The sequence below is a fragment of the Micropterus salmoides genome, unplaced genomic scaffold (genome assembly GCF_014851395.1).
Source record: "Micropterus salmoides isolate LMB-PRFRI ecotype aquatic unplaced genomic scaffold, ASM1485139v1 Ms_hic_scaffold_20, whole genome shotgun sequence".
NCBI classification, from domain to species: domain Eukaryota; kingdom Metazoa; phylum Chordata; class Actinopteri; order Centrarchiformes; family Centrarchidae; genus Micropterus; species Micropterus salmoides.
This window is the reverse complement of record NW_024041151.1, coordinates 29,710,110-29,854,288: the sequence shown is the minus strand read 5'-3', so window position 1 is coordinate 29,854,288 and position 144,179 is coordinate 29,710,110. Positions and strand designations below refer to the sequence as shown.

Sequence of the window (144,179 nt, the reverse complement as noted above, 5' to 3'; positions counted from 1 at the left end):
TTGCAGCTTCTTGCACTCAATCACTTACCAGGTGACATCAGTTAAGTCTGTGAGGGTTAGGGTTTAGGGGGGACATTGAGATTGGGACCTAGACTGCCGGGAAACTCCTATTATGCACTGAGCTGCTCTCTCCTCCTCTTCACCTGTATGCATTCTTATGTTACTAACTTCACTTCTTCCCTCTCCCATAGTTTTGTGCTTTCTCGTCCCTCTCTTCTCTCCTTCTGTCGCTTTCTGCAGGTGTTCCTGGCTCCAGAGCTGTGAAGTCTGGATCTGTGCTTGCTGCCCCCATGTTCGTGCTCAACACCCACTGCTATTATTATTATTATTTTTAGTGCCACTATAGTTAGCGAAACCAAGAAATCATTCTCCTGCTCCTCAATCATTTGCCTCAAAATGTAATACTCAATGGTCTGCTGATACCAGCCGATACACACACCAACATGTGACTGGTCTAGACTGAAATCTGTTGGATGAATTGCCATGAAATATTTGAGTAGACATTCATGGTCACCAAAGGGAGAATTGTAATAAGTTTGGTGATCATGTGACTTTTCATCATGTAAATAATTCATTTTGTCTAATACTTTGGTTTATGACCAAAAGCCTGCAAAAGGAATGACCTTCCCATCAGCCTCAGCTGATTTGTAAGATTTAATTGTGAGAAAGTCATGCTAAGGTTAGCATTTAGCTCAAAGCTCCACTTTGCCAATGTATTTTTGTCATTTGTACTATGTTTAGCTTTGTTTTATAGTGTCCTCACTATTTTCATAATGTGGTTTTGAGAGTGTCAGTGTGTGTGTACTGTATATTTTAAAAAATTAGCTTTCCTGCTTTTCAACAATGCTTACACTGGATACAGCCTCCACTGGAAACAGTTCTCTCTCTTTCTCTGTTTCCCTGCAGCACACAAACAGAAGAACACACACACACACACACACACACACACACACACACACGCTGAAACGAAACCCCCTCTCACTCCCCCGCTCCCTCTCCTCTTTGCTTTGCTGCTTCTATAATTCAAATTCTGTCATGCTTGTTCCAGACTGCTGGCTCCAGCTTCTCTCTCTCCCCTCTCTCTTGCTCTCTCTCTCTCTCTAGGAAAAGAAAAGCAAGAGGAAAAAATGAGAGGGAAAAAAGCTCTTTGAGGGACAAAGCTGACAGAACCACACACAGACAAATACACCAAGCTGAACTAAACAGCAAATGTGAAAAGGCCTGCTGTGCAATTGGATTCTTGCAGGAACACTGAGCATCATCTGCACTCTTCTCCTGACTCTGCATCTCTGTTTAACACTCATTCTTTTACTTTTTGTATCCATTTCATCCCTCGTTTTCGTTGTACAAGAGAGTGTGTTAATGGATCATTTTAATGAGGTAATCCACTAATAGACAGATAGGTAGACTTTTAGTCCCTAGTATGGGTCAAGGTCTAAAAGATTGCATCCTACACTTCCCACAATGCAACGTGATATAATTATTTTGTATGAGCTTCCATGTCTGGTAAACGCCCACCATCAGGGATATTTTCTCATACTGTTTTCAGCAGCTCATCTAGATGTGTAAAATCATTCGAGTACCCTTTTAAGACTTTCAGCCTTACAGGGACGACTTTCTCCTTTACCTTAATTTTTGTCCAAACAGCAGATGTGTCATCGCTGGCCTCATGTTATAAACTGGCATTAACTCACCATTAGTGCATTCTATATTGCCCTTTGCTCATATGCTATATATGGCATTATTGTAATGCAAACATTGAAGCGTCTTCTGTAAATGTATTGCCAAAAGACGTGACATTGTGCTTCATGGTATTGTCTGGGTCATGAACCACAGATGGTCAGATATTTTTAACTGGTCATTAAGGGTCAATAAATAAATAAACCAAATGCTGTAATCTCACTCTGTCTCTCAGTAATAGCTCCCCTGTAATCTCCCATGCTGTACACAAATTTAGTTGTTGTTTAAAAGGAAATTTCTTTTGCCTTTTTCTGTAATGTAAAATATTATTGATGGCACCATGTAATATCGCTTCACTGCTGAGCACAAGGTCACAGAATCAGCTAACTTAATTTTTAATAGCACAACATTGTAACAAAAAAAATGCTTTTACAGATGGCAAATAAAGAGAAAATTGAAAAGAGATGATTAAACAGGGTTTTTGAGCCAGGCCGGTAACGACTTGTCAATCATAGATACGCCCGCTCTGAAGCATACTCTGCTTCATGGTCTATATTCCTCTAAATGGGACCAGAATCAGAATCAGTTTATAGGTATGTACACATACGAGGAATTTGACTCAGGATTGTACATTGCTCACGCTGTGCTTACTTATACAATAATAAAATAATAATATAATAAAATAAAATCTGACACAAACTACAGAATAGACAACACTAATATACACACCATGAACAAAACAATACAGACATATTGACAAATAGTGCAGTAATTAGAGTGCAAAGGATGCAAGAGTAAACTATTCTCATTATGTACATGTATACATGTACACATGTACACAGTGTGATGGAGCATAGTGCAAAGGATGCTGGAAAAAATAAATAAGACCTATGACCTTATGACCTGAGGTAGGTGTATTGGTATCCAGTATATACAGTATGACATTGCATGAACAGCACTGAAATAGAGAATGGTGAATAAATAAATAATAGGTGGAAACCAGTAAACAGGTGCTGATTAGAGACAGAGTTATTGGGTTATTGCACAGGAATTGTTCCTGAGTCAGAAATCAGCTGTTCATCAGAGTGATGGCTTGTGGGAAGAAACTGTTCTTGAGTCTGTTGGTTTTGGCGTACAGTGCTCTGTAGCGCCTACCAGAGGGGAGAAGTTGGAACAGGTTGTGTCTGGGGTGAGATGGATCTGCAGTGATGTTTCCTGCCAGTTTCCTGACTCTGGAAATTCCTGAATGGAGGGCAGGTTGGCACCAATTATTTTTTCTGCAGTCCTGACTGTCCGTTGTAGTCTGCTCCTGTCCTTTTTGGTGGCAGATCCAAACCAGACAGTGATGGAGGTGCAGAGAACAGACTGGATGATGGCTGTGTAGAACAGGATCAGCAGCTCCTTAGGCAGGTTGAGCTTCCTGAGCTGACGCAGGAAGTACATCCTGCTGGGCCTTCTTGATGATAGTGTCAGTGTTGGGCTCCCACTTCAGGTCCTGGGATATAGTGGATCCCAGAAACCTGAAGGATTCCACAGCAGACACAGGGCTGTTGAGTATGGTGATGGGGGGCAGAGTGGGGGGGCTCCTCCTGAAGTCCACGGTCATCTCCACAGTTTTGAGCGTGTTAAGCTCCAGGTTGTTCTGACAGCACCAGAGAGCCAGCTGATCAACCTCCCGTCTGTAGGCCGACTCATCACCGTCCCGGATGGGGCCAATGTGTCGTCAGCGAACTTCAGGAGTTTGACAGATGGGTCCCCTGAGTTGCAGTCGTTGGTGTAGAGGGAGAAGCTCAGTGGGGAAAGCACACACCCCTGGGGGGCGCCAGTGCTGATAGGTGGTGACAGGTGTCCATAGGCTTCTCCACAACAACGCAGGGTCGTTGGCTGCAAAGCTGTTATTTAGCTTTTCAGCATAGCACCTCTTTGCAGCTTTGACCTCTTTAGTCATTGTGTTGTCTGTCCCCACTTCTGAAGGCTTCCTCCTCGGTCTGACGAAGCTGCCTGAGTTTCGCTGTGAACCAGGGTTTTTGGTTGTTGTATGTGCGGAAGGTTTTAGTCGGCACACACATGTCCTCACAAAAACTGATGACAGAGGGCAGCAGATCTGCAGAAGTCCAAGTTAGTTCTGTTGAGGAGCAGCAGTTTTTTTAGTGGATTGAAGGGAGCACAGTGCGAAATCCCCGCTGTCTCTTAACCAGCGCGCCTGCTCATTTTCCCCTGCGCCGTTTCCGAAGGATCCCAAACAGAGCTACTGCTCCTCCAACTAATAACTCCGGGAAAGTTCCAGGGTCAAAAAAGAGCGGTGGAATAGTATGAGCAGTCCAATGTTTAAGAGCTCTTCTCTGGTAAAAGTTACCAGAGAGGGACGGCAGAAAACAGCGTTAATTAACAAAAACACAAAAAGCAAAAACGGAGCCGGACTTCTTTTTGCAACCAGAGGAGTCGCCCTCTGCTGGCCGTTCGATAGAATGCAGGTTTAAGGGATTTCGGATTTCTAGGGCTTAAGTGTCTTGTTCAGGGACACAACGGTGGATGGGTAACAGTGGGGGACTGAACCCAGGTCTTTCAAACCAAAGGCATAGTCGTATTCTATGGAAGTATATAGTGGACTAAATTAAAAATTATCATGCAAACTTGAAAATGAAAATGTAATCCCACAATAACATTATCATTTTTCACATATGTATGTGTTATTTAGGTAAATATTTTAATGAAAATGCAATCATTTTCACATACTTGTGTGAACATTCTAGGACCATATTAAAATGAAAATGGAAACAGCATTTGACATTTCATTTTCACAGACTTAGTCTGCTCTATAGTGGACAATATTCAAATGCAATGAGTGAAACAGCGCCCCCAGTCTATTGCATTTACATGTCCATGAGCTCATGGTCCATTTATGTCAAAAATTAAAATTAAAATGCCATTTCCTAACTATGTGACAATGAAAATGAGAACAGCATTTGACATTGCATTTTGAAAGACTGACTCTGCTCTATAGTGGACTTTATTCAAATGCAATGAGTGAAACAGCACCCCCAGTCTATTGCATTGTGTTTACATTTACAAGCAGCTTTCCAAGGGACACAATGAAAATGAAAATGCAATCTGTAAGTCCTCTCATCAAGGCGGGTCCTCAGTTAAGACTTCACTTCCTCTTCAGTTGGAAGGCCACTTCAGGTTCTCATGGTTCAGTTGTGTATCTACCATTACACAACACTAGGCTGTGTAATCCCCCCCCCCCCCCGAATTTTACCCATTCTCATCTGGTCACCCTAGAATTGCATCAATTGAATGAGCATTTAAAGGGCTAGTTGTAGTTTTTCACTTTTTCACTTCCTTTTTGTCAATGGGCTGTAACCTCACATGTTTTCTCTGTTGCTTATAACAGCAGCTTTTCTGCTTCTTTAATTGAATCAAATTTAAGGCTGTAGATTGTCAGTACACTGCACTGTAACTTTAACTTGTCCTCTTTTATCCTGTTTTTATTTTCTATTTAAATAATAATTTTTATATTTGCCTCTTGTATGTAAAGCACTTTGAATAACCTTGTTGTTGAAATGTGCTAATAAACTTGCCTTGCCTTGCCTTCTTAAGCGAAAAAAATCACATCAGGTTCTCTGCATGCCACTCCTGAGCCTCTTGCTGACTACAGCGACAACACCACAGCTAATGAAATGCAGTTACATTAGCAACATTACTGCAAATGTGACACCCACTAAATGTGTGTTCACATTTATATTGATTTATTATGTATTATTCCCTTTAGATGTGAGTTCCCATAAATTCTCATGTTAAGATTGGCTGTTTTGGGCGTTGCTACTCATTCCCACCAGCAGGGGGGTAGCCTCCTAAGGCGACGCGTTTTGTCCTGTGGCCAATAAGAACGGTTCTCAATCTACTGAGAGAAGAAGCCAACATAACACGCTGCGTCCACCTCACTGGTTACTATCAACACCTTTCATCCTTCTAACAGGATATTCAACTGCTGCATCTGACCCCACGCCTGGGGGGTGTAACAGCTTTGGGGGCTCGTCCGGGATTGGCATCCTCTCCAGGAGTGAGTAATGCTGATCCAGGAACCGTGGGCCAGTGTGACTGCATGTGCTTTGAGTGAAGGAGGTTGACAGCGAGCGGCTGACGAGGCAAGGTGACCGGGAAGAGGGGACCAGAGCCTGGTGAGTGCGAGACTATTGACCTTGGGCACCTGCTACGTGCATCATGGCTGACAATGAGGAAGAGACTTATATTGTCCATCAAAAAGAAACTGCACCTTCTAACTGCTGAAGGGTGATGATGAGGTCGCGACCCACATCCACCCAGTCGCGGGACTTGACTCATCTAAGCTAAGTAAAGATGACGAAGAGAGCTGTGTTGAGCTCATTTCTGCCTACATGAATAGCCAGTAACTCTTAGAGCAAGAAGATGATGGTATGACAACATAACTATTTTTGGGAGATACAGTTGATGCGGTTATTACAAACTATGATGAGGGCACAGGACTGTCTAAAGCAAACACTGGGGTTCCAACTGTTAATTTGTCACCTGTTAGGTCACCTGATACTGGTAAGGAAAACCCACATCAATCTGCCTTACGTACTACACACAGACGCCTCAGCCCAAGGACTCGGTGAAGTGTTGTATCAGTGACAGGAGGGAAGACTCAGGACCATCGCCTACGGCTCAAGGACTCTGTCCCCTGCTGAAAAAAACTACAACCTCCATTCGGGGAAACTGGAGATTCTTGCCCTGAAGTCGGCGGTATGTGAAAAGTTAAGGGATTATTTGTGCTATGCACCACATTTCACAGTCTATACAGACAATAATCCCCTGACATATGTGATGGGCACAGCAAACCTGAATGCGGTAGGCCACAGATGGGGCAGATTACACCATGACCATGGAAGAGAATTTGAAAATAACCTGTTCAGGACCCTGCGACAGCTGGCTGGAGTGGCCCACTCTAGGACAAACCAGTACCACCCTCAGGGCAACCCAGCAGAGAGATTCAACAGGACGTTGCTCCAAATGCTAAGAACACTGGAAGAAAAAGAAAAGGGCAACTGGAAGGAGCACTTACCTCAGATCACCCATGCTTATAACTGCACGAGACATGAGGCAACCGACTTCTCACCCCATTACCTTATGTTTGGCCGCCATCCCCGTCTTCCAATAGACTTGCTGTTTGGCCTGTCCACCAAAGAGGAGCCCGAAACGGCTAAGGGCTATGCAGACAAATGGGCCAAAAGAATGAGGGAAGCATACCAAATTGCAGCCGAGAACAGCCAACACTCCAGCACAAGATGCAAAAAGTATTATGACCATCATATCAAAGGAGTTATTCTCCAAACAGGTGACAGAGTGTTGGTCCGCAACATGAAAGAGAGAAGAGGACCAGGAAAGCTGAGGTCATACTGGGAACAGTGTGTACATGTTGTCAAAGAACAAGTGGAGGACAGTCCAATTTACAAGGTATGCCCAGAGACAGGTGGCAACAAGACCCGTACGCTCCACAGAAATTTGTTACACCTTGCCAATGACCTACCTGTATGCTCGCCAATGTCGTCAACCCCATCTGGGAGGAGAAGAGACTTGCCTGCACCTTCAATGTTGCAACCACCTGGGGGAAAAGAAAAGGGAAAGAAAGGCGTCTGGAAATATAATAGGAGAGGGATCCCCCAAAGTTACTGCAGTCTAACTGTTATAGTGTGGCAATAATCTCATTTATATAATATAAAATTCAGTCTAGCTCACTAACTGTTTTATTATCATCCAAAAAATTTAGCTATGTCGACATTGTTGAGCCTCTGGTGAAAGATAAATAATATTGTTAGTTCCTGAAAAGCGGAAAGGGGAGCTAATGCCGATGTATCATGTCAGCTAAATGCTGGCAATGTAACTTTATCTTGTAACAAGCTTTTTTTTTTTTACCTTTATTTTTTCAGGGACCTTCACTGAGAGCAACCTCTCATTTGCAGGAAGGCCCTGATCACAGTCTAAACATCAGACAGAGTTGTTGTTTTAGGTTAAGGCCAGCTAAAGATGACCTAAGGGGAAAACCTACAGGCACAAGGGGGAAGACAGAAACATAAAAGGGACCAAAAGATGTTATCCTTCTGATTTGGTGTTGGCATTTGACGTGTTCACATGTTGTATGCTGGCACTGTATTTCCTCGGCCGGGCTCAATAAACCATGCTATGTTAAGTCTTCATCAGTCTCCGAAACTTCTTCACACCTGATCCTGGCTCACAATATTTCTTCAACAATATTCACACCTGGAAGGTGCCCAGTACAACCTCAGCTGGCCACTGAGCAGCTTGGGTTATGGGCCTTGCTCAAGGGCACCTCAGTGGTGGTAAATAAAAGGGGGCAAGCACTGCTTGCTTTACTTTCTACACCCAGATTTTATCCTGCTGGTCCAGGGATTGAAATGCGACCAAGCTTGTTTCTCTAAACTTTTGAGCCACCACTGCCCTGAGTGTGGATTACTTCAACCTCAAGCTGATAAAAATATTACTGTAACGTTGCAGTTTGTTGTGTAAAGCTGTCTCTGTGTGTCAGAGTTTGCTCATTCATGAGTTTGAGCACGCATACGAGGACACACCTGGTTGCAATCACATGATCATGATCTTGTAAGCCAAAATGAATGAAAGGTTAATTTTGGAAGAAGTGCTCAGAAAAAAGAAAGTGAACAATCTTGTGATTACAATCGTGATTTCTCAAATCAGCTACTAAATGGACCTTTTGAGATTCTTTTCTCAAATGTACATAACCAGCAGTCTGTATTACAAGCTGGATGTTTGGGGTTTGAAAGACATGGATGTGTTTCAGCCATCCATCCATCCATCTTCAACCACTTATCTGGGGTTGGGTCGCAGGGGCAGCAGCTCCAGCAGGGGAGCCCAAACCTCCCTTTTCCAAGCCACATTAACCAGCTCTGCCTGGGGGATCCCGATGTGTTCTCTTGCCAATGTGGAGATGTAATCTCTCACCTAGTCCTGGGTCTTCCCTGAGGCCTTCTCCCAGCTGGGTGTGCCTGGAACACCTCTCTAGGGAGGCGCCATGGGGACATTCTTACCAGATGCCCGAATCACCTCAACTTGCTCCTTTCAACGCAAAGAAGTAGTGGCTCTGCTCTGAGTTCCTCACAGATGACTTGGCTTCTCACCCTATATCACCAGCCACCCTTCTGAGAAAACCCATTTCGGCCGCTTGCACTCGCAAATTAGTTCTTCTAGTCATGACCCAGCCTTCATGACCATAGGTGAAGGTCGGAATGAAAACTGACCGGTAGATTGAGAGCTTTGCCTTCTGGCCCAACTCTCTTTTCGTCACAACAGTGCAGTACAGCGAATGCAATACCGTCCCTGCTGCTCTGATTCTTCGTCCAATCTCCCTCTCCATTTCCAGTTCACTTGTGAACAAGACCCCAAGTACTTGATTCCCCTCACTTAGGGCAAGGACTAGAGCTTGACTGATTTATCGGCCAGCCGAGATTATCGGCCGATATGAGCTAACTGCATTTACCGAGAGACAGATCCTTCACTCGTGTCATGAGTGTTGCATAGTTTGCCCTCCAGAGGGAGCTCTGCAGCTCCCCTGTTCAAAATACTGCCTCACCACAAAAAACACAGAAGAAAACAATCAGATGACCCGAGTCTACCGAAGCTTAGAAACAACAGGTAGAGTGGCTGTGTTACAGGTGAGTTGGTCATTCGTCACGTTCATTACATGACAAAAACAGCCCCAATCACTTCTCTCCTGAAAACATTTTTGACTTGCTAACCCTCCTGTTTTTCACTGCCCTCCCAAGGCTTACTCCAGGCTCATAGCAGTAACGCTATGTTTTAATGTTACGGCTGTTGGGTGTTGGAGGTTACGTTGCTGACGGAAGTGACTGAAGATTTATTTCTGAAACTGTTTGTGTTTTTGCCATTGTTTCATATGTCTATTTGCCTGTTTCTCTCGTTCCTTGCCCTTAGTAGTTTATGTCTCGTCTTTTATCTTGGCTCTTGGTCCTGTGTTTTAGTTCTTTGTCTTTGTTCCCAGTCCTGTACCTCGGTTATGTTAGTATTTACTTCTTGTTCCTCGTCTGCATTATTTTAGTTCAGTCTGCTCTGTATTCTGTGTCTTAGCTCCTCGTTCTGTGTCTCGGTTTATGTCTTAGTGTTTTGGGTTCTGTCCTGTGTCCAGTATCAGTTATATAGTCTGTTGTGTTTTGGGGTTCACCCATGTCCGTCTCTGTCTGTCACTCATGTCTGTCTTCTTAATGCATTAGTTTCCAGTTCAGTCTTTTTACTTCGCTTCGGTCTGTTTTCCTTGTTGGTGTTAGTTCAGTGGGGATGTGTCTGCTTGTGTCTTGATTCATTTATATTTATTCCTCTGATCTGTTATGTGTTCAGTAACCTGTGTCATGTCTATTCCCTCCAGTATCCCTCTGCCTGACTGTCTCTCGGTTCTCCCCTCTGCTCTCTCTCTGCCTGCCTCGTTAGCCTCATGTCTGTCACCTGTGTTGCTCCCGCCCTGCTCGTTATCCCTGGTATATATGTGTGGTCTTTCTATCCAGCCCTTGTCCGGTCATTGTTCATGTTACCCCCCCAGTCTGTTGTGCGTGTACTCTCTGCCTTCCTGTAACCAGCCTTGCTTGTCTTGTCACCCTGTACCTCTGGATTTTGGATTTCTGTTAGGATCACCTTGTTTTTTTGGACTCTGTTAACCAGCCACTCTGTCAGTTAGTGTACTCGCCTTTTGTTTGTTTTCCCTCAATAAACCCCCGTTTCACTGCACCTCCTCTGACTTGCGTCCTGCATTTGGGTCCTCCTACCTGCTCAACTCAGCCACTCATCGTAACAGGATGACCGGACCAAGTGTGGACCCAGCGGACACTTACTCCAAGGACTTTGTGGACATGTTTTTGGATTTCATGGAGCTAAAGAGCATTTGGAAAGGAACTAGAGACGAGGGTTTCAGAAGAGCAATTAGCTCCAAGGCTCAGCAAATGGCGACAGCCGAGCCACGGCTGAAGGACTATTTGTTTGGCCATGAGATTGCTTTTCTCCAAATCTCTGCTTCCGCCACTGCACCCCGGCCCGCTAGCTGCCAGCCTGCTAGCGCTCCAGCGGCTAGCCCCCTGCCTGGCTTGCCTGTCTGCCTGCCTGACACCCCCAACAAAGACCCTGGGACTATGACTCTCCTGGCCTTCTTTGCTATGAAGGCCAGGGAGTCGGAAGAAGCGTGGGCAGCCAGTCTGTGGCCTACTAGCCTAGAGGCTAGTCCCCCCATGGTTCCCGCCGTCGAGGAGCAAGAACACCGGCCCACAACCCAGCCGGCCTATCTCGGCTGACTCCAACCCCTGACGACCAGCCCTCTTTTGAGGGAAGTCGCCTCGCCATCTTCCCGGGAGGCCGTGGTGGTCATCAGAGGCGACCTGGTCACCATGGCCCAGGACGTTAGGACCCGCTCCATGGCCTTCCGTTGGTGGCCCGACCAGCACCAGCTCCGTTGGTGGCCCGACCAGCACCAGCTCCGTTGGTGGCCCGACCAGCACCAGCTCCGTTGGTGGCCCGACCAGCACCAGCTCCGTTGGTGTCCCAGCCGACTCCTGGTCCCTCGTCGGTGGCCCGACCAACACCAGCTCCGTTGGTGGCCCAGCCGACTCCAGCTCCTCGTGTCCGGTCCTTGGTCCCCAGCCCAGCTGTCCAGTCGGTGGTCAGACCGACTCCAGCTCCTCGTGTCCAGTCCTTGGTCATCAGCCCAGCTGTCTCGCCCATGGTCCACAGCCCAGCAGCTCAGTCCGTGGTCCTCAGCCCAGCACTGCCACTGGAGACCCCAGGCTCCCTGCGCCGGTCCCCGGCCCGACCTTTGGAGAAGCCTCGCCTTCTTCGGCCTCTGGTGGGTCCCTTCCGTCATCTGCAACCCCTGCTGAGATCTTTGGAGAGATCTTGCCTTCGTCGCCAGTCTCCTCGAAGGGTTCGCCTTCATCGCCGGCCTCCTGCTCAGTCTCCGGAGCGATCTTGTCTTCGCTACCGACCTCCTGGGAGGATTAGTTTCTGTCTCTGGCCTCCTGCCCAGCCTCCAGAGAGGATTCGCCTTTGGCGCCAACCTCCTGGGAGGATTAGTTTCTGTCTCTGGCCTCCTGCCCAGCCTCCAGAGAGGTCTCACCTTCAGGGAGGATTCGCCACCTTTGTCGGCCCCCCGCTTGGCCTCCAGTGGGTTTCCAGCCTCTTTGTTGGCCTTCCTGCCGTCCCCCTGAACTGTCCGGCCTCCAGGGCCGTACTCCGGGACGGCCACCTGAACTCTGTGGACCCTCTGAACTCTGTTGCCCCCTTGTTCTGCCTGGCCTGTTGGGTCGTCCCCCGGAATGGCCTCCCGAACTCTGTTGCTCCCCTGATCTGCCGGGCCTCCTGGGTCGCCCACCTGAGGCCTTCTGGTTCCCCCCTGCTCTGCCTTCAGGCCGCCCACCTGAGGATTCCCTGTCTGGCCCCCCTGCTCTCCCTTCAGGCTGCCCGCCTGATATCCTCTCTGTCCCAGACCACCCGCTGATTTTGCCCCTGCTTTCCTGGACTGTGTGTTTTTGTTTTTTTTTCCTGTGTTCATGGACTCCGGCCCTCCTCCTTTCCTCCCTCCACCCACCCTGGCTCGACTTGCCCTCCTCCTGTCCTCCCTCAGCCCACCCTGGTTGGGTTTTTGGGATTTTGTTTTGTGGGGTGGGTTTTTGTTTAAGAACGTCTGGGGACGTCCTTTGAGAGGGGGGTACTGTTATGAGTTGTAGTTTTTTACCTGTGAGTTTGTGTTTTTGCCATTGTTTCATATGTCTATTTGCCTGTTTCTCTCGTTCCTTGCCCTTAGTAGTTTATGTCTCGTCTTTTATCTTAGCTCTTGGTCCTGTGTTTTAGTTCTTTGTCTTTGTTCCCAGTCCTGTACCTCGGTTATGTTAGTATTTACTTCTTGTTCCTCGTCTGCATTATTTTAGTTCAGTCTGCTCTGTATTCTGTGTCTTAACTCCTCGTTCTGTGTCTCGGTTTATGTCTTAGTGTTTTGGGTTCTGTCCTGTGTCCAGTATCAGTTATATAGTCTGTTGTGTTTTGGGGTTCACCCATGTCCGTCTCTGTCTGTCACTCATGTCTGTCTTCTTAATGCATTAGTTTCCAGTTCAGTCTTTTTACTTCGCTTCGGTCTGTTTTCCTTGTTGGTGTTAGTTCAGTGGGGATGTGTCTGCTTGTGTCTTGATTCATTTATATTTATTCCTCTGATCTGTTATGTGTTCAGTAACCTGTGTCATGTCTATTCCCTCCAGTATCCCTCTGCCTGACTGTCTCTCGGTTCTCCCCTCTGCTCTCTCTCTGCCTGCCTCGTTAGCCTCATGTCTGTCACCTGTGTTGCTCCCGCCCTGCTCGTTATCCCTGGTATATATGTGTGGTCTTTCTATCCAGCCCTTGTCCGGTCATTGTTCATGTTACCCCCCCAGTCTGTCGTGCGTGTACTCTCTGCCTTCCTGTAACCAGCCTTGCTTGTCTTGTCACCCTGTACCTCTGGATTTTGGATTTCTGTTAGGATCACCCTTTTTTCGGACCAGCCACTCTGTCAGTAAGTGTGCTCGCCTTTTTGTTTGTTTTCCCTCAATAAACCCCCGTTTCACTGCACCTCCTCTGACTTGCGTCCTGCATTTGGGTCCTCCTACCTGCTCAACTCAGCCACTCACCGTAACAGAAACAGTGCGGCATTTCTAGTTAACAGTCTTCTCATTTCTCCCAAGTTATCTCTCCTATTCTCTAGCATCACTTAAAGCAGCTAACGCTGCCTGTTAAATTAGCCACACAGCTAATGCTGTGTTTATCAGTGGAGGAGCGCTAAAGTTGTAATCAGAAATACTTTTATTGATACTCGAGGGAAATTCCTTTGTCACTGAGCAGTTAAACTATTGAGTATAACGTATTCTAAAATATATCTGCGAGCCATTTGTTTGTAGTTACACTCGACGTGTTGGAAATGATTAAACCGGATCATACATGTAAACAAACATGAACAAGAATCTAACATGGCTTCCTGCCACACAAAGTTATCCGTTAGCTCCTCTTTCAAATGTGAAACGTTTTAACTTATAGTTGCAGGTCCACTTGTAGACAGTCATGTAGTATTGGATGCGTTCAACAGTAGGTCACTGTATCATAGACAGCATGTTTTACAGGCAGATGGTGGTTGAGAAATGGTTTCTCGTAGCTTTGGTTAGAATTAAAGAGTGCTTGTAAAGAGAAACTAGATGTGAATTTGCTACATGGAAAGTACTTATTATGGTAGATTACGTGTAAGGTAAAATACACATACTTATTCTCTCTGACTCTCTCTATGTGTATGTAAGTTTTTCAATGAAATTAATAAAATTTCAATTCCACTTATTGTCAATGGGCTCAAAACTCACTTAGAAATGAAGCGCACGCCTGTTTTCTCCGTTGCTTGCATCAGCCGCTATACTGCTTTTAATGTGAGCTCTCCGGGTCAGATTCAGCCCTGCGCGTGCTCCCGAGCCTCTCTGACTACAGTGACAACACGGCAGCTAACAACATGCAGTCCACTAATACCATAAAACAACCGGCTCACAGCAAAACACAGGCTCCACTTAAGGATACAATACAACAATAAAGATTTATCTGCTGAAGCCCAAACAGGTTCAGATGATGTCGAGTAAGAACAAAGTGAGCATTAGTAATGCTGCAGAAACAGAGAAAGTCACGTTAGCTCGCAGGCTAACGCCGAGCAGTTGCTAGTGTTATCCATTGCAAAGTTATATAACGTTAGCTTTCCATGTTACTTCACCAACTAACGTGACCCATGTTACTATCCTGTGTACCACTGTTGATTTAGCCTGCAAGAAAGGATGTAACGGTAAAAAGCAAATGTGGATTGATTTGTTTACTAATGTTAGCCTATAGTGATGCAGCCAGGAACAGCTAACGCTACAGTAGCTCGGACCTGCCACTGTTTGCTTCATAACGTTCAGTTGTAGCTGTGCTGACATTGCTGAAAGATACACAGATAGTAAAGATAGTTACTGAAAGCAGCAGATGAGCTAACAATGTAGCACGTAGGCTAAATGCAGTAAATTTACCATGATCATTTAACGAGCATGGATTAGTTCAACCTGCAGCTGATAAAACTATTACGGTAACGTTGCAGTGGGAGTTTACCTGAGTTTCCAGCTCTGCCTGTCTATAGCCGCTGTCACTCTGCCTTTCTTCGGGAGTATTGTGCCGATATGCGACTCGCTGCACTCAATGAAGTAATGTTATGGAGCCGGTGTTGATCTGCCTCTGAGACGGAAACGTTTAAGTAACAGAGCCTGAACATGTCTGAGTGAAAAGCCACAGCCTGCGTGCTGGTGTTCACTGCGTGTATTGTGGTATTTCTGTATGTGTTGTGTTTCGGATTCTGCTCGCTCATGAGTTCAAGCGAGCACACATACGAGCACACGCCTGTTTGCAATCTTAAAACCGCACTGCTAGTGGCCGCTGGAAACTCCTTTAGGAAAAGGTTTTATAGCCCACATACAGAAGTTTTCAGTAGCAGCCTTTTCTAAGTGTAGTTTATACAGGAAATGGGTGTACCATCCAAATAATTTTTAAAATCAAAATGTGTTCATAAATTGGTTCTTTTTTACTTAATATCAGCATCCGCATCGGCCCCCAAAAACCCATATTGGCCGGGCTCTAGTAAGGACTCATTCCCTACCTGAAGTGAGCACTCCCTTGGTTTCCAGCTGAGAACCACGGCCTCAGATTTAATCCTCATCCCAGCCTCTTCACATTTGCCTGCCTGGCGGAGGCGAACCCCCACCTGGAACGAGTACAACTTGGGACATAATTAAATATTTGTGTTGCATTGTCAGAAGTCTAGGGTTTAGTGTTTTGGCAGCTTGATCAGTAGTGGGGACTAAAAAGTCAGGATATTTTGACCATTCTTTAAAATTTGTCTCTTGTGAGCCACTCAACTTAATAAAAGTGCTATATTAAATTGCTGAAGTACTCTTTAAAATTAACCTTTATGAAAATAGGCTTGGTGTCTGGTTATAACAGTTAGTAAATGATGATATTAGCATTTTCAATTACTAATATTCCAACCACAACAATTCATTAATTAGTGCAATTAATAGAGAAAGCAAAATTTTTCCATCTACTTTGCTAGCAGCTTCACTATAACAGTAATTTTGCCGTTCTCTTTTCCTTAAAGGTCGTATAGTGTGGTGGGACATAAACGTCCTTGGGAATGGAGAGCTGATGGACATAGTCTTTTTCCTTGTTTCATGACCTCCACACTTGATTGGCAGGAAGAACTCACATACTGTGGCTTAGTTATTGTTGGCCTCTCGGGGTAATTGAATCATAATGGAACATTTTCTGTAGCCTGGCCCGGCTCATTGCCCCTTTCACTCCAATGATGCAATAGCAACAAAAGAAATGGTTGCTTTACTCACATCAAATGTCATCTAGGAAATTGCTCTCCAAATCCAACATTTAAAAATAAAAATTCACACACATTGGAAGGATTGCCCTGCATGTTCACAGGTAAGCACTTCCTCAGCTATAACCCTGAAAAATTCCTGCTGCTTTTTTTTGATATTCGTCTTTTCCCCCTTGCACCAGTTCTCCGGTGCAGTGTTGGGTGTATATAATCGTCGAAGATTAAATATCACCAGGATGGTAAGTATGCAGCAGCAGGGGGTATCAACTAAGTGGTACAATGTGCTGGAGTGAGCTCATGATACAACAAGCAGAACCCTAGTGCATCAAGTTTATGATCCAGGCTGTGTGCTATGTGCTTCTGATTGCATCCTGCCTCTGTGCCTGGGGCAACAGTTAAGAGGGCATCCGTAGCAGCTTCCCAAAGGCCTAAGGATCAAGCCCATGACCAGTTGCTGAAGGACGTTGCAGAGCAAATTCCATCAGCCTCCACCCACTTAGGAAGTATATGGTGTTCATGCAAGCAGGCAAATAGCCCCAACCACAACCCAGGCTGCCAGCAGGACCACCCACTACAAAAAATGACTGGGAGCTTCATGTGACCTGGGCAGGAAGCTCAAGTTCCGTGACACCATTACACGAACATCACTGAGGCCTGGTATTGGCCCTACTTTAAGAACAAAAGACCGGACAGTAAGGAAGTGTTTGTTGTTGTTTTATGTACAATACATTCCTAAATAAATGCTAGTATTCTAATAAAGATTAGTCTCAAATACTAGCTCCGATTGTGACAAAACAAACAAAGAAAGCAGGGCACTAACAAAGGATAACCTAAAAGGTGCCATCCACCTACTCTAATCACATAGCCAGGTAGAGCTGGTTGTAGCTTAGAGAGCAAGTGGTTAACAATATGGCACAATTCATATAGCTAGTCTAGCAAAGTACTTCAATAAACAGCGGTTTTTGGCCCACACTGGATAATTAAGCTTCAATGTTAAAGTTGCTCCCAGTTTATATTTACTGCTATGTTTACCACAAGCAAATAGATGTAGGCCTATGGATAAAATTCAGGGAACTCAGTTCCAGAAAAATTAGCTCCTGCATTGTTTTCTGCCAGGCAAGGTGAGGACCATGTGACTGATGGTGGTAGCCAAGCCAGCACTAGCGAGCTCATCTGTTGATTTAATCTGTGATTACTGCCAGCTGACTACTACTGAAAAAATTACATTTGTTGTCTTTTTGCAACAGTGGTGTTGAGCTGTGCCCTCTCCGTTAAATGATATTTCTCAGACATTCTGAACACATTCTGGTGTCCTGCAGGCCAATAGACAAATCAAACAACATGAGGTAGGTAGAGCAAGGGGTTCAGGTTAGATGATGCATTGCTCTACAAAGTATTTCATTCGCATTTGATTCTAAAAATAGATATGTGAACCAAAGAAATGATTGACGACGTGTGAGTAAAGACTGCCACAAACAGTAATTCTGCTTCAATGGTTATAATTAATGACAAGTCAGTACTTAATACATTAGACAAGTCACATGTGCTTTTTGCACAAGGATTTAATGAATAAAAACAACCCAGAAAAATGGAACAGCTGTAACTGGAATTAATATTATACCTATTGGACAGTGAAGTAATTTTGCTTGAACTTTCCCTTAGTTTTGAATCCCACTGTTGACAGGTATGACTGACTCGTAATTTTTTGCTTTCTCCCTTCGTGCTGGTAGGGACTTGGTTTTGAGCCAGTGCGCTGTCAGCACCACAGAATAAATGGCGTCCAGGTTATTACCACTCTGGTCTTGCAGTGCCTTCTACTGTGATGTGTAAAATTGGAATCCCGGGCAGGACACTAATCATGACAACAGGTGGTTTATGGCACTTGCCTGATGTTTGGCTGTTAGCAAAGTTGTCGACTTGAGCAAAATCAGCCAGAGGTTCCACAGACACAGGTTTAAGCCGCTAGCTATAAATCTGTAGTTGTTTTTAGCAAACTTACTAGCTAACACCCTCTGACATCGGTAACTTTACTGTAAGTGCTCTTGCTTCAGCTGCTGTCTAGCTTTGTTGGCTAGCTTTGCCACCCAAGTTTCAAGCAACATTTTGCTGCTGCTGGTGGAGAGTGGCAACACAGCCAGGTGAGCCGGCAACATAACAATGCTCAGCAGGCTGTATGGACGGAAACTCAGCTACTGGCAGAGGCAAGTAGACCAAAGAGGACGTTGACGGAGGAAGCTAAGAAGAGAAAAAGAGTGACCAAGCAAGAGGCTCCCGGACATTGGCGAGAACTTCATGAAATAAAAGGCTGTCAGGCAGATGCCAAGCTGGCATTCTTTCTATTAGTGGTCAGTAATATTGCTGTGTCTTGTGTTGTTGCACTTGCTTTGCTTGATCTTCGGCTGTTAGCAAAGTTGGTGACTTACTAGTTTTTGATAGTAAGTAATGTAATCATAACAAATGCAGGTGTTCAGCTGTCCTTATTTACCACAACAGTGAATTACACTCTGAAATGGTGGGGCACCATATCACACCAAAACTTACATCATGTTGCTTTAAGAATTGCAAAATCTTGTTCCATCCAACACTATTGTATTTTGGGGTGTTATGAACTTCACAGTCTTTAGAGGTGATTAGTAAGGTTGTGCAAAGCCATTACGCAGCCATGTTTCACGTGCACGTGTTGTCAATCATTTTGCCTAATTAGACCTCTTCTCAGGACTGTACAGACAGACGGTACACCTCACACCTCTATAATATTATTTTAAGATAAAGACAAACTAATGAATTTTATTTATATTAATGAAATGAAATTGTGTAATGTGTGCTTTTTGCCAATTTTTCAGCTATAACAAGCATTTTAGCCTCGCTGTTTTGATTTTAAAGCACATACACTATTTACTCGTTTCAAGCAGCCAGATACACTGTTTTCTTTAAACAAGCTCTGATAAACCATCTACATGCAATCTACACAACAATGAACCGCAGACAGAAAACTACCAGCTAAGGAAGAATCATCTAGCTGATGAAGAGCTCATCACCATCTAGCTAATGAAGTTAATTATGTTGCACCATCAATTGTTAATACAGCTACAAGAAGAACTACAAGAATAGAGTTTAGTAACCCCATAGCTTCATCCAATTAGAGAGCTGCATTGGGATTGGGACCGCAGCAGAGTTAAAACCACTCGCTCCCGCGCGATTTGTGTCCTGCGGGAGCGGGTGCTTTTAACTTCACTGCGGGCAGGAGTGGCCGGCTAAGAAATATACTGCGGGTCCCGTTGTAGCGCTGATAAGATGGAGTCTACAAACAAAGTTGAAAATAAGATAAAAGTGAGTGTATGCGGCTTCCTCTTAGAACGTATTGCATGGGCCTGACTCAAACCGGTGACTTTGGGTACGGGAGGCGCTGATGAGGAGGCTAAACACCTTGGGTACTGGTGTCAGTCAGGGGATCAAGAAAAAAGTCCTGTGCAGGTCTCTACATCCAATAGACTTTTTGTCACAACAGATATTTTGACTTTGCCTGGGTCCAGATCTTTGAATCTGCCCACTCCCACTAGTTGACGATTCTGGTCTGGCAGCATTACATGAAACTGTGGTTTCTCAGTTAAAAAGTGATCAATCCAGTGAGCGCCACTGCAGGGGAATACCAATTAGCCAATCTGCAGGGTAGGAATAACGCAATTGGAGGAGTAATAAAACCATTGGCGACTTCTATAGACAAGTTAGACTCTGCTATCAAGGCTGTTCTAAATCTATTAAGTATGTACTATAAAGTTTGTTTTAACTTCGCTCCTCTTGGCAAAACTAATATGTTGGCATGGCTATGCATCACTGTCAACTTAAAATCATGTTAGATTGGTTAGGGGAAATCAATTCCTCCTCCCCTATGGAAATGAGTTAGAGTGAAGGCAGTGTCACACTAAAGATGGAAATGGAATTGAAAAGTTGACAATACTGTCAGGTATATCAGGCAATTTTGACTGAACACCAGGACCCTGGAACACAACTCAATAGAAAACAACCATTATTATTAATTACACCTGTGTTTAACAAATCAAGCATAGCGTTAGTCTAGTCAAGCTCAGATCACAATCCCAGCTCATCAGCTGATAGCAACCATCTTAAACCAGCCACATCAGCTGACAGCTCAGCTGATTAATCTCCTAGCATTCATTGGCAAATTCCATACAAGGCGCCTTATTTAAGCTGCCATAGCCTGCCTGCCCTAGTTGCTTCCTCTGCAACAGCTCCCTATCTGACAGGGATGCTCGATAAGTAAAGATCCGATTGGGCATATTTCATCATCGTAATCATATCGGGAAATGGATTCTGGCAGAGAATCTTGCTTTTAAGAATGAACAATGCGAACATGCAATCCAAGCTAAACAGTTCATTTACAGACAGCTTTCATTTAGCTTGTTGAACATTAGCTAATTGCCAAGCTAGCGTTAGCAGTGTTTCCCATTAATTAACGAGACCATGGCGGCCCGCCATAGTCTCAAAATGAACCGAAAATAGTTTTACACATCTCATAATAACGTTTCAGACCTCTAACATTGTTTTGTGGGTGCCGCTCCGCGTTGCTGTAAGCTCGCACGCTCTGGCATCCGACTCGAGACAACCACTTTTCTTTTGAGGTAACGTTAATGGCCTGTTTCCTCATTTGTGAGACGGCATGAGCTAGTCGCGCCTACATTTGGAGTACACACGTATTAACGGATTTATGCTAAACCCACTGATACAGCCCAGAGCGAGCAGACAGGCAGGTTGGTGACTATCCTGTCAGTTTCTCTCTTTACAAAGACAAGTGTTGCAGTATGAGAGTCCTACCTGAAGAGAGGCTGTGAAGTCTTTGTCACAGTTGTGACACTTGGAGGTTTCTTCCTTTTTTTTTCCTGTGGTGTTCTGTGGGCGTGTGTGGGTGTGTCTTTCCCTTGGCAGGGAGCCGATCGCCCGGCAAGGCTACACACCTGTTGCCAATCCTCATCTACACCTGGTCTTAAGATGTGGGGCTCCCTGAGACTCATCGCCAGATTATTCCTAGCCATCGCTTGGTTGAGTACTTCAGGCCAGCTTTGTTTCTTGAGCATTTAGTCTGTTTCTAGTGTGTTCTCTGCCTGAACCCAGATTAACGTTCTTTTGTCTGTCTCCTTTTTCAAGTTGCCGAATCCGGTGTGTTTTGCCCTGCTTGGAGGATCTCTAGGAGAGCTGATTGCCACTGCCCAGGACGGCCTGCTCCTGCTCACATCTCACCTACTACCACTTTGTAGTTCCTCAGTCCTCTGAATAAACTCTTTACTTTGACTGGCCTTGAGTGTTCTGTATCCGCACCCCGGTCCTCAGTCTTACTAAAACCTAACAGTCTTCATGTTACGCCGTACGAGAACCACATACAACATTATTTATCAAATTAGGTCGGACTTGATGAATTTAGCGCAAGGACACATGTGACAACGTTCGGTTTTCAAAAAAAGGTGACTATACAGTATGGAAATAAGAGTAATTGGATCATATTTACAGAAAGTATACAAAATATTACATGTGTCCATTAAAAGTAAAACAACAACAATAAAATGTTAGGGAAGTTACTTATTATACTTTCTATTCTTAGATTTAGGGTTTTTGGAAAAATAATAAAATTAAAATAAATTTGATGACTTTTGTTGCTGTTTCATCACTATTTATATATATACAATGGGTTTATGGTTAAATAATTTATTAGAGCACAACATTATTTACAAATGTACAATTTTGCACCAAATTAATGCACTTAACTATTACGTAATTCAGCATGCCTGCTCTGTTCTGTACAGGGGCTCTTTACTACTGCCCTCTGCCTTGGGCTTTCCATGCATGCACATGGATGGGCAGAGAGGTGTGCTCTCCCCGCCTCATGGCTTTCCATGTAGGCACGTGGAAGGGCAGGGAGATCCCAGAACAGAGCCATACCGCCAAACATAACTAGCATGCGGCAATATCAGTCTTTGATGAAAGTTGTCCTGACTGAAGTTCAAATGTTTTCACTAAGACTTCCCTCTCCATATAACGTCTATGAAGATTCTCAGTCATCCAGGTCATAGTTATCCAACGAAGGTTAAAATCAAAGGCAACTGGACTTGGTTGAAGATACTGGAAGACGTTTCGTCCCTCATCCAAAGGACTTCTTCAGTTCTGACTGACTGGCAGGGAAACTCAGCTATTTAACCTCAGTGGGGTCGTTGGCCCGGGTCATCGATACCGCTGGTTCGTTAGTGTTCCTTGTTGCTGTGACGACAGTCGTTACAGTCGTTAAGACTACCTGTGGCCAAGACTGAACGACCATCGTTGGTATCTTCACCTGAGGCCAATAGGTTACCTTTGTTGGGTTTCTTGGGAAGTAATGAAAAGACAGCATTGTAAGTGGGGGATAAGTGGTGGCGTAGACCCCCTCCTCTGTTCAATGACGGCTTCTCGACCCTGGTGTAGATGGCTTCCTTCAAACGAGTGTCCTCTGTCCTTCAGATGTAAGTAGACTGCAGAGTCTTGACCTGAGGAGTTGGCCCTTCTGTGTTGAGCCATGCGTTTGTGTAGTGGTTGTTTAGTCTCCCCAATATACAGGTCTGTGCATTCCTCACTGCATTGGACCGCATACACTAGACACTAGACTAGACTAGACCGCATACACTAGACACTAGACTAGACAAGAAAAGCAATCTAGTGTATGACTGTAACGACTGTCGTCACAGCAACAAGGAACACTAACGAACCAGCGGTATCGATGACCCGGGCCAACGACCCCACTGAGGTTAAATAGCTGAGTTTCCCTGCCAGTCAGTCAGAACTGAAGAAGTCCTTTGGATGAGGGACAAAACGTCTTCCAGTATCTTCAACCAAGTCCAGTTGCCCTTGATTTTAACCTTCGTTGGGTCTCCATATAACATATTTTCTTGAAATCTGTCCTTATTGCTATGCCTAATACTTCCACACATTTGTTTTCAGACATAGATCTCTGTCTCCATCTGAAAGGGAGAAGCAGCTGAGCTGTCTAGACATAACAGTGACTTTCCTGACTTAGTATGGGAATGTCATGCATCTTAGGCACTTTCAGAGGTAATCTGATACACGAAGTCTTGCGCAATGTAACACATACACACACACACACACACACACACAGTGTAACACAGTAGGCTACATCCTCTAAAACATTTGATTCCACAGTCTAGCAAACATCATCTATAAAATGTGGCAAATTGCATTGTCAATGCCATGTACACTACTTTTTCATTACATTGTTTGAATTTTTCAGTGCAGATGTAGTGTATAAATGACACACCCAGAATTTAGATGCTCAAATTAAATTTAGCATTGTGCACTATATAGTAAACAGAGTGATTTCAGACACAGGGATTCGCCATGTGTGGGAAAAGCTCCATGTACTTCACAAAATCTCACCTTCACTCTGTCTGTGCTTTACACATCACTATCAGAAATAATAATGCAACGATATAAAGCCAATAACACTCTGAATTGAGTAATGCATAATGACTACTTTTAATACTGAGATACATTTTGCTAAAAGTTGTCTGTTTCTGTACTTTTGCACGCAGGATTTTTACATGCAGTTACATATTTTTACATTGTGGTCTACATATACTTAAACCGGTATTAAGTTATTTCTTTAACTTAAGACCAGCAGAAAAAAAGACAACACTGACATATGTATTTTCATCTTTTAAGTTGATGTGACAAGCAGTTGCCTAGAGCAACATTATCTACCTGCTACCGAATAAATGTAAGTCCAACATTCACTCTCTTTTTAGTTCTGTTTTATTCTCCACTTAAAATATTTGTTTCTAGTGAACAAGAAGGCTAAATATTTCATTTAGTTAGATTAAACAATTCCCAATTCAATTAAACAAATACATACTATGTAAGGTAAATAATATTATTTACCACTGGATTTACATTCATTTATAATTAGCACTCTTTTCTGTTCAAAATAATTGTAAAAAAATAAAATCACTGCCTTTCTCAGGAGTAATAATGAAGTATTTCAGTGGCAGTGGAAGTGATGATGAAAGTGCTGGTAAGTGAATATTTCCCATGGCCTTCATTTTGAATAGTTTTGTGTGCAACCTGTACAATAATATCTACTCCAGCCACTACAACTGTTTTCATTGAGAAATGTTTAATTTTAAGTTAATTATATGTTGCTCATGGTAAATTATTGATATCTTTGTTTACAACAAATTGACCATATGTAAGATTTAGTTATAATGATCAAGATAATGCTTTAAAGAGGTCATATTATGCACATTTTCAGGTTCAAAATCTTATTTAGGGGTTGTACCAGAAAAGGTTTACATGGTTTCATTTTCAAAAAACACCATATTTTTTGTCATACTGCACATTGCTGCAGCTCCTCTTTTCACCTTGTGTGTTGAATGCTTCGTTTTTATGTGATATGTCTTACCAGACCGTTGTCATCTCAGGGCGTCCAATACCAACACTTGTGACAATGATTGTGAAAGTTACATACGGAGGCTGAAGGGTAGCTTTAGCATAAAATACTTAACGCTTTGTCACACTGTCTGAAAGCATCAGTTATGACAATTGGTTGTGTTGTAGTACTGGTCTCGAGACCGGTCTTAAGACTACTTTTTGACCGGTCTTGGTCTCGTCTCGGACTCGACCACACTCACTCTTGTCTCGGTACAAATGCGGTGGATGTAGTGGGGAGTGTTACCAACCAAAGGGGCTAAGATGGTAGATATGTGTTTGGCAATGTTGTAGGTGACGGAGTGCTGCTGATAATTGGCCTGATTGAGAACCTTCACAGACACATCTGTTGTAGGGTGACCAGACATCCCCGTGTTCCGGGGACAGTCCCCGGTTTTGGTGTCGCGGAAGCGCACGCAGCATGTTAAAGCTGGATCGGCCAGTCTCTTTACGTCTATAGCTACTTTTATCTGTATCGAACAGACATAACGTGCAAATAAACATCACGTTTATCTGTTTTAATAGCAAAAGTATACTTGTCTTTTAATAATCACAGTTGTGGCCAAATTCCAGTTTATAGTGTAACCAGGCATGACATTTAGTGATTATAGGCAAAACTAGAAGCCTGTTGTTGCCGATGGAATATGTGTTTGGTAGGCCTAAGTCTAATATCCTTGTTTATATTTGGAAAACGAAATGAAAAATAAAGACATGATCTCTTTTTCAGTTATCCTTATGACTACATTATTTAACTTGCTGTGTAGCAACAAATCCAGTCCTTTTTACCTGATGAAATGCCTTTAAATGGCCAATACAACCCATGTAATGCAGTATTTAACTTGCCAGAAAGTGATTGCAGCTTCTACTTATTGACTGAAAGGTAGATTCTGCCTCAAAATGACTTTATTTCATTCAGAAAAGTTATATTTGATAGATTATAAATTAAAATTAATTAAAACAGACATTTTCCCCCATTTTTAATGACATACTGACCACCAAACCAAAAATGTCCACGGTTTTCCTTTCTGGTCAATAAAATGTTAGGTAAGTTACACTTCATTTTAAGGCCAGTTCGTTCTGTGAAATTAAGCTCAAGCACTCACACAGGACAACAGGGAATGTGAACCCAGACACAGAACACCAGGCAAAATAAATGCAGTTTACCGAGTTTATTAACCATAAGTGGAACTTACAACATACATCAGAATGAGAATCAGAATAATTTTTTTGCCAGATACATTTTCACATACAAGGAATTTGTCTTATAAATTGGTGCTTGAAAATAAAATAAACAGAAATATAAATTTATAAAAAGTAAGGAAAGTAACGTGAGACAGGCAGTCCAAAACGAGGCAAAATAAATCCAGAATTTGTGCAGACCAACATCCAATGAAGAGCACAGGCGATTATTCAAAATCCAAAGAAACAGTCCAAATGGCAGATACTCGAAAAACCACACAGAAACACAAGAAACAGGGCTTAATGCTGGACATAAATGAAGTACAAAGTGGCAAAGAATTGTGAGACAAAGACTTAAAGACAGAAGAGGGGTGGAGATAATACCACACAGGTGAAACACTTTAGGGCAGGTGCCATCAACCATCAACCCAGGAACACAAAAGGCGCTTTCACACTGCTCAATTTTCCAGGATTATTACGCCAATACGGCGGCTTGCTGCGCTGTGTGAAAGGTATCGAGCCGGAAAGGGGGTTTCAATTTGATCCGCCTCTGAGCTGGGAATGTTGGTAGTAACGGAGGCGGAACGATGTCTGTGTGAAAAGCCACAGCCGGCATGCCGGAACAGGAGTGACGTTTCAAGCTGTCATGTTACCAGTTGCGGTCTTTTTTTATTGGCCTAAATCCACCGACTACAGCTGTGCCACGGTTTTGTTAGGTCCCCAGCCTACGTCTCAGCATTGGCTTGTTGTTTGTCATTTTTGTGCATCTACTACCTTCTCTACAGCTCTCTCTGCTCCCGTTTTGTTCCGCCAACTTCAGGCTTCATATCCACAGGGAGCATTTCAGAATAAGAGCATTTTGCCGCTACATGAAAGCACACATTTTGTTCAGTATGAATGAAACAATGCGGCATATTGGCGGACATTCTATCCATGTTTATTGCGGAATCTCTGTGTGAAAGCTGCTATAGATAGGAAGCAACGATGCACTGCCCACACTAGGAGAGGCACTTACAAAACAAAATACCTGGGTGTTAAATCTGTTGAAGAACAGGGCCCACTGGGCTTGACAGGAATTCAGTCTCTTGGCGGTCTGAATGTAAGAGAGGTTTTTGTGGTCAGTCAGGACTAGGAAGGGGTGCTTTGCTCCCTCAAGCCAGTGCCTCTATTCCTCCAGAGCCAGTTTGATAGCCAGCAGCTCCCAGTCCCCCACGGAGTAGGTGTGCTCCGTGGGTTACAGCCAGTGTGAAAAGAAGGCGCAGTGTTGGAATTTGGTGTCCACAGGGGAGCGCTGGGAAAGACAGGCGCCTACGCCCATGTCCAAGGTGTTCACCTCAACCACTAACTGAATGGAGGGGTCGGGGTTGGTGAGGACAGGGGCGGCGGTGAACAGGGTTTTGAGGTGGGAGAAGGCTGCAGCGGCCTCTGGAGACCAGATGAATGGAACCGAGGAGGAGGTGAGACAGATGAGGGGGACGGCGACGGTGCTGAAGTTGCGGATAAATCGACGGTAGAAATTTGCAAATCCAAGAAAGCGCTGTACGTGTTTTACAGAGGTGGGGGTTGGCCAATCTGCAACCGCCTGAATCTTTGACGGGTCGGCACGGAGGCGCCCCCCCCTCGATTATGAAACCAAGGAACTGGACTGTGGGGGCATGGAACTCGCATTTCTCGGCTTTGACAAAGAGTCTGTTCTCCAGAAGCGGCTGCAGAACCAGACGGACATGCTCGACGTGTTGGGCAGGGTCGCAAGAGAAGACCAGGATATCGTCCAGATACACAAAGACGTAGCGGTGGAGGAAATCTCGGAGGACGTCATTGATTAAGGCTTGGAAGACTGCAGGGGCGCTGGTGAGGCCGAAGGGCATGACTAAATATTCGTAGTGACCAAGGGGGGTCTTGAAGGCGGTATTCCATTCGTCCCCCTCCCGGATCTGCACCGGGTGGTTTCTTAAATCTAATTTGGTAAAAATAGTGGACCGAGAGAGGGACTCAAAGACGGAGTCCATGAGTGGGAGGGGGTACTTATTTTTTATGGTGATGGTGTTGAGCCCCCGGTAATCGATGCTTAGAGGGGCGGATTATGCCAGCAGCCAGAGAGTCTTTGATGTACTGCTCCATAGACTCTCTCTCCGGACGCGACAGGTTGTAGAGGTGACTTGAAGGGAGATACGCGTCCGGGAGGAGGTCTGTGGAGCAGTCGTAGGGGCGGTGGGTAGAGACAGAGCCTGGTCCTTGCTAAAAACTTGAGCGAGGTCGTGGTAGACATGCGGGATACCGGACAGGTCGGTAGGGACGGAAGGCGGGCTAGGCCAGGTAGGATTACCGGGGGCTCGAGCAGACAGAAGGCAGGAAGCATGACAGGAGGAGCTCCAGTTCATGATCTTCCCCCGCGACCAGTCGATGTTAGGGTTATGGGTGGCTAACCAGGGGAGACCGAGGACCAGAGGAGCGGGAGGGGAGGAGATCAGGTGGAAGGCGAGGGACTCATGGTGGTTCCCAGACGTGGCGTGAAGGGGGGCGTCAAGAGAAACCTGGGGGACCTTGAGCTGACGAGCGATTTCAAGATCTAAAAAATTTCCGTCAAAGCCCGAGTCGATGAGGGCCCCGAGAGGGAGGGTCGCACTCCCCCAGGAGAGGGAGGCATCGAGGAGAGTTCGAGGGTGAGAGGCACCAGGCAATCGAAAACTCTCCGCATCTCCTCCACGAAGGAGGAGTAGGAGGACAGGACGTGGGGCTTACCCTCGCTGACTGCTATGTACCAGGCCAGGTCCCGGTCACGGAGCAGACCAGCGATATATCAGATTTTGGCCTCATCGGACTGGAATGTTACTGGTTGCCTCTTAAACACCAGGGCGCACTGTACCAGGAAACCGTCACACATGCCCAAAACGCCGGAGAATTTGTCTGGGTGAGAGACCGGGGACTCACGGGAAAAGGAAGCGCCGGCGGGAGAGGGACAGCGTGCTGGGTCCATGATGGCTTGATCGTTATGTTGTAGTTTTGGACAGAACGGAACCAAATGCAACGCTTGTCAGTTTGCAAAAGAGGTTTATTGAGGGAACAAAGGGAGAGGAGAGACGGGAGGTGAAATGGGGAAAGTTGGACGCCGACAGACGTGGGCGCGGGGGGCTGAGCAGCTGGTGGGGATGGAAAGGTTGAGGTGAGGCGACCGAGAGGGGGCAGGAGGCTGAGGCGAGAGGGGCGAGGAGCGTGGAGGGAAGCCGGGGGAACGTCACGGAGGCAAGGCGAGGGGAGAAGGCAGGTAGGCGAGCCCAGCTGACTGATTGGATGACGGAGGTGAGTGGACCTGGCGAGGAGAAAGAAAAGACAGGGTTAGATTTGGGAGTCAAGAGATCAGAGAGCGAGGTATCTGAAGGCTAGAACGTAGAAATGGCACCAGGACTGGAGCAACAACAATCAAGCGGAGATGGAGTGGAGAACCGGGGTAGAAATACTGTTGAAGATGAGGCTGATGGCTGGCAGGCGTGGCGGGCGGAGGTGGACGTTGACGAGACACAGGTGCGGATCATCAGCCGGGAGAGAGCACACACAGAGGGAGAGGGGAGGAGACACAGGGGAAAAAACAGAAATGCGAGACGAAGGAAAAAGAAACAAAAGAACACAGGGCACTCACCATCAGCCGGGCTGCCACTGCAACAAACCATAAACAAAATCACAGTTCCCCGGTTGATGGTGGAGGCAGTGATAAAAGGCAGATGTCTCAAAATATAATAAATGTCTGCATGGCTAGATACCAAAAATGTCTTTATTTGGTGAACCTAACTTGGACTGTTAATGTGGACTTCCATAGCCAATGTGATCTCATGGCATGTATAAATAGCACGTTGTTATGATAGTCAGGTGACCTTCGTCAGAATCAGAATCAGCTTTATTGCCAGGTATGTGTACACATACGAGGAATTTGACTCAGGATTGTACAATGCTTACTCATACAAAAATACCATAACACAATAATAAAATAATAATAAAATAAAATCAGACACAAACTACAGTATAGACAACACTAATATACACACTATGAACAAAACAATATAGACATATTGACAAATAGTGCAGTGATCAGAGTGCAAAGGATGCAAGAGTAAACTATTATTCTCATTATGTACATGTTGAAGGTGGATATGATATACAGGTACACATACATGCATACATGTACACATGTACACAGTGTGATGGAGCATAGTGCAAAGGATGCTGGAAAAAATAAATAAGACCTATGACCTTATGACCTGAGGTAGGTGTATTGGTATACAGTATATACAATATGACATAATATGAACTGCACTGAAATAGAGAATGGTGAATAAATAAATAATAAGTGGAAACCAGTAAACAGGTGGCTGATTCGAGGCAGAGTTACTGGGTTATTGCACAGGAATTGTTCCTGACACTGTGAGTCAGAAATCAGCTGTTCATCAGAGTGATGGCTTTTGGGAAGAAACTGCTTTTGTGTCTGTTGGTTTTGGCGTACAGTGCTCTGTAGCGCCTACCAGAGTGGAGGAGCTGGAGCAGGTTGTGTCCGGGGTGAGATGGATCTGCAGTGATGTTTCCTGCCTGTTTTCTGACTCTGGAAATGTATGTAAGTCCTGAATGGAGGGTAGGATGGCACCAATAATTTTTTCTGCAGTCCTGACTGTCCGTTGTAGTCTGCTCCTGTCCTTTTTGGTGGCAGATCCAAACCAGACAGTGATGACTGATGTGTCATCAGCGAACTTCAGGAGTTTGACAGATGGGTCTCCTGAGGTGCAGTCGTTGGTGTAGAGGGAGAAGAGCAGTGGGGAGAGCACACACGCCTGGGGGGCGCCAGTGCTGATAGTCCGGGTGCTGGATGGGATGTTTCCCAGCCTCACCTGCTGACTCCTGTCAGTCAGGAAGTCTGTGATCCACTGACAGGTGGAGGCTGGCAGAGTGAGCTGGGTGAGTTTGGTGCTGAGGATGTCCGGGATGATGGTGTTGAACGCCGAGCTAAAGTCCACGAACAGGATCCTTGCATATGTCCCTGGAGAGTCGAGGTGTTGCAGGATGTAATGCAGTCCCAAGTTGACATCATCCACGGACCTGTTAGTGTCACGATCCTGGATTATATTATTTTGGCCATGTCTTCTTTGTGTTTTGATTTTGCTTTCTCTGTGTCTGGGTTTTGGGTTTCAGTCCTATCTGTGTGTCTTGTTGGGGAGCCTGGTTTTTTGTTCCATATCTTTGTTCCTAGTCCTGTGCCTTAGTTCATGTTGTAGTATTTGCTTCTAGTTCTTTCTCTGCATCATTTTGGTTTAGTCTGCTCGGTACTCTGTGTTCTAGTTCTGGGTTCTCGTTTAGGTTTTGTCTGTTATGATCCCTGTGTTAGAGTTGGTTGGTGTTTGTCTGTTCACTTGGGTTTCTGTTAGTGTCTGAGTTAGATTCTTGTCTGGTATTTTGTTACATATGTTCAGTCTGTGTTGGTTATTATTTTGCCCCATGTCTGCCACTACTAGTGTTCCGTCTGTTCCCTCAGTTATTACTCTGTCTGCCTGCCTCTTTGTTCCCCTTTGCTGTCTCTGCCTGCCTCTCTGTTTCCTGCAGTAATCTGCCTGCCATCCAGTCTCTCTGTTTTCCCCGTCTGTCTCTCTGCCTCGTTACCCTGATCCCAGTCACCTGTGTCGCTCCCGCCCTGCACGTTAGTCCCTGTGTATAAATGTCTGGTGTTTCTGTTCATTCCCTGTCCGGTCATTGTCGCATGTATGCCCTGTTGTATGAAGTTGCTGCTCTTGAATGTTACCAGTTTCCTGTACCTGTGAGTTCTGTTTGTCATGCTTGGGATTAATAAACCCTGGAACTCAATCTCAGCTCACAGTGTCATGCGTTTGGGTTCTCCCCTGCTTTGCTCACCCAGCGATCCTGACAGTTAGCCCTGTAGGCAAACTGCAGGGGGTCCAGCAGGGGCCCTGTAATGCACTTCAGGTGGGCCAACACCAGTCTTTCAAAGGACTTCATGACTACAGATGTCAGGGCGACGGGCCTGTAGTCATTTAGCCCAGAGATGGAGGGTTTTTTTGGGACCGGGGTGACTGTGGAGCGTTTGAAGCAGGAGGGAACTTCACACAGCTCCAGTGATCTATTGAAGATCTGAGTGAAGATGGGGGTCAGCTGGTCCGCACAGATTTTCAGGCACAATGGTGAGACACCGTCAGGTACAGGAGCTTTCCTGATCCTCTGCCTTTGGAAGAGGTGGCTCACATCCTCTTCACAGATCTTGAGTGCAGGTGAGAGGTCAGAGGAGGAAGGTGACTGTTTGAAGATGGTGTTGGAGTTGGGGAGAGGTGTGAATCTGGGCTTTTCAAACCTACAGTAGAAACCATTCAGCTCGTCTGCCAGTTGTTGAGTACCAGCAGTGTTGGGGGATGGTCTCCTGTAGTTAGTGAGTGACGCAGGGTCGTTGGCTGCAAAGCTGTTATTTAGCTTTTCAGCGTAGCTCCTCTTTTCAGCTTTGACCTCTTTAGTCAGTGTGTTCCTGGCCTGGTTGTACAGGACTCTGTCCCCACTTCTGAAGGCCTCCTCTTTGGTCTGACGAAGCTGCCTGAGTTTTGCTGTGAACCAGGGTTTTTGGTTGTCGTATGTGCGGAAGGTTTTAGTTGGCACGCACATGTCCTCACAAAAACTCATGTAAGATCTCACAGTGTCAGTTAGTTCGTCCAGGTCAGTGGCTGCAGCCTCAAAAACACTCCAGTCAGTGCAGTCAAAGCAGGCCTGTAACTCCAGCTTTGACTCGTTGGTCCATCTTTTCACAGTCTGTACGACAGATTTAGCAGATTTCAGTTTTTGCCTGTGTGTCGGGATAAGATGAACCAGACGGTGATCAGAGTCCCGCGGCTGCATGGGGAACAGAGCGATAGGCGTCCTTTACTGTAGTATAGCAGTGGTCCAGGGTGCTAGTGTCCCTGGTAGGACACTTAATATGCTGTCTGTACTTTGGAAGTTCATGACTGAAGTTTGCTTTGTTAAAGTCCCCAAGAACAATGAACAGGGAGTCTGGATGTTTTTTCTCCACGTTAGTTATCTGGTTGGCCAGGTGTAGCAACGCCTCACTAACACAGGCCTGAGGTGAAATATAAACAGCGACCAGAATAAACGTGGAAAACTCCTGCGGTGAATAAAACGGTTTACAGTTTCTAAATAATGTGACATCTGTGCACCAACCTTCGTTTATATAGAAATCCCGGTAGATGAAGTGCGCTGTCTGGGATGTGCTCGGTGAAACAGAGGGCAGCAGATCTGCAGAAGTCCTAATTAGTTCTGTTGAGGAGCAGCAGTTCGTCTATTTTGTTGGCCAGAGAGCGGACATTCGCCAGGTGGATTGAAGGGAGCGCAGTGCGAAATCCCCGCTGTCTCAGCTTAACCAGCGCGCCTGCACGTTTTCCACTGCGACGTTTCCAGAGGAACAAACAAAGCTACTGCTCCTCCAGCTAATAACTCCGGGAAAGTTCCAGGGTCAATAAAGAGCGGTGGAATAGTATGAGCAGTTGAAAGTCCAATGTTTAAGAGCTCTTGTCTGGTAAGTTACCAGAGAGGGACAGCAGAAAACAGCGTTTTATCCAAAACTACTTGGTTAGGTTTAGGAAAAAATCATGGTTTGGGTTAAAATAAGTATGTTACTTATGTCAGTTAAGTTATGTAAGTTAACTAAGTCAACGGGAACATGAACAGTGGCCTCCCGCGAAAAGCAAAAGGGGCGTTGAAATAATATAAATGACTTAAAACGCAGCATTCATTGATTTGATGATACCCTGCTGCAATAGAGGCTGCAGACTGCAGAAAAGGAGAAAGAAGGAAAGCCTAGAAAAACAATAAGGAGCAACTCATAAATAGGAATTATTCCTTTTGTTGCACAAAAACTAGAATTATTTATTATTTTTAAAATCTTGTCTACATGTAGATGTTTGTCAACATTCCTGCAAACTCAAGCTTCTGACTAACTGTTAAAAATAGGTTTTATATATACTAGCAGAACAGAACCATTCAGTATTGCTTTAAACGGCTGCTGAAATAAACCAACAGCAGTCCTCATTCAGACACAGAAGGCGAGCAAGAAAAGGAGACAAAGCTGGAGGGCTGTGAGCAGAATGTTTGCTCTTTCTGTTCCACTGCTCCCCTCCCTCATTCCCTCCACCCCAGTTAGCTGGAGACACACAGAAAAACAGAGGCTGTTTGAAAAAAAAAAAAGGGAGGCAAAATGGAGCTACACAAAGGCAGCGCTTGCTTTCTCCATCGCCAGCTTACTAATCGGCATCTTTGCTGTACTCGATGCATGCCTGTCGCCCGTTACATGGCAGCATTGCCATGGCGACCGGGGTCTGAATAATCATTTGTGCAATGACCCCTATTCTCTAGAGGGAAGATGGAGGAGCTGAGGGGGGAGGAGGCTGGAATGAAAGCAGAACCAGCAAAAGCAGAGGGGGGAGGGGGAAGGGGAGGGAGTAGAGGGGAGCAGCCGAGCAAAGCAGCAGGGACCCAGACAGAAACAAAAAGGAAAAAAACAGATTTTTTTGTTCTTTCTACTGGCGGCAGGGAAATAACCTTTTATGTTTTTATATATAATGAACAAAACTTTCATAAAGAAGGGACAAGAAGAACACGAGTTTAAGAAAAACTTGGATTCAGTAGGTGATAATGGTAAATGCTGGAACACAGAATGGAATGTGCACGTTGTGGACAACAGAGGGAGATAGAGAAAGAACAAGAGAAAGACAAAGGGGTTTTCAGACAGTGAGAGAACGCAGTGTTCATTTCACAGTATGGAAGTGTTACTGGTAGTGAGGCTAAATATATATTTGTTCTAAAGGTGGTGCTAGAGAAAAGGTCATGGGTTTTATCCTCTGGGAAGCAGGAATCCACTTAATAAATGTAAGTGTCTGCGATACAAATTTGTTGCATACCACCGTCAATCCAAAAAGAGGACATTTTGGATTGATGGTGGCTCTTCAGGAATCCATATCTATATCTATACCTAATTTTATCACAATGGTCTAAGATTTCTTAATTTGTAAGTGTTGGACGGGCATGACATACAAGCAGCGAGAGAAGGCAGCATGGATCTATTGTAAGAAAACAACTTTAGTTTTATTTCTGTGGCTCTGGCAATTGATAACATTATCTTTACCAAAGTAATTTCTGAACTCTGGTAATGCAGCAAAATCACTAGAAATAGGTCGAGCAGGGCAACAAAAACAAGCAGTCTGTCCCAGGTTGCTCTTCAGCCACACTTTCTCATCCCCGGCCTTCTGCATTACTCTCTGTCCCCTTCTCTGGCTCCCCAGACCTGCCATCCTCTAGCTCTCCACCATTTGCCCTCAGATTTTCCATTCTTTTCCTATCACCTGACTGCCAAACCATCTACAAACCTGTTCTCACTTCCCTCATCAGCCCTGCAGTTTACCTGGCTTACTAGTCCGCTCCTCACCTGCAACTCATTCCATCATCAGTCACTCATCATATATACCAGTTCACGTCCCTTGTTAATTGCAGATTTGTCCTGGTTGGCATGTTCCTTGTTGTTTGTTGAATTTTGGGTTTCTGTTACCTTATTGTTATTATAATCATTAACATTACAACTGTTACCATTAACACTACTATAAATATCTATACCATTTTTCATTTAGTCTATAGCAACATCACCTTTACTGTCTGTACCTCTGTGTATATTGTGTAGGCTGCCTCCCTCCCCTCTCTCTCTCCTTCCATCCCTCTCTTTTTCTCTCTGTTCCTCTCCTGCTCTCTCTCTCCCTCTCTCTCTCTCTCTCTCTCTCTCTCCCTCTCTCTCCTTCACCCCAACCGGTCGAGGCAGATGGCCGCCCACCCTGAGCCATGGTTCTGCTCGAGGTTTCTGCCTCTTAAAAGGAAGTTTTTCCTTGCCTCTGTCTCCTAGTGCTTGCTCTTGGTGGGAACTGTTGGGCTTCTGTAAATATCATCACAGAGTACGGTCTAGACCTGCTCTTTTATGAAAAGCGCTGTGAGATAACTGATGTTGTGACTTGGCGCTATATAAATAAAATTTAATTGAATTACCTGGAGCAATATTTACCTGCATGTCTGCCTGCCTGTAAGCTTAAGTTGGTAAAATAAATTATTTAACTGCATTAGTCTACCGGTTTGATTTGCGTTTGGGTCTAATTGCCGTTGGTGTAGCTTTGCAGGTATTTAGTCATAAACATAAAAATTGGACAAATCTTTTCCTGATGGTGGCGCTAGAGGAAAAGTCACCAAAGTTATTACTATTCATCCTGAGGGGAACATGAATGTATGTACCAAATGTTATGGCAATCCATCCAATAGCATATTTCGCTGAAAACAAAATGTCAACCTCATAGTGGCAATAGAGGAAAAGTCATCAAAAGTGAGATTTATCCATGGTATGCTGTCAAGGCAATTTACGCTGCATTTCTAAACTGCTCCGAGCAGGTTCTTTTTGTAGTTAACTTGATGTTAATATGATGTTATATACACAAATAGGCTATAAGTGTGAGCTACACAACACATCTGTAATCAGTGTTAATGATGAGAACTATTAAAACACACCCCATGAAAGAATATTTTTAGATTTCATTCTGACGTGTTGCCACGTGTGCTTTCCACTGAGGTTGCAGCAGAAATGAAGGTACACAATAGCATTACATTTATACAGGTAGCCCTGCAGCCTCAGTGATTTAGGGAGTAAATCTCAATTCATTAACAGATCAATTTGTGAGATGTAGCCTATCTGTATAACTGAATTATCCTAAATGTTTTTACATATTTAGATTGACTATTTTACATGTCCATAAAATACGGAGCCAGGAGAGGAGGGTAATAATCCAAGATGAAAGTGGTCAATTTACAAGAACAAGTATAATTTGATATTCCACTGTGGGCTTTATACACGACAAACAGTGGTGTCTGTAGCGTGAGGTTGCAGCCTTATTGAATGAAGCGATCTGGTTCCTTGACAAAAAACAAAATTTTTTAGTGTTTTAGTGTTGTGTCGTTCAAAGAACATTTCGTTCATAAGACCTAATCATGTGAATGACTCGGGAGGAACGGGTTGTCTCAGTGAGTGATTCGTTCATTTTCACACATGCGTGAAGGATCTTGGACTCTTACGTTCACATGTCAGCTGCATGTGAACGTCAGCACAGGAAACAGAATGTATTAGTTCACGACTCTCAACTGTGGGTCTCTACGTCTGAGCATTTATCACGTGACAGCTCCTACTGTGGAGCAGGAATGAACGATTCGTTCACCGCTCACATGGGTCCTCCTCAGTCTTTCGTTCACTCGGCAGGCTGAGTTACTGCCAGCGCCGGAGAATGAGAGACAGGTCGGCTGTCAGGTAACAGTCACTGGACAGACATTATATAGCTTTTTTGTTAATTATGTGACATTTTATAAAGCATAACGTTATTACAGCGCAGTGATGTTGTGCTAAGTTATAGTTTTAACACAGCCGCACCGTAACTTTAGTCCTGCTAGTGTTTAACATTACAGCTAACAGCTGATGAGAGTTGTTCTGGGTCTGCTTCACTTCAGAGCCCTGACAGGGTTCTACCTGGAGCGGAATTACCTCCGAGGTAGTCTTCTCTCCAAAACAAACAGCCCCGGTCATTAAAACATTAAAACACAGCCACATAGCAACGTTAGCGTTAGCCCTGTAAACAGCTAACAGCTGATCCAGGTCCGCCAGAGAACGCAACTTAACTTTTCCTTTTTATTGTTGTTTCACAGCTCTTGGCTGGTGAACAACCTGGCCGTGTTTGAGAGCAATGTGCTCATGTGTGTTTCTCTGTCTGCAGAATCCGGACCTGATCATTCTGTGTCCAGAACTGCCAAACTGCTGCGTTTATATGTGTTTATTTCTTTGTTCCTCTCTCTGTGCTGGAGTTCTTTAAGAACTTGGTGGCTTGATACAGATTATTATTAAATTGGTTAAATTTTAATGTGTGTTTATTCATATAGTGTATCAAGCTTATTACTTCAATATATTTACTGCAAATCTGATATTAATATTTTACTCATGGATAGGGACATTAGGCTGCTGTATGAATGAGCACATCAGAGGTAATTATATACATCAGCCTTTATATGGCTGCTCTGGTTGTATACTTGGGAAAGATTGTGAAAATGGAAGGATTTAGCCGGAGTAGTGGTGATTACATATTGACAACATATTTCTGTGGTTTTTACATGGTTTGAATTTGGTTGTGGGCCCAGGGAAGTTTATATAATGATGATATACAGTAATCAAGAGGTGAATTTGTGCATTATACTTTGTCAATTAAAGCAAGCCAGGCAGCCTTCCATGTTTGAGAATGGCGCTGTTTTTTAATCGCTCACTAGAGGGCTGCAGCGCCACAATAACCAGCCTAGTTCAAATGGACAAAATGAACGAAAAGACTCAAAAAAAGATTAGTTCATTTTAATGAATGAGATTTGAATGAACGAGTCAAAAGACTCGAAGTTGCCATCACTACAGTGTTTCTCTCATAAATGTATGTACAATGTAGTTTTTTCATGGAATTTGTTGACAAGACCACCAGAAAAGAGAACTAGAGCGACCAAACCCTGGTTCCTTTCTCACCTACACACAGCTGACCAATCACAGCATAAAGTGGGTTTGAATGTGGGATTGTCCAAGTTACACATCCCCCCAATTGGAAATGTGTTGAGGGAGGGAGTTTCTGAAGCCATTCGAACATCCGACGTACACTTCTGAAGAAGCATATTGACAAAACTCCTGCTGCTTTGAAGGATAAACCTCACTCTAAATCTTGAATATGGTGAAAGCACTGACCTCTATAGGTTGAAAGGCTCAAATGTTGCATTCAGCCCACACCTAAGATCACAGTTGGGTGTGGTCAGGTGTGAATGGTTTCACACCCAGCTGTGATATTGAACCCTCTGAAGTATTGTAGTGGTAGAGGTGTGGTAGAGCATGCAGAAACTGCTAAACGGCAGCATAAGCAGGATTCCCAGGCTGGGTGCAGTTACTCCTTCAAAGGGGATTAGAAGAGCTGATGTGATTGGCCATTACTGAAGCATGACATCATTGAAACTCCACCTGCTGATACTGCAGTTCTCCTAATGTATTCATCCTGCTCCAGTTTCTCTTTCAGCCTGTGCCATGCTGCACCACGACTGTGGTTTTGCCTTCCATCAATAAAATTGCTAATAGTAGTTTGTCACACCCACTGCACCCTGGCTTTGTGATGGCAATTGTTTTGGTGTCTAGTTTCAGGAAATATGATTAAAAATGGCAAAATCCTAAATATATATATATATATATACATTGAATTACCACTTCATAGCAATTATTAAAACTGCACCAATTAATGTTTTAGATTAATAATGGATTACATGACTATGAAATGTGAAAGGGGTCACTCAAAGTGATGAATCAATAGAGAATTATCACTCTACTCTGCAGATTCCCTTAGCTCTACAGAACATTTTAGCATCTATCAGGTCATTGTTTTGGCTAAGGCTGCAGTCAAAGAAATCTCCTTTCCTTATCACTTTTCCTTGACCTCAATAGAAAACATCATGAGGTCACGGAACGATGTGAAGGAATTCATAAGGGCTTAGGAGAAGACAACCGCAGGGCTCAGAGAATCCTACTGCTCTTTTCTAGGCGTCGTAATTACGTGACGTTACTGACGTGACCTGCAGTGATGAAACTACAATGAAGATGGACTACAAAAAGCGCATCTTTGACACTGAACCCTGTGTTGTTTTAAGGCAGGCCATCTAAAGGTGGACAACACGGTGGACTATTACTTCATTACCAAGATAGCAAAAAGGCCTGTACCAGTCACCAAATAATAGACAGGGTTGTCACATTGAGAATACTTGCTCACACTCACTCTCCTGCCCACCCATATTTATCAACATGAATCAAAATTATTGTATGTAAACAGTGTTTCCCACAGAATGACAGTGTAACTGTGGCGAGAGAGAGCGAGAGGGAGAGAGAGCAACCGAGCAAGAGGAGGTGCTGAGCGAATATATGTGCTGGGCACGGCTCTGTGATCAAATACGATTTTACCCATTTTAAATAGTAAAAATAATAATAATTGAAAATCAATATGTGGCGGTCAGCATTGATAATGTGGCAGGCTGCCACAAATAAATCTGTGTTTTTAATAATAATTACATTTACTGTAGAGGTCATCCAGCTTGATCATTGCCTTTAGCCTATTAAGGTAAGGGTGTCAGCATCTGCGACAAAAGTAAAATTAATTAATGATAATGCTGAACGCTGGCAATACATAACGTGAGCCTACACACTGCAACATTATCCTTAGTTTGATCATTTTACAAGACTAGCAACAGCTTGCTGGGTCGCAGTTATTGTTGACAGTACAAGACATTGGGCGTTTGCATATGAGCAAGTTATGGCATAAGAGAGAAAAGGCTTAATAGCCAATGGTAACTTATGGTGATCAACATCCTTTATCCATCATGGTCTGTGATTTTTAAATTTTTTTATTGTAGAAAATTCTAACAAAACTTCATGGCATATTTCAACAATCCGAAACATAGAATGATGTTGAAACAGCATCAAATTACAGCAAAACCACAAAAAGAAGGTAAGTCTTGTGTGAGTCTTATTCAAGTATCATAATGTGCATCTGTGTTGCAAGGATTTTGCTAAATGTGGTCAATGGATTTTATCTTTTGAGCTTGAAAACGTGTGTGGCTTTAAATGTCTCTCCTTTCCTTTCGTAAAGGATGGTCTGGCGTACCCTATGTTAAAGGATATATGAAAGGAAGCATTGAGGCTCCTTTCCTTAGTTTTTAGAGAATTCGACCAGCTCTTATAATGGCTCAAATATAAAGTCTCAATCCTCTCATCCATCTCGTTTCCACTTGCAACAAGTGTCTGTGATGAAGCCACTGAACACTACCTGCTCAGCACCAAACAGCATACTGTCAAAGTTAGCAACAAGCTGTTGAACACAGTGGAGCATTTAGCAACTAAAGGGTCAAGAGGTGGTTGAGACCAAAAACAGAGCTAAAATGTAATACAATAGTGGGCTTCTTTGGTTGGTCAGCTACACAACTCAAAATGAATGCTAATGTTCCTCTGTATCTACTGGACGTGTAAATAAACAACTGTTTGCTAACACTTTCACCATAACAACAAGATGATTATAACCAGATGTTTACAACTTGTTCAGTTTACCCCAAGTAGTTGGGGAAAAAATCAACTAACGCAGCTTTTCTGTAACAACTGTTTTCAGTGTGACTTTAGAGTTTGACATGTCTGTTGGGTCGGGTAGGGTCGAGTCGTAGAAAGTGTGACCAATGTGTGCCTTTTTCCAACAAACCGCAACATTCTGAGAGTGTTCCTTGGACAACTAAGCCAGCGGGCACGACTTTCTTTGTTGTCAATGTATGTTAGCAAGGTGTCCATTACTCACTCCTCTCTCTCTCTCATTGACAATGGACCCGTCTGTAAACAGCCTCTCCTCTTCGTGCACAATCTGAATCAGAACATGTGCTGGAGAAAGCGACAGGTGTTGTGCGGAAAATTTGTCATCTGCCAAAAACTCATTGCCCTCCGCGGGAGCGCGCGCCCAATATCTATACATCTCCAGCTGCTTTTATCTCAAACATCATAATGTGCAAATAAACATCACTTTATGTCTGTGGTAACAAAGGTATGTTTTTATGAAACGTTAATTCTTGTAACGTAATAATCACAGTTGCAGTGTTTGCAGTTTATCAGGCCTGAGAAAACGTATCATAAGCAATAAAATTAGCCTGTTGTTGCCGATGAAATTTGTGTTTGGTGGCCTATGTTTAATATACTTGTTAATATTTGGAAAACAGACTGTAGCCTTTAATTAACATGATTCACCCCTGGGTTAGGCTATAGATAAAATAAAGGAAGTTTCTCTCTTGCAATTATCCTTATGACATTATTCTTGCTTGCTCTGTGCCAACCAATCCAGTCCTTATTACCAGTTGAAATAAATTTAAATAGCCAATCCAGCACATATAGCCTATACAGTTTTGCACTTGCTAAAAAACTGATTCCACCTCACTACTTGTGGCTGAACGGTTCTCAAAATGAATTGATTTTAATTATGAGCATTATATATGAGTTATGGCTGATTATAGCTCACCCAGTCCTTTCAACCTGTTGAAATACCTTTTAAAGGGCCAATGCACCCAGTAACAAATAATTTTCCAAAAGTCTGTCTGGTCAGTGTGAACTGGTTTTCTGAACATTCTAAAGACTAAAACCAACAACTGACAACTTTAGAATGTTGGTGTTAGATGGGTGCTGTCTGAGCAGTGTGCAAGCAGCCAAAGACAGAAGATATCTCAAAATCTGGACATTTAAAAGCAAAACTACCTTCATGGCTTGATACTACTAGTGGTAAATAATTTTTTTGTGTAACTGTAAAACCTAAATTAATGATTTAACCTTAATTGCCAGCTGCTTACAAAGCATAGCTCACAATAAATATGTCCTCCCCCATTAGATAACCAGTTATGATGACGCCTCAAGTAGAAATTATTATGTTACCTAATCAATCATAATTTTCTCCCTTTAGGCCAATTTACAGAAATGTATGATTTGCCAACCCATCGTTCAAATCCACTGCGCCTGAGATATTTGTGTGATGGACACAAAGCACTGGATGGAGAAATCAGGCATGATAGTCCCTCCCAAGCTTCACTAAGGGAGAAACTGACTCAAGTCGTCATCAGAAAAGCATTAAAATGTTCATTTTCAGTACAGTTTATTGCCTTCTGCTTTGGAATACGTTGTTAAAATTACATTTTTGCTCTGCCGCAAACAACTGCTGTTCCACAAGACTGAACAGAACAGCTGGGAAGGAGGTTGGTGAGAAGTGCAGTAATTAGGCACTAGCTGTAGAAGATACAGAAATAGATCAAACAAAGAAATGTGTCAAAATTTGAAGGAAGTGGAGAGCCATGGGAGTAAACACTGTTACAGGACTGGATACATGTCCGGGGCAACAGCGTGGACAGATACCTCTGACCATGCATGCCTCCCTCCTTACAGAGAGAGAGAGAAATAATCATGCTTAGGGAGAAACCAAAGGGTAAAAATAAGAAGTGTCAGTAGTGTAAGCAGAGAAGTGGTAAAAGGAGCCAGAGACCGTGAGGCTGACAAGATGAGGGAAGGAGATGGGCGAGGGTGGGAGGATGGCTGTGAACAGGAGAGTGCAGATATGAGGAACGACTGAAAATAAAAAGAGACTGTAATATAATGGAAGAATGTGGGGAGCATAGACGGTATAAAAGAGCCGCAACATCACCCATTGGTTTGTAAACTACCATTGCGAAGCCTCGAGTTTGCCATTTTGGCCATTGCCACGTGTCTGTTTTTTGGAACCATATTTGGATGAGAAGGTGGCGCTAGCTAGCTTGGTTAGAAAGGTGCATCCGTAATTTGCGTTAACTGTGATATTAATTGGGATGCTAATTTTAACTAACAAAAAAACAGGCATGAAACAAGACGTACTTACTGGAAAAAAATTACCAGCTGACTCCTTTTAGAGCGTCTTTTAGTACAACCAACTGCTGAACAAGACATTTTTAAGCGACCAACATTTTACAATTAATTTTCATGAACTGAAAACACAGTGTGAAGCTCTTAGACAGAAACAGCTTGTTCAATGGTTCTGGTTAACTTTACACAGTGCAGTGGATAGGATTCACCTCTATCCTGATGGACCGGTCGCCGTGGTAGCAACTTGTCAATCACAAGGTAGCAATGTCCTGAAGCCTCCCCTGCTTTATCGTCGATTTTCCTCTAAATGGGACCATAATTTACTAAATGAACATCATGCTGTATTTACAAAGACTTGAAACTTATGATTGATATCATAAACTCATTAAGAAAGTGTTTATCAGACCCAGAGGTTGACGCTTGGTGGGGATAGAAAGAAAGCATGATAATGGAATGAAATTGGTATTTTTGTGAAAACATATAATATATCAATTTCATGTGCATTTAGGGCTTACTTTAATGGGCAGGGGTTGTATGTATTAACTGTATATATTGATATGTAAATAAGAGGGATTATGTGAGTGTACTAATTCTAATTAAAAGTCTTCCATTTTGTTACATGAGCACCAACAGTCAAAATGTGATTGATTGTGATTTCAGCACATGGTATGTTAATGTTTCTCACTGATAATGTGAGTATGCAGTTGCATTTTGTGTTAGAGGAATCGTTCAGTATTGTGGGAGTTATGTGCTTTCACTGTGAGAGTGAAATCTGTATGTTGCGCAGGAAACAGCAAGCCCGGCTATGTTCAAACACAAAAGAACCAAAACCGCAATAAGGGTGGGCAAAAGATGCATATATGAGTCTAAGCTCTCTAAGTTGTCACACAAACACACAATCGTTGAGTAATCTGCTAGCCAGCTACAGCCAATGTCTGTGCAGCTGGAACAATGGCTGTTCAAATAAACACAGACTAAACAAATACTCCAATGGTGAAATCTGTGACCAATAATTCAAATAATTCAATCTGAACATACATAAAATTGGCTGTACACTAACAGAAATGTAAAATTTTGTGGTATCAGAGGGAGTTACTGAAACAATTTTTTATTGAACAGATAAAATAAATGAGATACAGTGTTTTTATTAGTGAGCTTTAGTGGTTTACTAGGTGTATTTTTGAACTTTGGCCAGAGCCAGGCTAGCTGTTTCTTTCTGCTTCCAGTCTTTCTGCTGAGCCAGGCTAACCACGTCCTGACTCCAGCTCTGTACTGAACACACAGACATGCGAGTGGTCAAGCTCCTCATGTCAGAAAGCAAATGAGCATATTTCCCAATATGTTGAACTATTTCTTTACATATTGTACACATGTTTGAGTAAATAAAGAGTGACAAAACAACAAAAACTGTGATTATCCAGAGTAACAGGGACGCCGTTTATCGAAAGGCATGTTGCTCTTGAATTTTTATTTTATTTTTTTAAAACTTCAATGCTGTGAGTAGCACAAACTAAATTCCTTTCACCTCCATTGTATTAGGGTGGCGACAGAAATCCCAGAGACAGATCTCAAAACCTGGACAAATAAAACCAAAACTACTTACACCAAATTGTTAGATACCTCTAGATATATAAGTGAGAACATATGTTTGTTTGCCATTTGAGTGACCTAAACCTGAGACGTGAACTGTGACACAGCCTTTCAGCAAATGTCCACATGGAGTAAAAGAGCATGGAGTTCCCCTGATGGTCCAGGAGTCAAATCACACTGCTGGTAGATTCATAACTAGGGATTCTTATGGTACATACCAGTGCTCTTTGTCATAATGTGGGTATACATGTATTACTATACATGTGATGCATCTTGTGCAATTGGTTATTTCCTTTTTCTGTTGTTAAATGTGTATTTAGGTGTTGTGGTGTGTTTTTTCCTCGCCATTTTGACTCACTCTACTCTCTTTTGTTCCTAAATGTGCCATTTAAAGGTTGAAGAAATGCTTGAAGAAGATTCCTCTCTGAAAGCTTTCCTCACTAAATCAATATGGCACAGACTGCAGTGTGGGGATGCTCTTTCTTATATGCTAAATATCAGCTCCAGCACCTCTAGCAAGCTTTTATCTAGTGAGTGGTGATCTTTATATATTAAACTAAAGGAAACCTGTTCCATCCCAGGGACCCTCTGGGGTGTGCTCCTGTTTGCAAACAGCTACATCTCTGGAAGAAAAGATAAGTGTGTGTTGTCCTGCTCTGCTTCATACGTTCATCATTCATGGGGAACATTACAATCAGGCGTCCTTCAGCCATCCCCCAGCATGGTCTTGGTCTTATCCAGAGGGAGTTCCACTTCTGGTCCATCCTGCATGAACATAAATATCTTGTTGCACTCCGCAGGAGAAGAACTGTCCCACCTCAGAATGAGCATTTGGAAAGAGCAACAAATCACTAATCACACAGGGCAGAAAACTAGTGCTGCACTGGCCTCTACAGGTTCAACACAGGTTATTGCACTCACTTGCCAAGCACTGGAACCTATGATTATACCTGTAGAGGCCACTGCAATGCTGGCTTCCTGCAATGTGTGACTGAGTGGGTTTGCAACTGTAGTAAAGCTCAGATTCATACGCAAAAATGTGTCTTTTCTTTCATTCACATCCTACTGTCCTTTATTCATTCCAGGTATTCAGCTGCCTTTACAATTAGATAATGTCACTGCAGTGTGGATTATTAAAGAATGCATTATTCATCAATTACTACTCCCACACATTCACTGACAAGGTTTGAAAAAGCAGAAGTATTTCATGTTCTGATTTTGTTCAAGAACTCTTTACAGACTCACGGTGGGGGTGGGGGTTTGAGAAGTTGGGAAGTTTCAGAACCACTGATCTAATGATGATCAAATGTAAATCGCTTAGGATAAAAGCCAAATGAGTAAATGCAAATCTCCTGTGATATGAAACTGGTCTTTGTTTATAGGGTTTGGGTTCACTGCTCACTGCCACAAAACCTTTATTTGGTCAAAAAGCATGCCGTCTGAGTGAGACGAGCAAGGGCACGCCACTCCTGACAGCTGTACCAAAATATATGCCAAAATATAATTATATGTAAAGTTGTATTCATTTACTTTTTTGCCTTTTTAGTGCAGTACAACAAAGCTATGCAAAACAACACTGACGTATTTTTATTTTTTCCAGACAAACTGATATGCATGGAAAACCCAACACAAGAGTCTGAGATTTGACTAGATTGGTACACAGCCACAGCTAAGACGTAGATCCTGCATGAAATTTGGAAAACATTGAGACATCAAGGCACAACCAACATTTCAAAGTAAGGAAGTGGAAAGACCCGCCCCTCTCCCCTTCTAGCTTGCTTGTTCCCCAATCACATACCTGTTTCACTGCATTCCCGCATGTTTGCAGCTAATGCTACTTTGACCTGCCCACTAACTCCTCCCCGCCTGTGAAGCCCAGTGCTGTCTCATTTACAGGGATAGGTGGCCACACATTGTTGCTAAGATACCACGTTCAAACAGTAAACAGTAAAGCAGCCTTTTTAGAGAAAAATCCATTCTCAGACTGAACACTGTTATTCAGTGTCTCACTGCCTGTGCTAGTTCGTGTGGAAGATGTCACTTTCTGGGGCATTTCTGATTCAGTACTTGCTTGAAATATCTAATTTACTTTGTTACACTTTTATTTGAGGCTTATCCAAATTGCATCAAATCTGCTTAGAATCGCAGTGTATCGTTACAAATGTATCATTTTTGATGTATTTACACATCCAGCTGACACGGAGCATTCACTTGGAGTAATATCTCTGGTCACCTGACAGATATAAGTCTAGGTTTCACTCTCGTTTGTGTTCCAACAAGCTAAGTCCTGTTTGGTGGTGGGCAGGGAGTGGACAGTTTATCAGAACATTTAGAAATGAAGCTGATGAGAGCGCTGTCAGTAACAGTAACATTGTGGGCTTTAAATAAATGAGCTGAAAGACTCTGGAGAGCTGAGGGGAACTGCAAACAACCTTTTTCACACCAGTCATTTGATCCACTGTTAATATAAAAATATCAATTAGTGTAGCTTTGAGCTTCATCCTCAAATTGCTGCAATGACACATAGAGGAAGTCTACTGAGAGCCTCTGCAGAAGCAGTGACTTGCTGTGAAAAAGACTTACTGACTACTAAATTTCAGGAGAGAAGTTGGGACATTTTCGGTAGGATGCCGTGCAGGTGGAGATTTTTTGGTGACCACAGTTTTCAGCCGTAGCTTGTGTGTATTCACTGCATCCATAAATTAAACTTCTCTCTCCAGAAAATGGTGTGGGACAGGCACTGGTGAAAGTTGGTCGCTTTATTTGTCCAGGTTTTGAAATACCTGTCTCAAAGATTTCTGCCTCCACTCCAATACAATGGAGGTGAATGGAACTTATAGTACAAAGTAAAAAATGTATTTAACTTTTTGGCTTTTTTGGATATTGACAGTAGAGGTTGACAGGAAAGGCAGAGAGAGAGAGAGAGAGAGAGAGGGGATAGCATGCAACAAGGGGCCCGGGGCCAGATTCGAACCTGAGCTGCTGAAGTAAAGACAGCCTTGATATGTGGCACCTGGGCGCCCTGTAATACTAATTCAATAACAATTTAATAGGGACCGTTTCTTAGGTGAAAAACACCTCCATTGTATTTGGGTGGAGGCAGATACCTTGCTTGGCTCCATGCTACCAGAGGTAAGGGAGAAACTGTGTGTGTGTGTGTGTGTGTGTGTGTGAGAGAGAGAGAGAGAGAGAGAATTTGGGTGAACTGCTCCTTTAAGCAGGACTTATGGCTTTTTGTACTTCTTTGCTTCTGGATATGCAATGTTTGTAACAGTCATTGCAGTGCTGTGGTGTTAATGTGCCATAAATGTTCTCAGCAGTGAAACCTACAATAGAGGATGACTTCAGTCCACCACCTGATACTGACCATGTCTTTAATGAATAAAGTTTGTGTTGGTATATTGGGTATATTTTTCTTATTGCTAACCAATCCATTAAAAAGACCATATTGTAATGTTTTGCATGTTACGATTTAAATAACACATTGTAACACATTATATCCAAATTAAATTTGAATATTTATTATGTGTTTAAAAGGACTATTAATTGTATGCAAATCTGCCAGATTGTCATAATTTGCAATGTACGGATGATTTGGTTGTTATAAATGATCTTATTTACTAATTTGTTTGTGTCTTGTCATGTCTATACCGTCTGGGGAACACAATTACTGTATGCTATGCTTAGTAAAAAGGTTAAAACAAAGATTTTATTGGGAAAACCAAAGTGTAAATAAATATTGAATACTTTATTGGTTCGGTTTCTGAAAGAATCTCGACTGCAACATCATGAGTACCCGGAAAACGAACTGGTTTTTCGGAAGTCCCAGCTATGGGGCAGCTGAAACGAGGACATTCCTGTTAGACAGCCTGGGTGGAATTTGAATAGTACAGAGGAACCGCCTGACGCTGATTGGTCGGGAACTACATATTTCCAGAGCGGCAGTCTGTCACTCAAAAGATCCCAGGCAGCTAATTGGCTCCGCCTGTAGAGGGTGGGCCCTCTGTCTTGACTATATATATATATTTTGGTTTCAGGCTATCTGCAAATGAATGCTGGCACGCAGAGGGAGGCGGATCATTGTGCCCAATGTTTCTCCACAGAGCTGACTTGAACCTTTCTCCTCGAACAAAACGGTTCCCACTGAGATAGCTGAGAGTCGGTTCTCGTCTCCCAGAGAGGAGCTGGAGGTTGGCTGGGGGAACATAATAATGATCAACACAATGGAATGCGCAGTAGACGCGCAAAGTCTGATCTCCATTTCCTTAAAGAAGATCCACAACTCCAGGACGCAGAGAGGGGGCATCAAGCTGCACAAAAACCTGCTGGTCTCCTATGTTCTGAGGAACGCCAGGCAGGTCTACATCAAGGAGAAATACGCGGAGATCTATAGGATGCAGCAGTACGAGGAGGTGATGACGGTCTGCAACGAGATCCAGGAGCTCAACCCGCTGGATCTGGACTCAGAGGACGCCGACGATGAGGGGCACGCGCAGGATGCTTGCTGCGGCGAAGAGGGGAGTCTTTGCGGCTCTGCGTGCCACCGAGACGCGGCGCAGTCAGCGGCGCACGCCCGGACAGCGAGCGCTCTCCACGGCTGCTCTCCCCTCGAGGACGACAGCAAGGAACCGGAACCCTCCTACTACCGAAGCTGCTGCATGGAGGCTTCCCCCGTGCCTCCCCGTGACCAGTTTCTTGCAAACAGCAGCGCGCACTGCAACAAAACCACAGTGCTGGATTTGGACACGCATGTGGTGACCACGGTGGAGAACGGCTACCTCCACCAGGACTGCTGTTGTGACGCGCCCCAGTGCAGCCAGGGCGCGCAGTCCCCGGCCAAGAAACGGAAGGTTGAGTTCGGTTGTTGTATATCCGACGTTGAAGAAATATCGGATTTTACAGCGGCTCGCAAAAGGGCGAAACGCGAGGACTGTTCCTTCTCCGGCCTGGACTACACGGACACGTCCAACATCTCCAACCTGATCTCCATCTTCGGCTCGGGGTTTTCAGGGCTGCTGAGCAGACAGGCGGACTTGGAACAGATCTGTAGCAAGCAGGTCCTGGCCAGTCTGGGAGCATGGACCCGGGCGATTGTGGCTTTTTGAATAGAACACTTTATTGTAGGGGGGACCGGGGTCAGTTGTAACATGTTTTTCCAAGTGTTACTAAACAAAATCCAGTTGAGAACTATTTTCTACTGCCGGTTTAATTGGGCACTCAGGAGAATGGTCCTGTTAGCAAAGAAACGTTTCCATACTGTTCTCCTAGAAGGTTTACATCTACAACAACTTCATGTTGAAAAAGATGTAATTTGTGGAACCTTAAAGGACCCTTCAGCAAATGTTATGTGGAGACATTTCTCAAATGACCACACAAAAATTAGTAAACGTTCCATGACAGAACATTTTCTGAAATCTTCTGGGAATGTTTATAGGACAGGTAAATCAAACCAAAACGTTCTCTGAAGGTTACAGAAAATAAATGGGAACCTTAGGGGAACGTTACCCATTCACTGGGAAAACTCAGTTTCCGCAGTTCCACATCCTGTCTATGTGTTCTTTGTGGTACTATCATAACTTCATTTTTGAACATTACAAATTCTGAACATTAGCTAAATCAGTATTAGCATGTGTTACAAGTGACCCCACAGTGTCAGCCATAGTAAGATGCCATGTGCTAAAATTACAACTCTGACATTAGCCAACCTCGGTACAGAGTCAAAATATACAGCAGATAAAAGTATCAAGAATTATACCTCAAAGCACAGCTTTGTCTTAAAAATCAATAACATATGTGAGTGCGGTTCATTGGTGTGCACTGGGTGACATCACTCACATGTGTTTCTGATTGGAGGCGTTACAATGGAACCCGGTCTCCCCTACAAGGTCTAAATCAACTTTATTTTTGTAGGAAAAAGAAAAGTTATTTAAAAATTGGAGCATTTTAATGACAGTAGTTTTGGCTGGGAGAGGAAAGAGTTTGTGCCATATGTATGATGTACAGGCTCCTGTTTTCAGAATAGGAGATACATGTCTACAGAATACTACACTTTTGTGACTGATGAAATGGATTGACTTCCTTTGCCTTAAATCCAATGCACACACTGCTAGCTATTGTTATAAATTGAAAGTTACTGAATGTCTCTCCTGTCCCGGGCTGAAGAGCCTTTTGGGAAAAACAGCATCTCCTGTTTGAAATGGACCTTGCACATTCTGAGCAGTTTGTTGTCATGTGAAACACCACATTCAAGACTCCCTCCTAGACACTTTTGAGGTACATGGACTGAACCAGCTCATATCACTTAATGGTGTGCCAACACTTAAATTCTGTAACACTTTTTGGGCTATTACTGTGGTCATCACCTCACCTCCACTCCCGGTGTGTGATAGTAAACAGTCCGGGTTATTTTGGCAGTTTGAGATCCTCTCCTAATCATGGTTGTTGCTCAAAGCCTTCACAGCAATTCATAATTCCAAAATGCCGTGGTTTTGTGAGTTTTACTTGTTTTGAAAAAGAATGATCTTAGTCCTTTTGTTTTAAAAAGGCAAACTCACTCATTTAGCCATAACCTGAGAATCCACACATTAGCTTTATGAGCACTATGTGTACCAAAATAAAGAGAGTATTCAGCCATTCTCTACACATTTTGTTGTTATTCTTGTATTTTTGTGCTTACTAAATTGTATATCACCGGGTAAAACTGTTCCAGAAAATATTTGTTAAAAATGTATAATCTTAATAAAAAATGAAAATCTTAACTGTTGTGTTTGACTGCAGTTATGAAGCCGTTGTGATTAAAGAATGACCGTTGTCACACATTCTACCATTATGAAAAACACACTTTGTAATACAGCTAAGTAAGACAACCTTTATAAAGGCTTTATAAGTTGTAAGTAATGGCTTTAATACCATTTATGAATGCTTTATAGATCAGTTATAGGCCATTGTTAAAAACATCTGTTTTCACAAGGTGAACATTTTCTTTGTCTGGTGTGTCGCCGAACTAATTAAACAAATGTTTTTGTTACTTTTGGACAAAGCCAGGCCAGCTGTTTCCCCCGTTTTCAGTCTTTGAGCTAAACCAACCGTCTGCCGGCTGTAACCTTATATTTAACGGACAGACGTTAAGTGTTGATATTTTCATCTAACGCTCTGGCAGAAAGCAAATAACAGGATTTCCTATAATGCCAACTGTTCCTTTAACAAGTTGTTAATTAATGGATTGTGGTCCAGATTCTGCACAAGCCTTTTCCACAAACCTGGAAACCTAGAAGTCTTAATGAGTTGTAACTGATTTACAAATCATTGCTAAATTAATTAATAAAGCCATTAGTACAAACTTATAAACCAAAATAATATATTGCATATATATAATACTGTCCCATACAATACTTCAAAAATTAATTATACATAAAACAATTTTCTGGGCTTTCATCTGCATGAAATGAAAGTGGAGTTTGCATATAATATTTGTTCCATTCATTACGATATACATTATTACATACTTGGGTAACAAGATGACAACTGAGTTATTTCCATGAGCAAACTCTACCGTGAGAGGCACTTGAAAGCTAGTAAGTGGACATTCAGTTAATTATTAATCTTTTTTTGGTCAAAATGCTCCCACAAACTACTGCCTCTTAAAATCACCAGCTCAACTGCCTCCTGTGTGACACAAGCTGAGCCTCATAACTTCATGAACTGCAGGGCTGTTGTATTGGATTGCCTTATATTGTACTGGGGGTTTTGTTTTTCTGTTCAGTGTATATAGTAGGTACTGCAAAAATACTGCATTTTGGTTGCAAATAATAAATCATCAATACTCAGTAATCTAACATAGGCAAGATGTGTCTCTGTGCTAAATGATTAACATAACATCATAAAAAGGCCCCTTCTTCATTTTTGCCACCTGCCCCCGTTAGCTTACTCTTTGCATCTCAGCCTGGAATTTCCTCCCCCTAGCAAAACTCTGAGTCCTGTTATCTCTGCTCTGTGCCACTTGGTGGTGATCTTTAAAATCAATGAATGAAGATATCAGTAGGGTTGTGTATGCAGAGCAGAGCCACCTCAGCCTGACCCTCCCTCAAACTTTCCACTCACCAGCCCCCACCCCTCTTGATACCATCCTCCTCCTCCTCCTCCTCCTCCTCTGCTCTTTCATGCTCCTCCTCTTCCCGGCTGGCTCGTTTTTCTGCCTCTTGAGTGAGGCATCGCTCTGCCTCAACACTTCACATACACTGCTGCTCGTTTGCTCCTCCAGCTCCGCAGGCTTTTTCCAGCTGCCACTACCCATAACAACGGGCAGCGGGTAGTTTGTAATTGAAGTGGCAATATGAACAATGCATTGTGTAAGCATGAAGAAATGGGATTTAGGAAGATTCAACATCTAATTACTGCATTAATGTACAACATATTTGCTTGGAAATAAAAATTCCAACAGAACAAAAACATGAAATGGTATCAGAAACAAACCATGGCTCAGCCCTCTTGCTACTGACAAATGGTGTCGACAATGGGTTTGTTTCAAGGTGTATAAACAGCTCCTCCATCTGGATTGGGAAAGACTGACACCCATGGACACACAACCAAAATCTTTGATTTATTTTGATGATTTTTTTCTTGACTTTATGTCCCATATCTGTCTTTGCATTCAGTTTTTTCCCCCCTCAGTGTTCTGATTGGGTTTGGTTTGATTCTGTTATTAGAATCTGAAGGAGCTTTATTGCCAAGTAGTGTTTCACACATATGAGGAATTTGCTTTGGTGATAAGGTGCTACACGTAGACAAACTTACAGTTGACATAAATAAATGTAGAAATATATAAATATGGAATAAAATATGGAATAACGTATAGAAAGAACAATGTAGCAGATATTTACATGTGCATTACCCCGGTTCGTGTTGAGCAGACGTATTGCAACGGACGAGAATATTTTGTACATAAATTTATATATTGACAAAATATAAAAATATAGAACAACAACGATTAACAATTAACAACAAATATGTACAATGTGCCAGGTTTGTGCATGATATGAAATTAAATAATATTTACACATTCAGAGACATTTGCTTTATTGCATTAAAGTATTGTATATCTTATACAGGTTGTGTAAAATAAATAAGTGTAAATAAAGTATCCAAATTGAGTAGTGTATGGAACATGACTATGTGAAGACATAATATAAATAAAATTATACATTTGAAGCATGATTTAGGATAAAAACACTGAAAGTCAACTGTGTTTTTATTTATTTCGCTTATTACCTGATCCACACTACAGGACAACACCAGGTGGCAGAGGTGCCGTGAGGGGGTGGTGACTAGTGTTGGTGTGTGGGGATGCTGGGAGGAGGGGTAGACAACAGAGGGAGGGGGTGAAGGGGCTTGGCAGGGGGGAGGGAGGCAAGTGCTTTGTCAGGAGAGGGGGTTGATGTGTTGGGGGTTTTAAACAGAGGGGGGTTAGGCCACATGTGACAGCAGGAGGGGGGGTGGGGTGGTGGCCTGCTGGGAATAGGTGTACTGGGAGGGGGAGGCAGACTGTGGCAGCAGAGATCGTACAGGTCAGCCAGGTTGCACTGAGGTCTGTGGGGGGAGGGCAGGGGAAGCGGAGGTCAGAAGGATCTGATGCAGACCAGGTCTAGTCTAATGCGGGCACATCTGAAAACTCTCCCTTTTTAAACGCTGTTGGTTGTCCATGTAAACCAGGCTGGTGTTTTTCAAAAGTTTTCTCCAGATTGGATCCGTTAGAACTCTGACGTCACACTGCTGTGAACAGAGTGAAATGATCTTCTGATGGTCAAGCTTTCATAGATGTGGTGAATCAACCCTTTAACGTGGCTGTTGCTTTCAGAATTCAGCTCAAACCCCCTCCTTGTGGTTTACAAAGCACTTGCTGGTCTGGCTCCGCAGTATGTCTCAGACATGCTGTCAGTTTACAACCCCGGCAGATCTCTCCGGTCGCACGGTAGCAACTCCTCCATATTTCTGGAGCACCTTTAAAGTGCAGTGAGATGGTATTCAGCATTTATGCACCTAAGACATAGAACAGTGTGCCTGCTGATCTTAGACATGCTCCGGCACTGGGTTCTTTTAAAACCCAACCAAAGACCTTGCTTTTCACTCTAGCTTTTTCTTAAATGAACACAATGCATTTTCTTGTTTGGACTTGGACGTGTATGTATATGTATTTTTATTTATGTGTATGTATGCATAGGTGTCTGTGTTTATGTACACATGTGCCCTGAACTGCTTTTGTTTGATATGGTGCTGTAGAAATAAACCTGAATTTAATTTAATCAAAAAAGTGAAGGTGTTTGGTCATAAACCAAAAACTATTGAACAAATTGAAGTTTTGACCTGAAGATGGCACTAGATGAAAAGTCAGCGGATCATCAAGTTTTTAAGATTCATCCTCTGGGGACCCTGAATATCTGTACAAAAGTTCATGGCAATCCATCCATTAGTTATTGAGATAATTCAGTCTGGACCAAAGTTGTGACTGACGGAACAACACCGCTGTCCCAAGAACCCCACGTCTAGAAAATTCAACAGCAACATGTCGTTGTAAAAACAATGTCTCGGTCACTCTGGATAACCCACAGACTGTGAACACTTTTCTCTGGAACTAGTGAAATCTGTTCACTGGAAGGAGCCCATTTGAAGCCTGGCTACAGTGTGGCTCGATACTGAACTGTACCGTTAGAGGTTAGAAATGTTATATTCTAATAAAACACCTCTGTAATCTGGTTGCAACAGAATAAAACAGTCACTGGTTAGCCTTAGTTTATTTATGACCATGAGTCACCATGATGGTGCCAGTAGCAACCGGGGGGCTTGATGAAGTCTGAGTTTTAATTAATTCATTGTTGTTGTCATATCTTAAACAGTAGCTCAACACCAGGCTGAAAAGCAGTGTGCTTTGCTGATTACCTAAGACCACAGCCAGCATCACTGTTGGGGGTGGAGTGGTCAGAAGTGTGCTTTGTTGCACCTGTAATCACACCCAGCAGTGATGTCACCGGGTCCTGGAGTATACCTGTACGTCACTGCAGCAAGGTGAGAAGTCAAACCACTGGAGGTCAGCAAAAACAACATTTTCAGCGGGTGTTAAGGTTCTCTTTGATTGTGTTTTTATGTTGTGCAGCACTTGGTAATGTGCACTCTGTAGATAAAGTGTAATTATCATAGGAAAACAGGATTTACCTGGGACAAATGTACCTACAGCTTTCAGACTGACTCAGGGCTTAAAAAATAAAGTGAAAGAAATTTGTGAAATAAAGTGTCGAGAAAAACTCTTAGCAAACACAAAGGAGCTGCTGATGACTTGCATATTAAATGAAAATACAGCAACTGTCCTATTTAATGAATGAACAACAGGCCACAGCCACATAATTATATTTTAATAATAATAATAATTATATTACATTTTTAAGATGACATAGATTCAGCTACGCCCCAAAAGGGTTGCACTCTTATTTGCATACTGAAGAAAACACAGACCACACCCACATTTACATATGGGCCACTCCCCATTTTTTAGGTAGGTAGGTACATTTATTGATTATAATATAACAGGTTATATAGTGAAATTGAGTTTTGTAACTCCATTCTGCTACATAGATAAACACTTTCACAGATAAAAACAAAAAATCCTTCAGGCAGAAATCCATTTTGAAGACAAACCACACCCCCATTATAACATTCAACGAACCGGGACCCGCCCCAACTTGAATATTAAATAGCCCCTTGGACCATATTGCATATTGATATCTAGGTTATGCCCTTATTTGCATATGGGGACAAACTAATGGTTATTTTCATGTCATCATCAAAACAAATTGGGTCACAGTCTAACTTACATGTTTAGAGCTTTAAGAAAATGAGCCATGCTTTCAGAAAACATAAAATAGGCCACACCCATGAGGAAATTCTCCAGGAAGAAAATAAATTAAAGTTGCTTTGTATGTAAATTTTAAAATGATAACTATCTTATAAAAACTCAGATAAAGATAGTACATCCTGAATATTACCCAATCTATTTGCCAATGAGTCCATTTGGGGTCACTGTACCTTTGATTCTCTTGCAGTAACGCGTTGAACTTATTGGCTACGGGACTCCACGGTGATCAATTATTGTAAAATTTTTTTTAATGTAAACCTTTTGTGTATTTCCCGTGTCTAGCTCTTTGGGCAATAACCAGTGACTCTGTTGGTAGACAGTCGGTTATTCATTACAGGGTGGGTGGTTCCTGTCCACATGTTGAAGTGCCTTTGAGCAAGGCACTGAACCCCAATTTGCGCCTGATGAAATGTGTATGGGAAAAAATGTTAAGTGGCTTTGGACAAATGTGGACTGTAAACACTGGGATAAATGCAGACTGGATGTTCGTGTGGAGCATGTGCTGCGGCTCTCCAATAGAAGAATATAAGAATAAAAGATACTCTGCAAGTAAAAGTCCTGCATTTTAAATCACACTTAAGTACAATACATGTTTAAATTTACTTAGTTACTTTCAACCAGTGCTCTCCATCTTACGCCTGCAGCTGCATCCCATTTCAGAAACTGCCTCCTTGGAAGTCCACATTTCAAGCCCAGACATGTGAGAACGGGTCGACGCAGCTGTCTCATTCCAAACATTCCTCCAAACGAGGCCAACAAATTCAGCCTTTTGTTCTTCGGATTTGTACCCCCAAATCCATCATACACACTCAGTTGTGAATCTTGAATTCAGGCAGCCCTTATGGACTCATAAAGTCGGCCATTTCTTTGTTTCTTGCTAAGACCTGAAGGGTAAATCCCAGTTGTAGACCAGTTCTGTGATACTACAAAATTACTAGTTGTGAACTTTCGCTTCAGTTCAATGCAATACTTCTAAATTGACAATATAACTTAAACTTCTCCATCACAATGTGCAAACAGTAGTACGGTTGGGAGTGCATGCCACAGAAAAACAGTTAGCATACTAACTGGTTTACAAATCCACCAGTGTGCTTGTTAGAACACGCACATTGATTTTTTGGGATGTTGACTGCTGGTTTGAGCAACATATTCAGTGGAGTTTCTGCCTGGCATCCAGTGGACCAGTTCATATGACATATTTAACACTGACTGATCACAAAGTAAATACCACCTGAATGTCAGACTTTGTAAGTTGAAGAGGACTGCTTGAATGCACCAGTGCTTTTTTTCCTCTGAAAGTCAAGGAGCAAGAGCTCATGATACTATGTTGATTCATCTGTAGAGCCCCTCATCTGGGGAGGTTTCCCTCGTCTAAACGACACACCTTCACAGGCATCGTCATACAGCAAGCCTTTAGCCTTTGCTGTGCTTTATTCCACCACTCTGCAACGTAGACCAACATCGTGTATGTAAGGGGAATTCCACCTCAGTCTTTATGAGGACTCAGTAAGTACAGAAAAGGACTGTTGCATGTTGTTTTGGAATTAATTTGCCATGAATCGGAGTTCCCCTACTCCTGGTAACCACATCTGTTTAAAAAAATAAAAATAAATCACCCTTCACATGGAGGAGTAGTTAAAGTATCCTGACTCATGCAATATTCAACACTTTCTCCACTCATCTCAAAATCCATCTGCCTCACGTCTGGGTTCATCTCTGGGTCACAAGCAAGTATTTTTTCCAATAAAATAACAGGTCTCATAAAAGAGCCACTCAAACAGAATCATTCTTACATCTTACTTTGAATTTTTTCTTGCGTATGAACAGCACTCATTAGTGTTCCAGATCCGTCGCATGAGTCTTACAGTACAACTGTCATTTGACCTGAAATCTTATAGCCATATTAAAAAATAACTTAAACTAATGCATAATGTATATTCTGTTCAGCATACTGTATTAACTTCAGCATCAGGGCTGTCAATTTACTCAGAGCTCTTTTAGATTTTGGGATTTTCAGTGACATATTTCAACACTATTTATCCATTTCAGTAGTTTCTGGGAAAATTCAGCTGCCTCAGCAAGCAGGTTTCTGTTCAGTGTCATCCTGTTATAACACCTGACAATGTAACACTACCTACTGCAGGCTATAATATTCTCTCATCTCCATGACTGTCACATGACCACCTCTCAGTCATGGGCTGCTTTCCTGTAGAAAGACATTTTTTAGCATTTAACTTCATATGAAATCATTCCAACTTTACACAGCACACATCACAGTGCGGCTCTGATGAAATGTTGTGACAGCTGTACTATAATATCATTAGATCCCAAATGAAATCGCATTTTTTGCGGCCTAAATGTGCAAATGTTAATGTGTAATATGGGTATCATGCATGGGCCTGGCAAATTAGCTCACCAGTGCTAAAGAGCAGGCCCCGAGACACGTTTCACCAAAAAGTATGAAATTTTTGTGGCAGATGTATCATATACAGACGAACAAAAACACATCTTGGAGTGAAGCCAAATACCAAACAGGAAGTACCTTTTGCAATCAAAATTAATTAATTACCAAGTTATCAAGGTTTAATTTTTCATCCAGTGTCATCAAATGGATACAATCGTACCTTTTAGATAATAAAATAAATAAATAATGTGTTCACATAGACCATAAAACTTTCCGAATGACTGATAATGACTTAGGTCTACCTCAAGGTTCAACCTTGGGTCCTCTGTTGTTCTGTCTGTATATTAATGACCTACCTGAAGTTTGTCTTTTTGCAGTACCTTGTCAGATGTACGCTGATGATACGGTCATATATATATATATATATATAACAAAACAAGAAGCAAGCTGCTAAGGAACTATCAGCTTCTATGGTCAATATCTCTAATTGGCTAACAAACTCTTGTTTACATCTTAATACCAGCAAAACTGTATGCATGTTCTTTTCAAAATCTGCAAATAAAGATCCAGACCCAGAGGTTACTATAGCAGGAAGAACAGTCAGTTGTGCATGGGTTTAAGTATAATATTAGACACACAACTGACATTTAAATCACAAGTTAAAAAAGTATTAAACAGGATTAAATTTAATTTGGTAAATTTTAGACACATTAGGAGTAATTTAACTACAGAGGCCTCAAAGTTCTACATCAATGCCATGATATTGTCACATATGAACTACTGTATAACCAGCTGGACGCAGACAGGAAGGACTGCATTACAGTCAGTAGAAACAGTTTATAAGCAGACTTTGAAAACAATGGATAATAAGTCAAATTCATATCATCATTTCTTGTTTTTTTAAACTGGGAAAATATGGTCAAATTTGCTGATATCTTGCTTGTGTATAAAATGTTCCATGGTTTAGCCCCCCCCCCCCCCTCCACTCAATGAATTGGTTACACAACATCTTAACTCATCTACCAGAGCTACATCCAGAGGTGACTGTAAAATACCATATAGGAAAAGTTCCTTCGGAGAGTCAGCCTTTTCCTGCAGAGCAGCATGTACCTGGAATACGATACCTACAGAATTAAGAAACATTTCTTCTCTTACCACCTTTTCAAAAGCTATAAAACAGTGGTTACTGGACAATCAAATATGTAATCATAATGTGCAGTAATGCTTTTGTAATTGTTTTTATATATTCCTGTAATCACATGTCGATGTATTCTAAGTGTCATATTATTTGTGCTTGTCTAATTTTGTCTGTGCTTATGTAATTTGTGTTTTAATGTTTTATCCATGCTTCTGTGTTGTCTGCTTATGACTTTTTGTGTTTTTTTTTTTATGTTGTCTGTACGACATGTTTTAATGTTTTATAACATCAACATGCCATTTGGGCACTGTCCCTTTTAAATAAAAATAAAATAAATAAAAATAAACAAAGGCACTGACGATGAAAAGTTGTACTTTTGAGTTTGCGCTGAGGGTCATGTCCGTGGTGTAGCGTTGAAAGTCAATGATTCACCATGAAACAGGAAATTATTGTAACTTCAGTGTACATGCTCAAATCTGTACCACATTTTACATGATTGACAACAGTCTCGCACTAAAGACCTCCATCTATCAATATTCACTCAAAGTCATAGCAACCTACCGGCAACAGGATAGTTTTACGTTGTGATGAACAGGTTGGCCACATCCACTTCAAAATTGTCTAAGAAAAACCTGAACACATTGATGATACTACGTTGTGAAGCTAGCGAGTTTTCTAGCACAAGTTCCTTTAACAGTATTCACTCATAGTGAAAGTGCCACCTACTGGCAACAGGCAGTAAGCTCTGTGTGACAATCATCACGTGATTTACATAACATTTTCAGTGTGTTTCACACTTGACGTAATGGGACTTAAGATGTAATTACAGAATGTTCTTTAGCGCCACATAGGGGACAAAGGAAATTACGCTTAACTTACGTAACATTGTGAGGCATCCAAAACGCATGAAAATTTAGAGCTGCGCTTCCTGACCTCCAGCAAGTGACGCAGCTGCGGCACGCTCCGGCCTTATATTTTGTAGTATTTTACACCAGATAACGTTAGCAACAGGTGGGCACTAGCTGGCGAGCTAACATCAGCCTTTCTGATGTTGACTGTGTTCACCCAACATCATCGGATTCTCATTTGGCCTGAGGGGCTTCAGCATAAAACTTTATTGGTGTTTTTTATCCTTACGTGGCGATTATGTTGGAGTCTGTGTTGTGCTATAGCTAAAGCTATAGCTAAACATTCCAACTGAAACACATGCAGAATTCAACACTCATTTAACACTGGAGTCAAATCAGGGGTAATAAAAATACTAGGTTGAGAATTTTGAGAAGAAAAGCTGCACAGCACAAACATCAGAATTTATTCAAGTATGGTTTGTCAATTTACAATTTTACCATAACTGAACTGATTAAAAAAATGGAATAAACTAAACAAGACTGGAGTAAGCTGGGACTACGATGAAGTCATGGGCGCTAACTATTGACAGTGACTGGTAAGGGCCAGATAGGTGAAGGAAAAATAAAACTACCAACAAAGATTTCATGCAAAGATTCCAATCTCATGAAATTCTGCTGTTGCTTCTGTCGTTTTTAGTGAGCTTGTCATTTGCCCCTTCTCAAACAACATAATTAGGCTACTGTAACAACTGCTGTAGGCGTTCCTTTAAACTACATTGAGTAACGTAGGTCCATTTTAGCTTGGGTAAATGTCTACGCCATTGTCTCATGAATTGATCTCACATTCCAAAACAAATCCAAAAGCAATTGTTTAATTATGTCATGGTTATGATAGTATTAATCTTGCAAAAATTATCTTAGCATTAGTAAATAAAACCATCAGGGGCTAAAACTGATTTGGCAGTTTGGCGAAAGGGCTCAACCTATGTTGTAATCACTAGCATGGTAACGTTAACGTTAATGGAGTAGTCCAGAACTCTAACGTCAGTCATGTTACACAAGTGGAATTTGGAGTAACAAGACTGCTAGCTAACGTTAATGTGGAGAGCGGTTTTCTCAGAGAAGGCCATCTTAAGTCTTATTCTTCTGCCAAGCACAGAAGGGGTGTGACTTTGTCCTGTGACTGTCTTCACAGACCAAGAGCCCCACCCCACTGTAAAAAAAAAAAAACTCATTGGATCTACAAAAATTACCTATTTTGGATTCAAAATGGCCATTTTTGCCAGAGGAATATTTTCTGACCCCGTTTGGATGAGCTTTTATGGAAGCTTTAAAAATATATTCTCTGAGCAAGACAGTGACATGTGAGGACATTTGGTTAAAGGAAAAAACACTGAAACCCAGTTATTTCTTAGCAAATTCTTAAAGTGATTTACATGTTGAATGTGAAATGGGCAATTAAAATATTGGTACATTTGCAAAAAAATTAAACATTTGGCCTTAAAAGCAAAACCAAAAAAACAACAACCTAAAATTGAAGAAGAAACTATGACAAAGTCTTATTTGCATCACCTCACTCTGAATAAGCCTACTGCTCATGAGGATCCGAACTATGAGGTAAATTCAAACATTAAATGGTAACTTAGGTATTTTTCAACTTGGACCCCATTTTCCCCACATTCTTGGGTCTATTTGTGCTAATTGGGACAACATATTTTGAAACTGGTCCAGTACTGAGCGAGCACGCTGCAGTCGGCAGCAGGGAGACAGGACTGCAACATAATCCTTTCAGGCAATAACAACCTGTGAAAGTACGTCCACTAAAGTGCTTGTTTTTGCCACTGACGGTCTCAGATTGTTATTACAAGTCTGACAACATTGTGGAAAGGATCCCTACAGAGATAGACTTTTTTTAAAGAGTAAGATCCTTTTTGTTTAACCAGAAACAGTCACTATTTCAATCTCGTCACAGCCACCAGAATCCAAAAAAAATAGTAATCCTTCTCTGGTCTACCACTGCCTTGATCGTTTAGTTTGTGTTATTGTGTGACTTTTAACTCTTTAAAACAAAGTCACATAATAACACAAACTAACCGACCGAGGCAGCGGTAGACCAGCAACTCCCATGTTCTGCGAGGTAAAATTACTGTTTTTATCAATGGAGTCTGGTGGCCTGATGAGAGCGATATAGCAACTGTTTCTGGTTAGACGGAGCTTGCAAGGATTACATTACAGCCCTGTCTCGCTGCTGCCGACTGCAGTGCACTTGCTTCATACTGGACCAGTTTCAAAATATGTTGTCCCAATTTCACACAGACACAAATACATGGGAAAATAAGGTCCAGGTTGAAAAATACTGAAGTTACCCTTTAAGCATCAATGAGCACACTTCTACAAGTAAATACCACCATCCCTCCAAAAAGGAGCCAGATTCAAACTCTAAGCATTTTATAAATAAAATGACAAAAATATAAAGATGCGCCAAAATCACAAAGGCCATCCTCAACATGCTCTGCATTAAGGTTATGGATGACAAACAAGCTTTCATGACCACATGTGTGCACATGTGGGGACGCATGTGTCAAACTACATGTGGTTCATTTTTGCCATCATTGTGTTTGCATGTGAGGATGCCAGAGGAAGGGAAAACTGTTGGGACTTTGGTCTTTCCATCGGGTGCGCGGCATGAGCGTCAAGGCTTCGTTGGCTGGATGGACAGCAGGCTACCAAATTTGAAGTGCTGAATCACAGGGAACTTCTCCAAGCACTGGAATTGGAGGAGAAAAAGAGAAAGGCAGTTTTTAACTAACATGAGAAAAAAACCAAACCAAAAGCTAGCAGTTAAGCAAAAGATAACTAACTTTAATAAAAATAACTCTGTCATATTTGCTTAAACTGTCACTATATCCTGACAGTGCATGAGACAGATAATCTGTCAACAAATCCGGTTCCTCTGGCTCCTCCTACTGCTCCCAATTCCATTTGCAAGAATCCAGAGTCAAAGCAACCAATCAGAGCCAGGAGCAGTCTGCGTTAGAGTTAGATGCCCACTGCTCCTTGTGCATGCTCTCCTTATTCAAGCTCAATATCTTCAGAAGTTTTGCAAACACGAAGTCTGAGAAATAACCAGCAGCAATGAAGGAACTGCCCGTCCCTCCTTTGAACAACAGCGTATAGTACAAAACATGTCTGAACACGCCCCGGCTCCACATGGAGCTTCGGGCTCTTTAGGTTTTATGCCATGGTGCACGTATTGACGGATGAGTGGCAAAGAGGCAGGATGACAAACAGAGGGGAATAACTTTTGAGAGTGGGGCAGTGGTGTACTAGCCTCTCATCTTGCTGTTAGAAGTTGTTGCACTCCCTGTGAAGCCTGTGCTGCACTGCCCTGGGCCGCAATGTGTTTGAGGGGCGTCTTTGAGAAGACGAGACAAAGCAAGAGGGACCAGGGTCTTGGCGATGCTCTTGCCACGAAGAGCAAGCCCTACAACAAGATGAGGTTTCGCAGGGCAACTGACTCCTTCTGCAGCATAACAACTTGTGGGGTTAGTAGGCGTGGCTTAGCAGAGTGAGACGCGCAACAGAGAGAGACACGGATGGTTTTGCATTAGCTTAACTTTCTGAAACTGAAAATCTGACAATAATAATAACTCTTTTTTTAGTCTTCATACAGCTACTTGAGTCACTCACTCTGTGTACAACTAAGTGCAAAAACACAAATGCATTTCAGAAATACTGTCCTAAACACTGTAAGTGTGCGCCGTCAGGACTCAAAGCATTTGTCACTACAAAAATGTGCACAAGACATAGAAATGTACACTCTTGTGAGAATAAATAAATTTACATTTACATATTTAGCTGACGCTTTTATCCAAAGCGACTTACAATTGCTATACATGTCAGAGGTCGCACGCCTCTGGAGCAACTAGGGGTTAAGTGTCTTGCTCAGGGACACAGTGGTGGATGTCTCACAGAAATACTACTAAAATTATGTACATCAATAGAATAATGCCCAACTATTTTATTTATTTAGTTAAATAGAGACAGAGCACATTGATGAACTTTTTTTTGTTGCAAGAATCATTCTATTGTTACAGTATTTTTTGCCACTTTGAACTGTTCATTATTATATGTTACCAGTGCATCCTCAAATATCCCATACATAAGTTGATATAATATTGTGTGATATTTTTATTGCGATTTTTTTAACCTAATTGTGGTGGGAGGAAGGCGAGATCAATTTCAAAGCAGTAACTCTTGGTTTCTACTTGATGCATTTTCAATTATTTCAGGATTCATTTCAGATGCATTGGTTACCTATAATCATTATGTATTAAGCTGACCAAATATAAATATCTTATCCTTCATCACTTAGGTTTGTCCCTGAAAATAAGGTGTAGAGGTTGTGGCAGCGTGTGGTTGACATGGACTTTCCGTTGTTTGGGGTTTATTGACAGGATATAATACACACTGAGTAAAGCCCAAATGCACACACTTAACCTTGACCTAAACTGTTGCTGTTCACTCTCCCCTCTGGCTTTTCACTATGAACGTGTTCAAAATGGCTGTGGACCAACCCAGAGGAGGCTCTTTGTGCGTACTGACATGGACCCAGTTTTGGGGAGCATGGGTGGGGGTTTCGGGTGTCTGCAGTGGGGGTTGGGAGTCTGTGCTGGGAACACACAGTGGAATTGAACTCGTGCTCTGTCTGTGCAGTGACACTATCAGTCATGATCATTATGATCATCTGGGTGGAAATAGGGTGGAATAACGTGCCTCTGAGAACTTTTGTCTAAACAGATAATCAATGAAAATTTGTAAAATCGTGTGCCTGTCAATTAAATCTATGTTAATAGAATAGCGTTATGGCAAAACCCATTGAGGACATGTCTCCTAACTTACTCCACATAGTCATTTGTCTATATCGTTATAATAGTTCCTTAGCACTTGTAGTCCATCAAGTCACACTTCACATACTGCTGACCCTGTTCTACAGAATACTGTAATGTTTAAAACATAAGTATGACGGATGGTACCAGCTCAACTCCTCGCATCTCTACTTGCCTTTTTTGGTTTTCCATCAAATCTGCTACCTGGTAGATTTTTTGGTATCACCTCCGTTGAGTTTCCAAGGCAGCTGAGGCGATGCTAAAAGGTGACGTGAAAACACTACAGACAACTGATCGGTCAGAGAAAATAGTCACTATTCACTATCATAATTGCGAGCACCAGACAAGGTGTCACGAACAAACCTGCCATTTTAAAGTAGTTTAGTCAGAGCTTGTGTGATAATAGGCCAACCAAGGCTTTTTTGGGGAAAAAAGTAAGCGTTTTTGAATGTGTTGCGTTCTTTCCAGACAGTCTGGATTTCATTAATTTCCTTTTAATATGTAAATTAATGTATTGAGAAAACAACTAGCTTGTTTTTTGGCAGCAATAAATCAGAGATGATGCTCACTGTGAAAAATTATTCATCTCAAGCAAATTCAAGTCTGTACAAGTTAACTTTCTTCAGTGCAGTGACATGCACTGAGCCCAATGGATGCCTGAAAAAACAACAGTCATACATAACTGGTAGTAAATTAACGCTAGTAGGGGCCTTTAAAATGTATAGGTGAGAGCTGAGTGGCCAATGTTTTATAGCATGGACAACACATGCTGTGTTAATCTGTGTAATCCATTCAAGTTAAGCTAACAGGCCAAGTCTTTTGTGTCATTTCACACATTCAGTTTATGTTCCAAATAAGCATCAAGGTCCCAAAATCGCCTTCTCACTTCAACAGAAAATGGTGAATTCTGGTCTTTCTAGGCCTTTTACAACTCTCTGCCTGAAACCCTGTGTGGGGCCAGGAAAAGGGAGAGAGGAATGCAAGTCTGCTGATGGTTGCTCCAGGCTTGGAGGAAGGTCGGGACAGAGGGAGGGGAGGATTTAATGAAGGGAGCAGCGGTGGGGGTAGGGGGGGGGGGGGACGCAGACAGCTTGGCCCCTCAGCTCTTTGGGAAGACTCACAGGCTGCTCTGGAAAACACAGGATGTGGGCATGCAGGCGGGGAGAACGGGCTTAGACATTCCCCCCGACCCCACCCCCATCCGCCCACACACACACACACACACACACACACACACACACACACATCCATTCTTTCCATTCCTCTCTTAACCCTTTCCTGCCTCTCTCCTCTACTACCCAAAGAACCAGTCTGTTAGGGCTTCTTGCTCAAAAGGAACCTGTTTTTTTATGCGCATTTTGAAGTACTGCATTACAAATTTTGATAGAAACGGCAACATTCAAAAAAAATCCTTAATTTCGCAATACTGTTTTTAAGCTAGCTTTAAGTGGTTTTTGCCTTTGTCAAAAAAGAGTTAATGCGTTAAATGGAAGATGGAAACACTTTTGCCGTAACTTGTAACTCACGTCTGATCTGTCGGCGTCTTGCCGGATATTCCCACAACTCGCAGAGACATGGCTGGTAGCAGCTTGTCCGCTTGAAACACATTCCTAAAGATCTCTCTCTAATTTTCTGAGATACATGGTCCTCAGGTCCATGCGACTGGTTTTGTTTCTGGTTTGGAACCCATACGGCGTCTTTATTACAGCCATGTGTGACGTCATCTGCTGACATAACTACGCTTGCCGTAGCCTGGTTTATTCGCTCCAAACCAGCTGATGGAAACGAGTCAATTTCGCATTCTTTTTAGCGAAATTTCAAAAGTCCGCTTAAAATTTGCTTGACAACTAGATGGAAACATGGCTACAGTTGACTTTCAGAAGTATTTGTATCTTACAAAATCAGGGTGAAGGATTACAAGAAATCCAGTTTACACAGCTATATTTTAGTTTCAAGCTTCTTGACCACGTATTAGCGAACGTACTAGTAGGGTTTTTATTTGAATCTGTACATTTCAAAGCCATCATAGGGAAAATGGCAGGACAAAAAATCATAGCACATGCCTCTATCGCCTGGGAACCAGACCAATCTGAGAGCTCATGTTTTATTTGCTCTGGCAGATGTGTCTGGTCCCCCTCCCGTTCAGACAGATTTCCAGCCGACCTGGATCCAGTCGGGCCAATCACAGGCGGCAGGTTAGATACAATGACAGACATAGGAGTACTGTGGAGGCATTTTTGTAAACAACCATGATGGCTGCGCTCCATTGACTCTAATGCAAAAAGAGTCATTTTCTAGCTTTTTTTGGCTGTATTTTTCTAAGATATGGTCAAATGTTGTTCCTGGGGCACTTGTAATACATTTACTCATTTAGCGGACGCTTTTATCCATAGCGACTTACAATTGCATGTCAGAGGTCACACGCTAACGCTAGCTAACTTTCTACGTAAAGACCTTACATAATGAACCGTTATGTTTTTTACCTTAAAATGAGACATTTATATCTACATAACCGCGGGCACCCCCTTCCATGGACGTCGCAGTATTTTGTCATCATGTTTCTATAATAGCCGACAACAGACAAACAGCGCTACAGAGTGTGTTTCGTCATTGTCATTACCTTCCTGAGACAAACCGCTGATGATTATTATTGGCAATAAAACGGTAACAACAGCATCGCTCAGATCAGCAGCTAAACTTCTATTGAATACTGCCCTGGTGGAAAACATGTATTTATTTTACTGCTAATAGTGTAACATAACATGACTGTGTGCATATTAAGTGACCAATAATAAATACTTTACAAATTTGTTTGTTTTTTTGGATATTGCTTCTCCACTGTGCACACAAATGTGTAATTTGTCCTTTCACATTAATTTGCCCATTAAAACGATGAACCGTTTTAACACAAGCTGAAATTATGGCTGTCAGTACTACTTTCTTTTTGTTGTATTTAAAAAAATTAAAAAAGACATTTTGGTAAGATTTGCAGATCATTATCTAATCAATTAAGCAAAGTGAGAGGAGCCTTGATCCTTACCTGACAATGCCTTTGTGATACATGAATGCCTTCATGTATTATGTGGTGTATAATGGACTGTGGTGCAGTGAGGTATATATTTTCCTGTTATCTGTCAGTGGTCATACTTGATGCACTAGATGTGATAGTTTTTGAGATGTTCTTTATTTACTTTGGTATGTTAGTCAAGAGGAGCCCACCCTCTGTGACACAGAAGTATGAGACATCATGTAGCACTTCATTTCTTGATGTGGCTGTTGTTTATTAATGAACAAATAACAAGAATATTCACAATAAGATATGGTTTTACTGAATAATCAAGTAAATATAATTTCTTAATATATCTATCTAAAGAAGCCTGATTTCTTGACTGGCAGCTCTCTGCTATCTCAAAGACGACATCTTTTGTCCTGTCTCAGGCACTGTAGCTATACTACTGGCTTGGATTGGGGAGGGGAGGTGCAATTCGTAATCTTCACCACTAGATGTCACTAAGACTTACACACTGAACCTTTAAATATGATATAATATTCATATTAAGACAGTATAATAGGGTTGGGGTTTTGGACTTATTTACGCACTTTAAAAAGATTTATTAAAAGTTTTTTATTTGCAGTCTTATGTGTTGATATTTATATCATAATAGGCTGTATTATAACTTATTAAGAGAAAACCGGTAGTTCTATGTAAAATCAGACATTGAGCACCACCATATAGCCAAAATGGTATGATCCCTCGTTTCATAACGTCTCTGCGAAGATTTGACTCAGAGATTGTCAGTTGAATCAGGCACTGCAGCTGCCTTTATAGAGTATGTACTGTTGCATGCAGTATGCATACAACTGGGAATGCATAATCTGCAGTCAGGAAAGATAGGAGTGGATGGTACAAATACATTCCATTAAATTAATATGATCAGATTATATTCATCAGACTGATAAATTACTGAAGAGAGAATGAAGCAGTACCTCGGCCTTGTACATTTTGATCAGGCCCTGGTTGACTTTGGACCAGGAAGGAACAGCGCTGATGTTCCACAGCTGGTTGGAGTGTTCAGCAAACGGACCTGTCTTCATCTACAGAAGAGAGAAAGAGTGACAAAGATGAAGTGAGAAAGTACAGGATTTGAGCTTAATGAGGACAACTCTAACCAGTACTGGATTTGACACTATGTTGAATATGTTGGAGGATGACATATAAGCACGCACAATGTATGTTTGTGTGCAGGCTTAAGTCAGAAAATGATGCTTAATAACTAACTATCTATGGTTAATTTATTTATTAATTTAGTATAGAAATCATACTGGCTCAAAATTGGTTTTAGAAAGTTTATTCAGTGATGAAGCCTTGGTCAGTTTGGAATCCATTGTCACTTGATTCAGATTCCATTGATGACCTATTTTCATGGCAGAAAAGCCATATTTTGGCAAATGTTTTGAGTTTTTGGAACACAGCAAGATCATTCATGGACGGTGGAGAAGTACACTGAAAATGGGTCACCAGTGGAATCTGTAAATAACAGAATTCAAGCTGACTGAAGCTGTTATTTTCAATAAACAAACATTACAAATTTTTCATATCTCATCTTTGAAGTTGGATTTCTATAAAAATATTTATAATTTTTTAAAAAGGCACTACTGGTGAGAAATGCAGTATGGTTTATAGTGAAGACAGTGTTCCGTTAATATGTCCTGTACAGAAACAGATCCTTCTGTCCATAAAGGAAGAACTTGAGCAAATAGCAGACAGGAATCCAAAGAGAACTGCTGTTTGATTTATCCCACAGACCAGAGTAAGACTTGACAATTTTAAAATTATGTGCAAATGATTAACGGACAACGTTAGCAACTGGTTAGCGTTAGCCGCCGACCTTGTTGTTGACTGTGTTTTCACCCAACAAACAGATTCCTGGGCTGAGGGGCTCCAGCACATAAAACTTTATTGTTGTTTTGTATCCTTACGTGGAGATTATGTTGGAGTCTGTTGTGCTGTGAACCGGTTATTTTGTGGTGTTAGTGGACTGCATTACGTTAGCTGCGATGTAGTTGCTGTAGTCAGAGAGAGGCTCAAGAGTGCGCACAAGGCAACACCCTGACCCGGTGCCTTCACATTAATAGCAGAATAGTGGCTGTTCCAAGCAACAGAGAAAACAGGCTTATGGTTCATTTCTAAGTGAGGCTACAGCCCATTGACAAAAAAAAGTGATTTATTAATAAGTAATTTAATTGAAAAACTACATATAGCCCCTTTGAGTCAGTCAGAAAATTCCAACGATTCTCTCCATTTACTGAAATACACATCTGCTTTAATGCAGTAGATGCATACAGATTTTTAGAATTAAATTTTCTTCTGTGGTCCTCGTCATTGAATGCTGGAGCAAGCAACGCTGGAGAACTAGTAAGAGACAGACTTTTACATCTTTTAAGTATCCAACCGATGAAATCCCACCCCCTCCCTTCAAAGCCACTTCCCAAAAACACATGTTCAGGGGCAGTGAGCGCACAGGCACACAGGTAGGCAGGTATTCAGCGCTGTGCTGACGACAGTCCTCCGACAGCCACAGATCCCAGATGTTGTTTTCATTTTTGTGTTCGATTTATTGATTGAGAATTTCAACATATAGGGAAGAGCGGGGTGAGTTGAGCCAGTTTTTACTTGAGGTGTCTTTAAAGTGAGGACATGACAGAAATGTCTCCAGCTAAAATATGTATCTATATTTTAAGATGTGGTGCATCCCTGGGAATAATCAATTTGGATCTCAAATTAACTGTTTTCAAAATATGGCTTTCCGAACAAAAGTGGACTCTTGGCTCAACTTGCCCCATATGAGGGTTAAGTTTAGCCACATGGGTGTCGGGGATATCAATGTCATTTCATCGTGCAAACTCAAATGCCAGGTCCCAACATTTAATTGCACTTAGATAATGAATACATTGCAGATGTCTTCTAGTTGTTTCATATCAATGTATCGCTTTAAAGTCATCCTGTTGATCTTCATGCCCTGTGCCACCTAACGTATGGACTTCTCATTTTGTACCCTGTCTGTCTTCCATTTATAGCATGAGTTTATTATTTTGATCGTGGTTATATATTTTAGTAGCACCGCAATCCAGAAACTTAGATAATTCAGTTTGTTTGAGGAGAGAAAATGCCTCCAAATAACCGCTAATGTTGCTCTGTGTCTGCTGGATGTCTAGATATAACAGAGTTGGGTATCCTTTAAAATTTTACGATACCAGTACCAAAACCAGTACCTTTAAACTGATACCAACAGAGTTGTTCATTCGATACCTTACGTAAAATGCCACCTGCTGAAGCCATAGTAGTTGATTGGTTTTATTATTTTTTATTGTTGTTACATACAAACAAGGTGATCCATTTTTAATAAATAAAATATTGGGAAATTGTATCAGATCGCACCTCATGCCAATGAGGTCATCTTCACGGGTAGTATTGTGTGTCGTCTGTCTCCCTGTCCTCCTCCTCCAGTCTCCCCTGCCTCCCCGTCCTCCCCGTCCTCCTCCTCCTGCCTCCCCTGTCTCCCCTGCCTCCCCGTCCTCCTGTCTCCCCTGCCTCCCCGTCCTCCTCCTCCAGTCTCCCCTGCCTCCCCGTCCTCCTCCTCCTGTCTCCCCTGTCTCCCCTGCCTCCCCGTCCTCCTGTCTCCCCTGCCTCCCCGTCCTCCTCCTCCTGTGTCGCCCGTCTCCCCGTCCTCCTCCTCCTCCTGTGTCGCCCGTCTCCCCGTCCTCCTCCTCCTCCTGTGTCGCCCGTCTCCCCGTCCTCCTCCTGTGTCGCCTGTCTCCCCGTCCTCCTCCTCCTCCTGTGTCGCCTGTCTCCCCGTCCTCCTCCTTCTCCTGTGTCGCCTGTCTCCCTTGTCTCCCCGTCCTTCTCCTCCTCCTGTGTCGCCTGCCTCCCCGTCCTCCTCCTCCTGTGTTTTCTGTCTATATCAACCAATATATCTCACTTTCCCCCGATGGTCTGAATAACTCTTTAGATTTGTTGCTAATTGATTAGTTTTTTTGAAATAAAGTCAACAAGAGTCTGAAAAGTCATGCTGTGTGTTTGGGTTTGGACGTCACCAGGGTTTGAATCTGTTTGAATCTGTCTGAATGAGAGCGGGAGGAGAGGCAGAGATGGAAGGGGGACTGGGAGCTTGAGTGGGCACCGTTTCCGTGTGGTCCTAATGCATACAGTTTTGTCCTGTCTTTTTTAACATAATGTTAGTTTTGGACAGTAAAAAATGGCGGGGTCCAAAACTGCCTTCTTAAAAAGTGCAGTGGACATGCTGAAACTTAAAGCTGCACCCATCAGCACCAAATAGTGGAAATAAACTATGAAAATTATCTCATAAGCATTCTGGACCTGGTTATGTAGTCTCTAATGCTGTGATTATACGGTTGTTTCTGATTGTTCAATTTTTCTTGGCTTCTTTATAAATTTTCAGTTTCCTCTCCTGAAAATGAAGCTGAAAATACAGAGCAAGAAGACTGAGTGTGACTCAATCACCCTTAAAATTAAAACACAAACAAAAAAAGCTAGTGATTATACTGCTCTCTTATTACACTGATTCCTCTGCTTTCAGCAATATAATCAATGTAGTAAAAAGGCAAAATTGAATCAATGAATGTGATAGATTTCAGACAGACAAATAGTAAGAATATACAAAGAAGCGATAGGTAGACGGTCACGGTCACAAGTAAGACTGGTAAAAAACAAATTAATTCATAAATGTATGAATGAAGTGAGGACTATAGACTGTTTTCCCACCATTTTGTCCCAAGAGGCAGAGGAACCCAAACCCAGACCCTGGGGCATCAATCTAACCCCCTCCTTTTTCCATCCCCCCATCGACCCCCTCTCACACTGCTCTAGACACTTTCCAGGGCCTCGCATGAGAACACATGGGGGAAGGGCATGGTAGAGGGAGGAAAGGGGGGTGGAGACAGCCCGTATTCCCTGGAGGAAGGAGTGATTCACAGCAGTATGTGGGGAAGGAAGTGACTCATGTTTAGGACGACTCACGCACACACACAAGCCTGGTGTGTGAATTTAAAAAAAGAACAAGTTTGAAGAATCCACATGTGTGAATAGGAGGAAACTACTTGGGTGTACATATGGAGTGTTACATGCATACAGGCCTGTCTGAGCAGCAGTAAACAAAAGAGGAACAACAAGTCTGCAGTCAAGACTGAATTAGGCGGGTCATAGAGCCAAGAAAGGAAAGAGTGCGTTTAATTTGTAGCACTTACCAAAGAAAAATATAGTTACCATGTTTCTGTAATCGTCACCATTTCACCAGTGAGAGTTAACTGGTGAAATACTGTTGCTTTGGTTACATAAACTTTGCACTTTGACTTAGAATGGAACCTCGTTTAATGTGCCAGCTATATTCACTGCATCACTAAGCTTCCAGAACTAGAAATTTCGCGAAGAAGTACACATAAGTTTCACAACTTTCTGGTGTGACCAGGCCTCAACTCTTCTCTATATAACTAAATGAGCCATTTGGCTGTGGTGACCAAAGCATACGAGGTGACCAGGGGCGGACTGGAATGATAATTCATGACGGGAATCTAACATCAGTCCAGGCTCCACATTCACTCCAACAGACCATGTGTACTGTGAGCATTTTGGTGAAATCTTTGCCATTTAGTAATATATTTGACTTTTGGTTAAAAAACATCCATAACAGTTAAAAATAGTCAATAGCACTTCCATAATTAGGAATAAATTTTCATAGATATAATTTTTGTGCCTTTTGGTGTTATTTTGTTTGTTTTTCACCTGGCATTTCCTCAGAGCTCTGAATGGACTTCTGTTTATCATCTAAGCAACTGGAGATACACCCACCTGACAGAAAAGAGTATACAGGGCTTTATTTCCAGCTTATTTCCATGCTTACGCATCTCCTGCCTCCATATAACTTGATTACGTTTTTTAAACACACAGAATCAACTTAGGGAAGATAGCGGTAATATGGCGTGCTGTAGCCGGCCGCACTAGTGTGTTTTGTCTTTTTTTAAAAGACGCCAACCACGTCCATTGCTCACAAATATCTCTGCTATATCTGCTGTAATTTTACAGCATTTACAGGCACTTTCCATCTGTGCTGGTCTCCTTTCAGTGCGCTCCCTCTCGGTTCTACCTTTTCCCTTTCTCCTGCGCTGTCCATTTCTTCTCCACACTGCTCAGACACGAGCTCCGTGCACTGACTGCATGTTGTGTATGTGCATGTGTGATGACAGAGGGAGACCACAGCATCGGCTTAAAAGCAGACGGGGGGGCTGTCAGTCTACACTCCTGAGGAACTATAGCTGTCTGGTGTTGTCTCTTTGATTTACACATATGATTTAGTATTTTTAACACTCCGGGCCAAATCAGCTTGTCTGGTCACTGGGAATTTTCCCAGTGCCCCACACTAAAGTGTTTTTGTTTTAAAACGGAGACCTTTTGCTATGTTTGCAGCAAAACAGAGAAGTCTGAAAAAACTGCTGACCCTGTTTTTTGTTTTAAAACTCCGGAGAGCGTTTTACTGCGGACGGGCAAAAACGGAGGACTTTAAAAATGATGATGCAGCCGCTCACGCTCGGTTCTCTGATTGGGTCTTATAAGTCAGCTTTTAACTCCCGTGTTACATTCAGTAACAGTCCCAGCTCGTTATTGGTCCATTCAAAATAAATTCTGGTGTGGTTCTTCGTCTGCATTATGTTATTCTTTCACCAAATCTTCTGTAACTACAGAATACACCATGTGCTTCATGCTTACACCGGCACGCACATGCCCAGTGTACGTGAACAGGCACTAGATGTGTGTTTTTGAAATGAACAAAAGTTTCACACAGCAATACACCATGCCCTTTTATTGGTCAACAGTGTTTCCACCTGGGCTCTATTCTTTGAACAAGGATTAGCTTGATTTGATTCTTTCATGATCTGACACAACTTTTCCAGTTCTCCTTTCCTTAGATGAAAATGTTTTTCTTCTTATTTATATATTTATTTTTACATTATTTAGGTTACTGAGCAATAATTTCAACCTGTTGGTTTAGTATCAAAATATGTCATTTTCACAATAAATAGTTGAATATACTAAATAAATATACTTAAACAAAATGATATGCAAGCCCGTGACCAGTGGAACCAGAAAATTTGTCATTTTAACACAGACTACTAACCTCAACTTACCAAATGCTCACGCAACTCACAGTCTAAAAAAGGTCTTAATTTACTGCTGCATGGACGTGTCCGCGACGCACAGATATGAATGTGTCTTGGTAGAGCTCAAGCACTTAAATTATAATAATTACAGCTGGATTGTTCAGATTTGGACTGTGAGAGAGTTCTACCCTGTTAGGGACATATACATAGGTATGTGAGGTATGTAAGTGTTAATAATGTAAATATTCAACAATACTTAGCATTATGTGTCCTTATGTGTCCCTTATTCCATCACGTATGTCCCATTTCTTTGAATATTAATAAAACAAGACTTTCTAACAGGGTGGAATGACTAACAATTTCTGAGTTAGTTTTAACAGTTGTCATTAACTCACGCAACATTTTAAATTAACAGAAAATACATTAAACAAATTATACAAATTAACCATTAAACACATAAAAAAATATAAGTGACTGCCTATCTATATACACAAGAGGGTGTGATCAGTTGATACTTGATGACTGTGATGCTGCAGGACAGAATTAAAGCCAACTAAATGGAGATTTTATATCTCCATATATATCCATCTATCTATCCATCTATCTATCTATCTAGATAGATATCTATATATCTATCTATCTCAAAAATGTTAACTTTTTTTATATTGGTAAATTAAATGAACACTTCAAATGACAATTTGATTATTAGCATTTATATGCATTTCCAGACATTTTCTTAGGGATCTTTTTAAAATGTCCACCCTGTTAGGTTTACATACCTAACAGGGTGGACATTTTAAAACCAAATAAGCCATTGCTCTGTCTTAGCTCTCAACAAATACATAGTACTTTAGTGTAGATATCAAGCATCGTTGTAATTTTTGAAAAATGTGGTTTACTTTCTTCATAATTTAGCCTAACAGGGTGGAAGTCAAGAGTAGGACATCCTTAACTTGGATGTCCTACTCTTGACTTCCACCCTGTCATAAAACTTGCAAAAAAAGCAGACAGAAAGTTGGAGTCCAACTCAATTTTCTCCTTTGAATTCCACCTAATAGGGTGATGTACTTCCTGAATGTGGATTTATGGGAATTGAAGTTTTGTTCAGAAGGCAATTTCGGGGACACAGTAAATTAGAAAAAAAATAAATAATAATGTGTTTTTCATTGATATACATTTGTAATTTAAGAATAATAAAGTTATATTTCTATTTATTTAGAATTTCTTTGCAAATGTGTCTCATTGAAACTGAAAATTTGCTGTGGGGACATTGTAAAAAGGAGTGTATGTTCCCTCAAAAAGGTTATTAAAATTAAAACATATGTTTTTACATGAAATATTTGGTGTTGATATTATAAAGAAGACCTCAGTGTATAATAATAGCATTTTGTAATGGCCATTTCATTTATTTTAAGAGTCACTTCCTGAGGACTTAAAAGTCACCAATAGCCAGGAATGATGTGGACAATTTAGAAGACAGTAACAGTAGTTATAAAAACTTTACATATACAGCGCCTTTCTGGTCTTCTGACCATTCAGAGCACTTTCTACAACATGTCACATTCACGCACACACTGATGGCAGAGCCTGCCATGCAAGGTGCCAACTGCTCATCAGAATGGAACACACACACACACACACACACACACACACGAATTTGGGGTTCAGTATCTTACCCAAGGACACATGCAGACTGGGGGAGCTGGGGATCGAACCTTCGACCTTCTGATAAGCGGGCAACCCGCTCAACCAATGAAATGAACGCTGATCGTGGTTTCAACTCTACTACTGCTAGCTTTGGTTGAGCTCTAACCTCTACTTTTCTTAGTCTGAAGCCTTTTAGCCAAAGGTAAATTGTGAATATAAGTAATAATAAATAAACTGACTGTGTGCATTACACACTTACAGAACTCTAGCACGGCGCCTCTTGACATTGGCCAGCCTGTTTGTTCTGCTGCTATCAAAGACAAAGGTAGCGCTTCTTCGGGGCTGAAAGCCCGCCATATTTTGTATACTCACTTAAATTTCTATTCTAGTTTGCAAAAACAAGAGGAGCCAGACAGAAAACATAGCAGGGGTGCAACTAACTATTATCTTTATTATTTCTACACTTTTATTCAATAGTTTTTTTGATAAATGTTTAGTTATATAGATCAGGGTTTACAGTATGTTCCTTTTTGCTGGTATCACATGTAGTTGTCCAGCAGATGAAGATGCTAACTGCCAAAATGACAGGTGGAAATATGGCAAATAAATAAATAAATTTTTTAGAGCTGGCTTAGAATGCTAAGAGACATTTAATGTAAGCTAATGTCTTTATCGTAAAACTTCATTTAAGAGCTCAGGTTTGGGGCTACTTCTGTGCTCATGGTTTCCATAAAACTAACTGAACAACTGAATTGTGGAGAATCTAACTGATCTAACAATCTGTCCATACTACCAACAAAAAGTTATTTTTGTAATGCGCGATTTAAGCAGCTTAGAACAAGCTCAAGCAGGCAACCAGAGGGCTTCAAGAGGTCTTAAAACATATTTCCGGTAGTTGAAAAAAAAAAAGTCTTGCATAAATAGCTGCCAATTAATTTTCTGTTGACTGACTAACTGTTTACCCGACGTACGTGTTTCAACTCTAAAACTAAGTCACACCAAAAATACCAAATTCAAATCAAAAAACTGCAAATGAAAAAGACAAAAGGACAGAGCAAAGTCACAAAAAAAAATACAAACTGAGTAATGGGTGAGGAGAACCACCAACAGCAGCGTCCTTTCATGACCGTGAGGAGGAGGGAGAGGTCAAGCAGCAGGAGGAGGAGAAAAGAGGGAAGGAGGTGGTGCATTTGAGTGGGAAGGAGGAAAAGGATGTAGCGGCTCCACCAACGCCCTCCTCTACTTCCCTCCCCTCCTTTTCCTCTAAAACCAAAACAATGCACACGGTTCCTGCCCTGGCACTCTACCAACAGAATCCATCTGCCTTACCCCCGTCTTCCTTTTCCTGGACAAAACCACCTTCCGCTCTGGTCCACCCATTTAATCCCAACAACCCAACCAGTACAAAGTAGACCCAGCTAGAACAGAGTGGAAATGTTAAATGCGTTTAAAGAAATTGGAGACCTTCAACCACACAATGAGGGTAATGTCCATTAGGGGGCAGAACTCCATATCTGGATACCTCCCCATGTTGTAAAGCAAAATTGACAGATATGAACTTGGAATCCAATAGACGCAAATTAAGTATTTCAGTTTTACTACCTTTGTATGACTTTTAAGAAAAAGATTTTCACTTGAAATTTTGAGACGCTGTGAGTTTGAAAGGACTGCTTCACCCAAAATATAAACAAAACACTGTCTCATCCTCAGAGCTCACTGTCAACAGTTTTCATTGGAAATAATTCCTACTGAAGGAACAGCCACTAAGAAAATGTGCGAGTGTCTTCTATGGATTCTCTGCAGTATCAGGGACACTGTTTCTGGAAAAAGAATGTATCTGAATGTATATATCCACAGCTGTGAGCAGCACAAACTAAATTCCATTCAACACATTGATGAATAAGGTGAATATAGTTTCATTTATTGAATGGAAGTCTAATATTCACTCTCCTCGGTTTTGGTCTCCACCAACTCCTGAGACAAAGATCTGGCTGCTAAATGTGTTCACCAGCTAGTTGTTAACTGTGGCTCTCTGCTGTTTGCTGCTGGGCAGGTCGCGCACAGTCGGTTCATCAGGACTTTTTTCTAAACAGAACTGCCTGTTGCTGCTGGAAGCGAGGCTGATGAGAGCCAAAACAGTAAAGTTGTAGGGTGTAAAGCCAAAAAAATGAACTGAAAGATGCTAAAAACTGCAGAGTTTGGGGCTACTTTTCACATTACACATGGTCTGACCCACAGTAAACACAAACATATTGAGAGAGCAGCTTTTAATTAATCTATTGGAAGGTGTTTGCTATCTAATGCAATAGAGTAGAATTCATTTCCATGAAGTTGAGTTAAAACCCATTTGACACGGTTCAAAAACATCAGAATGTAACAAGGGAGTATATGTTGTTATTTTGACCACCCCTGTATCTTCACTTAGTATACTGTGGGAATTATCATTATGTAAGGTGAATATGCAGTGTGTCAATCTATGAGTATATTCAGAGTACAAATAGCACTTCAAGCAGATTAAAAAAAAAGAGGCCAAACGTGAGGATTGCGTACGTCAGTCTCCCACCTCATTTATGAACTTGATGCAGTCCAGAAACATGTAGTCCTGGTGATGCTCGTTTACCACCCTCTCATCGATAAAGTGCCGAGGCTCCAGTGTCGGGTGATCTGATGGGAGAGTGAGCTGTAAGTGCACATGTTCACCACCAGGTGTCAGCATTCACCTAGCTACTGACTGAGATCAACCTCACCTCTCAGCACTGCAGAGATCAAGGGATGTGTACATTTACAAAACCATGTGGACTCTGACCCAAATCTGACCTTCTACCACTGCACAGGGTGAACAGCACTACAGCCATGACTTTTATTCAGCATAGTAGATTTGTCTTTTAGTTTGAATTTGGTTGTCCTTCTGACATGTGCTTCAGTTTCAGGGTCTGGGTGTTCATGCTGGCTCAAAGTAGCACCGGCATGGCTTACAGGGAGACTTGAATACAACAGAGCTGATGTTAACAGCTGGGTAACTCCTGTACCTTTCCTTCGACAACAAGTCAAAATGACTGCTGTGAAAAAGTCATATTGGTTGAAATTGTAAAGATCGCATAAGCCCCTTTTTATATTTGCTGTTAAATCTTAATGTTAAGCATTATTGTTTTAAAACATTTCATGGCCTAATTCCTACCTACACCATACTTTAGAGCGGGCTGTTATGAAAGCTGTTAATCAAACCTTGGTGCAGACCACTCAACCAGACTCTGGTGCGTTTCTTTGTTTTGGTGTTAAATCCAAGCCGAGCAACCGCAGGGCTTTATGAGTAGAACACGTCATTTTAGCATCAAGTCAAAAGCTATCTATCTGCTGATGGTGAAGGCAATCTCCACATCTGCAAGCTGAAAGTAATGTACAGCCCATATTAATGCACGATCATTCGGTAACCATGGTAACACATGTGCGTCACCACAAGAGTGCAGTGATTTTGCCTGATCAATCAGGTCAAACCAGAGGTGCAATGAGCTTGGGTCCTACTCTGTCTCTGTTAGCAGTTTCCCAATAAGAAGTGAGTGAGTGAGAATAAGTCTATCGCTGCATCATTATGGTACAAAATCTGATAACTAATTCTCATAAATCAGTCAGGGGGTTGGGTTTTGTGTTGGAGGAGACACATTGAGCAGGGGGTTCTGGGAGCCCACACCCATAACATTTGGAGCATTAAACACTTTATTTCCTGCATACATTTTTCTGTACCATTTTCTACATCAATTTATGGTTGAAATCTTTCTATGTAAAGGGAAACACAAAACAAAAACAGGTGGCAAGGGACAGTTCAAAACACAAAAATAAAGAGAATATATTGCTGTGTGGCTCTCAACCGGTCTATATTGCTTTCACATGCATTTCTCCTGTAGATCCACTTTGTAGGCATTTTGAGTCTGTGTTTGGGGAAGTAATCTTTAAATGTGCATGTGGCACCTTTTCACATCAACAGCTCCTCTGTTTCAGTTTTCTGCTCATGTTCAAAACGTACATACCTGTGTTCTCTGACATTTCCAGAATAAAGTTATTATATTACAAGAATGAGAATGAAGTGATGAGAATGAAGTGAGACGATTTAAAAATAATAAATCTGCCCTGTACGCTCCAGTGCATCGTAGTTTCCACTTCAGACCTGTACTGTCTCTGAGCGAGGGGGACAAAGACAGCAGCCACACAGAGCTACCGGACAGAGGAGAGAGTTTGATTGGACTGGCGACTCTATCTGTCTGAAACAAACATGAGTAGGACTGTCCCTTTTAATGCGACATTAAAACTTTCATTCAAACATGGGAAAGCATTAAAATATTTGAACTAAATGACCTGATCATGCGCAACAGACTGTTTGAAGTAGTTTGCCTTGTGGTACAATCAGCTCCACTTACTGCAGCCCTACTGACCTATCAGTAAACTAAGCTTATCATTAAAAATGGAGGACGCTGCCTAACCTGTGTAGCATCACATTACATGGGTTGTGTTCAAATTAATTTGAACACATTACATGTTGGTTGTTACAGCTCAACCAATATGGGATTTTAAAAACCGATTATAAAGGAAAAAAAATCTCTAATTACCAAAATGGCAGCCGAATATTTGAGTTGGAATGAAAAAGATTCTATGTGGATTGTGCGCCAATATGACTGCAGAGGTACTCAGAAGGCTTTCTTTCTTTTAATTAAAAAAAGCCCACAATATTTCTTTCTTGTTTCTCTAACAGATTTAACATTTAATGACAGCTGAGTAAATTTGCTGGTGACAGTTGTCAATATAGATGAACGCTCCAGATTAAACTGTTAATTATGTAAGTTTTAATTAAAATTGTGACTCAAAAAAACAACTAATCGATATCAAAACACTGAAAAATGAAATTCAGTCCAAGTTCCTTCTGTTTGGTAAAAGTTCCAACTTCATATGAGCATAAAGTGGGCATTACTAAATACAGGCTGTTTCCACCAAAATATCGTATGAATTGCACACAACCACACGTTCCTCATTCTGTGAACGGTGTAACATCATTATATCACTACATGTCCTAACCTCAATTAGGACACTTTGGTGGTGAACATCCTCCTCTGATAGAGTCAGTCCTGTCATGCTTGTTTTCTATAGTTTTTAGTTTTAACTGCTGCAGTGAGGCTTTTACCTAGAAACTGGGAGCTTCCCCAGATGAAGGGCAGAAACTGGAAGTCATCCAGACCCCACACACCCTGGCTCCCAGCTGGCTCCATTCTATAGGTCCTCTGCAGCTTCCGCATCACTGACAGATACCTGGAAAAACACATAACAAGAGCACACACACACACACACAGTTGTAGGAGAGTTGGGGGGGGGTTAAAGCACTTTGAGTGGTTGCACAGACTAGAATATACATATACAGAGAATTTACATAAAATAACCATTATAGAATGTCCCCCTGAAGTCATATAAGGAACGTCATACTATGGCCAACTTAGACCCATATGAGAACGTTATCATTATGTCCTCTTTGTAACGTTGCTATGTGACCATAAAACAGCAATGTTCTGTAAAGGTTTGAAGTGTTTGACCTTTAGAGAACTTTTAAGGAACGTTACGCATGGTCGCTGGAACGCCACCTTCTACCTGGGAACACGTTGTGGTAGTAATATCACGACCCACTAACTAGCTTGCACACAACGTAATGAGCACGTTGTGGTCCTCTCACCCGAAGTTCCGCTATGACGTCACCGATTTACCCGACCTTATCGCTCTCTCACTGTCTCAACTGAAGAACACAGAATGGATATTAAACAAAGTAAGAGAAGGTTTGTACGCTCTCTCTCTGTGCAAATCAAAAATCAGCTGGCAGCTGCTGAGTGAAAGCCAATATTAGTTTCACCTGCAACATTCTGTTTAATGGACTCAGTAATCGCTATAAAACAAATAGCAACCATGTGAATTAGAAAAAAGAAACAGGCTAATTTCCATCAAAAGAAAGTGATGCTCTGCTCAACAACAGGATTCTGTTAATATATCAGAATCAATCCAGTGATCATCTAAGTGGCCGGCTTGTGAAAGACTGAAAGAGCTGCTTTCCAACAGGGCCACCAGTGGCATGGTGTGCGTTCCCTGTTGTATTAGTAGAACAATAAAGCCTTAAACTGAGAAGGTATTTCCCAGATTTTCATAAATCTGTCCAGCTCATTCATATCTGTGACTAGAGCCCCAGATAAAAGCTCTTCTGTGTAACTGTGCACAGTTACACCTGTTTAGCCACATGTTAGAACTGTGCACAGTTACACCTGTTTAGCCACATGTTAGAACTGTGCACAGTTACACATGTTTAGCCACATGTTAGAACTGTGCACAGTTACACATGTTTAGCCACATGTTAGAACTGTGCACAGTTACACATGTTTAGCCACATGTTAGAACTGTGCACAGTTACACATGTTTAGCCACATGTTAGAACTGTGCACAGTTACACATGTTTAGCCACATGTTAGAACTGTGCACAGTTACAACATGTTTAGCCACATGTTATAACTGTGCACAGTTACACATGTTTAGCCACATGTTAGAACTGTGCACAGTTACACATGTTTAGCCACATGTTATAACTGTGCACAGTTACACATGTTTAGCCACATGTTAGAACTGTGCACAGTTACACATGTTTAGCCACATGTTAGAACTGTGCACAGTTACACATGTTTAGCCACATGTTAGAACTGTGCACAGTTACACATGTTTAGCCACATGTTAGAACTGTGCACAGTTACACATGTTTAGCCACATGTTAGAACTGTGCACAGTTACACATGTTTAGCCACATGTTAGAACTGTGCACAGTTACACATGTTTAGCCACATGTTAGAACTGTGCACAGTTACACATGTTTAGCCACATGTTATAACTGTGCACAGTTACACATGTTTAGCCACATGTTATAACTGTGCACAGTTACACATGTTTAGCCACATGTTATAACTGTGCACAGTTACACATGTTTAGCCACATGTTAGAACTGTGCACAGTTACACATGTTTAGCCACATGTTAGAACTGTGCACAGTTACACATGTTTAGCCACATGTTAGAACTGTGCACAGTTACACATGTTTAGCCACATGTTATAACTGTGCACAGTTACACATGTTTAGCCACATGTTAGAACTGTGCACAGTTACACATGTTTAGCCACATGTTAGAACTGTGCACAGTTACACATGTTTAGCCACATGTTAGAACTGTGCACAGTTACACATGTTTAGCCACATGTTATAACTGTGCACAGTTACACATGTTTAGCCACATGTTAGAACTGTGCACAGTTACACATGTTTAGCCACATGTTAGAACTGTGCACAGTTACACATGTTTAGCCACATGTTAGAACTGTGCACAGTTACACAGCCTGGTCCGCAGCTCATTTTGGTTAATGAAGCAAAATGCCGATGACTGGTGAAGTTATGAAGGTATGAATGGAACATGGAATGAAATTAAAAGTACATTACTGGCCCAAAGAAAACACTGGAGTGAAGAGTAAAATACAGTTATTATTTATTTTACAAATTTGTGTAACAAGTTACCCACGCTGCATCTGGAATCCTCACTGCTGTCTATAAATAACAGCAGCACAGAAGAGAAGTCTGTAATATTGAGGCACTTCGCTGCACCTGTCAGGAGACCTCTTCTTATTCTCCCTCAACTTTTCAGCTCTACTTTGCGTTGTGTCGCATGTTCTCTATCCATGATTTTTGTCCATTTAATTATGTCTGACGTGGAGTGTGTGATTGATTGACTCGTCACTCATAGCCTACTAAACCGCCTCGGCTATGAGCCAACTCCGAAATCACTGGATGCAGGCAGGCAATGCGAAATAAAACTTTACATTAGGAAAGTGGAGGGGACATGTCCTACATAAGTAAGTGCACTATATAGTGAATAGGGAGTGACTGTGGAAACAGGCAAAGAGTCTACAGCCAGGCTGGCAGCTCTTTGGAGGTTGTAATACTCACTGTAAAGAGAACCTTAGGTAATTTGACCTGCTGATGGCATTAGAAAGTCAGAGGGTCACCAACATCATCAGGATTCATCAGAAACAGATATACTTTATTAATCCCCGAGGGAAAAGTCTTTCTTATGATTGCCATACTCTGGAGACCAAACAATCTCATGGCAATCCATCCAGTAACTGAAATATTTCAGTTTGGACCAAAGTGGTGGAACCCGACTGACAGACAGAATGAAATCACCATCATCAGAGCCTAAAAGAACCCCAGTCACATTATCTGTACAGTACAGCTTAACATAGCGCAGACCACCGCCGTAACAGCTCACCTGTAAAAAACCTTAAACACCATAGCCAGCTGATCATCTACCGTGAGAGCTCCAACCTTACAGAGACAGCAGAGGAACGCAGCAAACGCAGCTTCATGACCTGAGAAGATAAATATACACATTAAAGATCCTCAGACATGAACAGAATCTGTGCATCTGTCCATTTCTGCCTTTCTAGATTTGAAAGTAATTTGAGGAACAATATTCTACAATATTAAATCAAGCTACTACTTCTGCTTTGAACTATTATGTTACAACTTACTACTGCCACCATCAATGACATGTTTAGCCACATGTTATCAAACCCTGCTCAGTTCAAAGAGCAGCACTTTTAATGTCCAATTAAATGTTCAAGTCTCTGGAATATGATGTGACAGTCGCTGTTGTCAAATGCAGCACTAAGGCCCCATCCACACTACTGCGTTTTTATTTGAAAACGGAGACCGTTTGCTACGTTTGCACCTCCTGTCCAGTCGTTTTAAAACTCTGGAGAGCGTTGTAGTGCGGATGAGCAAAAACAGAGCACTTTAGAAAAGATGACGCAGACGCTTGGCTCTCTGATTGGGTCTCATAAGTCATGCAAAGTAGAAACACGCTGCTACTGACAGAGTTTTGGATTAGGCATTTTTATTAAAATATTTTGTACCGTGCAAACAACACTTACAGGCTACACTTGTACTGTGCACGTCGCCGTTTACTTTGCAACGACTCCCGGTCTGTTTTCTGACGCCACAGCTGCTTTTAACTCCCGTGTTACATTCAGTAACAGTCCCAGCTCGTTATTGGTCCATTCAAAATAAAATCTGGTGTTCGTCTGTTGTACTTTATTCTTTTGCCAAATCTTCTGTAACTTCAGTAATGCTTCACGTTTACACTGGCATGGGCATACCCTGTGTACGTGAACGGCCACTAGATGTGCCGAACTCTGACACGCAGCTAAAATGCTGCGGTGGACGGAGAAGATTGGTAGTGTGGACGGGGCCCGTGACTTTTTCTACGCGGTTTGGCTGTTCGTCCACACGGAAACGCTGTATCAGGTCACTGAAACCAAACCTTTTTGAAAACCCCTGCCAAGGTGAGGATTTTAGGAAACGCCGGTTGCAGTGATGTTATATAGACCAATGGTTCTCAAAGTGGGGTCCGGGGACCCCCAGGGGTCCTTGAAGGGATTCCAGGTGGTCTCCAGCAAAAAGTTGAAATTGTAATCTTACATTTAAAACTTGCTATTTTACCCACCATTCTTTACTATAATTCCACCCATAATGTGACACAATGTCTTACTATTTTGGTCATAGGATTCACACACTTTCTGTAAAGAAACACCTAAAAGCAAAAATCCTTGAAGATGGGAGACCATGGGACAAAATCTTATCAAATGTAATTTGTGTCAGTTTAGGGGTCCTTGACGTGAAAACGTTTGAGAACCACCGGTGTAGACAGTAAAACACCACTGCCTGCCTTGTTTACAATTTTATTAGGCTCCGATTGGCCAACATGGCTTTGGGTTAGGGTCATATCGCCGCCTGTTGGTCTGACATGCTCTTGACAGCGCTTGATAGGGTGTTTTTGCGTTTTGCGTAAAAATTAGACAGAAGTTAATTTTTAAACGAAGGAAGAAAAACTCTGGTTATAAAAATACCCATGCCCGTGTGGACTAGGCCTCAGACTGAAAGAAAACAAAAATACAGCGACACAGGACTGTTACCTGTTCCATAGTCTATCCTGGTGGCATTCCCCACAGACTCTTTCAGGTAGACAGCTATCTCTGGAGCTGCAGCACATTTGTCAGCAGGGAGCACTCCGGACACCAAGGCCTCTGCTTCCTACACACAGACACACACAGGTTTACAGATTGTACAGGTCAGTACTTCGCATCACACACTGGAAAAATCAGTCAGTTATTACTCTGCGTGAGCTCCTGGGTGAGTGTGTGTTTGACGTTTTTATATGTGCACACTAACCAACGGGGACACAGCTGGCAGCTGCTGAGTGAAAGCCAATATTAGTTTTTTTTAGGGAAAATTGAGATCCCCATGGGAAGAGACTGCTTTTTGAGGGTTAAGACTTGGTTTTAGGGTTCAGGTTATGGTCAGGTTAGGGTTACGGTTAGCCATGTAGTTGTAATGGTTAAGGTTGGGATTAGGGGCTAGGGAATACATTATGACTCACAGACATAATGATGTGTGTGTGTGTACTAACCTGGTCTAATTTGGCGTACCAGGTTCTGTAGGCCTTATTACCAAAGCGTGATGGCTGGTCAACAGGAGGAGTCTCGTTAATCCATCGGTCCAGAGTCCCCAAAAGATCTAGTAACTTCTCCACTGTCTGTCACACAACAAGACAACAGTGACTGTAACTGATATTCATCATCATCACATGATGGGTTTAATGAGCATAGGAGAGAGAGGAAAAAAAGGACAACCAATAAACTAGCATATATAGCTCAGAGGTGGGTGTTCTAATGAGACGGACACAGCCTGGTTCTCTCTGCTGAGCCTCAGCTGGTCAAACCTCTGGGATCACTTATTTTGTGTTTTAGTATAGCAGAATATCAACGGAGTTGCTCCCCTGGACATGTTTTCCTGTTCTCAGACCTATGGCCTTTAATAAATGGTATGAGAAGGTGATTCTTTCCAGGCTCATGAAGGCTAATTGAAGGAGAACAGTAACTCCTACGCTGAAGAAGATTGTGAGATGCAGTTGAAAGTTCCAGGAAAACAATGATTGAATGATTTTTCACACCTGTGTCGCACTTAACTGAACTCTCGCTGAAGGAGTAGTGCAGTCAGCAAACATGCTTCATACACAAGCAAATGTTCACTAAAGTGACAACCAAATAAACTGAACGTATAAAAATTAAGCGCATGCATTTTAAAGGCACTGATAAGAAGAGCAACTTACCTCTGACACTTTATATTCACATGTGAGCTTCTTTCCCTTCACACTTTCATTCAGTGTGAGAATGAAGCCCATGTAGTCAGCATATGCCTGTAAGAAGGAGAGATGTGGGGAAAACTGGAATGTATCTGGGTGTGTGGTCAGATAAACTGCTTCAAGAACTCAAATATTATGAAAAGCATTGGAATAATGTTACAAAATTGATATTGATCACAAATGCTCCTAGGTGATGGACTACATCAGACAAAACTCTTTATACGTGCTCTTTCAGAAGTCTATAACTTAAATCAACAAACATTTTCCTTCAGAGTTAGCTTGGAATCAATCTGAACTAGAAGACTTCACCACCAGGTGCGTCTGCAGACAACGGGTGGGGAACAGGGAGTGCAGAGCAGGCTGTGTGAATGAAGGGAAGAAGGTGATTTTGAATAGTATAGTGCAAGTTTTCTTATAAAGATGTTTGCAAACTTTTAATTTAAGGGTTTCAATTTTATTTTATTTTATATAGCTCCAACTCATAACAGAAGTTATTTTATTGCACTTTTCATATAGGGCCGGTCTAGACTGTGATATTTTTTTTTTTGTGTCCAATATAATTTTTCAGTTTTCATTAAGATATATTGTAACTTAGTGTCCTGTGGTCGATTAACTGTATAAACTTAAAACGGAAACAATAAACGTCTGAGACGATAAGTCCAAACTTAAAGAACATTTTGCTGTAACATACCACACCTCCCGACCTCCCACTCGATGAAGATAAAGAGGAGACTAAACTTTTCTATGGATGGCCAAAATGTGGACTGCAACTGACTAGGTAAGCCTTTGTTTTAGCCTACCATACTGCTGTAAATGTCTTTTGTGATGTCGTAAAACGCATATCGTAAAATGCCGAATACTGCTGAAAAGACAAAAGTCTAACTTTCATGATAGGTGATAAGTTATTCCTATGATGGAAAGCCATGACCAGACCTTCTCTGCATCACAGACTGGCTTACCGTGATATTCTTACTGTTATCCTAATCAATGTTATCCTCTTGTTTAAACCCAACCAGCCCAACCAATGAAGGCAACAAGTACTAGCCAATCAGAAGCAGAGTAGGGCGGGTCATGACTCCACCATCCTGGAGAGGCTCAGTCTATAAAAAATAGTGAATCACTGCAATCGCCAGAGGTACTTGAGCATATAGTATAATATGTACATACATAAATGTGCACAGAAAATATCAGGATGATGTGTCCAGTAGTATACAAGATTAGATGCGGACAGATACACTCACTCACTCACTCACTCTCCCCTCCCCATGCATCGGGCTGGGCGATATGGCCAAAAATATTATCATGATATCGATAATTATCACGATGAATGTCAAATCATTATTTATTACGTGGTTCAACTTTTCTTTATGGTCAAAATGGGAGAAACACTTGATGCCAAACAGTGGATCACTTAACAAGTCTGAGGGAGAAAGTTCAAAACTCTTATGATAAAAAAAACAAAAAACAAATATGATAATAAATAAATATGATGTAGTAGTAGTAGAAAAATTAAGTGCTAATTTCTTCATGATTGAAATGAATTAAATCAAATATTTATTGACAATATATTGAACATTTATTATATTGAGGAAAATTATATTGCGATAATTATCATTATTATTTTATTGCCCAGCCCTACCCATGCATGCACCTGGCAGAATTCTGCAACCATACAAGAAAGCCTCCATATAACTTCAGGAACCAAACTACATGTGTGAACAAAGCTTTTGACTTCTAATCATCTTTATAATAAATAAATAATAATTTATGTTATTAAGAGGTTAATTAATCACCAAATTCACTTAATATGTAGGAAACCAGAGGGCATTAAAACATGGGCTGGACCCAGTGTCTGTATCACACTGAGTGAGGCCCACGTGTTATTTCCCTGTTCTCTGTCCTTGGTACTTTGCAAAACAACATGGAAAGTCAGAGAAAACCACAAAAATGTGTAGAACATGTTCACACAGCGGCTTACTTGGGATCGCTTCCACTTGCCCATGTCAGGCACCATGCTGATTTCTTTCTTGGGTATCATGAAGGTGTTGCTGGCTGGGGCTTCAGATTCGTCATCCTCAGGAGTGGATCCTGAGAAAGTTTTCTTAATATTAATGACATTTTATTTAAATAACCCAATTCAGAGATTATTCCTAACTTTAGGTTTTCCAAATAGCTGAATTCAGTATTGAATCTGATATTGGTAACTTAACGTTAACTGTATGAACCCCTGTAGAACCTCTATCGCTTCTTATCTGTTGCTAGTTATTTACATTACGGGAAAGGTAGGATCAAGTATTTTTGGGGCTTAACCCAAACTAGGGACTAAAGTTCTGGATATTTTGGCCCTGTTTACATGTATCATGTGACTCAGCCAGGTCTGGAAGTTAAATACTAAATTGCCAGGATAGCCCTTTAATCAGATCAACGGTAACGTGAATACTAATATGCACGTGCAGAGGAGGGTGCGCTGCGTGCTTGAGCATCTGCTCTTTTGCCCTTTGATGCCCAAAGTGCCCTTTTATCAACGCAAATTACTTAAATTTATTTATTTTTAAATTTGTTAAGGCCATTTTGTGAAGGCCTGCCCAATCGAACTATTAGTAAAATGAATGAACAATAATTTCGCAGTAAATAAAATGACCCACATGATGACCTTTCACCTGATGACCTCATCTGTGACGAGCCCTCCCGTTCAGACACCGTTAGTGATTCAGCAGCTCTGCCTGCAGGACACCTTTGATTCCGCCGTAAGTGGGGTTTGCCACAATGTGCTTGTTGTGGGATGTTGGAGGTATTTTACAAGGAAGACGCAAAGACAGCAGCACAGTTGTTGTGTATATTTCTGTGTGCCGCCTGTAGAAGTGACGTTAGCTGCCGGCTAACACTGTGCCGACAGCTAACTTTACTTCTACACACAGATAAACAGAGGTGCTCAGTTCACTTCGTTCTTGCTCTTTCAGGGAGAAAAAATTCACGGGTGTTGAGAGGTCTGGTCGTTTTTATGTAATCTGACTAAAAACCTTTCACTTGAACTAGGATTATTAGAGTAACTTAATAAAAGCCTTGTGCCTTTAAAGTAATTATAACTACATTGGTAAGACAGGCTTATACTGATACTTACTCCTCCGACTTATAGCCTACTTATCTGCCCTTTTTTAAAATGATCATTAAATTCAGAACAGTATTGGAATAGATTTACATTTTAACAGCAACAGTAGTGTTTACAAAACCAATACTACAATAAAAACTCTAACTGGAAATACAAATAAAAAATGTCAGTACCAATGTAAAATAAATAGTATTCCTGACATCAAAGTAACAGGCCTATTTAAATCCTTGTTCCATGTGCCCCTTTTATGCTTTGAGCACCTGTCCTTCCAGTGGTCTCTGCGCGGCCCTGCTAATATGTCAGTGTCTGCGTGAGGTTGGTTTGCAGCAGTACAGCGCAATCGCGGAATAACTGAACTCTCCGACTTTTACAGAGTTTGTCCTGATGATGTTCTTAATGAATGAAGCAAATTCAGCCTAAGTTACGTGCTAGCTAACACCTCCGGGACAGTAACGTTAAAGCAAGCAACGAGAGTTTTTTTTGTTTAGTGTTGTTGTGTGATAACAGCTGCTAACAAAACAAACCAGAGGACGAACTCAGCTTGGTATAACGTGACATAACGTTAAGCCCAAATAACGTTACCAACTTCAGTTACTCAAAATGTCTAAGGATAGCTTTGCCTGAGGACAGCGGTGATGTGTCTTCTGGGCTTCCCTAACAAACGTGAAATTAATTCGTTAAATGTCCCGTGTGGCAGTGTGGTGCACCTGTTAAGCACTTTAAAACACAAGGCAGCACAAGCGATAGAGAAGTTGCTCACGCTGAGCAGAAGCATTCAGCGGTGCGTTACCTGACTGCTGCTCGGTTTCCGCCATGGTGAGGAGAACAGTCTTCTTCGCGGGTTTCAAGTAGATTTAAAACAGCCATAACTGATGCTGCCCTCCTCTGTTCGAAACGTAAAGTTGTGTACTGTATCCCAGTGAAAACGAACATATTTTCCCTTTCAGCCGTTTTCTTTCTGTGGATGTCTATTATCACAATAAAAATAAATGAATAACAGTTACCCCGAATTCTATATTTTATTCACTTTAGCACAAAAGTATTATAAGTATAAACGTTAAGACTTGATTATGCAGATTGCCTCCCGTTTAATCTCTCTTTCAGAGTGATATCGTTATGTATTTAGATTATATATTACACGATTATTCAGTGTTCATGTATTGAATCTGATTGTAAACACTGTATGTAGACGCCAAGTCACACCCTTTTTATATACAGTCACACTCCCACTGCTCCTTCATGGCGGCCGGGCCACAGCTGATAACGTTAACTTTGACCTGCTTGTGTTCCGCAGCTGACCTGTGTGGCTGTGAATTCAGATGCGCTTCTAAATTACCGTGTGGGCCCGGTGTTGACAAAGCGCAGATCCAACTCCTAGCTAAGCTAACCCTGCATTTCCAGCGCTGACGGACCTTTGTCTGTGGGCGTTTCGTTGAAAGCATAGACTGTTTATAAGGCTGAAAGCAGAATGTGGGGTATTTGCAGCAGAGCTATGGTAAGTAATGCACCTGACTTTGCTTGTTTACACTGACCAAAAGCCAACTTAAGTTACTGAAATATATTAATAACCTTGACCTGCTTGTTACGGTCGTGAGACAGTCATAAGGATTATGGTGATTAATCACTATTTTAAAACAGCTAACTGCTAGTTAAGATGGCTAATTAGCTAACTTAGGTATTGAATGAATGTTTGCTAATTTAGCTGTTAGCATAGTTAGCTAACTTGTAATTTAAAAGGGCGATGATCTGAAGTAGCGGTAGATAGCTAACCTTAACTGGGTCAAAGGTGATTTCGTGCTTCGCTAAGATTCAATACGACGGCACTAATAGGACAAGCTTGACCCAGAAAGTAATATTCACTTTTATTTGGTCTGACGATGATAAGTAAGTCATCTGAATCATAGTTGACTATACTGAGGAAGAGAAGTTAATGTAAAGTTTCAATATATCATGAGATGGATCAATCTATTCTACAAAGTCCATTAACGTTATAACGTTATAGTCCAGGAACCTGGAAAAAGTGTAACAGTTAACGTTAAATGTGTTCAGGTTTCTACGACGCTAAGCTAACTTAGTTGTTTCCTTGGGGGACAGATCTGTTATTTCATCGGCCTCGCTAAGTTAATTCATAGGTTAATAGTTAATTCATGCTACAGGACACTTCCTTAAAATGTATAACTGGTCGTGAAATTATGTAGAATAATTTATATAGGGAAACACATCGCACCGTTCTAGTCGCACGCGGGGACCTTTTGAAAATATCTTATTAATATTTTTATGTTTGTTTTACCTGAGACGTTTTATATAAGGACTTATTTTACTCATGCCGTTTTCTTCTCGGTGTCTCTTGTTTACATAGTTTTCTGAGCTGTAACTTAGTCACATTGAAAATGAGGATAGACTGCCCTCTAGCGGCGATATGTCACTTTTAAGGTGGTCATATATTCTGAACTGCTACCAAAAACTCTTACCTCAGTTGGTTTTTGATTTTGGTGTAATAATGAGAATCTTACAAATAAGTCAAGTCAGTTTATTTAACACATTAAAAACCCTAAAGGTAATTTAACAGACTTTTTAAAACAGTGTGACCAACCTGCATTAATGAGTGATACTGAGCAGTTCTCTTAGTTTTTGAGTCATTTCAGGTACAGGTGATGAGATAAGGACAGCTGCTATCTACGATAAGATAAGATGTTCCTTTATTGATTCCCGCAGAGTTAGCACAGCAGCACAGTGGTGCCGGTGTATGTGCCTGTTTTTTAAGGTTTGTTGTCTTTTTTAAAAAAATTTTTTATTCAATCCCTGTATCAATTCCCTACAGGTGGTGCTTGTCTCCTGCAAGGCTGTAATTGCAAATAGGTATCTGATCTTAATTGCCGTATCTGCCTGGTAAAATAAAAGTATAATACAAATGTTTTGAAAACAGGGGGAAGTAGTGCAAAAAGAAAAAGGGACTTTCACTTAGAGGTTTACCCATGTGGCAACAATTGCTGGCTATCAAAAACAATGATGAAACAATAAAGCACAAGTCACTTATTTTTCGCAGTTGAATGGGGAAATAACACCCCCTTTATCACAAAATGACACTACAAACATGTATTGAATGTACACTCTTCTGTCTCTCAGGTAAAGGTGGGAATGGCGAAACCTTGTGGCTTAGTGAAACCCTGTCACTTGGTGAAACCTGTATCAGCGACTCGGGTATCTGGCAGATACCTGACCCACCAGAAGGGACTACCCGGTCTGCCTGTCCCCCCTCTGCAGCAGACCTGTGAGCGCTACATCACCGCCCTGGAGCCCATCGTGGAGGTGGACGAACTGAAGCACACTAAAGAGCTGGTGGAAGAGTTTCAGAAAGCAGGAGGGGTTGGAGAGAGACTGCAGAGAGGCCTGGAAAACAGAGCACGCAACACTGACAACTGGGTGAGCTCATCAGCTGGGACGAACGCTGTGTTCCGATGTGTCTTTTTGTGTCATTCTCACAATTTAATTGCAAACTCCACTGACATGTGACCTGTTTCCTTTTAATGGACTTTATTATTCTTCCATTATGTTGAGCTGTTATTGACTCTGTAGCTGTGTGTTTCTGTGTCTGTGCAGTTGTCAGAGTGGTGGGTGCAGGTTGCTTATCTTGATTACCGGATGCCTGTGGTGGTCCATTCAAGTCCTGGGTTGGTCTTGCCCCGCATGAACTTCAGTGATAAGCAGGGACAAATAAGGTGATCACAAACAGAGTGTGTGTTTGGCAACAATAATGGCAACTTTAATATGTTACTTTCAGTTGCAGTCCGTTTTTTCAATGTATTTGTACTTTTTTTAATTTATTATTTATTTACTTACTACTTTTTATTTACACCCCTCACATTTTAGTCATTATTTCATTATATCTTTTCATGTGACAACACTGAAGAAATGACACTTTGCTACAAAGTAGTGAGTGTACAGCTTGTATAACAGTGTAAATTTGCTGTCCCCTCAAAATAACACATCACACAGTCATTAATGTCTAAACCGCTGGCAACAAAAGTGAGTACACCCTTAAGTGAAAATGTGAGATACTTTACATGAATGGGTTGGTCTAATAATACTCATTTCTTTCACAATATTATTTATATAACAATTTATATTAATGCCATTTTAATACAGTGCATAAATATTACCTCCAAATACGGTATTTCTTCATTTCAGGCAGCTCTGCTGTGCTGTGATCAATTCTGTTAACATCATTTAAATGAAAATAATTCATATCCTCTCTGTTTAGGTTTGCTGCCAAACTGATAGCAGGTGTTTTGGACTTTAAAACAATGATTGACAAGTGAGTACTAAACTTGTAATACACACACACACACAATTCAGACTATGCGTTGCTGTTTACATTAGATGCCAGAGGATGCAGTGAAATTATATTCCTGTACTTGACATGTTTGAAATTATTGTCATGCTGAGTTTTTTTGCTTAGGTCACAAATATAAAATCACTTTCTCTGAAAAGCTGTGAATTGGGTTTGTTGACCAACTAAGGTGTCTGTAGGATGTCAGCCTGACCAAGCTGCTCTCCAATCTAACACTCAGATATAGGCATGTTTGTTCTTTAGTTTATGTAGATAAGAATCTGTATGTAGGAAGAACAGTTGAAAAAAATGATGTGTATAATGCACACGGAATCCTCCATAATTATAATTCGTATATAATTCGAGAAATCTCTCTCAACCATGTATCATTTGAAATTGTGAGCTGTCTGTATCGGCAGGCCTTCACCATTTCTTATATCATGCAGGTGACGTGGCTAAACTGAATTCAAAGATGGAGGCTGCACTGCATTACTGAAAGCAATCCAATACATCTATGAAAGTGGTAGCTTCAGGGACGTTGCATGAACGGCACAATATTGTGGTGATAAGCCAGAGCTTGTATGTTTTGCAGTGAGACACTACCTGTTGAATATCTGGGAGGGAAGCCCCTGTGTATGAATCAGTACTATGAAGTGCTGTCATCCTGCCGTATCCCTGGTCTGAAGAGAGACTCAGTGGTGAACCACGCCAAAAGCTCCAGGCCCCCCAGACATATAACTGTAGTGCACAACTTTCAGGTGAGGAGCTTTGGTCCAAGTCCCACATCTGTGTCTGAGCTCATCCGGGACCAGGGGCCTGCATCACAAAGCAAGTTCAACTTAGTCTGGCTCTCTTTGGGGTACCTGGCTTCACTGGGCATGGGATTAGTGCTCCAGGATCGCTGCTATAACCAAGCGCACTGAGCTCTGGGTTTCCCCGTGTGTGTCTGGCATTTTCAACTGGTTCGGTGATCTACTGTAGATTGAGTGATATAGTGACCGCTAGGTGCTTTTGTCACATGAAGAGCAAGTTTTTGCTGCCAAAGCAGAGAGGAAAACATACAAGATAAGTCTGTGCTATGTAATGTTTCTCCAGTGATCTGATTGGTCAGGAGACAGGCTGTCCATATGTTTTGATTCGATCCTCTGGTCTGAAGCTGTTATTGGCACTGGGCAGGTTGGCCATGTAGCACAAGTTACCATTAGGGGTGGGAATCACCACAGGCCCCACGATACGATATTATCACAGTACTTATGTCACGATACAATGTTATTGCGATTTTAAACATATTGTGATACACTGCAATTTATTAGCTTTTTTCCAACTTCAAATTGTGTCCCCAAAGGACGACTCTTTCTCTCGGAAAATATTGCAATACTATGCCGTTACGATCCCCCACCACCACCCCTTGTTACCATGGTGATCTATCCCAGTTAAAAGCATGGCAGTTTTGTGATGCCATACAACTTGAGTTAAACCCAAAGATAGCTGGACAACCCACTAAACTTGCTTTGTGATACAGACCATTTCCTCAGGTCCACTTGAGTTCACCTTAAGATCATTTCCTACAGTGTGCTTATGTTTCATACAAAATACTTAATACATAAAAATACATATTTCTTTAAGTGAGAAGCCTGACTGAGCCTTTCTTGTCTCTCCTCCTCTTGGAATTAGTTCTTTGTGTTGGACGTGTACAACAGTGATGGCACCCCACTGACCGCTGATCAGCTCTGTGTTCAGCTGGAGAGGATCTGCAGCTCCTCACTACAGTCCAACACGGAGCCTGTCGGCATCCTCACCACCCAGCATCGCGACTCATGGGGCAAGGCCTACGTTAACCTCATCGAGGGTCAGTTACAAGGCAGTGGACACTGAGTTAAAGGACGCAGAGTAGCTGAAAAGTGTGAATGGATTGTCATTGTTAACTGCAGTATAATTCAGAGCAGGTTACATCAGTTGTAACTGCATTTGTAGAATTCAAACAAAATTTCCAAATAAAATTGAAATAAATTATAATGAAATGGGGGTAAAACATGACGTGCATCCCTAATATGGAAACATGGATAACATCATGTTTGCTTGTACTTGATGTGTCCAGATAAGACCAACAAAGAATCTGTGTCAGCTATCCAAAGGAGCATCTTCACACTGTGTTTGGATGGAGCGATGCCTCGAGTGTCTAATGAGATGTACCGCAGCTGTGCTGCCATCCAGATGCTGCATGGAGGAGGCAGCCAGTGGAACAGTGGCAACCGCTGGTTTGACAAGACCCTGCAGGTGACACACACTGTGAAACTGTGTTTCACTTGACCTGGATTCAATTTTTGGAGACTAACCCTTACCCTGCTCTAACCCCAGAGGTGGAAAGTAACGAATTACAATTAGTTGCATTACTGTAATTGAATAGTTTTTTTTGTGTGTACTTGTCCTTTTTAAGTAGTTTTTATAATCTGTAATTTTACTTTTACTTCGTATGTTTTGTTTGAAGTATTGTACTTCGCTACATTTTAAATCACACCTGTTACTTGTGCTGTGCTGCTTAAGCCCTGGATATACTTGCTTTTTAACAATGCGTAGGCGTAGACGGGTGTCGGCGACGCAAACGGCTTGGTTCACATACTTGCCTGCGTACTTTGCATGTAACCGGAGGATTAAACCTGAATCCACTAGGGGGCAGACCAGGACCGGATCATCCTTTGCCAACATCGGTTTGTCTTCCTTGACCGAATTTGCACATCCTAAACAAACCAAACATGGCGACACTCGAGCGGATTGTGATTTTAATGAGACGTCACAACAATCTCGGTAATTGCGGACTAGCTCCAGGAGTTTTATTGTAAACATCCCGACATTAATCTCCTTTTTTAAAGTCTGCTGCTGACCTTCTTTTGCGTTTAATGACGGTGGCGAATCAACTGTATACTGCCACCACCTGGGCTAGTGTGTGGAACAGTAGATTGCCGGTGACCTGCCAGTGTTGTGCCGAGAATTGCATGCACCTCCAAATACTGCTTTTAAACGCTGTAATATCCTTCGTGGGGTTCATCAATTGTGATAAATGATTCTAAGTATATATTTTTTCAACGTTTAGAGTCGTTCATATTTTATTACACTTAGTTGATGTAGAATTCATTGAGGTTCAGCTAAAATATGTCGTGATTACTGCGAGCACAGCACAGTGTCTGAGAAGGACCTTAAGACATGGATGCATAATTCAGCAGGACAGATGTTGTAGGCTACCTGCTGAGATTTGCACCCACCTCCTTTCCCAGCTTAAACGAGTGTTACCAGCCGCGAGGTGCATGCAATTCTCGGCAGGCAGTTCAGAATTCGGCATAACACCTGCCAGATCGACATACTGCCCCCACATTGTCTGTGGAGGTTCTCAGTCATCCCGGTCATAGTTATCCAAGGAAGGTTGAGGTCAAGGGCATCTGGACAACTAGAAGACGTTTCGTCCCTCCTCCAAGAGACTGGAGTCAGTCTTCAGTTCTGACTGACTGGTGGGGAAACTCAGCTATTTAACCTCTGGGATCGTTTGCTAGGATTGTCGATACCGCTGTTTCGTTAGTGCCCCTAGCTGTGTTAACGACAGTCGTCATGGTCGTTACAGCCTCCCATGGCCAAGTCTGAACGACCATCGTTGGCATCTTCACCTGAGGCCTAGAGGAAATGCTTGTTCAGTTTCCTGGGCTGAGCTGCATCTCGCGGACGTGTAGCGTTAATTTCTGGAGACGTGCACAACCTACGCTCCAAAGGATACACGTGGCAGCCATCTTGCTTACATGGACGCGTAGTTAAAAGTATATCCAAGTATATCCAGGGCTTTAGAGCCTCCAGCTGCAGTATCATCAAGGATCCATGATGATACGGAAAAATGGAAATGAAGGGCATATTTTAGAGACCCCCCAAAATTTCACAAATCATTTTTTCAGGGGAGCTCCTATCTTATTAAGGCTCCCTTGTGGTTCACACCCTGCATGTGATATTGCATTGGTATAGTTGAAAAGAAGTTTGGTAAGCTTAAATTAGGCCAAAAGACATCGGTGCATGACATTGTGTTGGTTGGCACTAGCAACCTGCTGGTTACTAGTTATTAATTATGCTAACGATTATGATGTCCCGTTAAAATTACCACCTGTTCGAATGTCAATAGGGATATGACGTAATATAGCCTACAGTCCAGTGTTTCCCATTTTCCCAGTCGAATCTGTTGCGCCACAGTTTCATAATGCAGGAAAACATTTTTAAAACTTCTCATTATAACAATAAAATGTCTCTAAGGTTGTTTTGCGCCATTGCTTTGGGAAAGTATCTGTCAAACAAACTAAAACCAAAGAGCCATATGGCTTTGTGCCCTTAATGAAATACGAAATGGCATAAATGAGATATTAAACCAATATAAATAAGTTCTTTTATGAGGTTAAAAAAGTAAGTAACGTTTAAATTAGTAAATTTTAAATGAGCTACTTTTTTCTGTAACTTAGAGTAGATTTTTATACCAGTAATTTTACTGGGGCTGGTTGTACAAAAAAAGTCTTAAGTCTTAATTTATCCTTAGCTAAGGTATTTACTTAAGGGTGTAGCACAGAATCACTTTAAACATTTCCCTTGTTAAGGAAAAGCGTGTTTGCTACATTTATAGAGAATTTACAGTAGTAAAATTTTACTGTTACCATGGAGACTGTTTGTACCAGCACTTGACCTGTTACAAAGTTGGAAAGAAAAGAAGACCGGAAAACCAAATTAGTCAGAGGAGGAAAATATCGTGCTGCTGGAGCAATTTCATAAAAGAAAGCACATATTAAAAAGTAAATTTTTCGAAAATTAATTCAAGAAGTCTTGTGAAGAGCTTCATCCAGGAGATCCAAAATAAGTATGACAACTTGTCTGTTCTTGCCAAAAAATAGATCATCAATTATAGAAGGGAACCCAATAAAACTGTTAAGAATAAATTTATTTAGGCTGGAGATATAAACTATAAATTTGACAGCCTTCTTGTTTTGCTAATCATTTAGTGTATCAATGTACTCAATGTAATGATTTATATTATGTGGACAGATTTTACCCACATTTATGTCCCCACAACATGAGTAATACATCACTACACACACATTTCACACACACACTTCACACAGTTTCCTTAAAGTGCGGTTATTAGTAATGGTTCAACTAATGTTTCCCACAGTTAGTCCTGATAAGGGCATAATGCTCGTCCTGCCAGAGCCTTGGTTGCATTTTTTTAAAATGCGTGTTTCTCTTGTTTTCTAATGTTGCTTTTACTTATTGGCTTTGCTGTTAAACCAGGCTTATTTCTGTAGTTCAGGCTTATTGTTTAAAAAACAACAAGCCTCTTTGGTGAAAGAGGTTTGAATATATCTGGCCGAAGTTACCGTGTTTTATGTTTTGTTCTCTTAAAGTTTCGGATCTTTCTTTCAGTTTATCGTTGGAGAGGACGGGTCATGTGGTGCGAACTACGAGCACGCCCCAGCCGAGGGCCCACCAATAGTGGCCTTGATCGACCATGTCGTCGCATACACGTGAGTAGGTCGAAGATTATTTAGGCTCTGTAGGTGTCTATTTAGGTTTTTCTTCTTTTAATATAACGTGTATCATTCCTTTTCCTTCTTGTTTGTGATAACAGGAGGAAGCCGGAGATGACGCAGTCTCCCACGGTGCCTTTGCCCATGCCCCAGAAACTCCACTTCAACATCACACCTGAGATCAAGAAGGACATTGAGGAAGCCAAGCACAACATGAACATGTGCGGGCAGATTTTACAACACTCAGTGACCTGTACAATAAGTATACATATTTATACTTCATGTCTTTGGGCATAGAGCTACAATATCACAGTCCTGACATTTCTCCCACTGCAGACTGGCCCAAGACCTGGATATGAGGGTCATGGTATTTGGCCACTTTGGGAAAAGTGTTCCAAAGGCCCACAAGATGAGCCCGGATGCTTTCATACAGATATCACTACAGCTGGCTTACTACAGGTGAGATGCTGAAAAATTGTGTGGAAATGAACTTTGCTTGCAGGTTTTTAACTCTTTACATCCTAAGCCAAGGCTAAGCAGAGCGCTTCATGTAAAAAACCTTGATCATACAGTTAAGCTGCAACAGATGTTCTCACGTCCGTTAACTGAGATGAAAGTGATTCACCCAGTCAGGACGCTGAAATCACCAGCGCAAGAATGGAAAGGGGACTGAGAATGGGCCGTCGTGAGGAGGGCCCACAAAGATACCAGAAAGAGCCATGAATGCGGGGGGGCCCATAGGGTCCAGAAGTTTGTGCTCTGCCCTGTCTGTCTCTGTGGTGTAACGGTGATGTCTGCTGCTCACTCCAAACTGACTGAGGAGACCTCTGAAAACATTTGGTAGCTGAGACCAAGTCTGCACACTTAAAGCAGTTTACGCATGGCATTTTCTTACTTCTAAGAATAAGAGCTATAAGAGATAAGAGAATAAGAACAAGAGTTTTAACTAAAACCGGAATGAGAGAACACATCACTCCAGTTTTAGCTTCTCTCCACTGGCTTCCTGTAGCATTTAGAATTGATTTTAAAGTTCTTTTACGTGTTTTTTTAAAACACTTCATGGTTTAGCACCTTAGCCATCTGACCTTTCATCGAATTATGTTCCAACTCGCACTCTCTGGTCCTCTGATGCTGGTCTACTTAATGTCCCAAGAATGAAAAGTAAAACGTTTGGTGAAGCAGCTTTCTGTTATTATGCACCAATGGCTTGGAACAAACTCCCATTACAAATAAGAGAACCAACCTCTTTTAAGAAGCAGCTCAAGACCTACTTTTATGCTTTTGCTTTTAAGTGATCCCACATATTGTATTTATTTCATTCTGTAGCCCTTATGCAATACAGTAACATGTACATATTTGATTTATTTATGTACTTCTTTTGTACTTGTTTAAGTGTTCATGATGTAAAGCACTTTGAGCTGCATTTTATGTATGAAAGGTGCTAGATTATTATTCTAAGAATAAGAGATAACATTTCATAAATGATCAAATCTTTACACACTTCAGACAATATTTTTGTCAGAGCGGCTTTATACATAAAGGCTCTGATGAGTCTTAATGTTAGAACACCAAGTGTGTTACAGAGTTTTCTCACGCTGTCTGTCTTCTCATCTCTGCAGGATGTACCAGCGCTGCTGTGCCACGTATGAAAGTGCCTCCCTGCGGATGTTCAGACTGGGCCGTACAGATACAATCCGATCAGCCTCGGTGGCCTCAGCTGCCTTTGTCAGGGCCTTTGACGATCCCAGCAAACAGGTCTGTATTTACAACAGTTTTGACTCTGACATGGTGATACTGGGCCGTATCAATTAATCACAAAGTGAAATAAAAGTCAAAGTTAAAAGAGAACTTATGGCTGTACAAGAGCACATGACCGCTGAACCTTTGTCCGTATGACAGATACAGAGCTAGAGCCAAACACAGTGATGATAATAAGTACTATTAATTATTCTAATGTTGAGGATTTTCACTTTTAGTTTTCAGTTTCAAGTCAACTTTTCAAATAGATTTGTAGACTGTTAAACAATAACCTACATGAGTGTCATAACAGTTCTGTCTTCTTCCTGTTTTTCACAGAACACAGAGAAGGTTGATCTAATGGAGAAAGCTGTAAAAGCACACAGGTCATATACTAATATGGTGAGTGGCAGAGAGTTAAGGACTGGTCTCGTGATATTCTAAATTTTTTTTATGTCAACTAATTCCATATGCAGGCTCAAACCAACAATGAATGTATCAACTAGGAAGTAAAACAAAATGTGAAGGACACTGTGCAGGCTTTATGGCTGTATGGAATAACTAAACACGGAGAAACATCACATAAACCTGCAGTAAGGATAGGTTGTTTATCTTTATACACACATAGGCTAGTCATTGGTGGTTGGAAATACTTGCTGCAAGGTCACTGCTTAAGTTTGCTATAAACTATAGTGTTGCTGTTGCTAGTTATTTGGAAGTAGTACATTTCCCATTTGGGGTGTGGACAATCGAAGCATGTGCCCGTTTCAGTCAAGAGCTTTTATCCTAAGCGACTTACATTTGAGGAACAACATACAATCATCAACAGAGCATAAAATACAGCACAAGATCTACAACTGACAATACACATTACTAAAAGCAGCAATAAATGAGCGCTAATGGCACCTATCGCATCAGTGGGTTTAATACCTAGGGAAAGAAGTTAGAGTTAACAAAAAGTCTAATCAATACAAGGTAATTGTAGGGGATAGAAGAAGAAGTGCATGTTAGATGTTAGAGGTAGAGGTGTTTATAAATGGAAGTGTTCTCGGAAGAGATGAGTTTTCAAGAGCTTCTTGAAGTTAGAGAGGGACGCCCCTGCACTAATGGCGTGTGGTAGCTTGTTCCACCATCGTGGTGTCACAGATGCGAACAGCCGGGACTGGGATTGCTTTGTATGAATTGATGGCAGAGCCAGGCGGCATTCGTTGGAGGAGCATAGTGGCCGAGAAGTAAAATAAACTTGTATGATGGAGTTTAGGTAGATGGGTGCAGACCTAGTAGTCACTCTGTATGCAAGCATTAGTGACTTGAACCTGATTATGGAGGCCACGGGTAGCCATTGGAGGTCACACAGCAATGGTGTGACATGCGTCCTTTTGGGCTGATCAAAAACCAGACGCGCTGCTGCGTTCTGAACCATTTGTAGGGGTTTCACCAGACAAGCTGGAAGGGCATTGCAGTAGTCGAGGTAACCATGGCCTGTAGCAGAAGCTGGGTGGCATATTGAGTGAGGTAGGGCCTGATTTTTCTGATGTTGTATAGAGCAAAGCAGCACGAACGAGAGATGGCAGCAACATGGTCTGAAAAGGACAGCTGGTCATCTATCATGACAACCAAGTTTCTCACCACCCTGGTTGGACTGATGGTTGAGGAGCTAATTTGTAGTTTGATGTTATGGTGGATAGATTGCGTAGCTGGAATGACCAAGAGTTCAGACTTAGAGAGGTTTAGTTGAAGGTGGGAAGCCTTCATCCATACAGATATGTCCAAGAGACAGTCTGTGATCCGCGCCGAGACTGTGGGGTCGTCTGGCGGGAAGAATAGGTAGAGTTGCGTATCGTCTGCGTAGTAGTGGTAAGAGAGGCCGTGCGAGTGAATGTTTCGCCCCAGTGAGGTTGTGTAAATTGAGATGAGAAGGGGCCCTAGCACTGAGCCTTGGGGTACCCCTGTGGAGAGGCAGTGGGAGGAGGATAATTGTCCTTGCCACAAGACATTGTAGGAACGCCTCCAAGAGATAGGATTCGAACCACAGGAGTGCTTTACCTGAGATGCCCATTGCTGAGTGTGCAGATAGGAGGATCCTGTGATTGACTGTGTCAAAGGCAGCCGATAGGTCAAGCAGGATAAGAACCGAGGATTGGGCTGCAGCGTTAGCTGACCTTAGGGCTTCTGTTACAGATAAAAGAGCCATTTCAGTGTGGCCACTCTTAAAACCAGACTGATATGGATCTGGGAGGTCATTCCGTGAGAGGACTTCTGAGACCTGTTTGAAGACTGCCCGTTCGATAGTTTCGGATAAAAATGGTAGAAGAGAAACTAGCCGATAGTTCTCAACGTGACTTGGGTCAAGTGAGGGCTTTATAAGCAAGGGTGTAACCCAAGCCCTTTTGAAGGTGGTCGGGAAGGTTCCTGAAGCCAGAGAAGTATTAATCACATGAATGATTGCCAGGACCACAGTAGGAGATATGGCTTGGAGGAGATTCGTAGGAATCGGGTCCAGTGGGCATGTAGTGGGACGGCAATGGGTCAGGAGTTCTTATACTTCGTTCTCCGTGAGAGGAGTAAATGAGGAGCGTGAAGTGCCTTTGTCCTGGGAGGGCAGAAGAACAGATGTAGTAGGACTGCTACATGATAGGTTTTCCTGTACCGGGTTCACACAGATAGAGCTGACCAGGGGGGGAATAGAATTATTGGTTTTGAGATATTTAGAGAATTGGCTAATTATAGCCGCCACTTTGCCTGTGAACAAGGCATCAAAGGTATCAGCAGACAAGTTTGTGGGTGGTGGAGGAGGATTTAGTAGCGTTTTAAAAGTGGAAAATAATGTCCTTGAGTCAGTGGCACTGCTTATTCTGTCATTATAGAATGCAGTTTTGGCAGCACTGATGCTTGTTGAGAAGGAGGATAGGAGAAGTTGGTAGCCCTCAAGGTCGGAAGGGTCTTTGGTTTTTCGCCATTTTCTTTCAGTGGCTCTGAGATCAGTACGGAGCCCACGGATGGTATCAGTTAGCCATTGGTGGGACTGGTTCGGGCGGGCGGGCAGGCTTGGTGGATAGAGGACACAGGCTATCCAGGCACGAACTCAGTGTAGAGCAAAGAGATTGTGCGGCGTTATTGACCTTGAGTGAGGAAAATGTGTTGAGGGAAGGTAGAGCGGATGCTACCACTGAGGCAAAGTGAGCGGGAGACGGGTAACGGAGGTTGCAGCGGTGTGAGACCAACGGTGCTGGAACAATGGGCTGTTCCTGTAGGCATACCGTGAACTGAATGAAGAAGTGGTCAGACATGTGTGGAGGAGTGACAGTTAGGCATTCAGTGGGACAGTTTCGGACAAGAACAAGGTCAAGCACCTTGCCAGCTTTGTGTGTCGGGGGGCTGAGAACCCAAGTTAGATCAAAGGACTGAATCAGAGACAGGAAGTCTGTTGAGTTTGATTTGTCCAAGTTAATATTCATGTCACCGAGGACAAGTAGGGGACAGTCATGATCTGGGATTGAAGACAGCAGTGTGTCTAGCTCGTCCGCAAAGTTACCCACTTGTCCCGTTGGACGGTAGATGACGATCACAGAGACCTTTACCGGTGCGGACACCAAGACGGCATGATATTCGAAGGAGGCATATTGATTCGGGGGTAGCAGGGGGTAGGAAATTAAGAGCCCAGTCCGGACGGGGGGTGTGGGTGAAAGAGTAATTGTTGGACAACGCAGCAGGGGTAGTGGTGTTTTCTGGTTTGATCCAGGTCTCAGTGAGCGCCAGTAGCCCAAGAGATAATGCGTTCGCATAAGTAGTGATAAAGTCAGCTTTGTTAACTGCAGACTGGCAGTTCCATGATCCAACAGAGAAGTAAACAGATGTGGGCGGTGTCTGTTGTAAAGGCTTGAGGAGTGCCTTATTTCTGTGCCTAATGGCACGATACCTCTTGCGTGCACTGGAGACAAGAGGAATAGTATGGTAGCACATGGCCTGAGTGTAGTTGTAGCCGGCAGCTTTAGGTGAGTAGAAGTGCTTAAGAAAAGGAAAGACGCTGCTCTTGTAGGTGGCCTTGCCTGGTGGACTTGCACAGGAAGACTCGCTGGTCTTTACCCAAGTAGGTCTTCACACAAGGAGCTGACGCTTCAGTAATGGGTTTCAGTGATGTAGTGTGAGTCTAATTGCATACTCTGGATTACCAAGACAAAAGGTTGGTTTCAGTGGGTGGGACACACACCCAGTTGTTTGAGCTCGCTCAGCCGGCCTTAAGATTCTAGTGGAATGCTCCGTAAAGTGCAAGGTGGTAGCACATCAAGAGTAACAAAAAAGAGTAATGTATTACCTCACTGCTGCAACCTCTTCCTTGCCCAACAGTGCTTTCCTGTGTTTGAGAGTGCAACAGGAGTACAAGTACTTTCTGTTATGGGCTTTTGATCGCCCTCCGGATTACGAAGACAAAAGGTTTGTTTCGGTGGATTGGACACACACCCAGTTGTTTGAGCTCGCTCGGTTTTGGCATTTGTTTAGTTAGAACATCCAAAAGCAGCACACAAGTTTGGCATTTCCACTGTTTGAACCGGTCAGAACATCACTTTAAGATGGCGACTTCAGGAATGAACCTACTGTAAATTACAGCTCTGAAATTTACGAGTTTAGCAAAACAAAAAGGCAAACAAGACTTTACTTCAGTGTAACATCTCTGGTCTCTCTTTCTTCATCTCTTGTTGAATGTACTTTAGCATGTGAAAGCGAGCTGTACCCAGCATGCCGTTTGGTGGTGTAACAGTTAATATGGGTCCTTCTCAAGTCCATCAGATGAACGGTTCTCGAGATATGTGAAGGACAGACAGGGATACCTTCCTTTTATAGTCGCACAAGAACAATATAGAATATTGCAAGTCTTTATTTTAAAATAGTTAACATCTGGTGTGACTAACGATATGAATTCTCTCCATCCCCACAGGCAATCAGTGGCCAGGCCATAGACCGACACCTCCTGGGCCTCAAGATGCAGGCGGGAACAGAAAAAATCTCCATACCTGATCTCTTCACAGACACAGCCTACGCCAAAGCCTTACACTTCCAGCTATCTACAAGTCAGGTACGGGCAGGGGTTGAAAGAAAACAAATATATCACAGCAGGGCTCAACGTTAAACTTTTTGTGCAACTGGCCGCACTTGGCCAGTCGGTTTGAAACTTACTTACCCTCCTACCAAAAGTTATTTACTAGTGTTACAACAAAACCAAAGACTTATAAGTTATGTTATACTGTTAACATGTTTAATCGCTTATTAAATACATCCTGCATATAAAAAACTAAAATATAATCACAGTTAAAATTACTAAAACTAAAAAAGGTTACCAAATCAATTTCAACTTTTAAAACAAAACATACTAACAGACTCAAACATGACGTGCTCTCCGGCTGACTGCCACTTCATAAAGACATTTACACAGTCGCCTCTATCCTGATTGACAGGTTGCCATGGTAGCGACCTGGGGGAAAGGGTTTACTGAGGCAATAATTCAGAAGTAGCAAAATTTTACAATTATTTCTAATGAAACTGGACTTCTTTTTGCAACCAGCGGACTTGCAGCTTTAAGTTCTGTCTGCATGGTTTCACTTTCAGACCCAGAGGTTGCCGCTTGAGATTAGAGAGATTTGGTAACCACTCATCACGTCACTACATATCTGGATTGGGTGTGCCAAGAGCTGCAAAACATTTGCATGATTGTAATTATTATTTTTTTTAAATACTAATGTTTTTGAGTTACTAGTGGCTGTCCCGACGTTACTTTTTACTGGCCCCGGGCCATCTGGCCACTGTTATTGTCAAGCCCTGCGCAGTAAAGAAATACTTGCTTAGTGACAAAACATCTATATCAGTAGTCCAAAAAAGTAGCAGTTGATAGTAAACAAAACTGTTAACTAACCACTACATTCTCATTTCTTTACAAGGTGCCTTCCAAGACTGACTGCGTCATGTGTTTTGGCCCCGTTGTCCCAGACGGATACGGCGTGTGCTACAATCCCATGGATGATCACATAAACTTTGCAGTGTCGTCTTTCAACACCTGTGAACAAACGAATACAGCACATCTGGCCCAGGCCGTGGAGAACGCACTGTTGGACATGAGGACACTGCTGGAACAAAGCCCAAGAGCCAAACTGTGAAGCTCTTTTATCCAAGGAGGGTTAAATCAAGTGGGCGCTGCAGGGCTAGTCTCAGCAAAGGGCATTAGTGACATTTAGATGACTGGACCCCACACCGTGTGCAAGACTACCATGTTCCAAATGGTAGTCTGAATCAGTATTACCAGGTGATTATTGATCAACATCATGCACTTTAAATGATTCTGTGATACCTGCTGTGTAATGACTGGGAGGTTTAATGCACAGGCATATTAAATTAATAAATGAGAATGAAACATCATTAACAGACTGTTACTGTACTTTACCACACAAATTTCCCTGTTTTGGATAATAAATTTTACGGTAATCCTGAGAAATGATCTTGTTGATGGGATTTTTACCCTGGAGTCTGATGTTTGTTTCCTGTGTGAAGAAAATAGTCAACGTTGATTTGTTTTTTTACTTACGTAAGTAACATTACTTATTTGAACCCAAACCATGATTACATTTAGTTGATGCTTTTATCCAAAGCGACTTACAATTGCTATTTATGTCAGAGGTCGCACGCCTCTGGAGCAACTAGGGACGCTCAGGGACATATTGGTAGATGTGTCACAGTGGGGAATTGAACCCAGGTCTCTCACACCAAAGGCATGTTTCTTAATGTGTTATCCACTGCACCATCTCCATCCCCATAATGTTTTCCTAAACATAACCAAGTGTGTTTTTTTTTCCTTAAACCTAACCAATCTGCGACCATCTCACGTCAACAAAGTGTTTTATTTTGAAAGTCCATCCAGATGTTGCATATTTATTATTGAAAAATTGACACTAAAGGGGTACCCAGGGTGAAAAGCGACACTTGAAGGGTCTTGACCAGGCGTCCATAGGGTAATGTGTTTATTCTAAAGGGCCGTATCAGAAGTATTATTGTTTCCATCTTTACTGAGCGTTTTTAATTTTGTTTCTTAACCTCACACTTAGTCCATGTGCACAGATTGCTAGACTGGTATTGCTCCACCCTGTTTATGGCATTAGTTTATTCATCTGTGCGCTCTAATTTCCACATATTTAAAATTTCTACCATATGATATCCAGTGGGCTCTGTGGTACTGCAAGAGTCAGAATCAAAACCTACAAACAGGATCTTTGTTGATTTTATCAGAGTATGTCATGTTTGAGTTACTGTCATATTGTCTTTTTTGCAAAGTGCCAAGCGGTGTGATGGTTTGTTGTTCAGTACTTCCTTCCAAATGAAAGTTGTTGTTTTTTTTAAGTTTTAGGGTAGCACCACCACCAACTCATTTTTGTTGAATGTTCAGTGGGTGGGAGGTGGTTAATGAAATGAGTTTCTAAACAGCTGACACAACAGATTAGTCACTTTGGCTTTTACTGGTACTGAAGCAAAGTATGCACTCTACTTTGAAATAAGTGCACTTTTGTAAACATACCCACATGTGGTGGTTTCTCGGGCAAGACGGAGCGCATCCTGTCCATGTCACAACAGAAGACCTCAGCGCAGCACTGAGACACCTGATTCACCCTTTCACTTCTGCATCTGGCAGCTGAAAACTGACTCACCCTGAACTCAAGCCAACTGGCACTGATGGATTAATGTGTGTCTCTCATTTTACGACTGTAGACGTTTTAACTCCTTTTTATACTATTGGCTAGTTTAATCTACAGCAATGCATCATATTCTATAGGATCATTATATGTTTAGCGTGGCTGTGCTGTGAGAACCATGTATCTGCCCTGTTTTCAGCTTTGTGACAATGCATTTTCCAAGTGATTCAAAGGGGGTTTAAAAAGTTTTTTCAACCCATGAAGCTTCATCTTTCAGTTTTTTTAACAAACAAAATTAAAATCTCCAAGATACATGTTTTTTATTGGAGAGGAAAGGGGATGAAAGATTTACAAAATACAACATTTGTCTCTGAGGTGTAGTGAAGTACAAGTAAATATACTTTGGTACATTACACCACTGCAATCACATAGCTGTTTCACCCTGTTTGTCTCAAGTAGCAGAAATGCTTTTTTTTTTTTGACAATTTGAAATAAAAACTGCTGTAAGCTAATTAAACAAAAGACTACCTGAAATGTTAAAGAAGAAGAATGAAATAGAATTTTAAATGTTATCACCTGACAATGACCTGACCATGTTTTGTCTGGATTAATTCACATAATCATTTATTTCATAATGTCTTCATTCGTTCATTTATTTATTTAATATTGGCCACTTTGGGCCTCCATAGCTTTGAGTGTTGTCATTGCTGTCTGGTATGCTTGATTCCATTTTTGGTGTGATGAGTGTTTTTGATTGAACAGTGGCAGTCTTTGAATGTATGCTGTATTATTAGTGATGTGATGAGATTTGACTACTATGCAGAAACATCCTGTGTATTTAAATAGATTTCTGTATAGCCCGTTACAGAAGAGGAATTATACTTTCTGTTGTGAAATGTTACTGTCCATTACTAATGAAATCCTGTTCTGCGCCTCCTGCTGAGACGTTTCCTTTTATATGTAATCTTCCTGTTGCACTTCTGTAACTCGGTGGCCACAGCTTCTTTTCCCTTTTTCACTTTCCTCTGGTAAACTGCCCACTGACAGGATTATTTTGAGGTATATGTGAACTGGTGGAAATCTCACTCTCAAAATAAGAAGTTCTGACTATGTACTATAACTATATACTTTAAGTCTCTATTAAAGATTATGAGCTTGTTTCTTACACGTGTTTGGCTTATGTAAAGCACAGTCTGGATGGAAAACAGAAGGATGATAACACAGACATGAGTCATGTAGGTATTATTAGTACAATTAAAGAGAGGGGGACAAATTTAGAAGTTGTTGCATTCTAGTCAGCCCTTTGTCTGCATTCCTAAGGATTTGAGGTTGTGCAGAATCCTGATTTCTCTCTACAGTACAGCTGCCACTGTAACCCATGAGAATTAGTCATAATAAATAAAATGTAGTCTTGATGAAGGGCCAACACGCTGAGATACTAAAACTAGTTTTTCCAAGCAACAAGAGTACAAGTTACGAGGCATGTCTGATCTGGCCACAGTGATTCATGGTTACCAGAAAGCAGCCTCTCCTTTTCCTGCGTCGAAGTCCACATGGATTTCACAATCACTGTAAGTTCTAACAGCAAATGGATTTTCCAAGCATGCATCACTGGCTTCTTTGGAGGGGAGTGTTGCTTCTGGGAGTAACTTGACACTGTGACTTTTTTTCTCTTTGATTCTTCGCTCATGTAGCCTTCCAGTTCCATTAATTCCCTGCGTAAGATCCGTAACAACCAGTCAGACTTCCTAATGTAAGCTTTTGAATCAAGTGTCATCACCGGACAATTTGCTTCTATGATGAAAGTGATAAATCCATGAAGACTTGCCAACAAGTTTACCTTACCTTGAACGGAATAACAACAACTGACCGCAAAAGGAGGATAATAATGATCACATGGTTATTACTGGTCTCACTGTTCTGCCAGAGCACACAAGGCCAAAACGCACAAGAAAATCGTGAGTATGTCATCCTGTAACTTCTGATAGCCTGATGATTCTTATTTACAGCTGTAAAGAATACTATACTGTATAAATAGCGTACGAGTGCCCTATTTCCAAGTGAATTTTTAAAGCAAATAATATTGTATTTGAAATAAGACAGTGGTCTCGACACTTGTTTACATTTACTGTATGGTGTACATGCAGCCTATTGACTGTAATCATAATCTGAATTTTTGGTTCTCACTGCTTTAAAGTAGTTTTCCTAACTTGTACTGGCAATATAAATACAAACATTACATATTAGACTGCTTAATTTGCACTTATATGCAGTGTTGGGTAAATTGATGGAGGTGCAATCCCAGATCACCTCGGTACAGTATATCAGGGCCGTAGCCAGGAATTCATTTCTGAGGGTCAAAGGTAGGAGGACAAAATGTCTTCAAGATCATCTATGGTCCACTTCATTAGGTAGACCCATGTGTTTTTTCTTCCTTCACTTGTCTTGAATATTGGGCAGGTTATTTGTCCACCTGGAGTCTCGGGAATGCTTCCCTTCGTGTTTTGCCTCTGACATAACTCTGTCATAACAGAGACCTCTGAGCGTACAACAAGACGAATGCAGCGTACACACATGCATATCCAAAGTTGTACACGGTCTCCAGCCTCTCATGAAGCTGTCGCTCTGAGCGTTGTGCTTTGTGAATGTAGCCGCCGTGCTACATGTGAGGAAGTTCTGTGCTGCAGTTTCACTGTATAGCTTTGCGTTATTGAAACTGTTTTAATACAACACTGACTGATTTGCAATTTGGTCCTGTTTGTCGTGGGAAGCGACCCCAACTCCGCTTGTGGAGCAGCGCCAGTCACAATGAATAGCCGCCTATCACTGTCCCAGGTTCTATCAAGAAGGATCCAGCTATGGCGTGTAGACTACGGGACGCTGTGTGAGGAGATGCAACGTCAGCCTCCTGTTAAACCCCTAAACCCACAATGAGCCATAGACCTTAGGGTCCCTTTTCTTTTTCTAGTTCCTTCTCCATCAGATTTTGCCAATTTAAACAACTTACCTTTTGTGCGCCTGATTAACTTTTGTTTAGTTTGCCCACTACAGGAGAATATGAAACGGGATTTAGACTTACACACTCTACAGACTTTTCTTTTAGTGCTGCTGCTGCTGCTTCTACTACCACCAGTGGAGACACCAAAATATGTGACCTATCAGTGTCTGTGACCCAAATGGGAAGTTAATCGCCAGTATGATGCTGTGAAGCGGCTGCAGTTTGATTAGGTTTAGGCACCAAAAGTACTTGGTGGGTAGTAGAAGGTAGAGTAGAGTTGAGTAATTTTTGGGCCAGTTATTGCTACATTTGCTATTCATACCTTCATTATTAAACTAATCTGTTATCTACTCTGCATTTTGCTATATTAACCAAAATTAGCTGTCATCCAAGCTGTGTGTGCACGGTTACTCAGGAGAGGTTTAGCCGGTGCGCCTGTGCCAAACATTAATGAGCTGGAGAGATGCAAACAATTCAGTTTAAGTTTGTGATTGTAACTCAATTCCAGTAAGTGCGCACTATACCACTGGTGGCCATGTTGGAAAGCAGCCTGCATTGCCCTTTTTACAAGCAGGCAGAAATACTTTCACTTTCCTTTAACGGTATGTAAAAACATATTTAACCATGTTGTCACACTTATTATTCCAAAAAGAGAAGATCTCTGGCCTCCACACCACTAAACTAGTGGTGGACAGTAACTAAGTGCATTTACTGTACTCAGTACGGTACTGTACTTAAGTAAATTAGAGGTATTTGTACTTGTAGTATTTACGAGTATTTTCTTTTCAAACCACTTTCTACCTCTCCACTACATCTCAGAGTGAAATATTGTACTTTTTACTTCATTACATTTGTCTGACGGCTTCAGTTATTTCCCATGTAAAAACATTTCATGGTTCCATCTTCACAAATGTGAAGATTTGTTTTTCTTTTTGACTATTTTAATGTATTTATTTTTTATGGTTTTGAGGTTTAGACTGACAAAACAAGCACTGTGAAGGTGGCACTTTCTACAAGGTCAAGTTGTCCTGAATTCTCATGACTCTGTGGCTAAATTCTTAGAAATCACAAACATATGGTTTCTGTTCTGATCAAAAAAACAAAACCTGCAGGGTGTGCATCCTGAATCGGATGTTACTAACCCTCTGTAAACCCAGAGAACATAAAGGGATGATTCATTAATTACTTAAGTGATTTTGAGTAGTGAGCTCACTGGATGCAATGGCTCTGAATTAGTGACTGACTCTGTGGGTTCATATAGTTTCTATTTCTACTGTATTCTATTCAGATGGGTTTATAAGAAGGCCTAAGGCTCACTGGGGTCTTGGACAATATTTGATCCTCTCCAGCCCCCTATGCCAAAGATATGTCTCAAAACTTTTGCTTTGTCATACAAGTCTATTCACAAATGTAAACATAAACCAGAACAGTGTTGTCTACATTTTTCTAGATGATCTTTAGTCACTAAAGACATGAAGACATGTTGAGCATGTTCTTGACCATTAAGTAATTTTGACAAAATGTTCCTCACTCAGGGTCCACCTACTGGATTTCTTTCAGAGCTTTCAGCCACATCTCATGATGTCCTCACTATTGTTTGTCTCTTTGCTGTTGAGGATGAGGAAAGGCCTTTAAAATGTACTATGATCCTTTTCCTCAGGTGTCTTGCATTGCGGACCTCAGAATCTGACACTTACAACATCTGAGCAGACAATCCTGTCCACATGGGAAGACGACCGTTCATGCTCTGCAGTACAAGACGTGCTGATCTATGAGCTGGTGGTTCTCATAGCAGACAAGCAAGTACATTATGTAAGAGTTCATTTTTATTACACAAATCTTACCGACTTCCATAATAATCGCCTCAGCTTCTGGAATGGCCAAATTAACTTAGCTCTAATTTAATTCTGAAAATGTTTTAGGAGGAAGTTGCTGTGACGCCTGACCAGATAGGAGCTATTCACTCCTGGAACTGGACATCTCATTTGCCATTAGAGTGCGCTTCCCATTCAGTCAGGCTCACCTCCCGATACAAAAACCATACAAGCCCATGGAAACAAGAACAGAGTATTCCTGGTTAATATTAAGCTCCCTTAATTTCATATTTTCATCATTAAAACATTCGAGCTAACATTTTTTACACATCTGACAGTCATGGCACTTCTATAGATGCTTATTATGGATTTTATTTGTTTGTAAGCTTTTGCAGGGAGAGAAAACTCAACAAACAAGCCAGAGGTTTTTCCACGGGACAGAGTGTTTAAGGTTGGCAGCAGAGCCACCTTCTGCTGCATTCTGCCAGTGGGGCAAACGTTTAAAAAAATGTATGCAGTTGGGTATGATGCTAATAATAATAATGACATCATCAAGATCAGCAGTCAGACATACGCCTTGACCATCCACCTGAATCAGCCATCAGGAGACAGTGGCACTGATGTAAAATGTCAAACAGACACATCTGAAAATGGGGCTTCTGTTTATTCCGGCTGTAAGTAGGACTTTTTTAAATGTATTTTAGAGTCTCAAATACGTGTTGTTAATAAATACTGGCTGTTCCTTTTTTAATTCAGACCCACCTGGTGACAAGGATCTTTGGTGTGAAACTCGAGATCTACAATCAGTCGAATGCAAATGGACAGTAGGAAGAAACACACACCTACTCCGTCCAACAGTTTATCGGCTACTTGGAAGGTACATTAAAATAATACCCGGTGTAGCCACAGGATGGGGTATGGAAGCAAAAAAGGCCGCAAGGATTTGAATCTTATGAGCAACTGACTACATAATTGTGGAATTTAATTACTTTTGAATAACAAAGGGCACATATCCAATTTAGCATTGCAATCTTAACATTGTTGGACTGTTGGACAGTTCAATCGAAGATCCATGTGTGAATGGTGTCTCCCTGTGACACCCTTTGTTTTATTTTTTTACCAGAAACAGATATCTAACTCAAGGTCACGCAGTTTCCTGTTAAAAACAATGGGGCTTACCAGGAGTCCCTCGTAGGGATCCTTTCCATGAAGTTGTCAGACACCTGATATAACAGTCTGAGCCTGTCGTGGCAAAAAGAAGCACAATGACTGTGGAAGTCGATTTGAAGGGCACAATTCCCCATAAGGAATATGTTGAAGCCACTGCAAACGGTTCGCAGCTGCCAGTTGAAGCATCCCCTGAATGGATTTCAAAACTTTTTGTACCTACTAGTCATTTTGACTACAAAATATGTGAAAATAGGGCCCAGGTTATTCAGTTTAATAAATCAGGTGTTCAGTTGCTTACATATTTCAAATGCATGGCCTTCCTTTGCTTTTGTTTTTGGAAGTTTGGTCCTGGTTACCTGTATGTTTATGTTTTGGTAGAGAATCATGCAATTTACCTGTATCAGACTAAACTTTGTTGGCATTTGTATGACAGTGAGTGTGCGGAGAACAGCTGTTCTCAAAAAGTGCAAGTGGTTGAAGGTGAAAGAAACTGGACGTTAACAGCACAGAATGAGCTTGGGAAAGTGGAGCTCCAAGACTGTGCAGACCTGACTAAAAGAGGTACACCTTTTTAAAAAATGCGTTTTTGTGGTTGAATGCTTATTTGGCTATTGACATGTCTGTTTAATCATTCAATTGGACTTGTTTGTCTTTTCTTTCAGTGCACATGTACGCTCCACAGGGAGTGAGAGCTCCCACTGTGAATGCCAGAAATGTTAGCCTGGAGTGGAAGTGGGCAGTGCAACAATACAATAATCTCAATATAACATGCCAATTAAACGTTAGCCATGATGGAACACTTACCACAGTAAGTTGGCAAAGGGAGGCGGGTGAGATATTAGCAAGGTTTTTAAAGCCACATCCTTTTCTAAACTACACTAACATGATCTGACATCATCATATGTTAAGTATTCACATCTGACTTCTTTGGGATTACTAGCTTGCACATTGCACATATTATTTGTAACTCACACTGTGAACCTTTGCAAACATTTTATCATATTTATTTCCTATTTTATTTTATATTTATTCTTCTTGACTTGCAGTACTTATATCACTTTATAGTTATTTTCTACTTACCATGTTTATTGTTACGCACAAAAACACCAAATTTCATGTAAATTTCAAGTGAAAACCTAGGTGGCAATCAACCTGATTCTTGTCCGTATTGTGTTTCCAGAGTGAAAACTTTGGAGTTGGCCTTAATTTTGCAGTTTTGAAGGACCTGAAACCAAACTGGAAATATAATGTGGTAGTACGATGTAGAACCACTGCACATTTCTGGAAATGGGGTGATTGGAGCACAAGTGTCAACTTCCACACAAGGGGTGATGGTAAGTATTGATAAAAGCAAGCAACAAGCTTTTAACCATTGTGGGCACTTTATTACTGTTTACATTTTCTAGTCACTGATTGTCTAGTTGTCCCACAGTTCCAGATGCTCTTGATGTGTGGATGCAAATGATGGATAACCGAATTTTAATCATCTGGAAAGTAAGTCAGATGAGTTGGTACCACTTTCTAATAAATTTTCTAATAATAAATAAGCTCAACAGATCAGTTCCAAGCCGTTAATAAAAACATTTGGGTTGCCCGGTAGTTTATCCTCCTCCAGCAGGATACTTGTCTTTTCATCAGCTAGACCCCTCCAACAGACCAATTGACCTCTGACCTTCTGGAAAAGTGCTGTAGAGTATCTGGACTAAAATCCATTTATCAACAACAAAACAGTAAAAGACTTAATGGATCGCTTTCATTTCAGATGACTTACTGACTTCTGCTGTTGACTTATAAAGCGAGAAATGTGTAGGCCTAACTCTTGTTACTGAGAACTTATTAACATTTATAACTGCAGGCAGGATAGCTTGTTAGAAAGTGACTCACATTTCCCTTAAGTAATGGCTTAATTACTCAACACATTGTCACTTCCAGCGTTAGTTAGTATAAATATATGTGCAATATCTGGTTAGACTTTCAAAATAAAACTAGTAGTTGTGAAACAGCACAATTTGGTTAGGTTTAGGGAAAGATCAGGGTTTGGGTTACAATAACTATGTTACTTTTGTGAGTTAGGTAATATTAGTGCACTGATGCTAAAGGGCTTTCCAGTACGAAAAAAACTTGACATGTGTCCGTATGTGACGACTTGGTAGTGAGACTGGTTGAATTAATAACTATTTTCTTCCCATCATGGCAACCCAAAAATTGTTCTAATTAATGGCTTTAAATGAATCTGTGAAACATTTATGCAAATAATTTATGAACTATTAATAAAGCCATTAGTTACCATTTATAAAGGATGCCTCATTTGAAAGCTTTGCCTGTTGTCCTCTCTGCAGATGCCACTGGCCAGCCAGAGTCATGGACGCATCATAGACTATGAAGTGACCTGGGCAAGGACTACAGAGAGAGACCAACAAAATAGAACCACAGTGGCTCACAACCAGCACAGTCTTGACCTCAGCCAAGACTGCATGTCATGTATCGTCACAGTTACTGCCAGGAATATAAACGGCAGCTCATCCCCATCAACCATCACCATCCCCAGCCTCAGCCCAGGTATGAAGCTAACACATCTGCCACTGCATGAAAAGTGGGATTTTTGGCAGTTACTATATTACAGTTAGGGAATTCAGGACCAAAACCTGCGTTAATAACCTTATAAAGTGTAACGTGTTAGCTAATAGCCATAAACAGCTCAGACGCAGAGCAACATTAGTGTTGTCCTGGAGTCGTGTTGTCGCCTTCAGTCTTCTTTTTGCTCTGGTTTTGTCTGTATCTGACTCTTTAACTGCTAAATGCTCCACTATGTTCACCAGTGAGTGTCTAACTGTGTAGACCTGTCTGCTGTTTGCTGAGGCTAAGAAATCGCTTCACAGAGCTGAGGGCAACTGCAGAGTTTCACCCAGAACATCAAATAGTAGGGATGTACAATATTGGATGATATTTGATATGCTGATATGTTCAAACTCATTTTGGCCGATACCGATATTTACACATCTTTTTTTTTATTTCACTGAAGAGAACACCATGTATGTCCTGTACTACTTTTACCCAAATACACTCATTTTTTGTAGAAACAGGTATTATTAAACAAGATAATTAACATTTGATTCAACCAAAAATTTACAAATTGTCTATTTCTAGCGTTTGGTCTGAATACAGCCAAGCGGCCAATTTGGCAACTGTGGTACTGCATCTAAAAAAATCCTGCAGCCTGAAAAGCATTTTCCTCAGGGAGACACCTGTAAAACTGGGCAGGACACCCAGACCTGCAAACAAGGACAATTCTTACTCTTTTAATGAAGCATTTTTAAATCACTAAAATAGAATCTAATTTGCCAGAGACTAGAAAAACTGTTTTCACGTGTGTCGTTGTCTACTGTATGTGCAGGGAAAGAAACACTAATGTCCATGCAGTGAGCCACACGATGTGGAAGCAAACCAGGGAGAGAGAACACTTTTGGTGTATTTTGGTGTAGATGAATGGACTGGTTTCCAGTTCTCATAATATATTCACAGCATTCTTTAACCCCTTGACACCGATTTTCGCGAATTCGCATCATACCTCTTCCTTGTAGACTGCAAGCCAAAATAGCACATGGATGCCCCCAATGCCTGTTGGTGCATATTTGATACGAACCTAGGAACCTTTTGCAAGTCCTGGTTTCTCATTTATGCCTGTTGTTGATTGAGACAATAGTGCAATGAAAAATATAAAATATGTTGATTTACATAATGTGCGTTGGACCGTCGCTGCACCCCGCTAAAACTCGCCTAGGGCCATCTCAAGTTTGGGGGTATTTTAGACAGAGACCCAACTACATGGTGCTCTGTGAGCTCTGCAAATTGGAACTGGCACTTGGAGCGAAATCATCTTTGTCAAGACAGCAGCATCGATTAATAAAACAATTATCTTTAGAATAATCATGAATAAATTAAGTCATTAGATTAATCGACTAATTTTAAAAAATGTTGTTAGAATAATCAATTTGAGAAAGGATCATTAGGCACAGCCCTAATCCTTCGATGTGTAACAATTGATTTAACATAAATTGTGGCAAAGCATATGAAGGCCTGTAGATAACAAATATAGTAAAATTACATTCATAACTTATTGAAGTGAAACATTACAGTGACATTAAATTTTTATCCCAGATGTTTATGGAATTATAGGATGCTTATTGTTATCTTTCAGTGACAAATAATCCCTGCAGCTATACTGTATGTTCTGGTCAAATCCAACTTTCAAAGAGTCTTCATTTTCAGACAGAACCGGAGTGTCTTGGATTGTCGGCAGTGAAGGTCGCTTCAACCTGTCTTGGTCTGCCAGTCCTACAGCCAGCTGCGGCTACATAGTGGACTGGTGTCCTACCACAGGGAGATGCAGCGTGGAGTGGCTGAAAGTTCCTGCCAATGAAACTAATGCCAGTATATTTTCAAGTAAGTCTTAATTTTGCCCACAAAACAGTTGCACCTATGTAGCATTACAATTCCCTGTGTAACAATACACCTTGTCATTTCTCCACCCCAGAAAACTTCAGTGACGGAGTGAGATACACACTGTCCATATATGCCTGTACCCAGGGAGCCCCAGTGCTACTAGAAAGACGAGAGGGCTATGTCAGGGAGAAAAGTAAGCTTGAATTGTTTGACTTTCCTGTGGTGCACTAGTTTGCTTCATAAACGTGTCAGTACCATAAAATTCCTTGTTTCTCCTTTCCAGAAATCGAAAATAGCCTGTTTAAATCATTAAAATCTAAACAGCGGGATTCAGATGTTGAGCTATCCTGGGAGCCTATATCTCTAAAAGAACAGACGGCTTTCATCCAAGGCTATGTTCTGTATGATTCGGACAGCAACAACAAGATAGTCGTCGAAGGTATTGTGACATCCAGCTCTTTTCTGACAATGCTATGAAGGATAAACACTCACCCTCACCTTCTGAACCTGCTAGCACGTATACATAAAAATCAACACCTCCTCAAGATGTTTTCACTCACCTCTAGTGATTTAACATCACCTTGCTGCAGTGACTTTTGAGGCCCCATCCACACTACTCTGTTTTAGTTTACAAACGGAGAATTAAAACGAATATGATCTCCGTCCACAGCAGCGTTTTAGCTACGTTTTGCAGTTGATCTCTGCGTTAAAACAACTGAAAACACACTGCCAGTGGCCGTTCAGGTACAATGGGAATGCGCGTACCGGTGTAAACGTGATGGTCTCTTCCTAGTTACAGAAGATTTGGTAAAAGAATAAATAAATACAGACGAAGCATCAGACCATTTTTTATTTTATTTTTTGCATGCACCAATAACGAGCTGGGACTGTTAGCCTACTGAATGTAGCACGGGAGTGTGGCGGCAGAAAACGGACTGGGAGTCGTCGCAAAGTAAACGGCGACATGCGCAGTACAAGTGTAGGCAGAGAAGTGTTTTTTGAACGGTACAGAATATTTTAATAAAAATACCATGTCAAAAACTCTGTCAGTAGCATCGTGTTTCTGCTTTGCATGACTTCTAAGACCCAATCAGAGAGCCGACCGTGAGCAGCTGCGTCATCGTTTCTGAAGTCCTCCGTTTTGGTCCGTCTTCACTAAAACACCCAGTTTTGAAAAGCAAAACTTCTCTGTTTTAGGTCTTTGTTTTCGGCGTTGTAGTCTGGACAGGAGGTGCAAACATAGCAACAAGTCTCCATTTTAATTCAAAAACGCAGTAGTGTGGATGGAGCCTGAGGTGTACCCTTGGGTGTGTCAGTACACCGTGATGTCACTTTTGGGTGTGATTAAAGGTGTAACACAATGTAAACAGAGATCTGTGAATGTGTGTCCAGATGAATGATGTGATTCAGGACACACTGAGCTGGACAGGAGTCCTGCATGACAAGGATTATAAATATTTATTGTGTAACTCTGATGAAAGAAGTGTTCTGATCCTTTACTTAAGTAAAAGTAGTACATACCACAATATTCCAATACAATTCAAAATGTTTTTTAAGTAAAAAAAGGAGTAATCAGCAAAATGTACTTAAAGTGTCAAGGTGAAAGTGTTCATCATTATACAGATAGGCTCCTTTCAGAGTGTTATATTATTCTGTTATTATCACTAACAAATATATGTAAGAGCATTTTAATGCTGTAGTTTTTCAATGTGGAGCTAATTTTGGATATTTTAAATACTACTTTATGTAAAATCCAAATTGAAAAAGTAACTATAAGTGTCAAATAAAAGTAATGGAGAACAAATTTACATATTTTCATCTGGAATGTAATAAAGTAGAAGTATAATGTAGCATAAAGTACCTCAAATTTGTGCAGTACAACACTTGAGTGAACATACTTAGTTACGTACTTCTTCTAAAGTCTTCCCACCACCATGCAGGCACATCACATCACTTTGGTACCATAGTGCCACCATGCTATGTTTATGGACGATGGATTGAAACTGCAATATTTCTAGAACATGTACCTGATCCAGAAAAGGGTAGCTGGACTAAGTGTGGCCAATATTTTCACAGTGTGATTTTGACCCCAAAAAAAGTATAGTATGATCATAGTACAAAATAAAATAATTACTAAAAAGACCATCAGATAAATCGTACCACTGTTTTTATATTTAAATAATTCTTTATTGGTTGATTTTTGGCCTCTAATGGCCAGTAAAACAAGCTGTAAACACAACTTTGACATATTATTACTTTACAAAGATGGTGTACATTTTAACAAATGCATATCCAGGAGACATCGAGATTTTGCATTTACACAGTTTAGGTAAGCTTCCCCTCTGCTTTTATCTCTGTTTTGGTCTCCACCACCCCCTGAGAATAATCTGGTTCTTTAGCAGCTTAGTGCTATATTCTCCAGCAACAGCGTCTTTCTGCTGTTCAGTGCTGGGCAGGCAGGTGACTAGTGCAAGAAGAGGAAATGAGGTGATGTTGTTATAGAGATGATAAAGACCACGTAGGCAGGAGCTCAGGGTGAATGGATGGGTGGACGAATAGTGAACCTTATTGTAAATGTCCTGACTTCATTTCGGCAACACTTGACTTTATAGCCCCCTATTTAGCATTTATAAGCAATATATAAACATGTAATAAATGGTTTATAACACAATATTATGTAGTTAGTAAGCAGATACATATACATGTTTATTAATGTATTAGTTAGTATTAAGTGAAAAAGGGCCGATAATATAATTTAAGAGCTGATATTTTGATTTTTAAAATGATTTGGATTCCTGTCCAAACTACACTTCGAACAGGCCGATATTGAAAGCTGTTCTGTATGTGATTGCAGTCTCAACAACTTCACATGTAAACAATTGCACATAAATAACTATTTGCAACAACTGTAAACAGATGGCTGAAAGAGAATAAACGTAGGCTATGTGTATTTTACTTTACATAATCTGCTCCAATAACTACATTCAATGTAGCATATTAACATCTAGTTTATCCCTTTACCAGCACACTTTAATAATATCCAAAGCTACGAGAAACCATTTCTCAACCACCAGCTGGCTCTAAAACATGCCATCTGGCAGCACGGTGGCCTAGTATATAGCATTGTGGCCTCACAGCAAGAAGGTCCCAGGTTCAAACCCCTTCTGTGTAGAGTTTGCATGCTCTGTCTGTGTGGGTTTCCTCCAGGTGCTACGGTATGGAGGATGAATCTCGCTACGTGAATGTGACAAAATACCTTTACCTTACCTATGATAACTTTACAGTGACATGCTGTCAACATGTCTACAATGAGGACCTGCAACTTTGAGATTTTATTTAACCACAACGTTTTACATCTACAAAGAGGAGCTACAGAAAGCCGTGTTAGATTCTTGTTCAGCTAACGTCTGCTCTGGTTTAATCATTTCCGACACGCTGACTATAACTGCAGACAGGCGGCTCGCAGATATTTAGAAAACATTAAACTATAGTTTAACTGCTCATTAATGTTAGCGCTCCTCCACTGATAAACACGGCATTAGCTTTGTTTGTTTAGCAGCGTCAGCTGCTGTAATGTTATGTGATTTTAGAGAATATTTAGAAGTGATGAACTAGGGGCAAATGAGGACCTTTCGCTAGAACTACCAGACTGTTTCAGAAATAAATCTACAATTATGTGTGTCAGCAGCGTAGCATTCAACACACATCAATCATAACATTAAACATTATGTTACTGCTGTGAGCCGAGAGGAAGCTGGGAGAGGGCAATGTAAAACAGGAGGGAGGTCCATCCATCCATCCATCCATCCATCGTCAACCGCTTATCCTGCGTACAGGGTTGCGGGGGGCTGGAGCCAATCCCAGCTGACATCAAGCGAAAGGCGGGGTACACCCTGGACAGGTCGCCAGTCCATCGCAGGGGAGGGAGGTTATTGTATAAAATTGTTTTTATTATAATTATTTAAGTCAACGTTACAAAGGACCGACTCACCGCTACCACATCCCTCCGCTTGTTTCTAAGTTCCGGTAGACTCCGTTGTTTTCTTGTTTTCTGTTTTCTTCTTTCTGTGTTTTTTGTGGTGAGGCAGAGTTGCAAACAGAGGCGCTGCAGAGCTCCCTCTAGTGGGCAAACTATGCAACACTCATAGCGCCTTGAGTGGTCGAAAAAGACTAGAAAGGCGCTATACAAATACCAAGCATTTACATTTACATTCATGACATGAGAGAATGATCTGTCTCTCTATTTCTTTATCAATAGTCATATATCTGCTTTTACAAACGCTGATGCAGATTAAATGCAATTAGCTCATATCGGCTGTATATATATATATATGTATATATGTTATGTTATTATATTTGTTTACTGAGTGTGTGGTAAATGTTAAATGGGGGACCTAAAGTAAAGTGTTAACTCTCTCGCTAGTGTTAGACTGTGACCTTGAAGGTTCTTCAAGATGTTTATTAGTAACAGCATTGTCTTTCCATTTGTTTAGAAAATCCTGAGGCCACCAGTCTGACAGCAAGAAACCTTCAAATCAGTTCCTACACATTCAAAGTGACTGCATTGACAGCAGTTGGATTATGCGGCAATACATCCATTACTGTCACCTTGAAATCACTGAGTATGCTGCTTCTCTTCCGTTTCAGAGCATTATTTCTGCTTGTGTAGAAATCCATTTTCTTTTGTAAAGCCATGGAAACAAAATCAAATTATGCATTTGTTACTTTATTTGATCCCCTCCCATTTCTCGTCTGGGCTGTTTGCCTGCAGCTGATAACTTGATCAAGGCAGTCTTCATTTCCCTGGTCACCATTTTTTGTGTCCTTTCCCTCATCACTATCCTTTGCTACAAACACTGGACGCGGTAAGCAAGTTAACACATTCATTTTTCTGTGCAATTTGCTCAGTTGTTGCCTCTGATGATGCCATTTCAAGGTTCATGTGGTTGCCATATCTTGTTTGAGATTAATTTTCATACATTCTAATTTCCAACAGTATCAAACAGAAGGTCTATCCTCCAATCCCAAAGCCAGTGTTGACGGACAAGTGGTTGACATCACCGGTAGGACACACAGTAATTTTACACATAAAGATCAGTTAACATCTCTAACTGTGAAAACAGTTTTACAGTGTCTTTTGTGGCTCTGCAGGAAGCTTTCTAAAGTTTAAGGGAACAATTTCTTTTTTTTTGATTATGATGACAGATGCCATTGCGTGGCATTATAGGAAGTGTAGGATCCAGCGTTTTTGGAGCTTCACTGATACTAAAGACTGAAAGTCAGGATATCTCAGATTTTGATGCTTTGATTTTTAGCCATGCTAGTGGTGGCTCTCTTAATGGCAAGGTCAGTCTATTGGTCCATAACTTTGGTCTAGACTGTAATATTTTAACAACAGTTGGATGGATTGCTATGAGATTTTGTACAAACATTTGTGGTCCTCAGAGGATACACCCTCACAATCCCATCAGCCTCAGCTGTACTTTGTGTTTAGTGCTCATTAGCACATTACCATGCTATAAGATGGTGAACATAGTAAGCATTACCTGCTATACATAAAAGTATGTTAGCATGCCAACATTAGTATGCTCAAAGTGTGCCAGAGCTGCTACCCAGGTTGTGGACTCTTAGTCTTTTCTTACTATGTGTCTTGTAAGTCCTTAAACTTTATGGAAGTGCAACTCTAAATTGGTGGAATACCCCTTTAATATTTAGTGAAAATAAAGTTTTCCTGCTATGGTGCATCATTGGTTCACAGGTCAGAATTTCTGGACACACAGCTACCAATTCAAGTAATTTTCTTTATTAATATAGTGCCAATTAGTGTTGTAGTCAAGACCGCCCAAACCGAGACTAAGACAAGACCAAGACTTTTAGGGGCTGAGACCAGTCGAGACCGAGGGAGGGCGAAACCAAGTCAAGACCAAGACCAGTTTCCCACATTACATTCCCATTAAAATACCCACATACAAACACTAAGAGCTGAAATCAACGTAAGCATCTTTATTCAACACTGCTTTTCCATGCTGACCATCGCGGGGAGGGGTGACAGTCGTTAACGGGAACAACACATTTTTAATTAGGATTTTTAATTGGTTGCATTCAAAGCAATACGTTTTCTATCCAGTCAAAGTTAGGATGTTAACAAATAAATCAGACAATGCAAAAGCAGTTTATTGATATTGACTGTTTTGGTCTTGACTGGTCTTGAAATAAAATCCTGAGTCCTCAGTGTCCGAGATCGAGACAAGACCAAGTACAAATGCGGTCGAGTCCAAGACCTTCAAAATGTGGTCTTAAGACTGGTCTCGAGACCAAGACCGGTCTCGAGTACTACAACACTAGTGCCAATTAAAAAATAAGTAGACCGTACTCTTTGTAAATAAGTTACATTGATCCAGCAATTTTCATTAAGGGGCGAACACTTGGCCACAGCGGCAAGGAAAAACTCCCTTTTTAACACGTAGAAACCTTGAGCAGAACCCAGACTCAGGATGGACTGCCTTTATAATAATGATAGCAATAATAATGATGATAATAATACCCCCATGAGGTAATTTTGTCTGTTTTTCAGGGTGAACACAGTTGTCGTCCTCTTGGCGTGGATCAGTGTCACCACAGTGAAGTGGATATCATGGATGTTCCAGAGCTGCAGTGTAACACAGGAGTACAAGTGAATGATTATGTCAGCCAGGAGTTTATGCCTTTTGTTTTTACACAAACTCAAAAGGGTTACTACAACCAACCTCTGAAAAAGCACCTCCCACCACCCCTCACTATACCCACTGCTGCTATCCCATCAGGGTTACCAACTTCTCCAGTCAGATGTGTATTTCCTAACCCCTCATATGACCTGATAATGCAGATTGGGGATCAGCTGTCCAATTCAGGTCCTGAGCTCATCATTGGATACCAGCCTCATAATAACACAGAAAGCTTCCCTATAAACCAGACGAAAGGGGATCCAGAGAGTCCTATGTCTTGTGTTTCCACTTACATTTTGTTACCACAGTCACCCTCCAATTAGCTGCTGCATGCACAGCCTATGTGGTACGTTATACAGTAAGTAGGATGGCTAATATGATAATGCTGCCAGAAAACACCAAATTTTATTATGTATACAGATTCATGTGAAAAATATCTCACCAACTATTGGATAATTTGCTGTGAAAATTGGAACAGACTTTCAGGGCCCTCTAATGACTTTGGTGATCCTTTGACTTCTCTCCTGGCACCATCTGCAGAGTGAAGTCTATGGGATGGATTGCCATCAGTGCATTTACTCAGGTACTGTACTTAAGTAAGAATTTGAGGTACTTGTGGTACCTGAGTATTTTTTTCAGGCCACCTTCTACTTCTACTAGGATGAATTACAATAACTTTGATCCCCTGACCTTACATCACCATCATCAGGTCAGTTTCTTTTCTTCAATACTTGTGTATGGCTGAATTAAACTGATGACATTCCCATCAGCCTCAGCTGTACTGTATGTATTGCTAATGTTAGCATGCTTATACGCTAAAGTGAGATGGTGAGCAAGCCGAGTATGTTACCTCGCCTTTATCTCAAAGCCCTGCTCTGTGTAAGTACAGCCACAGAGAGCGGTTAGCATCGCTGACTCTCAGCCTTGTTATGTCCATAAGGCTCAAATGCAACTGGATTTCTTCTTCTTCTTCAGTTCTGACTGACTGGTGGGGAGTCCCAGGGATTTAACCTCTGTCCATCCAGAAGTGCTTTTGTGAATGGTTGAATAGCTTGTTGTGTCCGACCATTTCTGTAACTTTCTGAAAGACCATCCTACATTCACAGCCACTTTACGCTGTGATCGGTCAGCTGTGTAGAGGTAAAAAAAAAAAAAAAAGATGCCAGGGTTTGATCTTCTCTCTCTAGTCATTTTTCACATTAACGCGAGTACAACACTGTGAATGTCTTCCAGGAGAGACTGTCTGAAAATGTATTCAATTGTGGTGGTGGTGTCATTTATTAGTCTTTCTGGATCTTGTTTCTATCAGTTTTGGACTCTCATTGAGGTACTTATGCTCCTTTTGTTTTTGTTTGTTGTTTGAAGTTTAGTTGCCCTTTGACTTTGCTGCTCTGGATATACTATGACCTGGATGACTGAGAATCTTCACAGACATACTGTTAGACTTGTTATTTCACAAATCATCATTAATAAAATAACATAGACTGAGTTACTGTATAATATATAATCTTGACTGTAATAGTTTGGTTGAGGTTTTGCCTGTGTATTTGGGGTATACTGTATAAATGTATAAATAAATTACAGGAATACATTTAACCTTTGAACCACAAAATAAAATGAGAAAAAGTATCCTGTCTTAATTTGGGGTGTTGGTCACTTTTTTTTTATAGTAAGTATCTAATATAATATAATATCCTTCTTGAAAAATCCATTTGCAGCTTGAGTTCAGTAACGATTGTGAAATCACTGGAGTGACACGCAGGGAATGCTTTCTGGTTACCATGAGTCACAGTGGCCAGAACACACATGCATAACTTGCACTAGTAGAGATCATAGAGTTTCCAGAGACAAAATATGTTGGTAAAATGTTGAGGAAACAAAAAATATTTCCATTAGATGAAATGGCGCAGTCTTGTTGGGCCTGGCCACTGAGCACACTGACTGAATGTCTTTTGTCTGGGAATTCCAGTTTCAAGTTTTAGCAACCAACAAAATAAATAAATGGATAAATGAATTATTTTCCCATCAGAATTTAATTGTGTGTGTAGAGGTTGTGTAACAGCATCTAAGATTTTGTGATCGTAAATTTTACATACAGAATTTGATCAATTTAATACATAACTTATAAAAAATACAAACGTTTTAGAGACTTTCTTTTTAGTATCTGGTCAAAATTTTCTGAGGGGGGAGCAGTGTCCATTATTCTTTTGACCTTTATATTTCAAAAGTCCTTGTTACGGACGGGGAAAAAAAGAAGAAAATCCTTGCTACAGCCCTGCATCTTGGGTATAAATGGAAATGGAATTTTTCACATTGATCAACAGAAAAAGACTTTTTAAGCGATCCTATGTGACTTTTGCTGAACAGCGACCACTGTGGCCTCGTGCTAATTACAGGATAACAAAATATGCTAAAACAGAGTATTAATAGCACAAGTAGAGAAAAGTCATGAAGTCAGCAAAATACCATAATAATGTTAGCTACACAACAATACGTATCAAAAGTTTGCTAACACAACAGGAGACACCATAAGCTACTGGTCAGCATTTCCACTATAGCACCAGAATCCCTGAGTGTATTATACTGAGCAAAGGACTTCAAAGGGCACTTCATTGCTTATGAGTTCAGCATTTCATATATGAAAGAAGATCAGGATTGTGGGTAAACAGGCCTTTTCAAGTCCAGCCACAAATTCTTGATTGAACTAGACTGAGGGATGTTCACTGACTTGGAAATGTTTTTTCTATCTGTCCCTTGTGATTCATGCTTTCCATAACCTCTAAATGGAGTTGCTTCAGACTCCTCCCCTATTTTAACAAATTAAAAAATATATATGACATTATTACTCATCAAGAACGAAACACATCAAACAAAACAGCACATAACAGAATATATAATAAACAAGCAAGCATAAACTGTAGTTAAAAAAACACCTACATGGCAGATGTTTTGCCACAATACTGACTTACTAAAAGTTGGTGGAACGAGCTACCACAGGCCATCAGAGCAGGGGCGTCCCGCTCTAACTTCAAGAAGCTCTTGAAAACTCATCTCTTCTGAGAACACTTCCTCTTATAACACCTCTAACCCCTAAACTCTAACATGCACTTCCTGTGTTTTTCTTCTTCTATCCCCTACAATTATCTTGTAACTTTTTTGTTAACTCTTACTTCTTTCCCTATGTATTTACCCCATTGATGCCATATGTGCTATTAGCTCTTATTAGTATTTATTGCTGCTCTTACTAGTATCTATTGTATGTTGTTCCTCAAATGTAAGGTGCTGTAGATAAAAATGTAATGTAAAACATTTAAATGGCCATTCCAGACACCAGTGTATTTATACTACAGATACTTGTGTATTTGTACTACAGATGCTTGTGTATTTATTCTACAGATATCAATGTATGTTGTATAACAACTGAATCTGAAACCTGTTTCAGACAACATTTTACTCAGAGATTCTTCACTATTTCACCAGCTGCTTTTCAGTCTGCTGAAACTTCTGCAGAGCTTCTTCAATAAGCATTTATAGTGCAGGTACATTTAACTGATATTTCTCATGTCTGAAGAATATGAGACAAACTTTGTTGTTGAGCACTAGAGGGAGCCAGCACTACATTTCTAATTAGAGGATTCTTTATGGACTCTGTGGACTGTACTTTCCTTGTGTATTTTCATTTTATGCTACTTTCTGTGTGTATATACTCCAATGTCTAGTTGAGGCCTCTTGTCACGTTTCAGATGTCCATGTGTTGTCAACAGTTTCACTAAAAAGGGGGGGAGTAATTTGAGTACTTCTTCCACCAGTGGCTATTTTTCATCAGTACTATACCACATATACTGTGTATAAATATACCCAGAATACAGCAATAATTGTTATAAAATCTATTATGGGCTTCAGAATTTTGTCCTTCAGTAGAAACATTATTGAAAACACTATTTTGGTCGTTTCATTAATTACAGTAAAAGGCTTCATATAATTCCTATTGTCAAGAAAGAGTTTCTTTGAGGCCCCAAAACACCACCAAATCACACTCACTGCTCATTACTGAAGGAACAGAAAGTTTTTACCAGCCAGCCAGCCCTGTCTGTCTCCCTCTCTGTGTGCCTGTCATTCAGGAGGTCATACTCTCCCCTCCCTACTTTTAACCCTAACCACAGCACAGGAAACTCTGAAACAGTCAAATCGAATAACATGACCTAAATTAATCATATTGAAGGGATTTACAACGCAACATTCTGTGTAATCTTCACCCCATTCCTGACAACCCAACCACATCATCTTTCATCTCGGTCATCAACCTACATCATTATTTGTTCTAATTTAGAACAAATACCCACTTAAAGACAGAAAAATACTTTACACACTGTCAATGTGTATGAACCTTTCACCTTGTGTAAACTGTATAATCTAGTGACTGATTAATCAACTCTATGATTTACATTTGCTCAGAGTCCTTTGCTTCATTATAATTTCTCTTTCAAATCAAGCATCTACAAGTGGAAAGTTTTGGTCTTGTAGCTGCAACACTTTTTGACTCAAACTTAACTTAACTATGTCATGTGATATGCTACTACAGTACACTTTAAGAACAAATATTACTGGGACCACTACAGAAAATTACAGATTAATTAAATATCCAGGAATTCACGTTATAGACACGAGCACTGACTATCTGTGTAACAATCTGGCCACAATTTAGCACATGGACCATACACAGTCCAGCCATATACAAGGTTTCCACCTGGTCTTGTTTAAGAAAGGCTCTGTAATTTCCAGCTGCTCACTGCAGTTTTTAGCAAAAGTTATTCAAACTGGACTGTTGTTGGGGACTATTTTCAGCGGCGGATGAATCCAAATTTGATTCCCTACGGAACGTGTGGGATTAAGATATTTTCAAGCACCTGGCCCCGGGCCGCCTTGGTCTCACCACCCCTACTACTGTCCACATACTGCTTACATTTAGACAAGGGTACACACAGTGAATACTAAAATCACATTTGGTCAATTCATTCCTACATTTAGTAAGTGACCTCAATTAGGTGGTCAGAATGTGATACCTGGTTGAAAGTGAAATGCTGTGAACATCCCTGCATTATTCCTTCTTTGCCAGCGCTTCTTCTTCTTCTTTGAGTCAATGATTTCTTCTCACTAGATCTGTACAGCTAATGTTCAAGATACTGCCACCTGCTTTACCAGAGGGGAATGCAGCAAATACTTTTATTTTTATATTTATAAAGGTTAAAAATATGGGAGATTTACTGGAAAATATTTAAATGTGAGGAAAGTGAGAGAGAACGGTAAAATATGGGAGAATCCCGGGAAAAACTGGAGGGTTGACAGGTGACTGAGTCAGAATAATCTACAGTGTGTGTTCATGGTGATGAAGAACATGTCACTGGCTCACTGATGTTTTAATAGTTTCTGGACAGTGGACCTCTATGGCTCAGAGGAAGTGGAGACATCAGGCTACATTCACTGTTGGTTTGAGTCTGCACATTCTGGATTTGTTGGCATTAAGAAACAGAATATTGACATCTTTTAAGATGGAGACTCAGTAAACTACACTTGTGAGGAGCTGATTAAAAATGAAAGGATGAATGCATCAGTTCTGTTGTAGCAAACAACTTGACTTAACAGCAAGTATGTACAGTCACCAATGACTCTTTAAATACACACATGGATAGCCTGTGTTTGTATGAAGATAGACAACCTATCCTTTACTGCAGGTTTATGGGATGTTTCTTCTTGTTCAGTCATTTCATACAGCCATAATGTGTTCCTTTCATTTTGCTGGTATGTTTTGATATTGGGCACATGTGCTTCTCCTCTAGTCTGTCTATGTCCCTCTCTCTCTCTCACTCTGTCTCTTGCACAGTATGATGTCATCACGCCTGATTGTTCAGTTGATGTCATCGCAGCTGATAACTTTCAGATGTGAGGGAGACATTTTTTCCACTACATACAGTGGACTGTTTCCTTCAACAGCCAAATATCCCCAGAGTGAAGTCAGTTTCACTCTGGATAAAAACAGTATCTGCTGTGTGAAATGGACCGACTTCATGTACTACTCCATTCCAGAGTAGGTGTGCAGTCTGATACTGCACTAGTCAGATTCTTTTCACTTTGGCTACGTTCAGACTGCAGGCCAAAGTGACCCACGCACGATTTTTTTGCTCAAATGTGACTCAGATCTGATTGTTTTTTATGACAGTGTGAATAGCCCAACTCACATGGAATCTGATCTTTTCCAGATTGGATTTTGGCCACTTTCATATGTGGTCCAAATCCGATACAGATCAGATGTTTTTAAACGCAAAGCTCAGTCTGGACACTCGGAATTGATGCGATTTTAAGACTGAACGTCTTCTTGTCGTCAATGTGATGGTTCCGGGCAACCAGCCAGGACTTCAGGAAGTCATAACTCCCCAGAACGGCAGAATTTGTCATTTTCAGTTTGGTTCAGTATCGATCTTTTCTTTCAACTCTCGTCAAGAAAGCTAAAAAAGGGTATTTCCTAAAATGTCTGATTTTAGGCAGCTGTGTTTGCTGTTAATATCATTAGTAGTAGTAGTACAAATTACTAGTGTAGTATACTTCTTTACACTTTAAAGCAGCGGTGTTCATGCACTATGCCCACTTGGGTTTCTGTTTTCTCCTGTTTTTCAATTCTACAGTGTCTCTGTGTAGTATTTTTTACTCCTTGCCTCCTTGCCCATCTTGGTTTTGTCTGCTTCTAATATATGTAATGTATGCAGTAACTTAATGATAAATTACATATACAAAAAAAACATTCCTGTTAACTTTAGCTAAAGTTACAGTACATTCTTTGATGCAACACTTCTTTGTAAGGCTAGATGAACAGTACAAGCTCTGGTGTACTAGACATTTTCTGGATCCCAGTTTGTAAATGCTCCGTTTTTGTATAGCGTCTTTCTAGTCTTTTCGACTACATCTGCATTCACCAGTCATACACTGAGCCTAAGTGCTCAAACAGAAACTAACATTCACACTCATTCATACACTGGTGGAACAGCCACCAGTATCTCACTTCGACATGCAATCAGGGATTGAACCGCCAGCCTTCCGAATAACGGCCAACCCACTCTATCTCCCGAGCCACAGCCGCCCTTGTATTTTGTATCCCACGATAACTCTTGCTAGGAAACAACAAACGTCTCCATATTCACCCCTGTTATTAGTCCTGATGTGAAGTATACACAAAATTAAATACTTGATAGTAGGCCATCATCTGTGCTTTATAAAGGGGGATACATATTTTGGAAGACTGCATGTCCAGCCTGGTAGGCTACTGTTATTGCTTTTACTGTATGAAGAGTGCTGTTTAAATGCAATGCATTATTAAATTGTTATGATAATAATTTACCCTTTAAGGAGGGAGACTGAGAACAATTTCCAACAACGGCTATCCATGCAATGGAAGCATGGATTACAAGGATAAAACATTGTCTACAATGCTGCATTCAGTTTAATGTACATTTCGTCACAAGGAAGATATTTTACTATGATTACTGTAGACCAAGGCTATTCAATTACAGATTCAATTGGGCCGGATTTTAAAACCAGGATACAGAGATGGGCCGGACATTTTCTCACGAGTTGGGATCATTAGGATTTTATTCACACACTTGTAATCCTTATTGGTTCAGTTCTTTATTGATGCTCTTATCAGTTCTATGTATGTATGTATTACTAAATAATTGCATATATTATTTAAAAAAATAATTTAGCATCTAAATGCTGTTTCTAGAGTAGCAACAGGACCTACAACAGCAAAGTCACTAAACAAATCTAACATGTCAGTAAATAAATCATATTCCTGACATCAACATACTGAGTGAAGTTTAGAAAGAATGAACAGCTCAGTCCTTCCTGTCCTCCCTCTGCTGCTGCTGGTAGAGAGGATGGCTGGTCTGTCTCAGCCACCAGCTCAGTTTATAATTTGCCATATTTTAATGTACTGGCAAACTAAGCTGAACAGTTAGGCCTACTAAAGACAGACAGCTTTCACTTTAGCTTGTTTGTGACAATAAGCTATTAACCGAACTAGCGCTGTGCTTGTGTAAAACCAAAACACAGCTGTGGTGGATTTATGCTTATTAAACAGGTGTGTTGGTAAAGTATCGGCTTTTTACTGCGCTACTTACTTACTAGTTGTCGTCAGTGTGGGTAATGTCCGCTGATCAGCTGGCTAACTTCACTCCGTGCGTGCGTTTGTGCGCCAGAGACACAGAGGAGCGGGAGGGGCTGCAGGTCTATCTCACACAGGCTCCACCCTCTGCTGGACTCTATGGGTACTACCTCCTCCAATCACACGCACTTGCCCACTGAAATTTTATCGTGCACGTAGCCGACCAATAGGACGTCGCTACCGATACGTGCGTGACGTATAAATAGCAGTGTCCCTACTGCCTCAGCATCCTTTTTTCTTCAGCAAACAGCGAACTGTCACAAGGGTGAGGCTTCATATGCACAATGCTGGTGTTGGACCAGTTTCTCCAGGTTTCAGACTCAAGCTGGTCTAGCCACTGAGGTCGCACAGACCATCCAAGCGGTGAGCAGTCTCCACCACGTCTTGCTGTAAGTAGTTGGGCTTTCAGCATTGATGCATTGAGAGGGAGACGGATCTGCCTACCTGTTCAGTGGTATCCGTTTTCTCTTTCCTGCAAGGTCTGATGGAGAACGGGCTGTCGCGCTGCAGCTATCTCTCCTGTCACAGGGGGTTTGGTGACAGAACAGTCTTCACCCACTCCCTCGTGATGCGACTTCTGCAGGGTATGAGAAGTCAGCGACCAGTGTCGTGTCTCTCAGTGCCTCAGTAGGACTTGCTGCTTGTGTTGGTGGCTCTAATAGCTGCACCTTATGAGCCCCTGGAGCAGTCCTGCTATCTCTTGAACAGCCCTGCGCCTTGCTCTCACCTCTGCTAAGACGTGAGCTGTGTGCCTGTCGGTTCACCCCAGCTGCATGCTGGTTCTTGGTGTCCACAGTGCAGCCGGAGTGAGACAACACACCTCCTTTGTTCTTAAGAACATAAGGAGCATGTTCAGGTCCAGGACAATAAATCTGGATGCTTTCTACCCCCCTACCCCACTTAGGGTGCAGGGAGGTGAGAGTGCATCTGTTGTGTCCATGTGTACTAGGCTAATGTCCTATGTAGAGCACACAGCCCCCATACGATGCACTGGTCAGGATCTGGTGACTACTGAGTGTAGAGGGGGAACATACACTGGCAGTGCCTGACGTTCCAGTGAGAAGTCAGGGCAGTCCAGGTGTTAATGGTTAGGCCAAGCCCCTATTGGTCCAGCGACCTTCTCAGGGGTGTCCCACCATTCTGTCAATAGGTGAGGTGGTGGGGATCGGGGCTGTGGCCGACCGGGTTGGTGTGGTGGACTTTGGCTTGTCGCGGCTAGGGCGGACAGTCATCAGGCTCCACCCACTGTACCCATAGAGTCCAGTAGAGGGCGGAGCCTGTGTGAGATAGAACGAAGGTTACGATATGGTAACCCTAGGCGGAGCCCTCTACCGATGACGCCATCTGCTGAAGAGGCGGTCGGATGCTGAGGCATTAGGGACACTGCTATTTATACGTCACGCACTTATCGGTAGCGATGTCCCATTGATCGGCTAAAATTTCAGTGGGCAAGTGCGTGCGTGTGATTGGAGGAGGTAGTAACCATAGAGTCCAGTAGAGGGCTTCTCCTGTGCTTATAGAACTAGGGTTACCATATCGTAACCTTCATTATGTTGAGCCTTGATTGGCGGTGATCAGTACAGGAAAGGAGGATCATGTCATTTTGGCTATATGGGGGTGCTCAATGTCTGATTTTACATAGAGCTACTGTTTTTCTCCCAATAAGTCAATATATACAGCCTATTGTGACATAAATATCAACATATAATAAATATTTTTAAAGTGTTTGAACAAATCCAAAGTTGTAACCCTAGCGCTTAAGGAAGGGGGTTCAGTGTGCATGTGTGGGTAGAGCAGGTTTGTGTGTGTGTGTGTGTGTGTGTGGTAGAAGAGGAGGACTGAGCGCCAGTTGCACCGGTGTAGTGCATGCGCCACACGGGTTGTTTGAATCATTTTTCACCATTGATGAACCACACAAAGAATATTATATCCTTTTTAAACATTATGTGGAATAGACCAGCAAGGAACCCCGACATGCATGTAACTGTCGGCAGGCCAGCACAACTCCGCACAAGACCGGTGAATGGAAGGCCAGCAGAGCAGAGAGAAAACAATCAACAATAAGCCTCAGTTGTAAATGCACATTGTGAGTTACATTGACCAGTGAATAGAGTCTGCAGATCTGCAGCTTCTCTAGATAAAAGCGGAGCTGCACCCCTGAATAATCAAAAAAGTCCAATGTCCTTAAACACTTTTCCATGACCTCAATGGAAAACTTTATGAGGGCAAGGAAAGATGTGATGGAGAATCCATCAGGACTTAGTAAAAGACAACCATGGTGCAACCAAGAGAATCAGACTGCACTCACGCTTCTTAACTGTGTCTCATTCATTCAGACAAAACAGAAGGACCTAGCACATCCCTCGAATACCTCGGCCTCACCCTGGATTCACTTTCCTTTCAAGCCTTCCTCCCAACCGAGAAACTTCACTGTATTTCCATGTACATCTCAAACCACACCTGAATGTCACCATCATCCCCCAAGGCCGATCTGTCCTCTCACACTTACTGCCGCAGCTCTGTCCCTCCACGGTAACGTCTTCTTGGACAGCTGTAAAATGGAGCTGAGACTGTGGCACGACTTCCTTTCGTCTTTGGTTCTCTTTTTTCTATGACGACCATATGACTCAGCCTAAGACATCAAAGTGTACACTACCGCAGCACCCTCCACCGGATTAGACGGTTACTCCTGTGGCAGATGGTTCTTCTCCGAGTGGCCGCCACTTTCCTCTCTCCACCCTCTGCAAGCTGTATCCCATAGTCATCGCCACCCTTCTTTGGGTGCATGAGTGCTAATTCTTGTTCATACAAACAACCTCACCGCCACTGACTTCACAGCTCGCTCTGAATCACTTGACATCATGAAGTTTATCTGCAGACTGACCTTAATATCAGCCCAATGCCAATTCATCACCCGCACCGCCCACATTCGAGCCAGCCTAAGGGTTCAGCATGGTCCCTGTACCAACCCCTGTGCCATCTCCTGTGGTCGATAGCTGTGTGCGCAGTGTCCACTTTAAGTAATGTGTGTACATATGTGTAGTCATGCTGTTGCCATTGCTCTCCACATGGCCGCACTGAACAAATCTACCGCATCACTCGAGAAGGCCACTGCTGAAGTCAATAAAAGCTTCTAATAAAAGTTTCTTTAGTAAAGCTTTTACAGTGATTGCATGTTAGCGTTAAGTGGTGGTGATGGGGCAGTGGATAGGACACATGCATTTGGTGTGAGAGATCTGGGTTCAATTCCCCACTGTGACTCATCTGCCAATGTGTCTGAGCAAGACACTTAACCCTCATTGATCCAGTGGTGTGTGACCTCTGACATATAAAGCAATTGTATGTCAAGAGTGTCAGCTAAATGAGGAAATGTTGTTGTACAGCACCTGGGCCTCTTTTTTCTAGCTGTAAGATTACATTGGCTATCTGATTGCTGGCGTGTTTTTGTAGAAGTTGGAAATGGAAGTGGTATGGCCTTTTCACACTGCGTTATTTTTCTGGGATTATCGCGCCATGCTAGTTTGCTGTGCTGTATGAAAGGTACGGTACAGAAAGGGGGTCAGATTTGATCCGCCTCTGAGCAGGCAATGTTGGTAGTAACTTTTTTTTGTGGTGAAAAATATTTACTCAGAGGATGACAGCAGAAGTCCAAAATAAGATTTTCACCAGAAGTCTCAAATTCACGTGTTACATTTCAACAATAAAAAACTGAACCAAAACAAAGTGTGTGCATTTAATTTTATGATCAAATTTATGTTATTTTGTTCACTTCCCCCACTGAAGGATAACTCAGTTCATCTCCTTCTGAATAGACAGTGAACACATCTGCTGTGTGTGTGTGTGTGTGTGTGTGGAGTGTGTAGGCCGCTCCACCTACAGTTAGAACAGTAATTACTTTGCCTTGCCAAAGTAAACACTCTGACCTGTTATTACACACACACACACACACACACACATTTATTTGTTGATCTTCAGACTTTAATATGTGGACAACCAATAAGAAGTGTTGGTCTCAGCTAAATGACTGAAAGTAACAGATTCAAATCAGGATGTGATCGGGTCTGATATGATGAATCATCAATCAGCTAAAGTTACTCCTTTCTGAATATAAATCTGCACGTGTTTGTTTCTTGACGATTCTTGCTAACAGTGAGGTCACAGAGGTCATGTCCTTGTTGTTTCTTTGAATTTTCACTCTCTACTATTGTGCTTTTTTTTTTACACATTTGATGTGTCTGTTTTAAGACTTTAAGGTGCCCTGGCAGTGCTCAATAAGAGGAATAATAACCATAAGCATAAATATATATATGTAAACAATTTGATTCTGCTGGCAAAATTTTTAAGAGCTCCTGCTGTTTTTGAAGCGTTTCAAAATGAACTGGCTGGATTTTCTAAATCCTTGTGATTTATTAGTAAAAACTAAAAGGTGGATCAGGTGGATAAAAGTTATTTGCTTTTCTCAGTGTTTGTGGCAGTCATGTTTTCAGTTGCATTGTAATAAACTAATGTCATGTTCTACAGAGGCCTATTTGAACTTTTGCATTCAACAGAGTGAGAAAAAAACGAACTAAACAAACCCTCAAACTCGCCCATCTTGAATTGAAAAGCCCTGCGTTACTGTACATGGTCTCAAACATTGGAGGTGCACAACCACGGGCCACAATGACTTGCTCCAGGTGCTATGACTTCATGTTTTGGCATGTACACCCTTGTGCCACAGAAACTGCACTGAGCAAAGTTTTATGGCAAGGAGTCCTCGAGAACATCTAGGTGTGTCCTGCATAACGGGGCGGGTTGCATTGTTGCAGGTTTAATTGCACCCACCGTGGTTTGATTGGTTTAACTGTCGAAATTAGGCAGGCATGTCAATTTCATTAGTTTGGACGGGGTTAAACAACTTGGGTTTGGGCGGGGATAAACAACTCCAAGCCTTTTTATAAAATGAAAATGACCTACCAGTACTTAGCTAACAATGTTGTGAGGGGAACTGTATGTTAAATGTACTGATCACTTTGAACCATAGTTGACAAGTTTTAATATCCACATCATACATTGATAATTGATCCCAAATACAGGACACAGACTTGTGGGCTAGATGACCAAATAAGGACATTATTGTAAAAGTCTGGATTGAGGGTTCCAGCTGGTGAAGGTGGAGGGCAAAGGGGAAATGGTGGATGGTCGAGCAGGCTGACAGGGAGAAGATGATCCTGAAGCACAAGGAAAGAATTGTTAGTTCAGGCCAAAAACACTTGGTACTGACGATAGTAAGGTGGCCAAGAGGCCAAACTGGCAACCAATCAAAATCAATGTTTAACCCTGCCCTAATTCTACAGGTAAAGAAATCATGGTGGGTGGGATTAAAAAGCCATTGAACCAAGCCCCATTCTGTAGGCTAAGCTCTCCTCAGGAGCACATTGATATGGTCCACCATATTAGGTTTCGACCTAGTCTTGTTTATGGGAGACTGTGAAGTGAAGTTACTCTCCAGTAACTTCTACAGCTGCTCCCTCCTTCACTTTATCCTGCATCTTAAAAAGAACCTGTGTTAAAAATAAATGGTGGGTGGTGGGTGAACAAATATACCATTAACATACTATGGTTTAAATTAGAGTGTTGTGGGGACAGCCCAGCTGACGGTGAGTGTCCTGGTTTTACCTTTTTTTTTCTCACTTTATTTCACCCATTGTTTTGCTCTGCCTGCCTCCCTGGTCTCCTCTTCTCTCCCTCGGCTCCTGAGCCCAGCCAACTACCTACACCTGCACCTCATCAGCCACCTCGTCAGCCTGCCACACCTGCCAGTAATCAACCTCATCCCAGCCTGTATTTCAATCCCGGTTCTCCACTCCATCCTCGCTTGATCGTCGTTGCTCCTTACCCGGTGCCACCTCTACATCCAGGCTCTCATGTTCCTTGTTTTTTTCTCATCGTCCCCGCATTTTGTCGCTCCAGCCTCTAACCCTGTCTTTCTGTCTGTTTTCCCTCCCAGGTTCACTCACCCTCGTCATCCGTTCAGTCGGCTGGGCTCATCCTCCGGTCCTCACCTCTCGGGCTTCCTCCACGGCGCCCTCCCGGCTCCTCCCTGCTCCTCGCCTCACCCGTGCCTCGCCCGCTCCTTGGTCCTCCGTGCCCGCGTCCCCTGGCGTCCACCTCTCCTCCCTCACCTCCTCCTTAGCCCCCCCGTGAACCCTCAATAAAACCTCCTTCACTCTGAGTGCTGCGTTTGGGTCCTTACCGTCCCGTCTCCTAACAGAACGATCAAGCCATCATGGACCCAGCACGCTCCCCCTCCCCCACCCCTTCCACCGGCACTATACCCCAAGAAGTCTTCCGCGCTGTGGCCTCTCAGGGAGCCATGCTCGGCCGACACGCGGCTCGTCTCCAGTCCGTGTCGGGCGCGCTTGGCTTCCTGACTGAAGAGGTGCAGCGCCTCGGTGCGCGCCTCCCTGATCCCCTCCTCACGCACTCCCTGGCCGCTGACTTAAGCCCGCGCCCCCCCGCCGGCGCTCCGTTCCCTCACGAATCACCCGTCTCCCACCCGGACAAATTCTCTGGTGTTTTAGGCACGTGCGACGGCTTCCTGGTACAGTGCGCCCTGGTGTTTAAGAGCCAGCCAGCAAGTTTCCAGTCCGACGAGGCCAAGGTTTGTTACATCGCTGGGCTGCTCCGCGACCGGGCTCTCTCCTGGTATGCGGCGGTCAGCGACGGCCAGCCTCACGTCCTCTCCTCCTACTCCTCCTTCGTGGAGGAGATGCGGAGAGTTTTCGATCGCCCTGTGCGGGGGAGGGAGGCGCCTAGGCGGCTTCTCTCCCTCCGCCAGAACAATCGCAGTGTGGCGGAGTATTCTGTCGATTTCCGCATTCTGGCGGCCAAGTCGGGCTGGAACAGCGAGGCCCTCCGGTGCGTCTTCCTGGATGGCCTCAGCGATCGTATTAAGGATCTACTGGCCACTAGGGGCGTGCCGGCGGACCTTGATTCTCTGGTCGAGGTGGCCACCGATCTGGATAACCGCTTGCGGGAAAGGGCCAGGGACCATCTCGCTCGCGGGTCTGCCACCTCCCGCTCTGGCCTCACACCACCCCGGGCCTCTGTTTTGCCATCCCCCGCGCCACACCCTGCTCCACCGCCAGGCCCCACGGCACTGCCAGCGCCGCCTTTGCCTTCCCCCGACGCTCCTCCCGAGTCCACACAGTTCGGTCGCGCTCGCCTCTCCCCGGAGGAACGTGAACGGTGCCGTCTGGCCGGTGAGTGTAGATATTGCGGCAAGCACGGCCA

At 41.9% G+C, this 144,179-nt stretch overlaps 4 protein-coding genes across 6 annotated transcripts; 3 read left to right on the top strand and 1 right to left on the bottom strand.

Annotated features, from left to right (window-relative positions):
- The first annotated feature begins 48,748 nt into the window (after positions 1-48,748).
- Positions 48,749-51,664, top strand: ier5l (immediate early response 5-like). Its single transcript, XM_038734267.1, has one exon. The coding sequence runs from the start codon at positions 49,118-49,120 to the stop codon at positions 50,009-50,011; it is 894 nt and encodes a 297-aa protein (XP_038590195.1). The 5' UTR covers positions 48,749-49,117; the 3' UTR covers positions 50,012-51,664.
- Positions 51,665-61,623: 9,959 nt separating this feature from the next.
- Positions 61,624-93,196, bottom strand: ptpa (protein phosphatase 2 phosphatase activator). Its single transcript, XM_038734383.1, has 10 exons — positions 93,068-93,196; positions 91,147-91,256; positions 89,136-89,222; positions 88,434-88,559; positions 87,940-88,057; positions 86,235-86,334; positions 83,078-83,202; positions 80,471-80,571; positions 70,075-70,182; positions 61,624-63,965 (listed from the first exon to the last, which is right to left on the bottom strand). Exons 1-10 carry the CDS (start codon positions 93,090-93,092, stop codon positions 63,891-63,893), a joined length of 975 nt encoding a protein of 324 aa, XP_038590311.1. The 5' UTR covers positions 93,093-93,196; the 3' UTR covers positions 61,624-63,890.
- Positions 93,197-93,547: 351 nt separating this feature from the next.
- Positions 93,548-110,374, top strand: crata (carnitine O-acetyltransferase a). 3 transcript variants are annotated; one of them, XM_038734382.1, is made up of 15 exons: positions 93,548-93,772; positions 95,099-95,136; positions 95,404-95,700; positions 95,878-95,996; positions 96,539-96,592; positions 97,200-97,365; positions 98,282-98,456; positions 98,706-98,884; positions 102,047-102,147; positions 102,252-102,371; positions 102,487-102,609; positions 103,770-103,905; positions 104,227-104,289; positions 108,824-108,961; positions 109,821-110,036. In XM_038734382.1, the coding sequence occupies exons 3-15, from the start codon at positions 95,416-95,418 to the stop codon at positions 110,034-110,036; spliced, it is 1,875 nt and encodes a 624-aa protein (XP_038590310.1). In that variant the 5' UTR covers positions 93,548-93,772; positions 95,099-95,136; positions 95,404-95,415. The 3 variants fall into 3 exon arrangements, with proteins under 3 accessions (XP_038590310.1, XP_038590308.1, XP_038590309.1); XM_038734380.1 differs by lacking the exon at positions 95,099-95,136 and having other exon boundaries at positions 93,549-93,772; positions 109,821-110,374; XM_038734381.1 differs by lacking the exons at positions 93,548-93,772; positions 95,099-95,136 and adding an exon at positions 95,009-95,041.
- Positions 110,375-113,170: 2,796 nt separating this feature from the next.
- Positions 113,171-130,329, top strand: LOC119914838 (leukemia inhibitory factor receptor-like). Its single transcript, XM_038734379.1, has 17 exons — positions 113,171-113,518; positions 116,219-116,370; positions 116,481-116,634; positions 116,759-117,046; positions 117,129-117,249; positions 117,976-118,103; positions 118,205-118,350; positions 118,723-118,876; positions 118,975-119,036; positions 119,882-120,101; positions 121,812-121,985; positions 122,077-122,178; positions 122,269-122,424; positions 126,479-126,607; positions 126,757-126,850; positions 126,982-127,048; positions 128,560-130,329. The coding sequence occupies exons 1-17, from the start codon at positions 113,377-113,379 to the stop codon at positions 129,010-129,012; spliced, it is 2,742 nt and encodes a 913-aa protein (XP_038590307.1). The 5' UTR covers positions 113,171-113,376; the 3' UTR covers positions 129,013-130,329.
- The last annotated feature ends 13,850 nt before the right edge of the window (positions 130,330-144,179 follow it).

Excerpts from the sequence above, each read along its gene's own strand:
- LOC119914838 (XM_038734379.1), top strand. The coding sequence starts at position 113,377 with ATGAAGACTTGCCAACAAGTTTACCTTACCTTGAACGGAATAACAACA. Across the intron at positions 117,250-117,975 it reads GTTTATCGGCTACTTGGAAG|TGAGTGTGCGGAGAACAGCT; the intron begins GTACATTAAAAT and ends TTTGTATGACAG. Across the intron at positions 126,851-126,981 it reads TGCTACAAACACTGGACGCG|TATCAAACAGAAGGTCTATC; the intron begins GTAAGCAAGTTA and ends AATTTCCAACAG.
- ier5l (XM_038734267.1), top strand. The coding sequence starts at position 49,118 with ATGATCAACACAATGGAATGCGCAGTAGACGCGCAAAGTCTGATCTCC.
- ptpa (XM_038734383.1), bottom strand. The coding sequence starts at position 93,092 with ATGGCGGAAACCGAGCAGCAGTCAG. Across the intron at positions 86,335-87,939 it reads CAGGATAGACTATGGAACAG|GTCATGAAGCTGCGTTTGCT; the intron begins GTAACAGTCCTG and ends TTATCTTCTCAG. Across the intron at positions 63,966-70,074 it reads TCAAAATGTACAAGGCCGAG|TGCTTGGAGAAGTTCCCTGT; the intron begins GTACTGCTTCAT and ends CTCCAATTCCAG.
- crata (XM_038734380.1), top strand. The coding sequence starts at position 93,746 with ATGTGGGGTATTTGCAGCAGAGCTATG. Across the intron at positions 95,701-95,877 it reads CACGCAACACTGACAACTGG|TTGTCAGAGTGGTGGGTGCA; the intron begins GTGAGCTCATCA and ends GTGTCTGTGCAG. Across the intron at positions 98,885-102,046 it reads GGTTTGACAAGACCCTGCAG|TTTATCGTTGGAGAGGACGG; the intron begins GTGACACACACT and ends TCTTTCTTTCAG.